Source organism: Papio anubis, chromosome X (assembly GCF_008728515.1).
Source record: "Papio anubis isolate 15944 chromosome X, Panubis1.0, whole genome shotgun sequence".
Classification (NCBI taxonomy): domain Eukaryota; kingdom Metazoa; phylum Chordata; class Mammalia; order Primates; family Cercopithecidae; genus Papio; species Papio anubis.
In genome coordinates, this window is record NC_044996.1 from 96,413,247 (window position 1) to 96,550,312 (window position 137,066).

At 50.2% G+C, this 137,066-nt stretch overlaps 7 protein-coding genes and 1 non-coding gene across 32 annotated transcripts; 7 read left to right on the forward strand and 1 right to left on the reverse strand.

The window, feature by feature from the left end:
• The first annotated feature begins 1,052 nt into the window (after nt 1–1,052).
• GRIPAP1 (GRIP1 associated protein 1) lies at nt 1,053–31,530 on the forward strand. 7 transcript variants are annotated; one of them, XM_031660903.1, is made up of 26 exons: nt 1,053–1,180; nt 4,093–4,159; nt 4,298–4,359; nt 5,407–5,433; nt 6,236–6,343; nt 10,270–10,420; nt 12,428–12,612; nt 12,806–12,853; nt 13,830–13,861; nt 13,951–13,998; nt 14,123–14,222; nt 15,622–15,699; nt 15,912–16,004; nt 18,733–18,867; nt 20,274–20,369; nt 20,700–20,912; nt 21,048–21,161; nt 22,256–22,333; nt 22,437–22,532; nt 22,657–22,713; nt 22,833–22,932; nt 25,388–25,518; nt 27,039–27,161; nt 27,288–27,381; nt 31,038–31,302; nt 31,421–31,530. In XM_031660903.1, exons 1-25 carry the CDS (start codon nt 1,139–1,141, stop codon nt 31,295–31,297), a joined length of 2,538 nt encoding a protein of 845 aa, XP_031516763.1. In that variant the 5' UTR covers nt 1,053–1,138; the 3' UTR covers nt 31,298–31,302; nt 31,421–31,530. The 7 variants fall into 7 exon arrangements, with proteins under 7 accessions (XP_031516763.1, XP_031516764.1, XP_031516758.1 ...); XM_031660904.1 differs by lacking the exons at nt 31,038–31,302; nt 31,421–31,530 and adding exons at nt 28,104–28,258; nt 29,118–29,682; XM_031660898.1 differs by lacking the exons at nt 31,038–31,302; nt 31,421–31,530 and having other exon boundaries at nt 27,288–27,941.
• A 44-nt stretch (nt 31,531–31,574) lies between these two features.
• Nucleotides 31,575–42,743, forward strand: KCND1 (potassium voltage-gated channel subfamily D member 1). 2 transcript variants are annotated; one of them, XM_017953972.3, is made up of 7 exons: nt 31,575–31,679; nt 33,045–34,264; nt 36,361–36,523; nt 36,623–36,706; nt 36,794–36,892; nt 37,166–37,416; nt 40,936–42,743. In XM_017953972.3, the coding sequence occupies exons 2-7, from the start codon at nt 33,144–33,146 to the stop codon at nt 41,159–41,161; spliced, it is 1,944 nt and encodes a 647-aa protein (XP_017809461.1). In that variant the 5' UTR covers nt 31,575–31,679; nt 33,045–33,143; the 3' UTR covers nt 41,162–42,743. The 2 variants fall into 2 exon arrangements, with proteins under 2 accessions (XP_017809461.1, XP_031516765.1); XM_031660905.1 differs by lacking the exon at nt 31,575–31,679 and having other exon boundaries at nt 33,253–33,381; nt 33,468–34,264.
• Nucleotides 42,744–44,447: 1,704 nt separating this feature from the next.
• Nucleotides 44,448–44,554, forward strand: LOC116272200. The gene has a single exon (XR_004180926.1). It is a non-coding gene; the product is annotated as a U6 spliceosomal RNA (small nuclear RNA).
• A 1,140-nt stretch (nt 44,555–45,694) lies between these two features.
• Nucleotides 45,695–81,807, forward strand: OTUD5 (OTU deubiquitinase 5). Of its 7 annotated transcripts, none has more exons than XM_009197547.3 (10): nt 46,042–46,750; nt 59,663–59,756; nt 68,887–68,951; nt 69,041–69,212; nt 69,296–69,444; nt 78,288–78,491; nt 79,971–80,172; nt 80,263–80,376; nt 80,710–80,871; nt 81,095–81,807. In XM_009197547.3, exons 1-9 carry the CDS (start codon nt 46,157–46,159, stop codon nt 80,832–80,834), a joined length of 1,719 nt encoding a protein of 572 aa, XP_009195811.1. In that variant the 5' UTR covers nt 46,042–46,156; the 3' UTR covers nt 80,835–80,871; nt 81,095–81,807. The 7 variants fall into 7 exon arrangements, with proteins under 7 accessions (XP_009195810.1, XP_009195811.1, XP_009195815.1 ...); XM_009197552.2 differs by having other exon boundaries at nt 46,102–46,750; nt 69,041–69,197; nt 80,713–80,871; XM_009197550.2 differs by having other exon boundaries at nt 46,157–46,750; nt 80,713–80,871.
• A 1,107-nt stretch (nt 81,808–82,914) lies between these two features.
• PIM2 (Pim-2 proto-oncogene, serine/threonine kinase) lies at nt 82,915–90,737 on the forward strand. Of its 3 annotated transcripts, XM_003917686.5 has the most exons (6): nt 82,929–85,227; nt 85,356–85,465; nt 86,164–86,214; nt 88,518–88,890; nt 89,341–89,517; nt 89,616–90,737. In XM_003917686.5, exons 1-6 carry the CDS (start codon nt 85,167–85,169, stop codon nt 89,777–89,779), a joined length of 936 nt encoding a protein of 311 aa, XP_003917735.1. In that variant the 5' UTR covers nt 82,929–85,166; the 3' UTR covers nt 89,780–90,737. The 3 variants fall into 3 exon arrangements, with proteins under 3 accessions (XP_021788554.1, XP_031516766.1, XP_003917735.1); XM_021932862.2 differs by lacking the exon at nt 89,341–89,517 and having other exon boundaries at nt 82,915–85,227; XM_031660906.1 differs by lacking the exon at nt 85,356–85,465 and having other exon boundaries at nt 82,925–85,227; nt 88,522–88,890.
• A 1,056-nt stretch (nt 90,738–91,793) lies between these two features.
• SLC35A2 (solute carrier family 35 member A2) lies at nt 91,794–103,383 on the forward strand. 6 transcript variants are annotated; one of them, XM_031660907.1, is made up of 6 exons: nt 91,794–92,733; nt 93,117–93,130; nt 93,994–94,055; nt 94,293–94,475; nt 100,036–100,187; nt 101,089–102,955. In XM_031660907.1, exons 1-6 carry the CDS (start codon nt 92,635–92,637, stop codon nt 101,842–101,844), a joined length of 1,266 nt encoding a protein of 421 aa, XP_031516767.1. In that variant the 5' UTR covers nt 91,794–92,634; the 3' UTR covers nt 101,845–102,955. The 6 variants fall into 6 exon arrangements, 5 of the variants coding, with proteins under 5 accessions (XP_031516767.1, XP_003917734.1, XP_009195809.1 ...); XR_641921.4 differs by lacking the exons at nt 93,117–93,130; nt 93,994–94,055 and adding an exon at nt 103,104–103,216 and having other exon boundaries at nt 91,794–92,725; nt 101,089–102,403; XM_003917685.5 differs by lacking the exons at nt 93,117–93,130; nt 93,994–94,055 and adding an exon at nt 103,104–103,383 and having other exon boundaries at nt 91,794–92,725; nt 101,089–101,825.
• A 36-nt stretch (nt 103,384–103,419) lies between these two features.
• Nucleotides 103,420–108,570, reverse strand: PQBP1 (polyglutamine binding protein 1). Of its 3 annotated transcripts, none has more exons than XM_003917684.3 (7): nt 108,425–108,570; nt 107,939–108,016; nt 105,267–105,378; nt 104,522–104,634; nt 104,047–104,331; nt 103,768–103,831; nt 103,420–103,635 (listed from the first exon to the last, which is right to left on the reverse strand). In XM_003917684.3, exons 2-7 carry the CDS (start codon nt 108,003–108,005, stop codon nt 103,479–103,481), a joined length of 798 nt encoding a protein of 265 aa, XP_003917733.1. In that variant the 5' UTR covers nt 108,006–108,016; nt 108,425–108,570; the 3' UTR covers nt 103,420–103,478. The 3 variants fall into 3 exon arrangements, with proteins under 3 accessions (XP_003917733.1, XP_009195804.1, XP_009195805.1); XM_009197540.3 differs by lacking the exon at nt 108,425–108,570 and adding an exon at nt 108,204–108,407; XM_009197541.2 differs by lacking the exon at nt 108,425–108,570 and adding an exon at nt 108,208–108,306.
• Nucleotides 108,571–108,668: 98 nt separating this feature from the next.
• Nucleotides 108,669–113,091, forward strand: TIMM17B (translocase of inner mitochondrial membrane 17B). Of its 3 annotated transcripts, XM_017953971.3 has the most exons (7): nt 108,669–108,783; nt 109,656–109,759; nt 111,055–111,200; nt 111,451–111,514; nt 112,314–112,442; nt 112,528–112,638; nt 112,721–113,091. In XM_017953971.3, exons 1-7 carry the CDS (start codon nt 108,758–108,760, stop codon nt 112,807–112,809), a joined length of 669 nt encoding a protein of 222 aa, XP_017809460.1. In that variant the 5' UTR covers nt 108,669–108,757; the 3' UTR covers nt 112,810–113,091. The 3 variants fall into 3 exon arrangements, with proteins under 3 accessions (XP_017809460.1, XP_009195803.1, XP_009195802.1); XM_009197539.4 differs by lacking the exon at nt 111,055–111,200 and having other exon boundaries at nt 108,676–108,783; nt 109,656–109,755; nt 112,721–113,089; XM_009197538.1 differs by lacking the exons at nt 108,669–108,783; nt 111,055–111,200 and adding an exon at nt 108,790–108,979 and having other exon boundaries at nt 109,656–109,755.
• Nucleotides 113,092–137,066: the final 23,975 nt, after the last annotated feature.

Below are 137,066 nucleotides of genomic sequence, written 5' to 3' on the forward strand. Positions count from 1 at the left end.
TGAGCCACCGCGCCCGGCCCTGGCTGGAAATATTTTTCCTACAAGGGAAATCATTAACTTCTATGAAATAAGAAGAAGGCTGGGCGCCGTGGCTCACGCCTGTAATCCCAGCACTTTGGGAGGCCGAGGCGGGCAGATCCCCTGAGGTCGGGCGTTCGAGACCAGCCCGACCAATATGGAGAAACCCCATCTCTACTAAAAAAAAAATAATAATAATAAAATACAAAATTAGCTGGGCGTAGTGGCGGGCGCCTGTAATCCCAGCTACTCGGGAGGCTGAGGCAGGAGAATCGCTTGAACCCGCCAGGCGGAGGTTGCGGTGATGGGAGATCGTGCCATTGCACTCCAGCCTGGGCAACAAGAGTGAAACTCCGTCTCAAAAAAAAAGAAAAAAAGAAAAAGAAAAGAAGAAGAAAAAAACTACACTGAGATACCATTTCTTACTCTCAGATCGGTGAGGGTTATAGTGCATTCTAATACTTAATTGAATGAGCCCGGTGTTTCACCACCCTGGTTTGTTTTTGTTTTCTTTTAATGTGGCTTTTTCGTTTGATTCACCGTCACTCTTTCCACTCCGCTATTTTTAATTTATTGGTGGCTAAGTCCTTTACCTAACGTGACGTGCAGCATCATGATAACAAAATCAGTGTCCAACCTTAAAAAAAAAAAAAAAAAAAAAAAAAAGGCCAAAGGCTTTACAAGAGGTGGGATTCCCCTTTGGGGTCTCCCGAAGGGGGGCGGGAACAAGACCAGAGCGAAGCTTCCGCTTTCATTTCTATGGTTATTAAGTTACCCTTTCTCATTAAAGGAGTATCGCGGAAGGGTGATTTTCTGTCGGCAAAGACTTCCCTAACGACGAGTCCACCCATGAAACGGGGATGTAATAATGTCGTATCACAATGGGTGGCCTAAAAGAGCGCAAAAGCCAATCAGATGACTTACATTCTAGTAGAACGTTATATTATAGTTCACCTGACCAGTCAGTTTCGATCTCTTCTCTGCGTCTCCAAAATGCTGCCCTCCGGAATTAGGTTCTACCCCCTCCATTCCTGGCCAGTGGTTTGGTCCGACCTTAATACTGACAGGAGGCGCGAGCTGCGTCTGCGCAGAAAGCTGGCGGGGGGGTGGGGGGAGGAACATGGCGCAAGCTCTGTCTGAGGAGGAGTTTCAGCGGATGCAGGTGCCACTCGCGGTGGGAAAGACCACCCGGCTAGGCGACCGGGGGCGGGGTAGAGAGAGGTCGTGCCATCAGCTCTGAGAAGGGGTTGGTTGGGATGGACCCTGAGTTTATGGGGTGGGTCTGGAGAAGGGAAACTGAGGCTCGGAGTGGTGAGATTATTGGATTCCGAGATACTCTGCGGCTTTGAAGGTTGGACTCTGTTAGCATTGTGGGCGGGGGAGAGCGCCCTTAAGTAGGCGGTACCTTACTCAGACCTGGAGGGGACGAGACTTTTGGGCCCGTGCAGGGGACACCATCGGCGGGTGATGATAATGGGCTTTGAGGGAAGGAGATCCTGAGAAGGCGAAACCATTTTGTCTGGAGAGGAAGGAAGCGGGTGTTGGGTGGTTTGCGTCATGGTGGTAGGAGCCCTTGAGAGGGCAGAACCATTAGCGGGTGGGAGGTGGTAAGTTTTGGGGAGATACCACTGTGCCCGGGGATTGGGGAAAGACCCCAGATGTTGTCATTGTTCCTGGGAGGTGGAGATCTGTGCCATTGGTAGTTGGTAGTGCATCCTAAGAGGGGGCGGCACTGGGGTGAAGAAGGCCATGAATGGGTAATAACATTAATCCCATTAATTGGGGGGAGGACCAGAAGAGGTAAACGAGTGATACCTTGGACTACAAGGAGGGAAGATCACTGGGCTTTGGGGAGGCACTCCCACTTGATTCTTTTGGGGGGACTCTGAGATGCAATGAAAGGCCATAGCATTGCACTATGAATGGGCCCTTGTTGAGAGGGTTCCTCACTGGGGGGCTCTGAACAGGGTCCAGCATGGGAAGGGGAGGAACTCTGAGGGAGGACAGGTAATCCAATTGGTCCTTGAATGAGGGAAACCAACTGTCCCTGTGTGAGGGACACTGAGAATGGAAGGGCGAGTTGATTAACCCATGAATGGGGAAGGCCACTGTCATCTGAAGGGGATTCTAAGTGAGTAAGAGTCATCCAACTGGCCTACCCAAGGCCTTGTAGAGGCTTACCCTGAAGGGCGTAGGGCCATTCCCATTGGATCATGACTGGGGAGATCTTGGGAGTGGGAATACCCTTGAATGAGGAACACTGATCCCACTGGGCCATGAATGAGAGAGAACTACTGGGCTTTGTTGGGGGGCAAGTCTCAGGGGGTACAAAGGGTATTCCAATTGGACCAGGACTTGGAGAGACAGATCACTGGGTCCTGGGGAGGACAGGAGCAGGAAAGATTCTGTGAAGGCCAAGCCCTCTCACTTTGAGCAGACTACCAGAGAATAGCAAGTGGAGGCTGGTGGCGTGGGAGGGAGGGAAAAGTCCTGGTGTGGGAAGGAACCGGCCTTGCTGGGTAGAACCAGCCTCAGGGTTCTACAGGGCTGGTAGGGAGGAGGATGCTTAATTCTTTTTTTTTTTTTTTTTTTTTGAGACAGAGTCTGTCTCTGTTACCCAGGCTGGAGTGTGCAGTGGCACGATCTCAGCTCACTGCGACCTCCACCTCCTGGGTTCAAGCAATTCTCCTATCTCAGCTTCCCTAGTAGCTGGAATTACAGGTGCGTACCACCATGACCAGCTGATTTTTGTATTTTTAGTAGAGATGAGGTTTCACCATGTTGGCCAGGCTGGTCTTGAACTCCTGACCTCAAGTGATCTGCCCACCTCAGCCTCTGAAAGTGTTTGGATTACAGGTGTGAGCCACTGCGCCTGGCACTTTCCCTTAATTCTTTTTTTTTTTTTTTTTTTTTGAGACGGGTTTTTTCCCTGTTGCCCAGGCTGGAGTGCAGTGGCCGGATCTCAGCTCACTGCAAGCTCCGCCTCCCGGGTTCACACCATTCTCCTGCCTCTGCCTCCCGAGTAGCTGGGACTACAGGCGCCCACCACCTCGCCCAGCTAGCTTTTTGTATTTTTTTAGTAGAGACGGGGTTTCACCGTGTTAGTCAGGATGGTCTCGATCTCCTGACCTCGGGATCCGCCCATCTCGGCCTCCCAAAGTGCTGGGATTACAGGCTTGAGCCACCGCGCCCGGCCTCCCTTAATTCTTTTTTTTTGAGACAGAGTCTCACTGTGTCACCCAAGTTGGAGTGCAGTGGTGCAATCTCGGCTCACTGCAACCTCTGCCTCCCCAGTTCAAGCGATTCTCCTGCCTCACCCTCCCGAGTAGCTGGGACTACAGGTGTGCACCACCACACCCGGCTAATTTTTTATATTTTTAGTAGAGATGGGGTTTCACCATATTGGCCAGGCTGGTTTTGAACTCATTACCTCGTGATCCACCCGCCTTGACCTCCCAAAGTGCTGGGATTACAGGTGTGAGCCACTGCACCTGGCCCTCCCTTAATTATTGAAGGCGGCCTGGATGTATTTTGAGAGACTTGGAGGTGGGGGGACCCTGGAAAGCCCCCTGACTCAGTGAAAGTTGGGCAGAATACTTGACCCTCTTCCCTTAGGAAAGAGGGAGGAAGACAGGCCCCTACTCCCTGCTTTCAGGGGCCCCCAGGTCTGGTCAGAAAGATGGACAACACCCCTGACAGTGTGTGTTCAGTGTGTGGAGAGGTCAGCCAGGATGAGGAGGAGGAACTTTATCCTGTGGGCATGGAGAGCCAGGGAACTCACACAAGCAAGACCCTGACTGGGGCAGTGCTCTAGGGTGGCCTGAGTGCAGCATGGATTATAGTGTGAGATGGAGGGGTGAGGCTGGCTGGGGTTATTAGTGGAGCTGGAAAAGGTGAGCCAGGGTCTGAGGGCCTGGAAGCTCACTTTAGGTGTAGCACATACAGGTCTTAAGGAGTAGCTACAGAGGAACATGGAGGGCATAAGGTCTGTGGGGCTTAGGGGCTTGGTTCCCTCATGGTAGGCGTAGGGCCACTTTCCTGACCAAGTCTTTTCCCTTCCTGCCTCCCCCAAAGGCTCAGCTCCTGGAACTCCGGACAAACAACTACCAGCTTTCAGATGAACTACGCAAGAATGGTGTTGGTGAGCCAAGAGGGCCTTATTAGATGGGGGTGGCTTTGAGGCATGATGTCTGAGGTTTTCCCTCAGAGGCCTGGCAGGAAGGCCTTTCAGTTTCTTGCCACCTACTGAGGCTGAGTTTCCCTGCTTTCCTGACACCAGAACTCACCAGTCTTCGACAGAAGGTCGCCTACTTGGATAAGGAGTTCAGCAAAGCTCAGAAGGTACCTCCCTCCACCCATCCATCCACCTACCCATCCACCTACCCATCCACCCTTGCCTCTACCTATCTGACTCATTCATCCCTCCAGTGAGCACCTACAGTGAACCAGACTGAATGTTGCATGCTGTTTTCATGTAGTCATTTAAAAGATTCTCATGGAATTCTCTTTAGTTGGCTAATTTTACCTAATCCTGCTTAATTTATTGATTAATTTTAATTTACTTTTAATTCATTTCTAATTTCAGTTACTCATTCTCATTCACTGACTTTTAATTAAATATTCAAATCTATCAGTAAATCTACCTTGAATCTGCCTCCCATCCTCCACTCACACTCCTGCCTTGTGCTCCTACTTCCCATCTCTGTCCTGGTCCAGTTGGGAAAATGAGAGCAAACCCACCTCTCAGATCCTCTAAAGATGAGATAGAATATAACCTAATGTGGCCCCTCAAGACATTCAAGGTTCTCCTTTGTCACTGCTCTGTCCCCATATCTAGCCATACCTAGCACAATGTTGATACATAATATGTGCTCAATAAATATTTGTTGGATGAATGAATACAGTATGCAGAAAATCCGGCAGTCAGGAAGTTGCACTGCTCTTTGGTAGGATGCTGATTCCCCTAAGCTGGCAATGCTCTTGGCTGCCCAGCAGGGGAGCGACAGTTTCCACACTGGGAGGGACAACAGAGACATGTATGGACAGATGTAGCAATGAAGGCACAATTTCTGAGCCTGGAGATCCAGCCCGTAAATGGTTAAATACCAGGGCACCTCCCTACCTCCCCTACTCCCCACCAGCCTCCAGAGTTTCCAAGAAAGGATGATTTGTGTGTGCTGGGGCCCCAGGGCAAGATTTGCATTCATTCACTCACTCACGCCTTTGGGCTCCAAATTGTCACACATGTTCTGTGGTTGAAGATGCTCCCATCCCGCAACCCCCATCATCATTGTCCTCCCAAAATGCTTGGCACAGTTGTCTCCATATCCTAGTAAGGCAGTCCATCTCTGTTCACTTTAGCTCTCTTCCCACCCACCCCCACTTTAGGCACTGAGCAAGAGCAAGAAAGCTCAGGTAAGGGGATCTCTTGTGGGTGAGTGTGACTGGGAGACTGTCTTGGTGGGCTATTTCTGTATGCTGAGATTTCCTTGTACTGGCCTTTCTTTCTCTGTGTGCCCTTATGTCTGCTACTACCTCACTGCCATGTGTTGGTGTATCTGTCCTTGTTTCCCTATTTGTCTGTAACTCTGTGTCTCTTTCCTTCTCTCTCTTTCTATCCTCTTCCCTGAGTCTCTTTCTGTCTCTGTCTCTGTCTTCCTGTTCCTGTCTCTTTGACTCATTTCTCTTCCCAATCTTCTCTTTGTCTCTCCCCCTCTTGTTCCTGTCTCTGTGATTTCTCTTTTTTTCTGCTTTCTCTCTCTGACTCTTTGTTTCTTCCCCACCTTTCCTCTCTCTTCCTAACTCGTTTCTTTTCCTGACCCTTCCTTCTCTTCTCCCTGTTCTGTTCTCTCCCTGTTGATTTCTGTTTGTTCCTCTCTCCATCTTTTTCACTCTCTCCCTCCCAATCCCTCTCCCCTTTTCTATCTCTCCCCCTTTCCCCATCTCTACCTCCTCTCTCCCCCATCATTATCTTCCTGTCTTTTCTTCTGCTGTCTTCCTCCCTGTATTCCCTTCTCTCTACCTTCCCATGTCTTTATCTCCCTTTCCCTGTCTCTCATTTTATCCCTCCCTATGTCTCTTTCTCCTGTATCACCTCATTCTCTGTACCCTATGTCTTCTCCCACCCATGTCATTTTCTCCCTCTCTCTGTTTCTTTGCCCTACCTCCCTATCCTTCCTGCCCTTGCTGGAGTCCTGGCCCTTGTCTGCCACTGCAGGAAGTCGAGGTATTGCTGAGTGAAAATGAGATGCTGCAGGCAAAGCTGCACAGCCAGGAGGAGGACTTCCGTTTGCAGAACAGCACGCTAATGGCCGAGTTCAGCAAGGTGCTGGTGCCTGGGATAGTCAAAGGGGAAATGAGGGGTAGGGGCCATCTGAGCTGAAACCTAACAGCAGCAGAGAGTATTGGATAGGGTCTGGCCCTGGAGCACTGTCCGTGGTGCTGAAACAGGTCCTGGATTGCTGCTGGGGGGCAGTAATTTGACAGATGGGGCCACTAACTCTGCTGGGATTAGAAAGCTTTGAGCCCTGAGGTCAGCTGGTTCCTGGCCAAGTCACTCCTTTTATTTGAGCTTCAAGTCTCCATGTGTATAATGTTGGGTTGATGCTATGGTGCTCCAAGGTATTGGGGGGTTTTAGGCAGAGTTCTTATGCTTAATATAGGATGGAAAAGTGTTTGGGCTTCTTCCCTTTTCTTTCTTCTCTTCATCTGACATGAGCCTGGGGTTCTACCTCTTCCAGATAATTCATCCTGGAGCTACTAATTCTATCTCTCCATTGATTTTAGTGTCCTGTCTGTTTCTAAATCTACTGGGCAGTTGGAGACATTGTCTTTTGTTCCCTCATCTATCTTCTGTATCCACAGTTAATAATTGTCTATGTTTTTAGTGTGTTTTAAGGAAAAAAGTCTCATGGCAGCAAATTTTTTTGAGATGGTGTTTCACTCTTGTTGTCCAGGCTGGAGTGCAATGGCGAGGTCTCAGCTCACTGCAACCTTTGCCTCCTGGGTTCAAGCAATTCTCCTGCCTCAGCCTCCTGAGTAGCTGGGATTACAGGCATACGCCACCATGCCTGGCTAATTTTGTATTTTTAGTAGAGATGGGGTTTCTCCATGTTGGTCAGGCTGGTCTTGAACCCCCAACCTCAAGTGATCCACCCACCTTGGCCTCCCAAAGTGCTGGGATTAAAGGCATGAGCCACCGTGCCTGGCCCAAAAATGGTATTTCTAAGGCTCCATCTGAGAATATAGTGCCTGTGACCTTAAAAAAACAAAACTGAAAATAACCTTTAAGCAGATACAATACCAGGAGAGGCAGTTGAGCAAGTAGTAGTTACCAGCAGGGACTCTGTAACCAGAAGGCCTAGATTAAAATCTTGGCTCTACCTTTTACTAACTGTAACCTTGAGGAAGTTACTTAACTTGCCTGGTTCTTGGTTCCCAAATGTTTAAAATGGAAGTCATGATAATAACAGTACCTGCCTCCTCACAGGGCTTTTGTGAGGATTAAATGAATAAATGTATGTAAATCACTTAGAACAGAGCCTTGCACATAGTATCAGCTATGGAAGCATTAGCTATAATATTATCCTTCTATTAACTCATCTTCCCTCTAAAATATTTGACTTTTTAACAGTTTTGTGGCCGGGCACGGTGGCTCACGCCTGTAATCCCAGCACTTTGGGAGGCCAAGGCGGGCGGATCATGAGGTCAGGAGATTGAGACCATCCTGGCTAACATGGTAAAACCCCGTCTCTACTAAAATACAAAAAATTAGCTGGGTGTGGTGGCGTGCGCCTGTAGTCCCAGCGACTCAGGAAGCTGAGGCAGGAGAATCGCTTGAACGCGGGAGGTGGAGGTTGTAGTGAGCCAAGATTGCACCACTGCACTCCAGCCTGGGCAACAGAGCAAGACTCTGTCTCAATATAAAAAAAAAAAAAAGTTTTATATCTACCCTGTGGCCCTGCTTTGCCTTAGTCTCTACCACCTCTCATCTGCTGTTTCTACAGCCGCCTCCCTGGTGTCTTCACTTCTAGTTTCTTCTACTTAGTTCACACCACAGAGGCTGTTCTGACCTGCAGATCTTACAACATCACTCCTTTACATAATACATTCCAGTGCCCCCGGTCCTGTCCCTAGTTCAGAGCCCCTGGTATTCACATAACTGCTGGCTTCACCGACTGACTCCTCACTGCTTCCTGCCTCCAGCCTCCATGGTATCATGATTCTTGCAGAGTGAGGCAAGGGCAGACATTCTTCCATAAATCCAGCTTGTTTCCCGGCATCTGCCCTGGTCCAGCACTGGGCCAGTTGCAGAGACTTCCTGCATAGTCCCTTTCCTCCTCCAATTCCTCCCAGGAACTGGAAGTGCTCACAGAGAGAGCTACGTTAAACCTGCCACTACCCCTTATTCACCAAGACGTTTCAGCTCAATTGTTCCTTCAACAAATAGTTACTGAGTACCCACCACATGCTCTATGTTCTGGAAATACAGTTGTAAGCAGCACAGAATGATCTTCACTCTTAGCTTACATTCTCGGGGTGGGGATGGGAGAAAGATGATAACAGTAAACAAATAATGCTAGTAGTGATAGCTGACATTTATATGGTGCTTACTTTGTGCCAAGTCCTGTTTGAAGTACTCTACATTATTCACTCATTTAATCTTTGAAATAAGCCTATGAGATATTAGTATCCCTATTTGACAGATGAGGAAAACTGAGTTCCAGGGAGATTAAGTAATTTGTCACACAGCTAGTAAAAGGCAGAGTAGAAATTCACATTCAAGCAGTCTGGTTTCAGAATCTGTGCTTGTTACAAAAGAAAATTGTGATTAGTACTAGGTAAGAAAGAAATGAACAGTACTGTGACAGAGAGTACTGGAATTTTCTCTGTTGAGGGATACCACTTTAAAGGTGACATCTGAGCAGAGCACTGAAGGATGCAAAGAAGCCAGTTATGTGAATAACTGGATGAAAGGATTAGTGTTCTGGGTAGAAAATATTGCAGGCAGGCTCGGTGCGGTGGCTCACGCCTGTAATCCCAGCACTTTGGGAGGCCGAGGTGGGTGGATCACCTGAGGTCAGGAGTTCGAGACCAGCCTGGCCAACATGGCAAAACCCCATCTCTACTAAGAATACAAAAATTAGCCAGGCATGGTGGCGCATGCCTGTAGTCCCAGCTACTCAGGAGGCTGAGGCGGGAGAATCGCTTGAACCTGGATGGCAGAGGTTGCAGTGAGCTGAAATCGTGCCACTGTACTCCAGCCTAGGTGACAGAGCGAGACTCCATCTCAAAAAAAAAGAAAAGAAAAAGAAAATATTGCAGGCAATAAAATAAAAATTCTCTGTAGGCCTCGATATTCTCATATGAAAATGGGGACAAGGGGCAGGGCGCAGTGGCTCACGCCTGTAATCCCAGCTCTTTGGGAGACCGAGGCAGGCGGATCACAAGGTCAGGAGATCGAGACCATCCTGGCTAATACGGTGAAACCCCATCTCTACTAAAAATACAAAAAATGAGCCGGGCGTGGTGGCAGGCGCCTGTAGTCCCAGCTCGGGAGGCTGAGGCAGGAGAATGGGGTGCACCTGGGGGGCGGAGCTTGCAGTGAGCCGAGATCGTGCCACTGCACTCCAGCCTGGGCGACAGAGCGAGACTCCGTCTCAAAAAAAAAGAAAATGGGGACAAGGGATTTTCTCAGGACTGCTTTGAGAAGTGTACTTTAGCCAGGAATTGGGCAGAGGTCTGGCTTAGTTTTATTGGCATTGTATACGTCTCCAAGACTAACGGCTGGCAATGCAGGAGCTGTCATCAGTGTTGGCCCTGGAAATGACCTGCAAGCTCTTTGTGGTGCTTAGGATGAGAGGGAGCTAACTCTGGGCCCAGGATCCAGCCCTCCACAGAAGAGGGGTGGCAGTGAGGCTGTCTGTAGCACTAACAACCTCCAGAGGAGCCTGAGGTCTTGGATTGCATCTCTGAGGTTGGAAGTAGGAAGAGGAAAATGGTTTTTGGTGTCCTCATACTTGGTATGCTCTTGGTATTTTCTGACTCTGCCACTTAAAAGATGTGTGAATTTGAAATTGTTCAACATCTCTGTGCCTCAATGTCCTTATTTGTAAAGTGGGAGGGCACCTACATCATAGGGTCATTATGGGAATTGAGTGAATTGTAAAGTACATGGACAAATGCTATGTAGGTTTCAGCAAATACTGTTCTGATTCTCTGCTTCTCTGCCCCTTCTCTTCCTCTGTTCAGCTCTGCAGCCAGATGGAACAGCTGGAGCGAGAGAACCAGCAACTGAAGGAGGGGGCTGCAGGAGCAGGGGTTGCCCAAGCTGGGCCCCTCGTGGATGGGGAGCTGCTGAGGCTGCAGGCTGAAAACACAGCCTTGCAGAAGAACGTGGCAGGTGCATAGAGGCCCTCCTGGGGATGCGGGGACCTTGGGGCTTGAGTAGGGCAAGAAAGGCTGTCATCCCCTCAGGGGAAGGAGAAGGGCTTCAGAAATAGGGTTGGCCCATGCCCTGTGTGACTTTGGACAAGCCATTTCACTTCTCTGAGCCAAAGCCTTGTCATCTACACAGTTCATGTAGTGATGTCTGTCACCCAGAAGATTGTAGTAGAGATAAAAGGTAATATCATTCTGCATTAGTTCAGTGTCTGATACCTAGCAGATGTTACAGATTAGCAGCTTGAATGTCAAAAAGGAGATATTTGCTAAGTGGAAAAAGTGAATGGAGTGTTGGGAAGATTCTGAGCCCAGATTGTAAGTGGGGTCTGGGATGAAAGCTGAAAGAAAGCTTGATAGAGTGTGGGAGCATGTGGTATGTGGAACTTTGGAGAGCAGCTGGAACGTCTGTGGTGGTGGGTGCTGGTTCCATGACTAGGAGGGAGACTTAGTAGAATGTGGGTGGGAATTAGGAGGCTCTAGGAGGGATTCAGCTATGGGTGGCACATGGTGGGCATGGCCTTCAAGGGCTATGGGTGGGGCTTGAAGGATTGAGAATGGGATTTGTGAAACCAGCTTGGGCTAATAGTAAACAGAATCTTAGTGGTTGATAGGGCTTAAAATATTTGTGAGAGACTGGGCACAGTGGCTCATACCTGTGATTCCAGCACTCTGGGAGGCCGAGGCAGAAGGATCTCTTGAGGCTAGGAGTTCAAGACCAGTCTGGGCAACATAGCAGGACCTTGTGTGTACTAAAAATAAAATAGGCCAGGCGCGGTGGCTCACACCTGTAATCCTAGCACTTTGGGAGGCCAAGGTGGGCAGATCGCCTGAGGTCAGAAGTTCAAGACCAACCTGGCCAACATGGCGAAACCCTGTTTCTATTAAAAATACAATAATTAGCCAGGTTTGGTGGAGCATGCCTGTAATTCCAGCTACTTGGGAGGCTGAGGCAGAAGAATCACTTGAACCTAGGAGGCAGAGTTTGCAGTGAGCCGAGATCACACCACTGTACTCCAGCCTGGGTGACAGAGAGAGACTCCATCTCAAGAAAATAAACAAATAAATAAATAATAAAATAAAAAAATTAAACGGGCATGGTGTGCACTTGTAGTCCCAGCTACTTGGGAGGATCGCTTGAGCCCAGGAGTTTGAGGTTGCAGCGAGCTATGATTGCACCACTGCACACCAGCCTGGGCAACAGAGCAAGACTGTCTAGGGAAAAAGTTTTTTTTTGAGATGGAGTCTCGCTCTGTCACCCAGGCTGGAGTGCAATGGCTCGATCTCGGCTCAATGCAACCTCTGCCTCCTGGGTTCAAGCGATTCTCCTGCCTCGGCCCCATGAGTAGCTGGGATTACAGGCGCGTTCGCTACCACACCCGCCTAATTTTTGTATTTTTAGTAGAGACTGGGTTTCACCGTGTTGGTCAGGCTGGTCTTGAACTCCTGACCTCGTGATCTGCCCGCCTTGGCCTCCCAAAGTGCTGGGATTACAGGCGTGAGCCACCGTGCCTGGCCAGGGAAAAAGATTTTTGGGGGAGGCTGAGACGGGAGGATTGCTTGAGCTCAGGAGTTCAAGACCAGCCTGGGCAATGTAGTAAGACCTTGTCTCTACAATAACTCAAAGAATTAGCCCAGGGTGATGGCACACACCTCTGATCCCAGCTACTTGGGAGAGTGAGGTGGGAGAATCACTTGAGCCCAGGAGGTCAAGGCTGCAGTGAACCGTAATCATTCCACTGCACTCCAGCCTGGGTGACATAGCAAGTCCCTGTCTCAAAAAAAAAAAAAAAAAAAAAAATGTTAGAGGCATGGATAGAGCTGAACCTTCGTCTTTTATGCATGTGGTCATTTGGCGCAGGGACTCTGCCACCTGAGGGGTTGAAGGCCAGTTCTCCCTCTGTTCGACGCATGGCAAGAGACTTCAGAGACCATCTCATCCATAATATATCCCTGTTCTACTCACCAGCCCTGCAGGAACGCTACGGGAAAGAAGCCGGGAAGTCCTTAGCTGTCAGTGAGGGCCAGGGGGACCCCCCAGGGGGTCCAGCCCCCACCGTCCTGGCCCCCATGCCGTTGGCAGAGGTGGAGCTGAAATGGGAAATGGAGAAAGAGGAGAAGAGATTGCTCTGGGAGCAGCTGCAAGGCTTAGAGGTGAATCTGGGTCTGTTGGAGCTGGAGACAGAAGGCAGGGCAGATGTTCTACCTCTGTCTATAGTCCCACGGAGATGGCTGTGACATCACACCATCTTGTGGGCTGATGGGGTGAGGGAGGCAGACGGGCAGGGGAAGGCTTCTCCCTGTCCTTGCTGACAACAACCCTCCCATCCCTCATCCTTCCCTGCAGAGCTCAAAGCAGGCCGAAACATCCAGGCTGCAGGAGGAACTTGCTAAGGTGCGGCTGCTTGGCTCTTTCCCATTTTACTCCCAATCTGCTGGATTCTTTCCCATTCCATTCCCAATCCTAGGGCAGAAGGGGCATTGTACCCCATCAAAGCCTAGGTTTCATCGTCTGTGAAATGGAGAGACTCACACCTATGTCTCAGTTACTTTCAGTATGGAATGGGCTAATGTGGTCCCACTATATCTTGTGTATGATAAGTTTCATCCCATCCATCTCCTCTCAGCTTTGCCCATTCACTCATTCATTCATTCATGCAAGCATTTACAGACTCCTGACTCTTATCTTAGGACCTGGAGACCCAGGGTTGAGGCACCCAGTCATGATCCTGCTTTCCAGGCCCCCCAGTCTAGCCATTCTATAACATGGCCATTGGCCACTATTTTGGGAGCATAAATACTGGGCTTTGGAGCCTGAAGGATCTGGGTGGAGATAATACTGTTGTTGCTGACCAGCTGGGCAACCAAAGACTCAGTTTCCCCATTTGTAAAATGTACTACTCACTTCTCAGGGCTATTTTGAGGATTCCACAAGATAACATAAGTAAATCCTGGCTTCCAAAAAGGACTTCATAAGAAGTGTCTATATTGGCCGGGCGCGGTGGCTCAAGCCTGTAATCCCAGCACTTTGGGAGGCCGAGACGGGCGGATCACGAGGTCAGGAGATCGAGACCATCCTGTCTAACACGGTGAAACCCCGTCTCTACTAAAAATACAAAAAAACTAGCCGGGCGAGGTGGCGGGCGCCTGTAGTCCCAGCTACTCGGGAGGCTGAGGCAGGAGAATGGCATAAACCCAGGAGGTGGAGCTTGCAGTGAGCTGAGATCCGGCCACTGCAGTCCAGCCTGGGAGACAGAGCGAGACTCCGTCTCAAAAAACAGCAGGTAACTGCCAGAGTCTATATTTATTAATTTTATATTTGTCTTTATATTATTCTCAATGTTATCACTTGTCTGCACCCCTCTCCCCAGCTCTCCGAGAAACTGAAAAAGAAACAAGAAAGGTAAATTTCTTTTTCCTAGGGGTACTGGGGGCTGAAGGGGGAATTAACTTACGGAACTGACCCATCTACATCTGTCCTTCTGTGCCCAGTTTTTGCCGTCTGCAGACAGAAAAGGAGACTCTATTTAATGACAGCAGGTAACTGCCAGATTTGCAGGCATTGGTGGACAATTGGGACAGTGCCTAGTGAAGACTACAGGGGCAGAGCTAGGAGACTGGGCCTCAAGCCATGCCCAACACACCCCCTCCCCATCACCCCTAGGAACAAGATTGAGGAATTACAACAACGGAAGGAAGCTGATCACAAAGCCCAGTTGGCTCGAACCCAGAAGCTGCAGCAGGAACTTGAGGCTGCAAATCAGGTGATGGGGGCTGGGTTCTGAGATCCCTGGGGTAGGGGCTAGGACTGGGAGCCTGGAGAGGTCTGAGGTCCATGGAGGCTGGCTGGGGAGTCTGAGATTTCCTGTGTTGGAAATGGATTCTAGGGTACCCCAGGAGCTAGGAAAATGGAGAGCCCTAGGAATTGTTATAGGAGTCTTCATGAGTGTAAGATCTCAGGGGGCTAAGGACTTAGGGGGCTGTGTGCTATAAATTTGTGTAAATATGAAACTCCTGGAGGTTTGAGACCACAGTCTGGATGAATCTGTGGTCACTAGGGCCTAGGACCAGGAATTGGGGTAAGTCTGAACTCCCTGGGCACTGGGTGACTTTAAGACCTTTAGGGGCTGGGATATCAGTAAATTTGGGACTCCCAAGGGCTGAGGACATGGCTAGGTACAACTTTCAAGGGTGAGACAGTTGGGGCTGAAGGCTGAGTGCATTTGAGACTCTCAGGATCTGGGCGCTGGCTTGGGCCTAAGACACCTAGGAAGTGAGATCATATGGGCTAGGTAGTCCTGAGATCCTTGGGGGCTGTGAACAAAAAGCTGGTCAGTCTGAGACCTCCAGGGGCTGGAGCAAAAGTTTAGGTGGGTCTGAGGCTCCTGAGGACGGGGGGCTGGATGACTCTGAAGCCTCTGGGTTTCCTTCTAGAAAAGGTGAGTCTGAGGTCCCTTGGAATGGAGGATATGGTGGCTTGTGGTTCTGAAGTCCCTAGAAACTGGGAACATGGGGTCTAAGACAGGAGTCTAGGTAAAGCTGAGACCCCCAGGAACTGGTGGTTAGCTGGGTCTGAAGATCCCAAGAGACTGGGGAGCAGAGTGACAGGTGAAGGAGTCAGTCTGAGAGTTCACCAGGACCTGGAAACTAGGAGGTTGTGAGTTTGAGACCTCTAGGATCTGGGACTATGAGTTTGGGTGGATCTCACTTGGGAGATAGGGACATGGGAGATGAGTGTGTCTGAAACCCCTGGTGGCTGGGATTGGGAGGCTGGGTGAAGCTGTCATCCTTGTGTGCTGACTACATCTGAGATCCATGGGGCTGACTGTGTCTGAGAATCCTGGAGCTCCCAAGCTGGAATCTGGGTGAGTATGAGACCTCTTATGGATGGGAGCTGAGTGAGTTTGAACCACACAGGAGCTACGGCCAGGAGACTAGATGTGCCTGAGATCTTGGAGGCTGGGATAGAGGGGCTGACTGTGTCTTAAGCCCCTGAGGGTAGTGACCTGGCGTCTGGGTGAACCTGAGATTGCTGCTGGCTAGATAGTCTGAGACCCACAGGTGCTGGGAACATGCTGTCGGGTGGTCAAAGAGGGAGTCTGTATGGTTGTATGCACCCCAGGAGAGGCTGAGGTGTAAAATGGGCTCCCCTGGTCTCCACAGAGCTTGGCAGAGCTGAGAGATCAGCGGCAAGGGGAACGCCTGGAACATGCAGCAGCTTTGCGGGCCCTACAAGATCAGGTATGTTGTACTGGGTGGGCTCAGGGAGCTGGGGTTCAGGATGGGGGCAGCCTGAGTGGGTACTACATAGGCAGGCAAGGTCCCAGGGGATCCTGCTTCCCCCAGGCCTTCGTGTGTGTTTGTGTGTGTATGTGTCCTTTCTTTCTTGGCTGTGGGTAGGTCCTGTCCCCCTGTTCTGGACCCACTCTCACCTGCTGTGGGCATGGGGCCAGGTATCCATCCAGAGTGCAGATGCACAGGAACAAGTGGAAGGGCTTTTGGCTGAGAACAATGCCTTGAGGACTAGCCTGGCTGCCCTGGAGCAGGTAAAGGACACCTGGGGGCCCTTGCTGATCCCTGTCTTGTTCCCCCATCTCCATCTGTTTCTGGTGCACATCAGGGTAGGGTGGTCTGGACCCCATGCTATTCTCCTGTCTTTGTTTCTGTTGCTCCTTTCAGTTGGCATCCAGCCCTCTTCTCTCTGGCCATCCATCCCTACTTTTTTTTTTAACTTTAAAAAATTTTATTGGGGCCGGGCGCGGTGGCTCAAGCCTGTAATCCCAGCACTTTGGGAGGCCGAGAGGGGCGGATCACGAGGTCAGGAGATCGAGACCATCCTGGCTAACTGCAGGTGAAACCTCTCTACTAAAAAATACAAAAACTAGCCGGTGAGGTGGCGAGCCCTATAGTCCCAGCTACTGGGAGGCTGAGGCAGGAGAATGGGCGTAAACCCAGGAGAGCGGAGCTTGCAGTGAGCTGAAAAGGAATCCGGCCACTGCACTCCAGCCTGAGGCGACAGAAGCCGAGACTCCGTCTCAAAAAAAAAAAAAAAAATTTTATTAGGAGGCTGAGGCAGGAGAATTGCTTGAACCAGGACCAGGAGGCAGAGGTTGCAGTGAGCGAGATCGTGCCACTGTACTCCAGCCTGGGTGACAGAGCAATACTCTGTCTCAAAAAAAAAAAAAAAAAAAAGCGAGGGCTTGGTGGCTCACACCTGTAATCCCAGAACTTTGGGAGGCTGAGGCAGGCGGATCACCTGAGGTCAAGAGTTGAGACCAGCCTGACCAACATAGAGAAACCCCATCTCTACTAAAACTACAAATTAGCTGGGTTATGGTGGCTGAGCCTGTAATTCCAGCTACTCGGAGAACTGAGGTGGGAGAATTGCTTGAGCCCAGGAAGCAGGGTTGCGGTGAGGGCTGGTCGTGCCGTGCACTCCAGCCTGGGCCCAACAAGAGTGAAACTCCATCTCAAAAAAAAAAAAAAAAAAAAAAAATTATTGGCGGTGGTGCTCACACCTGTAATCAGCACTTTGGGAGGCAGAGGTGGAGCCAGATCACACCTGACATCAGAGGTTCAGAGACCAGCCTGGCCAACATGAAACTTAAGTCTCTACTAAAAATACAAAAATTGACCGGAGTGCGGTGGCTCACGCCTGTAATCCCAGTGCACAGGGAACCCGGCGGGCGAATCCACGAGAATCAGGAGAATCGAGACCATCCTGGCTAACATGGGTGAAACCCGTCTCTACTAAAAAATGCAAAAAAAAATTAGCGAGGCGGTGAGCGCCTGTAGTCCCAGCTACTCGGGGAGGCTGAAGACAGGAGAATAAGCGTGAACCGAGGAGGCGGGCTTACAGTGGTGAATCGGCGCCCACTGCACTCCAGCCTGGGCGACTAAAGCGAGACTCTGTCTCAAAAAAAAAAAAAAAAAAAAAAGTAACTGGGCGTGGTGGCGGAGCCTGTAGTCCCAGCTATAAGGAGGCTGAGGCAGAGAATGAGACCCGAGGGAGGCAGAGCTTGCAGTGAGCGAGGTGCTCCCACTGCACTCCAGCCTGGGTGACGGCGAGACTCATCTCAAAAAAAAGAAAAAAAATTGACTCGGCACAATGGCTCACACCTATAATCCCAGCACTTTGGGAGGCTGAAGCCAGGCGGATCACCTGGGGTCAGAGTTCAGAGACCAGCCTGGCCAATATGGTGAAACCACAGATCCCTAGTAAAAATACAAAAAAATTAGCTGGGCATGGTGGGCATGCGCCTGTAATCCCAGCTACTCGAGAGGCTGAGGCAGGAGGATTGCTTGAACCTGGGAGGCAGAGGTTGTAGTGAGCCGAGATCGTGCCACTGCACTCCAGCCTGGGCGACGGAGCGAGACTCCGTCTCAAAAAAAAAAAAAATTAGCCGGGTGTGGTGGGGCCTGTAATTCCAGCTACCTGGGAGGCTGGGAGGATGAGGTAGGAGAATCGATTGAACCTGGGAGGCAGAGGCTGCAGTGAGCTGAGATGGTGCCACTGCACTCCAGCCTGGGTGACAGAGCAAGACTCCATCTCAAAAAAGAGAAAAAAAATTATTTTGTAGAGACAGGGTCTCACTGTGTTGCCCAGACTGGCTCAAACTTCTGGCCTCAAGCTGTCTTCCCACCTCGGCCTCCCAAAGTGCTGGGATTACAGACGTGAGCCACTGTGCTTGGCCTATCTCTGCTTTTCTTTCTTTCTAGTTTCTCTCTAGTAAAGTACATGAAATGTACTAATCTTAAGTGTACACTCAGTGAATCCTGTCTTCCTCTCTCTCTGCCTCTGTCTCTCTCTTTTCTCTCTCTCTCTTTCTCTCCCCGCCACCATAGCCACTACCCAGATCAAAGTATAAAGCACTTTTAGTACCCCAGAAGGTCCCCTTTATCCCTTCAAAGTCAGTCTCCCCCAGAAGTAACCATTATTCTGATCTCTAGCAACGTAAGATTCATTTTGCTTGTTCTTTAACTTTATATAAATGGAATCAGCTGCTCTTTGTCTCTGACTTCTTTCTGGTAGCACTATGTAAGTTTATCCACGTGGAACACAGGTGTGTTCTCTTATTGTTGTGTGGTATTCCATTGTATGAACATGCCACATTTACCCATTCTCTTCATTGCTTTTCTGTTTGAAATTTCCTCTCTCTTCCTGGTTCTCTTCCCACCTCCCTCCCTGTTTCCCTGGAACTAGGAGGCTCATACCCTGTCCCTGGCCCCTGGGGTCCCTTTCACTCTACTTCTTATCACCACTACTTTCTCCAGATCCAAACAGCAAAGACCCAAGAACTGAATATGCTCCGGGAACAGACCACTGGGCTGGCAGCTGAGTTGCAGCAGCGGCAGGCTGAGTACGAGGACCTTATGGGACAGAAAGATGACCTCAACTCCCAGCTCCAGGTAACACCTTTGGCTCTGGCCTGTCTCTTCCTAGTTCCCTAGTAATGGCCCAGGAAAGTCACCAATAAGGTAGAGTGGGAAGACTGGAGTCAGGAGGACTTAGGTTCCAGTCTGGCTCCCTAACTTATTAGCACCTTTGTGTTCTGGGACAAGTCATTTCACTTCTCTGAAACTAACACTCTTCCAGTTAGTTAGGATATCCATTCTTTTTCATTTTATTTTTATTTTTTATTTTATTTTATTTTATTTATTTATTTTTTAGCGAGATGGAGTCTCACTTTAGCCATGAGCTGGAGTGCAGTGGCGTGATCTCTCGGCTCACTGCAAGCTCTGCCTCGGGTTCGCCATTCTCCTGCCTCTGCCTCAAGAGTAGCTGGGACTACAGGCGCCAGCCGCCCACGCCTGGCTAATTTTTTGGTATTTAGAGACAGGGGTTTCACCGTGTTAGCCAGGATGGTTTTGATCCTGAACTCATGATCCGCCCACCTCGGCCTCCCAAAGTTCTGGGATTACAGGTGTGAGCCACCGCGCTTCGGCCTCTTTTTTTTTTTTTTTTTTTGAGATGGAGTCTCGCTCTGTCGCCCAGGCTGGAGTGCAGTGGCGCCGTCTCAGCTCACTGCAGCCTCCGCCTCCTGGGTTCAAGTGATTCTCCTGCCTTAGCCTCCCAAGTAGCTGGGATTACAGGCGCCTGGCACCACACCCAGCTAATTTTGTATTTTTAGTAGAGACGGGGTTTCACCATGTTGGTCAGGCTGGTCTCAAACTCCTGACCTCAGGAGATCCACCCGACTCAGCCTCCCAAAGGATATCCATTCTGATTCCATAATAGAAACCAGAATAACAGTAGATTAAATAAGATACAAATTTAGTTTTCTCTCATTAAAAGTCCAGGTATGTTGTTCAGGGATGGAATGATGGCTTTCCAGTCATCAGTGACCCAGGTTCTTTCTCCATTGCTGTTCCTCCATCTTCAACACAAGACTTTTATCTTGGCATCCAAGACAGGTGCTGAAGCTCCCTGACCATCATGTTTGTATTCTATCTGGAAAGAAGGAGGAAAGGGGGCAGGGAAGAGTGTGCCTCTTTCCTTTAAGAGCATAACCTAAATTACACTCACCACTTCCGCATACACAAATAAATCACATGGCCATACCTAACAGTGAGGGAGGAGGGGAAACATCTGCTAGACAGCTGTATGCCTGATTATAAATTTTATTGCTAGGGAAGTAAGGGAGAATGAATACTGGGGAGCAACTAGCAGTCTCTGCTATATTTCCTATCCAGAAATTGAGATCACAATACCAACTTTACCACGGAGAAGGGAGATGGTCTACCAGATGGTCCTGGGTGACTAGCACCTACTGGATGCTCTTTATCAAACTCTTTCCCCTTGGTGTCTGCATTAGGAGTCATTACGGGCCAATAGTCGGCTGCTGGAACAACTTCAAGAGATAGGGCAGGAGAAGGAGCAGTTGACCCAGGAACTACAGGAAGCTCGGAAGGTAGGGGAACATGAGGGTTGAGGGGAGAGGATGAGGGGTAGGAATTGGCTCAGTCCATGGGGATGGGAAGAGGTGATATAGCCAAATATGTGGGGATAGGAGGGAAAGGAAAATTGATTGGTTTGTGGTTGACCAGTTTCTTGGCCAAATGCATCACAGTGGGAGGGGAAAGAAAGAAAGTGACCAGTTCTATAAGGATGGGTGAGTGCCTTAGCCAGTTCAATGGGGATAGGAGTGGAGTTTGGCTAGTTCTTTGGGCATGGGAAGAGGGTGGGAGGCCTTTTTTCAATGTTGTGGAATGAAGTTAACTGCCATCGTCCTGGTCCCCAGAGTGCTGAGAAGCGGAAGGCCATGCTGGATGAGCTAGCAATGGAGACGCTGCAAGAGAAGTCCCAGCACAAGGAAGAGCTGGGAGCAGTTCGTCTACGGCATGAGAAGGAGGTGCTGGGGGTGCGTGCCCGCTATGAGCGTGAGCTCCGAGAGCTGCATGAAGACAAGAAGCGTCAGGAGGAGGAGCTCCGTGGGCAGATCCGGGAGGAGAAGGTGGGTGGGTAGATGACGATGCCCTTCTTCCTCTAAAACCTGGGGACCACAGTGTTGCTGATAGGCCAATGGGTAGCGTGCATCAGGTGCCCACTCCTCTGCCTGCCTGGCCCATGACAGTCTGCCCCATCCCAGGCCCGGACACGGGAGCTGGAGACTCTCCAGCAGACAGTGGAAGAACTTCAAGCTCAGGTACACTCCATGGATGGAGCCAAGGGCTGGTTTGAACGGCGCTTGAAAGAAGCCGAGGTGAGTTGGGGATGCCTGGTGAGGAACAAGAGGTTGATTGGGGCCCTCATGTCAAACCAGAGAAACAGGAGTGGTCAGGCCCTGGAACTTCCCGAGATTTTCTGGACTTAGGGATATCCCTACAGTCCCCTGGCTCAATAGCAGCTCTCTGGAGTGGATCAGGGGATGGCCATCAGATAGGACAGACTGTCACGTGTTAAGGCTGCCCTGCCTTTATGCAAATTTGGAAAGGCACCTCTTTCTCCTGAAACTGTACTTCTGTCAGGAAATTAATGCAATACACTGATGTTATTTGAATAAGAACCTGCTGGGTGTGGTGGCTCACGCCTGTAATCCCAGCATTTTGGGAGGCCGAGGTGGGCGGATCACTTGAGGTCAGGAGTTTAAGACCAGCCTGGCCAACATGGTGAAACCCTGTCTCTACTAAAAATACAAAAATTAGCTGGGCATGGTGGCCGGCGCCTGTAATTCCAGCTACTCAGGAGGCTGAGGCAGGAGAATCACTTGAACCCAGGAGGCAGAGGTTGCAGTGAGCTGAGATTGTGCCACTGCACTCCAGCCTGTCTCAAATAAAGAAACTTTGTTGCCATTTTCTGGAAATCTCATGATACATTGAAAGGCATTGTCATGTAGCAGTGAAGAGCACAGGCTGGAGCCAGTTGTTTGTCTAGGTTTGAATCCTGGCTGGGCTGTTTCCTAGCTGTGTGACCTTGGGCAGGTTATCTGACCTCTCTGTGGCCTGTTTTCATCAATGGTAGAAAGGGGATAACAATAATATCTACCGTCTAGGTATTACGGGAGGATTACAGAAAATGAGTTAATATATGTAAAACCCTTAGAACATTCTTGGCACATAGTAAGTGCTGTGTTATGTTTTGTTAAATAAAATAAAATGTAAATGCAAATCTAGGTCAACCATGTGAATGGTGCAGCTTTAGATGTGACACTTATGTATACTGCCTAAGGGCATGTGGGGTTCCCTGCAGGAGGGTCATTTCTGCATACCTCTGGGCCCCCATTGCAGTACCTCATACCCCTTACGGGGCATGATATCTTCTTGGGGGCTGTGGCCAGACCTGGGACTTGTCTTGTAGGAATCCCTGCAGCAGCAGCAGCAGGAACAAGAGGAAGCCCTCAAGCAGTGTCGGGAGCAGCATGCTGCCGAGCTGAAGGTGCCTCTCGCATGATGGTGTTCCTCTCTCCAGACAGTGACGGGCCCTCCTGGGAGGACAGAGGCTTCCCAAGCCAATGCCTAAGCTGCTTTCTGCTTTGCAGGACAAGGAGGAGGAGCTACAGGATGTGCGGGATCAGCTCGAGCAGGCCCAGGAGGAGCGGGACTGCCACCTGAAGACCATTAGCAGCCTGAAGCAGGTCAGCGGTCCTTGCACAGCCCCCAGACACACCCCTGATCCTCAGCGTGCAGGAGGGGCAGGGAGGGAGCATGCTTCAGGCAGCCCTTCTGGCACCTACCAGCCATGCCTGCTTTCTCCCACAGGAAGTGAAGGACACAGCGGATGGGCAGAGGATCCTGGAGAAGAAGGGCAGTGCTGCGGTAAGACAGAGGGGTGCCCAAGCACGGCTCCCTCCTACCTGCAGCCTCCCTCCTACCTGCAGCCTCCCTCCTATGGGCCCACTGGGCCTTAGTCCTCCTCTTACCCCTGTCCCCCACAGCTCAAGGACCTCAAGCGGCAGCTGCATTTGGAGCGGAAACGGGCAGATAAGCTGCAGGAGCGGCTGCAGGACATCCTCACTAATAGCAAGAGCCGCTCAGGTGAGGGACCAGGACAGGCAGAGGAGGCTGAGGCATGGGGTAGGCAGGGCCTGGGCCCGCAGGCTGCAGGTCAGTCCTGCATCTTCCTCAGCTGTGCTTTCCTGCTTCTGTCGCTCTGGAACTCCATCTGTCTTTTACCTCTTCTCTGTCTCTCCTCTGATTCTTTCTCTGCATTTTCTCTTATTTCTATCTTTCTGTCTCGTTTTTGCCCTGTCTCTTCTCAGTTTCTGTCTCTGCCTCTGTCTCAGTTTGTTCTCCCTCTTTCCTCTATATTTGCCTTTATCTCCTTGCTTTCTTTCTCTAGTTTTCTCTCTCTTTTTTTTTTTTTTTTTGAGACAGAGTTTCGCTCTTGTTGCCCAGGCTGGAGTGCAATGGTGTGATCTCCGCTCACTGCAACCTCCACCTCCCGGGTTCAAGCAATTCTCCTGCCTCGGCCTCCTGAGTAACTGGGATTACTGGCATGCACCACCACGCCCGGCTAATTTTGTATTTTTAGTAGAGGCAGGGTTTCTCCATGTTGGTCAGGCTGGTCCCAAACTCCCAACCTCAGGTGATCTGCCTGCCTCAGCCTCCCAAAGTGTTGGGATTACAGGCATGAGCCACTGCGCCCAGCGCCCCCTTACTTTTCTCTGTCCCTTTATCTCTTCCCACCACTTTATCTCTGCCTCCTCTTCCTCTCTCTTCTGTTTGTCTGTTTATATCTCTGTCTCCTCACTGTATGTCCTACGTTACACACTCCCACACCTCACTTGGTGTTTCTAAATCTATTGTATACAATCTCTCATTCTATAAATCTCCACACTCAAGTACAGGATCCCTGATAGAAAACTCCCTGAGTCCCTGCCCTCCAGAAGCCCCCAGTTGAGCTAGGGAGACAGACTTATACACAGTCAGCAACCCTGTGGTGTTTTCATTATACAACTAATCCAATCTGTTATTTCTGCCACTTCAAGCAGAAGACACACACACACACGCACAACTTTAGTTGCTTCAGCCTTTTTTTAGACGGGGATGGCCTATAAATACATTTAAGTAAGTAAAATGCAGTGATGGCTCTGTTGTATCTCCTAGATCACAGACTCAGAGAAAACTTGGTCCCTTGTTCCCCTACTCGGGATACCTATGGAACCCCACTCAGTCACCCCACCCTTGCCAGAGATCCTTGAGGGCTTTAAGTGACGTGGCAAAACAGATGTATCTCTCACCAAATCAATTTCTCTCTGAGGCACTCAGTCTCCTGAAGTAACCTTTCTTTATAAAGGAGGAGTTTTGTTTCTGTTTTATCACAGACGAATGTAAGAATCTTGGGAAAGGTGTAATCCCAGCACTTTGGGAGGCCAAGGTGGGTGGATCACCTGAGGTCAGGAGTTTAAGACCAGCCTGGCCAACATGGTGAAACCCCGTCTCAACTAAAAATACAAAAAAATTAGCTGGGCCTGGTGGTGGGTGCCTGTAATCCCAGCTGCTTCGGAAGGCTGAGTCAGGAGAATTGCCTGAACCCAGGAGGCAGGGGTTGCAGTGAGCCAAGATTGCGGCATTGCACTCCAGCCTGGGCGACAAGAGTGAAACTCTGTCTAAAAAAAAAGAAAAGAATCTTGGGAAAAGTTACAATTGTATACCATACATTCAATACATTCACCTTGTCCATTAGATTAAACTGAGATTTAGGTGCGTGGTTACGAGAGCCTGCTTGCATGTTTTTTTCTCTCTGTCTCTGCTCTGGCTCACTTCTTTCTCCAGGGTCTCTGTTAGTTTCTGTCATCTGCTCTGGCTTTCCATCTCTGGCATTTTCTCTCTGCAAGCAGATGTGCCCTGTGCCCTCCTAGCTGTCTTCCTTTCTCTGAACCCTGTGTCCAAGTGTGTCTGCCATTAGAGGCCCATGTATACCCACATCGTTGGGTTTCTCCAACCTCTTCCATTTTCTCCCTCTCTTTTTGTATGTGTTTCTCCAGAAAGGCAGCTCTTTCTTTTCTTTTCTTTTCTTTTCTTTTTTTTTTGAAACGGAGTCTCACTCTGTCACCCAGGCTGGAGTGCAATGGTGCGATCTCGGCTCATTGCAACCTCCGCCTGCCAGGTTCAAGCGATTCTCCTGCCTCAGCCTCCTGAGTCGCCGGAATTACAGGCATGCACCACCACACCTCGCTAATTTTTGTGTTTTTAGTAGAGACAGGGTTTCTCCATGTTGGCCAGGCTGTTCTCAAACTCCTGACATCAAGTGATCCACCCGCCTCGGCCTCCCAAAGTGCTGAGATTACAGGTGTGAGCCAGTGCGCCCGGCCTCAGCTCTTTTTTCTGTCTCTGTCTCTCCCTGTCCTCCTGTCTGCTTCTGCCTTTCCCCATGCCTCGGTGTCTCTCTTTCCATCTCTGTTAAATCTGTTTCTGCCTCTTCCTGCTGGTTGCTGCTCTGGGACTCAGGGGTATTGGGGCTCAAGTTCCTCTTCCCTCCACCACCCAGGCCTTGAGGAGCTGGTCCTCTCAGAGATGAACTCACCAAGCCGGACCCAGACAGGGGACAGCAGTAGCATCTCCTCCTTCAGCTACCGGGAGATCTTGCGGGAAAAGGAGAGCTCGGCTGTTCCAGCCAGGGTAAGGGGAAAGGAAGAACCTACAGCTCCAGCTTCTCTCAACCCAAAAATCTGAGAACTCCTCCCCTTTTCTCCTCACTTAAATCCATCTCCTACTTTGGGCGCAGCACACATATTTTCTTGCCAACTTCTCCCCAAGCCCACCAACTTGGATTCGGATTGCTACCTGTGGGACAGGCCATTCTCTCTCTGTCTGACTTTCTGTTCCATCATCTGTGGGCTAATTCCCCCTTCTCTGGTGCCATAAAGTATGTGGCTCATAGTAGATGCACCATCCAAGGAGAAGGTCCCTTTTTCCAACTTGTAACCATCATGAATTATTATTGCCAGCTATCATGTCAGCCTCTTTACCAGTCACTTTCCTTTGGAAATAACTTTTTTATGTTCCACAAATAGTATGTGCGCATTGTAGTACATTTTTTAAAAACCACAAATGAGCAAAGATTTTTTAAAACCTTAAATGTCTGGCCGGGTATGGTGGCTCATCCTTATAATCCTAGCACTTTGGGAGGCCAAGGTGGGTGGATCACATGAGCTCAGGAGTTTAAGACCAGCCTGGGAAACACAGTGAAACTCCGACTCTATTTAGAAAAAACAAAAACCAAGAAACCTTAAATGTCAAAAAAAATAATATTTTCACCATCCAGAAGTCACTATTATAAATTCTTAGTTCAGGGCTGGGCGTGGTGGCTCATGCCTGTAACCCCAGCACTTTGGGAGGCTGAGGTGGGCAGATCACTTGAGGTCAGGAGTTTGAGAACAGCCTGGCCAACATAGCAAAACCTTGTCTCCACTAAAATACAAAAATTAGCTGGGTGTGGTGGTGCGTGCCTGTAATTCCAGCTACTCGGGAGGCTGAGGCAGGAGAATCGCTTGATCCCGGGAGGCAGAGGTTGCAGTGAGCCAAGATCTTGCCATTGCACTCCAGCCTGGGCAACAAGAGCGAAACTCTGTCTCAAAAAAAAAAAAAAAAAATTTAATGTCATCTAATACTTTGACCTTAACCAGATTTCTCTAGTTGGCCCCAGAATGTCCTTTCTTGCTGGTTTTATGAAAACTAGCATTCAGATTCAGAGCACATGTTACATCTGGTTGTTTTATGACCCTTAAATCTCTTTAGTGTGGTCCCTTTTTTCCTGAGACCAACTTGTTGAAGAGGCCAGCCCAGTCACCCCACAGGAAGTATGCTACCTTTTGGGTTTTTCTGCTGGCTTCCTGGTGGTATGATCTAACATGTCCCTCTCTCTTCCAGTTTTCCTGTCAGCTGGAAGTTAGATTGCATTTGCTTTGGGATCTTCCTTTAATCCTCTCCACAAAGCTCTGATGTGGTTACTCTCTACCCCCGTTTAGGCAGAGGGGAAAACAGAGTCTGAGGGTACCAAGATGGGCCTACAGTCCCATCTTCAGGGCCCACATTCTCTCATCCACCTCTGGCCTGGTTCTCCTCCCCAGTCCCTGACACCTGTCTGCGGTCAGTGGTGCTGAGCCTGGGTCTGGCCTCTCCCCTTCTCTTTCCTGCAGTCCTTATCCAGCAGCCCTCAGGCCCAGCCCCCTCGGCCAGCAGAGCTGTCAGATGAGGAAGTGGCTGAGCTCTTTCAGCGGCTGGCAGAGACACAGCAGGAGAAATGGATGCTGGAGGAGAAGGTGCTGCCTGCCTGCCTGCCCATCCCCACTTGAAGTGCCCTTGGGGGTGTGGGGTCTGTCCAGGGCCCGCCTCATGTGTGAACATGTACAGTAGAGGGGTCTCAGGTGGGCTGGGCCATCTTGCAGGTGAAGCACCTGGAGGTGAGCAGTGCTTCCATGGCAGAGGACCTCTGCCGGAAGAGCGCCATCATTGAGACCTACGTCATGGACAGCCGGATCGGTCAGTGCCCCCTTTTCCCTGGCCCTCAGCCCTGGTCCAGCCTTCACCTGGCCCTCCCTCTCCATTATGTGCTGCGGCTTCTCTCCTCTTGGAACTCAGCGAAGCTACTGACAAGACCATGGCCTGTGGAGGCGAGAATAGGAAAGCACTGTCTCTTGATCTCGCCTCCTCCCTCTTCTTCCTTTCTCTGTCATCTCTCCACTCTTCATTCTCCAGTGTGTCTCTCTGTCCGCTTTCTCCTTTCCTCTCCCTGTGCCTCATCTTCCTCTCCTCTCTCCCTTCTCTCTTCTCCCTGTTTCTCTTTTTCACCCCACTCCTTCATCTTGTCTCACTGTCTATACTGTTCTATCTCCATACATTTTCCTTCTCTGTATCTTCATTGCTTTTGCTCCTTTCTTTCAAACCTTCTCCTTCACAGATTTTTCTTTATTAATCAGAATCATACTGACCAACATGTGCTGAGGACTTTCTGTGTGCTCTGTGCTTCACACGCAGTCATGTGCATCTTTCCAGTTCCACAAGTTAGTTATCCTCATTTCTCGGGGCCGCAGAGCTAGTGAGTGACAGAGCTAGGTTTCATATGTCAAAGCCTCTGTCTTCCATGACATGGCTTTTCCTGCTCCCTTCTTCCCTGGTATTCGTCTCCCTCTTTTCTCCTCTGGCTCTGCCTGGCTCTCCTCTGGCTCTGCCGAGGGGGTTGTTCTCAGCCTGGGCCCTTGCAGATGTGTCTGTGGCAGCAGGCCACACAGACCGCAGCGGGCTGGGCAGCGTCCTGAGAGACCTAGTGAAGCCAGGCGACGAGAACCTTCGGGAGATGAACAAGAAGCTGCAGAACATGCTGGAGGAGCAGCTCACCAAGAATATGCACTTGCACAAGGCGAGTGTGGCCTGCCAGCCTACCCATCTGTTCACCCAGCCACCTGCCTACCCAGCCACAGCCCCTGGGTTATCTGCCAGTCCCCTTGCCCACCCACCCAGCCTGTCCTCCCAGCTATCCTCCTACCCACTCATCAACTACCCCATCATGCTCTCATCTTCCACTGTCTCATCAAGTTATTATCCATTCATTCCTTCCATGTATCCGCTCATCCATTTATCTACACATCCACCCAACCATTTGCCCATCTGTCCATCTGCCCAATCTACTACTTACTCATCTCATTGTCTACCCCATGTCCTGCCACCCATTTCTTGACATATCATTCTCTTATCTACTCATCAGTTGCCCCTTGTGTTACCTTTCACCCACCCGGTGACCTGCCTGCCCACCTGTTGATCTCCATCTGTCCTCTGGACAATTCATTCGTCCACCAATTTGTCTACCACAGATCCCCCATGCCCATGAGTCCACACACACATCTTTTTGTCCAACCTGCCACCCAAAGACTTTCCCCATCTCTGAGAGTCAGAAAGGAGTCAGACCCAGCTCCTGCCTTTGAGAAGCAAGCTCACACTTAGTAGAAGGGCAGGTGGCCAGAGTGGTGATGTATCCTGCAGCAGCACCATGCCGCAGGAGGCGTCCCACTCCCATATCTGTAGCTCCCCACCCATCCTCATGACTTTTCTGAGCCCAGCCCACTGCTGGGGGTGCTGTGAGTACCTTCCCATCCCAGGCCAGACACAGCTGAGCATTGATTAATGAAAGGGTGTGAAGGAAATCACAGATGATACTCTGCATTTGGCAAGGGAGCAGCCTGTCCCCTTTTCTGGCCCCTGATGGTTCATTTGTTTCTTAGGACATGGAAGTTCTGTCCCAGGAAATTGTGCGGCTCAGCAAGGAGTGCGTGGGGCCTCCTGACCCAGACCTAGAGCCAGGAGAAACCAGCTAAAGACCTGCAGGCTGCACCCACCTCCTCCCCCTCCTACCCCCTAGGATGCCATTCCCTTGGGCTGTGGTGGGGAAATGAGGGCTGAAGCCAAAATCAAATAGCTTGGGAGACTGGACATTAAAGGGACTAGAGGCCTGATGGTTAGTGTTAATGATCCTGTCTTAGGGCAGAGGCCACCAGGGAGTGGGGATCCTGAAGGAAGGGGCAGGGATTTCTCCTTCTTCTTGGTCCTGGCTCCCAAGGGCTTCTGTCTTCATCTCTGCATGAGCTCTCCTTCCCAGAGACCAACTCTTTTTTATTTTATTTTATTTTATTTTTTAATTTATGTCTGGAGCCTGGCTACTCTGCATTTGGGATTGGGGATGTTGGGTGGGTGTGTGGTCCATGTTCAGCGTTCTAGCAACACGTGTGTGTGTGTGTGTAAAGGCTGTGCAGCCAAAATACCATCTGGCCAGACGGGCCCACCCACTGACTGTCTCGTCTCATTCTTTTCAACCAAGAGGAACGTGCTGGGGGCGGGGAGGTTCACACCATTGGAATAGGGAGGGAGATCTCTGGCTGCAACGTTACTCTCTTTTCCTCACCCTCATCCAGCCTGTCTCCATTTACTGCTGACCAGCCCCTCAAACTGAGTAGAGCTGAAATACCTGCAGATATGTACATGGGTAGACATGTATGGGATTGTGGGTATAGATGAGTAGATAGACGGGGGGATGGGTAAGTGGTTGGATGGACAGATGGATGAATAAGTGGACAGTTGCATGGACTGATGATGGATAGGTTGGCAAATAAATGGATGGATGGATAGGTGGTTGGATGAATAAATGGATAGATAGATTGGTGGGTGGATAAATAGAGGATGGATAGTAGAGATGTAAATGGACACATGGATAATAGGTCTATGGACAAATGGATGGGTGGAGGAATTAGGTAGATAGGTGGATGGATGGGTTTATGGACAGGTCGGGAGTAAATGGACCAATGGTTAGGGGAATGGATGGATGGGTAGATGAGCTCATGAATGGGAAGGGTAAAGAGTGGGAGAAGAAATGATGAGTGGAGCTATGTATGGACAGCAAAGGGCAGAGGATGTGACCCTGCGTGTATTCCAGGTGGGAAGAGATGGGTGGAGGATGGATGCATACAGATAGATTGGCAAATAGGCAGATGGGGTGAACTTACACATGGATGAATGAGTGGGTGGGTAGATTAACAACTAAGTGGACAGATGGGTGGGTGGAGGGATGGATAGAGTAATTGGTTGTGTGGGTGGGAGAATGGATGGATGGGTAGGTGGAGGAATGGATGTAGAAATGGACAAATCAGGAGTGTGCCAAGTGGGCAAATGGAAGATTACATGGGTGGGTAATCGGATGAAAGGCTAGGCCTGGCCCTGCGTTACAGTGCCCCTGTCATCACACTCCTTTAATTAAGATTAAGCATCCCTGGTGTGTGCTGTGTCCAGTGCTATCACCTTTCACATCATGTAATGCTCCAAATGATGCTATCAACTTGGGATAAGCCTCTCCATCTGACAAATGAGGAAACAATGCAAGTCACTTGCTCAAGGATGCAGCAAGTCAGTGGCAAAGGTGGGGTCTGAACCCACCCATAGCCAGCCAGAGGCATTCCATAATCAGTGCTCCTTTCATCCAGAAGCAGAGCCCTCTAGCGGAGGAGGTGTGATTTGAGGCCACTGGATGTGGACAGATAAGAGAGACTGCCCCCTCAGAGTGGGGCCTGCCTGAGAGACGACTTGGTAGAGGGGTGGGACCTGGATTGTCCCCCTCTACATTCCCTTTATCCTCATTTCATATCTAAAAACAGGAAGTCGTGTGCTCCAGTCCCACAGCCGAAGTCTTAGAGCTGGGGCTCTAACCCATGCTGCGTCCCTCAAGGGGGCAGCTTCGGAAGCTTGGCCATCTAGAGAAACACTCCCCAGCAATTACCCCCGACTCCTGGCTCTCCTGCCCTTCCACAGTCTGGGGGGCAGGGAGGGGACAGCGCTGCATCATTCCCTGTGGCACTCCGCTCTGGGGCCATTAACAGACGCCTCCCCATCGATCGGATCTGCTAAGTGCTGCTGATTCAGGCGAGTGGGGGTGGGGGCCCCTGGGGGCAGAGGGGGTAGGAGCTGGGCAGGAAGAGAGGGGAGTCCAGGAAGGAGGTGGAGAGAATTGGCAAAGTTCCCTGCCACCCCCATTTTCCAGATGACGCGACTGAGGCCCAACCAGCTTTGTAGGAGGCGGAGTCTCCCCAGGGTCCCTCTCTGGCTGTCCTAGGGGAGGGGGCTCGGGGAGCCACGAGGCCCCTCCCTGCCTCCCTCCATCTCCCGGCAAGCTCGGAGGGGCGGGGAGAGAGAGCCAGAGGAGGAGGAGAACTCAGGCAGCTCTGCAGAGGGGGCCAGGAGCTCGGGTGTTTGGTACCCCCAGCCCCACCGCTGTTGCTGCTGCTGCAACGGGGACACAGGTGAGGACGGCCCAAGAGGGAGGGGGAGGGGGACCACCACTAGCGCTGTCCTCATCCTTCCCTGGTCCAGCCCCCATGCCCTAGCCCATCCTGGGATAGTCCCCAGGGGTCCCACTGGACCTTGCCCTTCCCAGGCCTCCTTCCGGGGACCCTGCGCCCTCTCCCTGCCTATGCCACCTCTCCTACGCCTGGCTGTGGTTGCTTCTCTTCCTCCTGCTGCCGCTGCTGCTACTGCCACTGCCCAGCACACACCGCCAGCCCCTCGGGGTGTGGTTTCCCCAGACCTGCCCCCAACGGTGGGACCCAGCCTTCTCCCGGCCTCCCCTGCCAGCTTCCTGCAAAGCCCAGGAGCCCCCCTCCCTGGAGACACACCCAACTCCCTTTCAACACCCCACCCTCCTCTTAACCCCATTTTGGGGGTAACCCCCTTCCTCTTATTTAGTCTTCATAGATCCCCTGGGTGCTCTGGGACTGTGCCCAACTTCCTAACATTTGAGTCCCAGCTCCTTGGAATTCCCCAGGCCCCTTTTTCCTCCCCGTAGAACTCCTGAGACTGTCGACTCAGGCTTTCTTGGCCCCTCTAGATACCCACCTCCCCCAGATAACTCTCAGCCTCTCAAAAAATAACCCAGCCCCCTATCCACCCCTTTGGATAACCTCTTCCCCTCTCCAGCCCTACTAGGCGGCCCTCGCCTCTCCTTTCTTCCCCAGAACTCCTCTAGAGTACAGACATCCCCCCAGGCTATTCTTGGCAACTCTAGGCAGTCCCAAGACACCTTTCAGCCTCTTTACAACCTCCTGGATCCACAGCCACCCCTCCAGATGCACCAGCTGCCTTTCCAGATCCATGAGGGGGGTCTAACCCTCTTATGCTTCCCCTAGAAGCTTGAGGGTGTGGACAACCCTCCTCACCTGTCTCAGCCCCTCTAGAACCCCCACTTCCAGACACTCTCAGTCTCTTTCAAGCACCTCTGGTCCCATTTCTACCCCTCCGGATGCCCCAGTCTCCTCTCCACCTCCACAAAGGAGTTCCAGGCTCTTCTGCCTTCCCTGAGACTCTTGAGAGTGTAGAGAACTCCTCACGTGTTTCTTGGCCCCTCTAGACGCCCCCAGACACCTCTCAGGCACAGGCTAACTCCTTTAGAATCATCTCGGTCTCTCTAAACCCTCCCTCAGCTCCTTCTTGGCCCCATCCCCACACCTCTTTTCTGTTCTCTATGTCCCCAAGTCCCTTCTTAGTCCCTCAGGACATTGCCCAGGCCCCTCCTAGGCTCTGTAAATGTCCCCCAAACTCCTTCCCATCTCTCTAGTTCTTCCTCCTGGTTCCTCTTGGCCTCTCTAGACACCCCCAGTTTCCTTGTTCAGGTGGCTCAAGGCGTCTCCAAGCCCCCACCATCCTGGAGACAGCCACATTCTCCTACACGCCACCCTCACTAAGTCTCCCTGGGCTTGGGGAGCGGCACGATGGCGGCAGGCCTGGCCACGTGGCTGCCTTTTGCCCGGGCGGCAGCGGTGGGCTGGCTGCCCCTGGCCCAGCAGCCCCTGCCCCCAGCACCGGGGGTGAAGACATCTCGAGGAGATGAGGTTCTGGTGGTGAACGTGAGTGGACGGCGCTTTGAGACCTGGAAGAATACACTGGACCGCTACCCAGATACCTTGTTGGGCAGCTCAGAGAAGGAATTCTTCTACGATGCTGACTCAGGCGAGTACTTCTTCGATCGCGACCCTGACATGTTCCGTCATGTGCTGAACTTCTACCGAACGGGGCGTCTGCACTGCCCACGGCAGGAGTGCATCCAGGCCTTCGACGAAGAGCTGGCCTTCTACGGCCTGGTCCCCGAGCTAGTTGGTGACTGCTGCCTTGAAGAGTATCGGGACCGAAAGAAGGAGAATGCCGAGCGCCTGGCAGAGGATGAGGAGGCCGAGCAGGCCGGGGACGGCCCAGCCCTGCCTGCAGGCAGCTCCCTGCGGCAGCGGCTCTGGCGGGCCTTCGAGAATCCACATACGAGCACTGCAGCCCTCGTTTTCTACTACGTGACCGGCTTCTTCATCGCCGTGTCGGTCATCGCCAATGTGGTGGAGACCATCCCATGCCGCGGCGCTGCACGCAGGTCCTCGAGGGAGCAGCCCTGTGGCGAACGCTTCCCACAGGCCTTTTTCTGCATGGACACAGCCTGTGTACTCATATTCACAGGTGAATACCTCCTGCGGCTGTTTGCTGCCCCCAGCCGTTGCCGCTTCCTGCGGAGTGTCATGAGCCTCATTGACGTGGTGGCCATCCTGCCCTACTACATTGGGCTTTTGGTGCCCAAGAACGACGATGTCTCAGGCGCCTTTGTCACCCTGCGTGTGTTCCGGGTGTTTCGCATCTTCAAGTTCTCCAGGCACTCACAGGGCTTGAGGATTCTGGGCTACACACTCAAGAGCTGTGCCTCTGAGCTGGGCTTTCTCCTCTTTTCTCTAACCATGGCCATCATCATCTTTGCCACTGTCATGTTTTATGCTGAGAAGGGCACAAACAAGACCAACTTTACAAGCATCCCTGCGGCCTTCTGGTATACCATTGTCACCATGACCACACTTGGGTGAGTGCGGACTCCATGTTGGGGGCTGCCCGATTACACTCACCCTTTCTGTAAAATTAGGAAGTTTAAAGGAATGATCTCCTTCCTTCCTTCCTCCCTCCCTCCCTCCCTCCCTCCCTCCCTTCCTTCCTTCCTCTTTCTTTTTTAGATGGAGTCTTACTCTGTTGCCCAGGCTGGAGTGCAGTGGCAAGATCTCAGCTCACTGCAACCTCTGCTTCCTGGGTTCAAGTGATTCTCCCGCTTCAGAATCCCAAGTAGCTGGGATTACAGGTGCATACCACCATGCCCAGCTAATTTTTGTATTTTTAGTAGAGATGGGATTTCACCATGTTGGCCAGGCTGGTCTCAAACTCCTGACCTCAGGTGATCCGCCCACCTTGGCCTCCCAAAGGGCTGGGATTACAGGCTTGAGCCACCGTGCCTGGCCTCTCTCTCTTTTTGAGCTTCAGTTTGCTAATCTGTACAAACTGAAGGAGCTGGACTTATTCTTCACATCCCTCCCAGCTCTGACAATGCCTTGATTTTGTAGGTCAGGAGACTTGGGTTCAAGGATTGTCTTAGCTGCTCTCTTTCTGTTGATGTCATTTTCTCATGGCCTCAGTTTTCCCCTCTGTAAAATGGGGAATGCTGATCCCTTCATCATCTAGAGAGGATTCAATGACATCACAGTTGTGAAAGTTCTCTGAATGTTTCTGGTGCAGGATACATAGGTGTTGGCTTTCTAGCACCTCTTTTTCTGTTTTGGGGACCCATGTCTCCCAACCTTCTAGAATTGTCTGCTGTGTGGGGCACTACTTCTGTGCCTTTGTGATTCCTTGATGTTTCCCAGAACAAGATGTTTTCAGCTTTTTTTTTTTTTTTTTTTTTTTTTTTTTTGGTAGATCCCTGCAGAAGAAACAGAGTTCGGATAAAAGTATCAAATGGAATCATTGAACTCATGAGCTTTCTAAAGATACTGTCTAGGGCAGATGCTGTGATCCTTCTCTAAGTTTCCATCACTGGGATTGGGTATACAGTTGGTGCTCAGTATCTGTTGAAGGCATGACTGAATGAATTGGGTTTGCTCAGTTTCTTCATAGAGGTACAAGAAAAGTTGATTTGGGGTTTCTAAAGCATAGAAACCCCAATTCTAGTTGGAGGTCCAGGATCAGACCAACAAACAAATACAGAGCGCTGACAGTAGGCTGGAACTGAGTATTTTGATGGCTTTTACTCTATTCAAGTCCTCACAACAACTCTGTGAGGGTGGATGTCTGCCCATGTCTCATAGTTGAGGACACGGTCTGAGATGACACATCAGAGAGCCAGCAATGGCCAAGTTGGAGAGACTTTTGAGCAGAGTCCTGAATGCTTAAAATGAGTCAAAATACAGAAATAAGGAACAGCCATCCTAGGGCACAGAGAAAAGGCTTAGAGGCTAAAGACTGCAGAGACTGTGTTTCTGTGGAGGAGTTCTGATTGGTTCTGCGGTCAGAACAAAAGTATGCAGTGTGATCTTGGGCGAGTCAGTTACAGAACCTCCCTGATCTTCAGGGGAGCTCTCTGTGAACAAGTTAGTAAGGTTGGCTTGGCTCTATCTCTATGGGAGGTGGGTGGCATGGAGAAAGACAGGGGGGTTTCAAGGCTCCTCCCTGTTTTGTCATATGTGGACAGTTTTCAAAGATTCCCCTACAGGGAAATGAAAAGGGGTCCTACTTAGACCGGGTAAGAGAGGCAGCCAAAACCAACAAAACACTCAGCCTGGGACTTGAAGCCCTTCGACTGGCCCATGGTGCTGGGACTCTCCTCCTAGGAGGAGGCTGTGTTCACTGTCTGTGACTTCCTCATGCTCCCCTCTATTGGTTTTCATAGATTTCTAGCTGACTCAGGTGCTTGGTATGTAGCTTGGACAGGGGCAGCAGATGGTAGGGGTTGAGGGCCAGGCCCATTTCTCACTTGACTCCCCAACATTTTACAGAGCAAGAAACTGAGGGACTCAGAAGGTTTGAGTGCCTGGCCAGGGTCACAGAGCTAGTCCGGATTAGATGGGATGGAGTGAGGGACTGAAAGGTAGGTGGGCACTTTTCCTGACCTTGGCCTACCTCCCCTCACTCCAGCTACGGAGACATGGTGCCCAGCACCATTGCTGGCAAGATTTTCGGGTCCATCTGCTCACTCAGTGGCGTCTTGGTCATTGCCCTGCCTGTGCCAGTCATTGTGTCCAACTTTAGCCGCATCTACCACCAGAACCAGCGGGCTGACAAGCGCCGAGCACAGCAGGTAACTGCGCTTTCCATCCGAGCACCTCCCACTCCCTACACCCCAAGCCAGTCTACTTTGGGGCTTACCCACCTGACCTTTTATCTCCTCTCTCTGCAGAAGGTGCGCTTGGCAAGGATCCGATTGGCAAAGAGTGGTACCACCAATGCCTTCCTGCAGTACAAGCAGAATGGGGGCCTTGAGGTGGGTTGGGGCCTGGATTGGGGTTGCAGTGAGCCATAACAGGGGGAGGAAGGTGCTGCCCTTATTGCTCTGCTCCATCCACTCCAGGACAGCGGCAGTGGCGAGGAACAGGCTCTTTGTGTCAGGAACCGTTCTGCCTTTGAACAGCAACATCACCACTTGCTGCACTGTCTAGAGAAGACAACGGTGAGGCCTAATGTGAGGTGGTATAGCAGAATAGAAAGGGGTCCCTCTGAGGCCATGCCAGTTCTCTCCCTTGGATGGGAGGCTCACTACAAATTGTGGAAATCACACAGAGCTTCCTGGAAGAGGCTACAGGAGAGCCAAGCCTTGAAGGATGGGCAAGGGAAGGCAAGAGGGAGCAATTTACAGAAAGGAGAGAACAGCCTGAGCAAAGGCTTGAGGGTGGGATTAGCTCCCATGGGATGCCCCGTGACCCCACCTCCCTTCTGCCCACAGTGTCATGAGTTCACAGACGAGCTCACCTTCAGCGAAGCCCTGGGAGCCGTCTCGCCGGGTGGCCGCACCAGCCGCAGCACCTCTGTGTCTTCCCAGCCAATGGGACACGGAAGCCTGCTGTCTTCTTGTTGCCCTCGCAGGGCCAAGCGCCGTGCCATCCGCCTTGCCAACTCCACTGCCTCAGTCAGCCGTGGCAGCATGCAGGAGCTGGACATGCTGGCAGGGCTGCGCAGGAGCCCTGCCCCCCAGAGGTAAGCAGCCCTCCTACCTGCTAGCCACACCTGGGGAAGCTCAGAGCTTAGACCAGAAGCTCTGAGATTCCATGACTCCAGGCCTAGCAAGTCAAGCTCGAACCCAAACCCCTCCATACTGGAAGCTTGGGCTTATCTTGTCTGGATCTCATTCTTCATCCATTCTTTTTTTTTTTTTGAGACAGAGTCTCACTGTCACCCAGGCTGAAGTGCAATGGCGGGATCTCAGCTCACTGCAACCTCCACCTCCTGGGTTCAAGCGATTCTCCTGCCGCAGCCTCATGAGTAGCTGGGGTTACAGGCACATGCCACCATGCCCAGCTAATTTTTGTATTTTTAGTAGAGATGAGGTTTTGCCATGTTACCCAGACTAGTCTCGAACTCCTCACCTCAAGTGATCCACCTGCCTCAGCCTCCCAGAGTGCTGAGATTACAGGCATACGCCACCTCGCCTGGCCTCTTCATCCATTCTTTCACCAAACATTTATTGAGCACCTATTGTGTGGCAGGCACAGTTGTAGGCAACTTGGATGTGGCAGTCAATGAACAGACAGAAGCCCCTGTATCCTATTCTAGTGGGATAAGACAGTTAACTTCTATTCTAGTGGGATAGGACAGTTAATAAACAAATACATAGATTATATAGCATATCAAACAGCTGTAAATGCCAAGGAGAAGTGCCGGGGCCAGGGATGGGGCTAGAAGCATGAGTATTAGCAGTTTCTATACAGTAATCCTTACCATTTTGGGAGGCTGCCAAGGCGAAGGATAACAGGAGTTGGAGATCAGCCTGGTTAACATAGTGAAACCCTTGTTTATTAAAAAATACAAAATACTAGCTGGGTAGGTGTACTGTAATCCTGAAGAGGCTGGGGAGGCTGAGGCAGGAGAATCACTCTGAACCAGGGAGGTTGAGATCGCACCATTGCACTCCAGCTTTGGGCAACAACAGCAAAACGCTGTCTCAAAAAAGAAAAAGAAAAGAAAAAAAGCTAGAGCAGGGTGGTGGTGATGCAGATTTTTTTGAGACTGAGTCTCTGTTGCCCAGGCTGAGTGCAGTACGATCCCCAGTCTTTCACTACAAGCTCTGCCTCCTAGGCATGCCATTCTCCTGCCTCAGCCTCCTGAGTAGCTGGGACTACAGGCTTCTGCCACCACGCCTGGCTAAGCTACTTTTGTATTTTAGTAGGGACAGGGTTTCACAGTGTTAGCCAGGATGGCTCGGATCTCCTGACCTCATGATCTGCCCACCTCGCCTCCCAAAGTGCTGGGATTATAGGCATGAGCCACCACGCCCAGCCTTTTTTTTTTTTTTTTTTGAGACTGAGTTCTGTTTCTTGGTTAGGCTGAGTGCAGTGGCTCAATCTTGGCCCACTGCAACCTCTTGCCTCCTGGGTCTGCTTTACTCTCCTGCCTCAGCTCCCACAGCTGGGCCTATAGGCACAGCGTGGCACCACACCCAGCTACACTTTTTGTATTTTAGTAGACAGGGTTTACCCATGTTGGCTAGGATGGTATCGATCTCCTGACCTCATGATCCACCCACCTCGGCCTCCCAACGTGCTGGGATTACAGGCGTGAGCCATCGCGCCTGGCTGCGTTTTTTGGTTTTTCTTTTGAGATGAAGTTTTGCTCTTGTTGCCCAGGCTGGAGTGCAGTGGTGCAATCTCGGCTCACTGCAACCTCTGCCTCCCGGGTTCAGATGATTCTCCTGCCTCAGCCTCCCGAATAGCTGAGGCGGGATCACAGGTGCCCGCCACCATGCCCAGCTAGTTTTTTATATTTATGTATTTATTTATATATTTATATATTTATTTATTTATTTTTGAGATGGAGTCCTGCTCTGTCGCCCAGACTGGAGTGCAGTGGCGCGATCTTGGCTTACTGCAACCTCCGCCTCCCGGGTTCAAGCAGTTCTCTGCCTTAGCCTCCCAAGTAGCTGGGACTACAAGTGCGTGCCACCACGCCCAGCTAATTTTTGTATTTTTAGTAAAGATGGGGTTTTGCCATGTTGGCCAGGATGGTCTCAATCTCTTGACCTTGTGATCTGGCCACCTCGACCTCCTAAAGTGCTGGGATTACGGGCATGAGCCACTGCACCCGCCAATTTTTTATATTTTTAGTAGAGATGAGGTTTCACCATGTTGGCCAGGCTGGCCTCAAACTCCTGACCTTCAGGTGGTCCACCTGCCTCGGCCTCCCAGAGTGCTGGGATTACAGGCATGAGCCACCACTCTCAGTTGGTGATGCAGTTTTAATAGTGTGGTCAGGGAAGGCTTTACTAAGGTGACAACTGAGCCAAGACCTGAAGGAGGCAAAGGAGTGGGCTATGCAGAGGAAGGAAGAGCTTTCTCAGCAGAGTGAACAGCCTGTGCAAAGGCCTTGAAGCAGATGTGGGTCCACATTAGAGACATAGCAAGGAAGCTATCATGGGTGGAGGAGAGTGAGCTAGGGGGAGAGTGGTAAGAGGCAAACTCAGAAAGGAGTGAGGGTCCCACCTTAGATCCTACTGTAGACACTTGGAAGGACTTGGACACTGTTAGGAGTAACCATGAGAGAACATTTTCATATGTATGCTCATTGTGTTCCAGACACTGCTCTGAGCACTTCGTAACATTTTCAATCTCATTTAATCTCCACAGCAACCCTATGGGAGATAGTGTTCATTCCACGCTACAGATGAGAGAAGAGAGAGGTTTGGAGTGGTTAAAATAGGACCAGGATTTGAACCCAGGACTGTCTGACTCTAGAGTCCTCACTCTTTACCACCATAATTGGGGATGCAGGAGAAGTACTTACGTACTTAGCAGTGTCAGGGACCCAGTAGGTGCTCTATAAATGCCATGATTGCTATGGCAAGTATTAAGATAACTTTTTTTTTTTTTTTTGCGACTGAGTCTCACTCTGTTGCCCAGGCTGGAGTGCAGTGGCGCGATTTCGGCTCACTGCAAGCTCCGCATCCTGGGTTCATGCCATTCTCCTGCCTCAGCCTCCTGAGTAGCTGGGACTACAGGTGTCTGCCACCACGCCCAGCTAATTTTTTGTATTTTTAGTAGAGATGGCGTTTCACCATGTTAGCCAGGATGGTCTCAATCTCCTGATCTCGTGATCCGCCTGCCTTGGCCTCCCAAAGTGCTGGGATTACAGGCATGAGCCACCGCGCCTGGCTGATAACTTTTATTTATTTATTTATTTATTTTGAGATGGAGTCTCATTCCGTCGCCCAGGTTGAAGTGCAGTGGTGCAATCTCAGCTCACTGCAACCTCCACCTCCTGGGTTCAAGCAATTCTCCTGCCTCAGCCTCCCAAGTAGCTGGGATTACAGGCATGCGCCACCATGCCCGGCTAATTTTTTGTATTTAGTAGAGACCAGGTTTCACCACGTTGGTCAGGCTGGTCTTGAACTCCTGACCTCAGGTGATCCACCCGCCTTGGCTTCCCAAAGTGCAGGGATTACAGGCATGAGCCACCGCACCCGGCCTAAGATAACTTTTTAAGAGCCTTCCATCTTTTCCACAGCCGCTCCAGCCTCAATGCCAAGCCCCATGACAGCCTTGACCTGAACTGCGACAGCCGGGACTTCGTGGCTGCCATTATCAGTATCCCTACCCCTCCTGCCAACACCCCAGATGAGAGCCAACCTTCCTCCCCTGGTGGCGGCAGCAGGGCCGGCAGCACCCTCAGGAACTCCAGCCTGGGTACCCCTTGCCTCTTCCCTGAGACCGTCAAGATCTCTTCCCTGTGAGGGGTAGACCTGCCCATTCAGAAGGTCCTCTTCATTTTTGAGAAATCCTTTCCAAAGCCATATTTTTGGGAGGCAGAGAGAGGCAGGCTTGGACACCCCTTCTGCCCCCCTACTGAGAACTATGCAATGGAGTTTCATGAAATGGTCCACATAGTGGGGAAGTAGCCAGGAAATGGGAAACTTCCCCCCACCCCAGACATTTTTCCTGGTGGGAGCTGAAGCACTGGGCTTCCACAGGCCCCTGGCCTCCTTGCCCCAGCACACTGGGACTGGCCCCACTCTCCCAGCTGGACTCCTGCATGCTCCTCCCCTTGGGCTCTCAGTTGAAGGTAAAGCTTTGATCTGATATCTGAGGTCTGGCCTAAGAAGGAGAGTTGAGATTTCCACTTCCCTCTGGCTGGGATATGGAGCTTTGGAGGTTCAGAGAAGAGAACCCTCACCTCTGATCTGGCCTCTACACGAGGTCCTCACCCTCCATCTGGCCCAACAATTCCCAGATTCTGAAGCTTGGAATGCAAACACAGGCTTCATGGGCTGTGGCCTCTGCAGTGACCTGCCATCCCCAGGCCTTGCCTGAGGGGTCAGGCTGCCTCTCCCAACACACACTCAGATAGCACAAATTCTACCATCCCCTTCCCTGGCTGCTGGAAATGGGACCCCGCAACCCTGTCCTCTGCCGGGCCCCCAGCAAACTCTAGCAATAGCAGCTGCTGCCGTGTCATTATGCAAAGCCTCTGACCAGTTTGCTGCAGCATTTACATCTGCCCTAATCAGAGGGGCCACCTCTAACTCCTCCTCCTCCTCTCTTCTCCTCTGGTTTGCCTCCTTCCTGGGTTGGGCTGGAGTCTGGACTGGCCGAGATAAGAGCCTGGCAACCAGCAAGAGCTGGGCTGTATTTGGAGATCATGGGCTGATTCCATGTTCTTGAGCAAGAGTCCAGAAGCATCAGGGGCTCAGGCCTGGGATGTTTTTGAACTTTGGGAGTTATAGGAGACAGGAGGAACTTCTCCTCCTCCTCCCCTACAATTCCTTTTCCCATATTCCTTTCTTCTCCCTCTTGGGTCACCTTCCAGAACTCTGCTCTCAGGCTGAAATCTGGCATCATCTCAGGTTCCCTGTCCCCAGCACTGTCCCCATGGAGCTGGCGGCTGACAAAGATGTAGTTTCCATCAGTCAATAAAACCTGAGAGGAGAGATGAGGACTGAGTATCTCCTGGCTCTGTGGATTTGGGGGCTGGGTTGGGCTTGGGGGTTGAAAACACTCTGATTTCAATCCCTTTTGGCTAGGAGAAGGGCAGGTATGGGTCAAGGTATGGGAGATGGATGGTTGGTGATGTATTCTGGAAGACGGGGATCCAGGAGAAATGAAAGAACGTGGTTTGAGGAGTCCATCTACAGCCAGTGAGGCAGGCCAGGGGGTCCTGAGACATTCCTCCTTGGATATCATCTGCGCCAGCTTCCTGATTCACAGATGGGGAAACTGAGACCCAGAGAAACACATAGAGGAGACTTAAACCCAGGCTTCCTGACAGCAAACAACTCTGAATTTAACCCTAATAAAAGCATCACTTGGTTTGGTGAATTTCCTTTCCTTATGGACGCCCCCTACATTCTCTCTTCTGGGCTACTGGCTACACTAGGTTAGTGTGTGGCTGAGTTCTGTAGAGCACTGAGCAGACAGACCATGGATTCAGGTTGATCTGGGTTCCAGTCCCTGGGTGAGAGAATCATTTACCTTCTCTTGCCTCAGGTTGCTAATCTGTGAAATAGGGATAATTCATTTAGTCACCAAATATTTATTAACTTCCATTATGTGCCAGCCCTAGGGATACAAAGGTGGGCAAAGTAGACATTGTCTCTGATGTATAGTTGAGCATGGAAGGCAGACAAGTAATTACAACATGGTGTGGCAGAACTAAGATCCATGGGTTATAGAAGCATGCAGATGGCAGGAGAACTTAACCTGGCCAACACACAAGGAATGAGTTGGAGTTAGCCAGGCAGCAAATCAAAGGATGCAATGTTCTGGGCAGAGGGAACAGCATGTGCAATGACCTGGAGGTTAGAGAGTGAGCTCAGGCCTTTGGGGAACTGAAAGTATTTCAGTCCAGCTGGGGAGGAGAGTGTGGGGCTGAGGAGAGGAAGGATGGAGAGGTAGGCCAGATAACAAAAAGCTTTGACGCTATGACGCGAATTTTGAACTTCATCCTAAAGATAGTGGGGACTTCTAAAGGCTTTTAAACAGAAAAGTCATGATGAAGTTTGTGTTTCAGAATGATCATTCTGGCTATGGAGAGTAGATATAGAGAAACAGTCCTGGATGGAAGAAAAGTAGGGAGGAGGCTTTTATAATAGTTTAGGTGGTAGGGGACAGTGGCTTGGACTAGAGTAGTGGCAGTAGAATTGCAGAGTCTAGAGATTTGGGAGGTAGAATTGGCAGGACTTGGGATTGACAGGCATGTGGGAGTTGAGGAAGAGGGAGCAGTCAAGGTTGACTCCCAGGTTCTGGCTTGGACAACAGCTGGATGGGAGTGCTATTCCCTGGTAAAGGGAACATCAAAGCTGTCAGCACTCAGTGCTAGGTACATAGTAAGTACTTGGTGAAGGGTAGCCATGATTACTATCTTGAGTTCAGTTTTAGATGTGTAGTGAGTGAAACATATGGGGCTAGAGTGAGATGATCATGAGAAGATTCAATGTGATAATGTGCATTTGGCACAGAGCCATGAACACAACAGGCCTGGTAAACATGAAAGTCCCCTCCTCCCATTAAGTCTCATGAGCAGAAAACACTACTTAGAACCCATTTATTACTTACACCTTTCAGGGAAGAACTTCAACTAGGGTTAGTATCTGAAGGGAGGCAAGGCTATACTCAAAACAGCTTTCCCATGGTCTCTTTCAGTCAACCTGTTGTATGGCTTGTCTCCTAAGACTGGAAGTGAACTCCTAATACCTTCTTGGTTCATCAGCTCATCTGAACCCCATAACCATTCCCTGAGGTAGTCTGGGCAGGCATTATCATTCCCGTTTTACACATGGGTAATCTCAAAAGCAACACAATGACTTGCTCAAGATCATACAGTTGGTAATGGTCCATCTGTGCCTGGAACTGAGGTCTTTCTGGCTCCAAAGCCTAGGATCCTTCCACTGCACCACCATGCAGACTACTTTATTGAACACTTCCTATGTGCTGGGCACAACACCAGGCCCTTCAGAAGCATTAATCTCTGATCCTCAGATTGGAATTATCATTGCCAATTTATAGAATAGAAATTGAGGATGGGTGCTCACTTCGCACCACATATACTAAACTTAGAACGATACAGAGAAGATTAGCATGGCACTATGCGAAAGGATGACACGCAACTACGTGAAGCGTTCTATAAAAAAGTAAACAACAACAATAACAAAAGTTGAGGACGGGGTGGGAGTTAAATGACTGACAAAGATCAATCAGACAGGAAGGGCAGAGCTAGAATTAGCGTGTAGCTCTCCAGCTACTCAATAGCAGGGATTCTGCCAACCCCATTTCGAGACGCTGACTGGTGACAGAGCTGATTCATAAACCTCGATGGACCCAAGCAAACTCAGTTTTAGAAAAAGGCTGGGCTTGGCCAGGCGCGGTGACTCACGCCTGTAATCCCAGCACTCTGCGAAGCCGAGGCGGGAGGATCGCTTGAGCCCAGGAGCTGGAGATCAGCCTGGGCAACATAGCGAGACTTTGTCCCTACAAAAAAGTGAAAAAAAAATTAGCCGGGCGTAGTGGTGCGCGCTTGCGGTTCCAGCTATTCGGGAGACTGAGGCGGGAGGATCGCTTGAACCTGGGAGTTGGAGTTTGCAGTGAGCTATGATCGCGCCGCCGCATTCCAGCCTGGGCGACAGAGTGAGACCCCCGTCTCGATTAGAGGGGGAGAAAAAAAAAAAAAAAAAAAAAAAAAAAAAAAAGGCGGGGCCGCGCCTGCGCACTAGCCGTAGGGCCGGGGAGGTCAACGCGAGGGCGAGAGTACTGTGGTGCCAGAGAAGGCGTGTCTGTTTCCCAAACAACCACTGTCCCCACGGTGCTTGTCTGTCCCAAGGTTGGTCGGTATGACGCGAGTGACGGCGTCTTTTAGCCAATCACCGCAGAACTCAGGCTGTTGCCGGGGTGAAGCGGTGTCCGCCTCCCCCGGAAGAATATTTGTAGGTGGGTGGGACCGGAAGTGACGCTACAGGGGACTGCTATGCTCTGGGAGTGTTGATGTTTTCCAGTCATTCCGGCTGACAGCGTTCAAGTTGGAAGCCTGGAGGGGAGGTGTTTTTCCTGTCGTACGTGGGACACGCCACGCTGTCCGTCCGCAGTACCGACGACTGCGAGTCAGAGCTTCAGGGAGAAAAGTGAAGAGCAAGACGGGACCGACGGGGAGAAAGGCTGGGAACCAGGGTGTCGACTTTGACTGAAATTTGAGACGGAGGGCACCGGAGGGCGAGCACTCGCCTGTGATTGGCCCGTGGGCGTCGTCGAGAACCCACGCAGCTGCTCAATTGGTTGGTGTTCGCAATTGTTGTGGCTGCGGCGGCGATTTTGCCCACGTACTTCCGAGCAAGGGGCGGGGCTGTGCCCTGGCGCGCGTGCGCAGCGCCCCGGGGCCCCACCCGGTAGTGCAAGAACCTGCGAGGGGGCGGAGCGAAGAGGTGCTTGTTTTGGTTCTGTTTCCTTTGAAGCAGAAGGCCGGAACAAGCGTAGCAATAAATTTGCTGGACTTGGAGAGAAGGTTCCGACAAACTCGCCGCACTGCCTTCATCTTGGACTTTACATCCGGGTTCTCCTCCCGGCGTGACCCGCGCGCCGCCGCCGCCGCCGCCGCCGAGGGTTCTCGAACCGGTGCCGCGATCCCTTTATCCGGGTTTCGCCGTTCCCGTCGTGCTTAGCGCACTACACTAGCCCCCCTCATCCGGGTTCTCTCCCGGCGTGCCTCGCGCCGGGTTTGTTGGGGGGTACTCGGCGGTGCAGCCATGACTATACTCCCCAAAAAGAAGCCGCCGCCTCCCGACGCCGACCCCGCCAACGAGCCGCCGCCGCCCGGGCCGCTGCCCCCGGCGCCGCGGCGCGGCGGGGGTGTGGGCGTGGGCGGCGGCGGCACGGGCGTGGGCGGCGGCGATCGCGACCGTGACTCCGGCGTCGTGGGGGCCCGTCCGCGAGCTTCGCCACCGCCTCAAGGCCCGCTACCAGGACCGCCGGGCGCACTTCATCGCTGGGCGCTGGCCGTGCCGCCTGGTGCAGTGGCGGGTCCCCGGCCACAACAGGCTTCTCCACCTCCTTGCGGGGGCCCAGGTGGTCCCGGCGGCGGTCCCGGCGACGCGCTGGGCGCAGCGGCGGCGGGTGTGGGTGCCGCGGGCGTGGTGGTGGGTGTGGGTGGTGCCGTAGGCGTGGGCGGCTGCTGCTCCGGGCCTGGGCACAGCAAGCGGCGACGTCAAGCTCCTGGGGTTGGCGCGGTTGGCGGGGGCAGTCCCGAGCGTGAGGAGGTCGGCGCAGGCTACAACAGTGAGGACGAGTATGAGGCGGCTGCAGCACGCATCGAGGCTATGGACCCTGCCACTGTCGAGCAGGTAAGAGCTGCGGGATGAGGGATGGGCGGCTACGGCAGATGGGACCCCCAGACTGTGAAGAGACTCAAGGAAGGCTGTTTGAGATCGCCCCAAGGGATTTAGGCGTTTTCACTGGGCCTGACAGTCTTCTCTGGTGGTAGGGGTGTGAGATGCCTTCTTTCCTCCCCTCCAGGGATTTGGGGCTAGAGGCCTACGATAAGGTGGCAGACTTAAAGATGGGATCCGAGGCCTCTTTTAGGGTCTGTAATCGTCATTTCAGTCCTTGGGACCTCATCTTGTAGGGCCAATAGTTGGGAATTCTCCAAGAGACACAGGTAGGATCGCGCCCCTCTTGAGCAGGAGTCTCAGGTCTTCCAAAAGACCTAGGTCTGTGTTCAGTGGCTTAAGAGCTCTTTTCCTTTGGGATAGAAGTTTGAGATTCCTCCTCCAGGAAAGTCAAATAAGGTGGAGACCTCAGAGATCAGGTCTGAACATCCCCAAGGAGCCTAAGCCCTTTCAAGAGTCTAAGACACTCTGCATGTAGGACAGTCCTCTCCTGCTTCGCTAGGTAACACGGCACAGGACCACTGAATAGCCAGACCTGAGACCTCAAGGGTCCTAAGTCTGTCTTCAGGGGCCTGAGAGTCCTTATTGTAGAATCAAGGTCCTGACACACACACACACACACACATGCCCCCTTTAAGGACAGGGATCTTCTAAGCTTTTTCCAGGGATGTAAGACTTTTTGCAGGGATATATGATTCCCTTGCCCTTGGGGACAGGGACCGAAACCAACACCCAAGGACCAGCAGCTTTACTTGAGTACAAGAGACTCATCCGCTTTCTGAGTGACAAAGGTCTGCATTTCCTATCAGTGGCTGAGACCTACCTCTTCGGAGACAAGGCCCTGACTCTCTTCAGGATCTTAAGCTTCTTGTAAGAAGAGATGGGCCCTCAGCGCCCCCACCAGGGGCCTGAACCTTTCTTCAGGAAAATGAAGACTCACAGCGTTGGATCCTAGGGCCTAAGATCCACCTGCTTATGGACTGAGGTTTTTAGAGACCGAGTCTGAGGCCTCTTCGGGGGCGTGGTGTTCTGCTGCAAAGGTCTCAGACAAGGTGAAGCCTTAGGAGATTCTTCTTCTCAAGACTAGTGTCTGAGTGGTTTTGGGGGTCCGAGACTCCCTACCCCACAAGCATATGTGACCTTTTTACCCCAATTATAAGGGACTGAAACATACCTTGGGGATACAGTATCTCATTTTCCCTTTTGTAACAGGGGTTTGAGGCCCTCCCCTCTTTGGGCCTAAGCTTCTTGTCAGGGACATATGACCCTTGCCTTGGGAACTTGAGCCTGAGACGACTCCTCAGGGGACATGGGCAACATGGGATCCCAGAGATGATGTCTGGGGCCTCCCTACAGATCTCTGCCTACATTTAAGGGCCTGAGACCCACTCTGCCAAGGACACTTGAGCTTTCCTTCAGGGACGGGAGACTCATACATACCCTGGTGACGTGTGTGTCTAGAGGTAAGGTCTGAGCTTCCTCCTCAAGGAACTTAAGGTGTACCCCTGAGAAACAGGAGGACTCCTCCCCCGACACCTGAGCCCTGAGACCCTTCCCTTGGGGCATGGATAAAGGATCCCTGTGGAACAGGGTCCTGAGTCTACCTCCAAGGGTTTGAATCCTACCTCAGGTGTGCGAAGGCCTGTTCCCCACCTTAGGACCTGATTTCTGAACCTGTCCTTAGGGTACTGTCACCTCACCTCAGACAACATACATACACCCTAGTCATAGGGGTCATTTGGGGATGTAAGATTTCCTGCCTCGGGGACTTGGGCCTCAGATTCCCAATTCCTTTCGGGGACATGAGTAGAGCAGGATTCTGAGGAAAAGAGTCTGGGCCCGAGCTTCCTCTCTGGGACAAGATATCGTTTGCCTTAGGGACTGGGGCCTGGCTCCCAGTTGGGCATGAGGCTCTCCCTCTACCACACCAGGCATTCTTTTCTGTACCGGGAGAGGAATGTGAGGTCATCCTCTCCCATTGGACAGAAGGACCTGGATGCTCTTCAGGGTCATATGAACCCCTTATCCTGAGCTCCCTCGTGGCCAGGGCCAAGAAGATCCTCCTACTTTCTATGAGAAGATTGTCAGGTCCTGGGGACATGGAGTCTGGAGCCTCCCTTCTGAAACCAGGAGCGATTCAGAGTTTCTCCCTGACCTAGCTATGCTTGCTTCTCACCTCTAGATCATATAATAAGTTTTGAACTGCTTTTGACAAGCTTTTTTCTTCCCAGGGACAGGAAAGGGGTTTGGGACATCGCCACTCTGGGGAAATTCTCCTCCCACATTCCTTTTCCCCTTGGCTCAGGTAAATCTTTCTGTACTTCACAGGGGCCCCAAGCCTTGTCTTGAGCTCCCTGTTCTTGTTCCCTTCCTCCCATCATTAATTCTGGCACGATAAGCCATCTGTACTCAAGGGTCAGGACCAGTTATTTCTTCTCTCTGTGGTTGGGTAGTTTCTTTCCTTCTCTAGAAACAGGGAGCCATACATCCCTGGTTCCATCGACAGAGAGAAAGAACATCCTGTGCTGCCATGGTAACTCAAAAACACCTCCTTATGCCCCTTGCAGTCCCTCTCTTATACTTGTCCCCATAAGAACATGGGAGTAAGCCGGGCATAGTGGCCCATACCTGTAGTCCTAGCTACTCGGGAGGCTGAGGCGGGAGGATCACTTGAGCCCTGGAGTTCAAGACCTGTTTGGCAACATAGTGAGACCTCATCTTTTTTTTTTTTTTTTTTTTTTGAGATGGAGTCTCGCTCTGTCGCCTAGGCTGGAGTGCAGTGGCGCGATCTCCGCTCACTGCAAGCTCCACCGCCTCCCGGGTTCACGCCATTCTCCTGCCTCAGCCTCCCTAGAAGCTGGGACTACAGGCGCCCGCCACCACGCCCAGCTAATTTTTTTGTATTTTTAGTAGAGATGGGGTTTCACCGTGTTCACCAGGATGGTCTTGATCTCCTGACTTTGTGATCCGCCCGCCTCGGCCTCCCAAAGTGCTGGGATTACAGGTGTGAGCCACCGCGCCCGGCCGACCTCATCTTTATTAATTAAAAAACAGAATATGAAAATCAAGTTCTGTGGGTTCATGAAACCTGCCCTTCCCAATGACAGGAGAGGCTTTCTGTCCCCACACTTCTTGGGACAGATAAGGTGATCCTCTTTTCCCTGCCTCACCTGGTCCAACTTGAGAACTTTTGGGGATGAGAAGAGGGAAGATTCCTCCTGCCACCCCAGTCTTGGTCCTAAACTATCACTAGGGGTGTTTGTAGCCTGGAGGTCAGTTGGATCCCTTGGGAAGAGAGGCGTCATTAAGAGGGAGTCTGGATGGCGATTCTGGGGTTCTGACTACTTGGGCTTCCTCTTTGTCCTGATTCTCTTGTATCCCTACTTCCTTTAGGAGTCTTTGGCACCGTGGGGTCCAGGTGCTGGGTGGGTGGTGATGTCAGGGGTTCCCAGGCATGGCTGTCTTGCTGAGAGTCTGCTCTATGAAAAGGTTGGCCTGTAAGCATCCTGAGTTTGGAGACCCCACAGAACTCTTTGAGAAGGGGCATGTGAACTGAGGTGGTGCAAAAAGCTGAGCGTGGCACCATAGTTGATGCCTGGGTTCCAACTCTGGGTCTTTCAGGGCTTTGCTGGATGAAGCAGGGTAGGTTCTACCTATGCGCTCTGGGCCTCAGTTTCCTCACTGGCCAGGCAAGATGCTGGTGAGGTGTTGTTTGGGATTTTAGGGAACTCAGTCCAAAGCTCTCTGGACCTGGAGGTGGCAAAGAATGGTGGATGTCTTTTGAGGAGGAACTGGGTTTCTTCCCTCTCTTCCTGGCTCCTCTGTTCCCTCTCAGCCATCCAAGCTTGGTGGGCAGGACAAGCAGCCTGTTTTGTGTGAGGCTCACGGTGGATGAACAGCCTTTTTTTGTGGGCAGCCCTGTTGTAATGAACAAGCTCAGTGGGATTTCCTGTCAGGAGGCCTGTTGGATAGTGGTGTGGAGGTAGAGTTGTGTGTGGAGTTGGGGCTTTGGAGCAAGGCAAGCTTTGAGCCATCATCCCTCAATTCTCTCATCACCTTCCAGACTTCAGCACCTCCTCCTTACCTGCTTTATAGCTTTAGGTAAACTACTTCCCCCCTCAGCTGCCCTTTTTGCAAAAGTTTGTCCGTGCCCAGGTGTATCTGATCTTGCTCACCTTGGACCTTGACTGGTTCTTCCTCTTGCCCAGAATGGGCAGTTTGCCCCAGGTTCATCTTCGTTCTTCCTAGGAGCCTTTGTCCACTCCTAGTAACCTATCTTTGGTAGCAAAAGCCCTTCATTTGGCATCTAGGAACCTGCTGATTTCTTGGGTTCTTCTTACCCCAACTGGAATTGGGTAGCTAGCTGGTGGGAAAGCAGGAAGGGGTCTTTTCCCAGGCAATGTGGATTTCAGTCCTGTTTCTGCAGTAAGCTTTTGTGTGGTCTTCAGCCAGTTCCCTTTTCTGGTTCTTGGTTTCTCCCTCCATGAAATGGGTAGTGGTGAGGAGGGAGGTTGGACTCATTGCTCTGAAGCAAGTTATAGTCTCTTCCCTGTTGCCACTCCCCTCACCCTTCATGAAAGTTTTAAGTGGGACCCCTTGGCCTTTGGGGGTTGTGGTAGGACATTTCAAGCAGTGTTCAGCATCCTTCTTGGCTGGTGCTGAGCCCTTGGGTGTGTTTCTTTTAACAACTTTAATGAGATGTAATTCATGTACCATGCTATTCACCTATTTGAAGTGTACAGTTCAGTGGCTTTTAGTATATTCACAGATCGGTGCGTCCATCACATCACTACAGTCAATTTTAGAACATTTTCATCACCTTAAAGAGAAATCCAGCACTCTTTAGCCATGATCCCCCAATTTCCTCATCCCCTTCCAGCCTCTGGCAACTACTAATCTACTTTCTGGCTTAATTTGTCTATTTTGGATGTTTCATGTAAATGGAATAATAGAATATGCAGTTATTTGTTATGTGGCTTTTTTCACTTAGCATAATATGTTAAAGGCTTATCCATGTTGTAGCATGTATCAGTACTTCATTCCTTTCTATTACTGAATAACAGGATCTTGGGTTATTTTTGTTTTTGTTTTTGAGGTGGAGTCTCGCTCTGCTGCCCAGGCTGGAGTGCAGTGGCGCAATGTCAGCTCACTGCAACCTCCGGCTCCTGGGTTCAAGTGATTCTGCTGCCTCAGCCTCCCGAGTAGCTGGGACTACAGGCATCCGCCACTGTGCCCGGCTAATTTTTGTATATTTAGTAGATATGGGGTTTTACCATGTTGGCAAAGCTGATCTCCTGAACTCCTGACCTCAGGTGATCCGCCTGCCTTGGCCTCCCAAAGTGCTGGGATTACAGGTGTGAGCGACCGCGCCCGGGCGATCTTGGAGGTTTTTAATCCCCCTGCCCTCAGTGGCCTAGCCAAATGTTGGTGCCTTGGGCTTCTCCCCTTCTGCCCTGGAGGGCTTGTGTTGGTCCTTAGAGAGTATTGTGTCTGTGTTTCTCGTTGGATGGGTTGCCTGTGTTTTTTTTTTGTTTTTTGTTTGTTTGTTTTGTTTGAGACGGAGTCTCACTCTGTCCCCCAGGCTGGAGTGTAGTGGCGCCATCTCAGCTCGCTGCAACCTCCACCTCCCGGGTTCACACCATTCTCCTGCCTCAGCCTCCCGAGTAGCTGGAACTACAGGCGCCCACCACCACGCCTGGCTAATAATTTTGTATTTTTAGTAGAGACGGGGTTTCACCGTGTTAGCCAGGGTGGTCTCGATCTCCTGACTTCGTGATCCACCCACCTCGGCCTCCCAAAGTGCTGGGATTACAGGTGTGAGCCACCATGCCCAGCTCACCTGTTTTGTCCATGGAGCCAGGCTAGTGTTCCTGGGTGCTTTGCTGGAGGGGGTGGTCTTGGCACCAGGGCTGCTGGGACAGAGCTGTGAGTCCCAGAATGCTAAACACCTCTTGGCCATGGGCTCAGGGAAGACATCTGTCCATGAACTGCCACTGCTGCTGCCATCTTTTGCCCCCTTCCTGCTTCAGTGGCAGCTCATCCATCCATAGGCAGGGTCAGTAGTTTCCCATGCTGAGAAGGGAGATTCCAGGCCCCTGCTGCCTTAATTCTGACCTCCTATTCTGGAGGATGGTAGGCAGGTGGACCCTGCAGAGTGGGATCCATGCCATGTTGTCTCACATCCTTGAGGCACTAGGGAACAGACACCAAGGAGTGCTACCAAGAGGGGTGTGTTTCCTGTGGCTGTTGTGACAAATGTTACCACAGACTAGGTGGTTTAAAACAACAGAAGTTGGCTGGGTGCGGTGGCCCACCCCTGTAATCCCAGCACTTTGAGAGGCTGAGGCGGGTGGATCATGAGGTCAGGAGTTCAAGACCAGCTTGGCCAAGATGGTGAATCCGCATCTCTACTAAAAACAGAAAAATTAGCTGGGTGTGGTGGCGGGTGCCTGTAATCCCAGCTATTTAGGAGGCTGAGGCAGAGAATTGCTTGAACCCAGGAGACGGATTGGAGGTTGCAATGAGGTGGAGGTTTCAGTAAGTTGAGATTGCACCACTGCACTCCAGCCTGGGCGACAGAGAGAGACTCCGTCTCAAGAAAAACAAAACAAAACAAAAAACAGAAGTTTATTCTCTCACAATTCTGGAGGCCAGAAGACCAAAATCAGTTTCACTGCTTCCAAATCAAAGTGTTGGCAGGGCCACACTCCTTCTGGAAGCTCTCCAGGAGAATTTAGACCTTTTCTAGCCTCTCGTGGCTGCCAACATTCCTTGGTTTATGGTTGCGTCATTCTAATCTCTGCTTCCATCTTCATCATCGCCTTCTCTGTAAATTTGGTTTCCTTTTCTGTCTGTATTGAATTTCCCTTTGTCTCTCTTTCATAAGGACACTTGTGATTGCATTTAGGTCCTACCTGATACTCCAAGATAACCCCCCTATCTCCAGATTTAATAATGTAAGTTAATTACGTCTGCAAACACTTTCTATTTTCTCTTTTTTTTTTTGGAGACAGTCTCGCTTTGTCACCCAGGCACAATCTCGGCTCTCTGCAACCTCCGCCTCCTGGGTTCAAGCTATTCTCCTGCTTCACCCTCCCGAGTAACTGGGATTACATGCACCCACCATCACGCCCGGCTAATTTTTGTATTTTTAGTAGAGATGGGGTTTCGCCATGTTGGCCAGGCTGGTTTCAAACTCCTGACCTCAGGTGATGCACCTACCTCAGCCCCCCAAAGTGCTGGGATTACAGGCATGAGCCATTGTGCCCGGGCTTTTCTTTTCAGACAGGGCCGGCCTCTGTCACCCAGGCTGGAGTGCAGTGGTGTAATCTTGGCTCACTGCACCCTCCACTTCCTGGACTCAAGTGATCCTCCAGCCTCAGCCTCCCGAGTAGCTGGGACCACAGGTGCGAGCCACCATGCCTGGCTAATGTTTGGTGTTTGTTTGTTTGTTTTTGAGATGGAGTCTCGCTCTGTCGTCCAGGCTGGAGTACAGTGGTGCGATCTTGGCTCACTGCAACCTTCGCCTCCCAGGTTCCAGCAATTCTCTTGCCTCAGCCTCCTGAGTAGTTGGGATTACAGGCGCCTGCTACCACGCCCGGCTAATTTTTGTATTTTCAGTGGAGATAGGGTTTTACCATGTTGGCCAGGCTGGTCTCGAACTCCTGACCTCAGGCAATCCACCTGCCTCGGCCTCCCAAAGTGCTGCGATTACAGGCGTGAATCACCATGCCTGGCCTGTATTTTTCGTAGAGATGAGATTTCATCATGTTGCCTAGGCTAGTCTTGAACTCTTGAGCTCAAAGTGATCTACCTGCCTTAGCCTCCCAAAGTGCTGGGATTGCAGGCATGAGCCACCATGTCCGGCTCTACCTTTTTCATTATAAGGTAACATTTACAAGTTCCAGGGGGGTTAGGGTTTGATATCTTTGCGTGGCTATTAATCAGCCTACTAGAGAGGCTTTTTTCCTTCCTGGGGAAAGGAAGGGAACTCATTAAGTGGTCTCTTACTGGGCAAAGCCCTGTAATATTTGAGTCTGCCCAGCATCCCTATTATTGGGAGGCTTGGTATCCCCATTCACAGATTGGAAAACTGGCTCAGAGCAGTTCATCACATAGCTAATAATTGGTGGAGCTAGATTAGAACCTAAGTCAGTTGGGTTCCACAGCCTGCTGCTCCAACTTCACTTGGGCCTTTAGACTTCTAGGTTACAGAATCTTGCCTTATCTCCTGGGATCCTCTGGTGTTACGGAGCTTTACTCAGCCTTTTTGTGGAGGCTCAAAGATATGGAGGGACTTTCCCACAGTTCACAGCCTGGACTTGATCTCCTCAGACCAGGGCATTGTTGGAGCTTAAACTTATCTATGGCTGAGCTATCCCCTACCCCCCCACCCCTACCAGCCCTTCCTGAGCAACATTTTCTCCCCAAAGGGAGAAAGAGAAGGTCCAGAGCCCAAACTCTTCAGGCTGCTGATGCCAAAGTCAGTGGGTGGCTAGCAGTCCAGCCTCTAGATCCAAGCCTGGATGCCAGTTTGACTGCCCCAGGACCCACACCCTGCAGTGCAAGGGGCTATTCAGTTCTCTTTCATGTTTAGAGACAAACCAGGATATTCCATGGATGGGCTGAGAGCTATGTCCTCTATGCTGTGGCTCATGGGAGCCTTCCCTGTTGCCTCTATACTAGGCTTTGTTGGTATCCAAACTCCAGCTCCTTTCTCTTTCTGCCTTTGTTTTTTTGTTTTTTGTTTTTTTGAGACGGAGTCTCATTTGTCAGCTTCCACGCTTAGAGTGCAGTGGCCGGATCTCTCAGCTCACTGCAGCAAGCTCCGGCCTCCTGGTTCACGCTTATTCTCTCGCCCTTCAGCCTCCCGAGTAGCTGACTACAGGCGCTCACCACCTCAGCCCGGCTACTTTTTGTATTTCTCTTAGTAGAGACGGGTTTCACCAGAGCATTGTGATGGTCTCGACCTCCTGACCTCGATCCAATCTGCCTCTGCCTCCCAAAGTGCTGGGATTACAGGCTTGAGCCACCGCGCCCGGCCTGTTTTTTGTTTTTTTGAGACAGAGTCTTGCTCTGTTACCCAGGCTGGCTAGGGTACAATGGTGCGATCTCGGCTCACTGCAACCTCCACCTCCCGGGTTCAAATAGTTCTCCCGCTTCAGCCTCCCAAGTAGCTGGGATTACAGGCACACGCCACCACGCCCTGCCAATTTTTTGTATTTTTAGTAGAGACTGGGCTTCGCCATGTTGGCCAGGCTGGTCTTGAACTCCTAACCTCAGGTGATCCACCCGCCTTGGCCTCCCAGAGTGCTGGGATTACAGGTGTGAGCCACCATGTCTGGCCTCCTTTCTGCCTTTGTAAAGTGAGGGTAATGTTTCCTGCCACCTGGGCTGTGGTCAGGACAATTAAATGAGGTGACATCACCCTTTGCATCTGGCATGGGGCAGGTATTCAGTTAATATGAGTTCATCGTTCTTCCTGGCTCTCCTTGCTTACCTGCCTAGTACTACTCAGAACTTTAGCTCTACTGAATTCATTGCTGGGCTCCAGGCATCCCTGGTACTTCGTGGCAGAAGTGACTTCATTTCTCACCCAGTTAGCAAGCGTTTTTGGAGGTCTTGGTGTTTTAATCCTTTGGTCAGGTGGCACCTCCTCTCAGGTGCTAGCCTTGATGACTGTGTTTCTTTTTTTTCTTTTTTTTTTTCTTTTTGAGACGGAGTTTTGCTCTTATTGCCCAGGCTGAAATGCAATGGTGTGATCTCAGCTCACTGCAACCTCCACCTCCCAGGTTCAAGCGATTCTCTTGCCTCAGCCTCCTGAGTAGCTGGGATTGCAGGCATTCACCACCACGCCCAGCTAATTTTGTATTTTTTAGTAGAGACGGGGTTTCTCCATGTTGGTCAGGCTGGTCTCAAACTCCCAGCTTCAGGTGATCTGCCCACCTCGGCCTCCCAAAGTGCTGGGTTTACAGTTGTGAACCACCACGCCTGACCTAATGACTGTGTTTCTTTTCTTCTTCTTCTTTTTTTTTTTTTTTTTTTTTTTTGAGGCAGAGGCAGAGTCTCGCTCTGTCGCCTAGGCTAGAGTGCAGTGGCGGGATCCCGGCTCACTGCAACCTCTGCCTCCCAGGTTCAAGCGATTCTTCTCCCTCAGCCTCCTGATTAGCTGGTATTATAGGCGTGCACCACCATGCCCCGCTATTTTTTTTGTATTTTTTAGTAGAAACGGGGTTTCACCGTGTTGGGCAGGCTGGTCTTGAACTCTTCATCTCAAGTGATCCACCTGCCTTGGCCTCACAAAGTGCTGGGATTACAGGCGAGAGCCACCGTGCCCAGCCTCTTTTTGTTTTACAACACCTGGTATTTACCTTTTTCACAGCCTTGTTCATACCTTGTGGTGGTTACCTGTTTCCCTGCCCCTCTGCTAAATAGTTTGTGAGCTTATCAGGAGTGGAGACTAAGTCTGATTCATTTCACTGTCCTCACTGCCCAGCCCGGTATCTTACTGAGTAGCTACCTGGTAAATCTTTCTTAGATGGATAAGTAGGAGCCCCTCTCCTGTTTGACCTCCTTTTCGCCTCTCTTTTCCCCCTCTCTCCAAAGGCAGGAAGTTTCTGTGTTCTTTTTTAAGAACCCATTCTTGTGTCAGGTTTGGGACTATAGTTATGGTTGCACCATCCCTGCTGGAGACCCCTGGCTGGGGCAGGCCCATGACTCTGGGAGATGGCTGACCCTGTGTGGCCAGGATGGACTTGGCCATAACTGGCTGGAGTGTGTTAATCCACAGGCTCAGGGGCAAGGAGGGCCACCTGGACCACTGGAATGTTGTGCACAAACAGAAGTCCTTGTGCTGCGCATGGAAGCTCATTAAGGGCTTCCAGGTGCCTTTGTCATCTCTAGAAATCCAGCCACATCTTCCTGGGGTGTGGGCCCTGATGACGGGGCTGGCCGGGTATTCTCTTGTCACCTCTTCCTCCCCTCCTGTCCTGCTACTCACCTAGGATTTGCTGAGGGCCTCTCAGTTGTACATAATCTCCGTGCTGATCTCTTCCCCTTCTGTGACTGGCGACAACTTCCCCCAGTATATGGTACGTTATTTACAAAGCTTCTTTAGGTCCTGAAACTCCTCTGAACCTCTTGACAGCTCTGTCCGGTAGATCAACATATCCCCCATTCCATAGGAAACTGAGACTGATATCGGACAGCAAGTTTGTGACAAAGCTGGGGTTGGAATCCAGAGCTCTTGCCTTCCAAACCTTGTGCTTACAACTTTGCCAGAGATGCTTCTCCTCTGGCTTTCCTAGGGGATGGGTTCCACCCCTTGCCTGAGCTGGGGAAAAATGGCCTTATGGACAGGTGGGCCCCTATGTCTGGTCTCTGATACCCCAGATCCTATAAATTCCTGGGCAGGCCTGTGTTCCCAACGAGCAGGCTTGGGATCCTGTAGTTTGCAGCCCTGTTACTGGGTCAGGCTGGCTGCTTCTGGTAGCCAGCAGAGGGCGTAAGGGGCCCAGGAAAGGTCTGCTGCTTCTGGTTGGTTTTGTTTTGAAATGAAAATTATGTTTTAAGAGGTTATGTGGTCATTATTTTTTTTAATCCAAAAATATGCATTTGTACAGGTTCATTTAAGTTGAACCTTCACGGTGCCAGATGTGCTTTGGAATTTAGGAAAAATTCAGAATTTATGAAACTCACCTGGTGTGTATACTTTGTATTACGTAACACCTCCAGCAGGGTCTGAGGCAGCACCTCATAATCAAACACCTGTATGTTTTCTGCATTGAAATATTTGAATATTCACCCCAAGTGGGATAGATTCTTGTCAGTTCTGGTCAGGTTATGATGCCAAATGAATTCGCTAAAGGCTTTTGATTTTCAAAGCTTTTTGGGTTTAGTGTATCTTTGTAAAAGGAAAGTGCAGTGAAATCGCTGGTAACACCAGGACTTAGGGATAATATTTTGCTGTCTAGCTTTCCCAATTTTGTGTATGTGTGTTTGTATACATACATATGTATATGTGTGTAGATATCTATCTGTTAAATGTGTTCAGTCACAGATGAGAATATTGTTTGCACACTTTTGCCTTCTAGAGTATATCTTTTTTTTTTTTTTTTTTTTTTTTTTTGAGATGGAGTTTCACTATTGTTGCCCAGGCTGGAGTGCAATGGCGTGATCCTGGCTCACTGCAACCTCTTGCCTCCTGGGTTCAAGTGATTCTTCCGCCTCAGCCTCCCGAGTAGCTGGGATTACAGGCATGCACCACCACGCCCGGCCAATTTTGTATTTTTATTAGAGACGAGGTTTCTCTTTGTTGGTCAGGCTGGTCTCAAACTCCCGACCTCAGGTGATCAACCCACCTTGGCCTCCCAGAGTGCTGGGATTACAGGCGTGAGTCACCGCGCCCAGCCTACAGCATATCTTGGAATCCTCTAGCCCTTTGTCAGGTTCAGGATCTAGGCTCTTGCCAGTTACTCCCTCTTCACCACCTTTCCTAGATGAAATTCCTTAAGGTAAAGCCACATTCTCCACCCAGGCATTTGCTGGGTCTGAGTCTCTGGCTGCCTGGGGCAATGTGGCTCCCTGGGCCAGGCCCTGCAAGGTCAGCAAAAGTCATAAGGCAGATGGGGCCACTGTTCTCAGGGCACCTGGGACCCTTTTGGAAGCAAGTCTTAGTTTCACTCAGCAACTGATTCCCTAAAAGAGTCTCCTACTTCACATGCATGGAGTGGTCACACAGGGCTGAGAACTTTACCTTGGCCAGCGTCCTCTCTGTCAATGACCTAGGCCTCTCGGGAGCTTGAGGTCGGGGCCCTGGGGATGGAGTGTAGGTTTTCCCTGTTGCTGACCCCCACCTCTTCCCTCCAGCAGGAGCATTGGTTTGAAAAGGCCCTACGAGACAAGAAGGGCTTCATCATCAAGCAGATGAAGGAGGATGGCGCCTGTCTCTTCCGGGCTGTAGGTGAGTCTCTGCCTTAGTCCTTAAGGGCCTAGGGCTGCCCCTAAGCTGTGTCCCAGTTACCAGGAATAGCCCCTGAGACAGGGTTGAGGCAGAGCTAGCTAATCTTTTAGGGACTCCAGGCTCCAGCCTCAAGTTGGTATCTGACCTCTAGCCGTGGGTCTTGAGACGTTGTAGTGGTGCAAGATTAATATGAATAATAACAGCAAGAAGAGTGATAAAGAAAATAATATCCTTTGGGACACATTGGTCTGTCAGGTGCTACAGGAAACCTCTTTGATTCCCCCCTGAGCTAGGTGAGTGTAGGGACTATTGTTGCTTCCATTTGTCAGATGAGAAAAGTGGCTCCGAGATGGTGGGTGACTTGTCTGGAGTAAAATAATAAGTGGTAGACTTGGGATTCAGTGTCTGCATTAGATTAGTCTGAGGCCCATGCTCTTAACCATAGCACACTGCTGCCACCCTGGCTGTATGACCCCTAGGTTTATACCCAGATCCCATCTCTGGTGTGTTGCGGGTCTCTGTTCCTCAATCTGTGTATATGGGGGCTACCAAACTAGATCTTTACAAATTTCTTATGTCATAGAATTTTTTTTTCAACTTACATAAAAGTAGAATGATGAACCCTCATGTACCCATCATCCAGCTTCAAAATAGTCAACACGTGGCCAGCCTTGTTTCATCACTATCCCGCCCACTCTTTCTCACTCCCCTGAAAGAAGAGTATTTTTAAAGCAAAACCCCGACATTGGATCATTTTATTCGTAAATATTTCTGTATGTTTCTCTGACAGATACAGACTTACTCTTTTCTTTTTAACTTAATCAAAATGCCATTACTGCACCTAACAGAATTAATAATGCCTTAATACCATCAGTTATCCAGTCTGAGCTGGATCTTTGAGGCCATTTTGGCTCTGAATCTGTGACCCCACAAGTAGTTGTGAGGTCCTGTGCTAGGGTGAAGGGGAAGCTGGGAATGTGACCCTGATCCTCCCTTTGGTGCTCTGATACCTACCAAGGAAAAGTGCCCTCTGATAGGAGCTTTGAGCTGGGAGTCAGAAGACCTACCTTCTAGTTCTGGCCCTGACTCATAACTGCTGTGACACTTGGCCTTGGTCTTACCGTCTGTGAAATGATGTTGATTCTCAATGCCTCTTTGAGTTCCTTCTTGGTCTGCTATTCTCTCTGTCTGTGGGTAACCCCCATGTCTACTGGTGGGCTGGAGTGTTTCAGGCTCCATCCCTGGCTGCACCCCTGATTCTTGGTATGACCTTAGGCAAGCAGCTCTTCTTTCCTGAGGCCGTTTCCTCATCTATAAAATGGAGCTAAAATACCCTAATGTTGTAACGATTTAATGAAGTTGCTTTGGTAAATCCCTTTAGTGCCTGACACATATAGTAGACCCTCATGGAACAGTAGCATTTGTAAAACCCAGATGCCGTTTTCAGTGGTGCCTCAGAGTCACATGTGTCTGTTGAAAGGGTGGAGTGAGTGGTCTCCTCTCTATTCTGCCAAGCAGATGAGGCTCAGGCAGTGGGCTCTGTTGGACTGGGAAAAAACTTACCCCTCCTGCCCCTCTGTCTCAAGTTTGTGTTTTTCCTGGGATGTTTCCCAGAGGAAGAGCTGGGTTTCGGGGCATCTTGGACAAAAGAAAGGCAAAGAAAGAATAGGTGGGGGCCTGTTAGGTGCGAGGCCCTGTGTCCAGACCTCAGGCTGGATGTGGGGTAAGCAGGGTTGCTGGTGGAGTTAGGATCAGAGAGTACAGCAGGCATCTGAGTCTTGGGCAGTCATTGAGGGTAAGCCTCGGGGCTGGCTAGTAAGGACCTGGCTTGTGTAGTAACTCATATCAAGAGCTGTGTGTGTGTGTGTGTGTGTGTGTGTGTGTATGTGTATGTATCTAGCTGTACTCCCCAAATACCCCCGACTCTTGGGGCTACTTGGCTTGTTGTAGTAACTCGTATCAAGAGCAGTATTTGTGTGTGTGTGTGTGTGTGTGTGTATCTGTGTATCTAGCTCTTCTCCCCAAATACTCCCGACCCTTCCTCCCACTGGGGCCTTCAGTATAAGGGGCCTCTACTTACAGGAAGAGCTGACCACAGCAGGTTGAAGGCCTTTCCTTATCAGGACTATGGCTACACATTTCCCCTGACTGGGCTGCCTTTGGCTTTTCTCTGTAAAACCTCAGAGGTCCTGTGGCCTCTCCCCCGAAGTACATGGCCCCTGGTCTCTAGACCTTATCTGGAGGTTTCCTTGGTGCAGAGTGCATAAATACATGTGCCTGGGAAGGGGACTTTGTCCCTGGGCTTTTTGCTGCCCGGCACCCCGCCCCCCCCCCCCCCCGCCCCAGTTTCCAGCCTCGCCTGGATGGGGACAGATGGCAGTCAGCTTAGGCTGTAGTGTGAAGCCCTACAGGCTGACTTCCTGTCATGTGTTGAATAGTGGAAGGAACGTGGAGCAGAGAGTTGGAGTTGGAGTTGGGGGGTTGCAAACATAGAGGGCACTGTTTCCTTGACCCCTGCTTTGTGCTAGACATTCAGCTGGGTGCTTCAGGCTCACTTGCAAAACTTGGATCATTATCCCGTGAGACAGGTGAAAAGATTGAAGCATAGAAAGGGGAATGACATGCTCAGGGCCATTAGCCAGAACTGGCCTGGGAACCTAGAGGTGTCCAAAGGACCCACATTCTTTTTTTTTTTTTTTTGAGATGGAGTCTCCCTCTGTCACCCAGGCTGGAGTGCAGTGGCGTGATCTCGGCTCACTGCAACCTCTGCCTCCCGGGTTCAAGCGATTCTTCTGCCTCAGCCTCCTGAGTAGCTGGGATTACAGGCGTGCACCACCACACCTGGTTAATTTTTGTGTTTTTTAGTAGAGATGGCGTTTCACCATGTTGGTCAGGCTGGTCTCGAGCTCCTGACCTTGTGATCCACCCGCCTTGGCCTCCCAAAGTGTTGGGATTATAGGCGTGAGCCACCGCACCTGGCCAGGACACATTCTTTTTATGATCCTAGGATCCTTAGCTTCTTAGCTTGGTTGTCAACTGGCTGGATGACCTTGACTGTGTTCCTTGACATCTCTGGACCTTACCTCCTCCAAGTAGGAGCACATGGCCCTCTGTTGTTGGGCCTCTTGAGGCAAGTGGGTTTCTGCCTTCTGTTCCCCTGGATTATCTTCCTATAGGGTCCTACCATTTGCTTTAGAGACTTCTGAGAATTGCCTACTCCCCAGGTAGCTGCCTGCCTGCCATTGGTTCCCCTGAGTGAACCAATATCCGTTGCTTGCACTCAGTTCTCTCCCACCTCCTCTTATTGGGGATTCATGAGCATCAGTGAAGGCTTGGGTGGAGGGGAGGTGGGAACCTGAGCCTCAGAGGTATCCTGTGGCCCACCCTGTCCCTGTTATGCTCAGATAACCTCCTCCTGGAAATGTGACTCTGCATCTCTCCCTTGCTCCCTCTCTCCATGTGGCTTTGACTCAGCAGAAACCTCTAACCCTGACCAGGGTCCTGGTGCTAGTTTCTGTGGGCAGAGTGGAGGCCACATGGTTGTTTCTACATGGGCCATGGGGGAGTGGCAAGGGCTGTGCATGTTACCATGATGAGGCCCAGAAACATTGGCTAGGCCCACTCTTCTGTGCCTTTTGGTCTTGGAACATGGACCATCAGCACTAGGAGGGGTGGATCTGAGGTCAATTTTGATTGGTTTATAAATGGGGAAACTGAGGCCTCAAGAGAAAGCCAAGACCCTATCCTGTCTAGGTCATACAACCAGTGTCAGAACATTGGTATTTGAGGTTGAACCAGGCCTCAGAAAGAAGAAGATTCCCATGGGCCATTTCCTGTACACCAGCTTCCTTGTATCTCCCTTGTATCCTTCAGGTTTCTCATCCTTGCAGTGGGAATCCTTGAGCAGAGGAGCACACATCTCAGGAACCAGACTCTCCAGGGGGATGAGTTCTTCTGTCTCTCCCACTGAGGGTATGCTAGTTGGGGTAGTTGGGACCACAGACCAGGTCACACCACGGCTGCTTGACAGACAAGTGAGACCTTTATCCTGGCTTATCTCCTCAGGAGATTTGTTGTCAGTGGGGCCAGGGTTCCACTGGACCAGGATGGTAGTGGGGAGCAGACCAGGTCCCTGTCTCCCTCTGCAGCTGTGTGTACACACATTTGTGTGGTTTGTTTTTAGGTTCCCTGTAGACACCTAGCTTCCCTTTTTGCCCCTAGCGGAACTTGCTGTGGCTCTTCTGGCTGGCAGGCAGCTACCTGGGGAGTAGGCGGTTCTCAGATGTCTCTAAAGCAAATGGTAGGACCCTATAGGAAGATAATCCAGGCTGTCATGTCTTGCTTCTTAACATAAATCTGGGTACATTATTGGTTACATTACATTAGTTACATGAGGACTTCTCCCAGGCAGCAGAGGAGAGAGGTTGAGGCTAGTCTGTTAGAGCTCTTGGTTATTTTCCCTGCCCTCCACCTACCCTGCCAGAGGCTAGAAAGGAGGTTGGTGGGGTAGGGGTTTCCTCAGTTTGTAGAGCCTCTTATCTTCAGTCTTTCCTGAAGTGGCAGGGGCATCTACTCATTGAATGTGATAGTTCTCTGTTGTGGGATTTATTGGGTGAGCATTTGACCTCAGGGAGCATCTTTGGCAGGCTCTGCTGTATGTGTATACACATGTGCATTTCTACACTGGTGTCTCTGTGTGTCCAGAAAAAGGAAAGAAGTAGGGTGTGTATGGGGACGGTAATGTTCATGTTGGCCTCTGTGGCCCTAGGGAGAGATACAGCCCCTGATATCTATAATCTCTGCCCACTCCCATGCCTTTCCTGAGTTCTAGCTGATTCCTGCTTGTGCTGGTGTGGAAACTGAGGCACACAAGATCAGGTCCTGCCCCAGGAGTAAGGCGACTAAGATGGTGGCTAGATTGGGGTGAGGGTGGTAATATCAGCTGGGGCCAGCAGTTACCCTTTGAGAGCCTGGCCTCCCCTTCACCCCGCTAAACGTGTGATCCCAGGCCAGCTTTGCCACATTTCTGTGTCTCCTGGGTAAAGTAAGAGTGTTTTGGTAAGGGTAGAATGAGTTGGAGTGTGAAAAGTCTTTGGTATGGGACCAATTGTAGTATTTTACTGAGGATTTCTGAGCCCAGTTGGAGATGGGAACAGAGGCAGAATGGTGGGGGACCCCCTTCCAGCTGGCCTTTGGGAAGGGAGAACAGGTGCAGATTGCCCACAAGTGCAGCGTCAGCAGGAGAAGTTTCAGTTTCTATCAAAACAAGTTCTCTGAATTCCCCTACCTCTGCAGGTCATCCCCCCAACCTCAGACCCCTCCACAGGGAAGTCATGCCTTGCCCCCAGCCCTGTGTGCCAGCCTTCTGGGAAGAGGAGGGCTTTCTGGAGGACAGAGGTGGAGCTAGGAAAGTCAGAAAAACGAATTTTTTTTTTTTTTTTTTTTTGAGACAGTTTCGCTCTTGTTGCCTAGGCTGTAGTGCAGTGGTGTGATCTTGGCTTATTGCAACCTCCACCTCCCAGGTTCAAGCGATTCTTCAGCCTCAGCCTCCCAAATAGCTGGGATTACAGGCATCTGCCACCACGCCTGGCTAATTTTTTGTATTTTTAGTAGAGATGGGATTTCACCATGTTGTCTAGGCTGGTCTCAAACTCCTGACCTCAGGTGATCCACCTGCCTTGGCCTCCCAAATTGCTGGGATTACAGGTGTGAGCCTCCACACCTGGCCAAAAATGAATTCTTGTTGACTACTTCCTATGTGTTTAGCTCTGTGCTTAGATGCTTTTCCTGCCTTATGTTATTGGAGAAATCCTATTCTCCCTTGTTGGGGTCCTACTATTGCTGTTTTCCTTGATTTGGAGATGTATATTTTCTTCCACATTAATGATTCCAAACTTAGGATATACCTTATAGTCAGTGTGATATATTTCCCCACCAAAAGCTGTGATTAGGTACATGTTATACCATATCACCTATCAGTGGTGTCGTAGGATTGAGGAGAGAAGGTGGTATTTTACATTTTACAGATAAGGAAAGAAGTGTCATAACTTGTCCATAGTTTAGGACCCTGTTTTATGAAGCCTGTATTGTTAACTTGATATTAATTTAACTGCTGAAGTTTTGTTAGAACTAAGGGCCTAGAGGTAGACTTGGGGACCTTTGGTTTCACTAAAGGTAGAGAGCCAGGAGAGGACATGCATCCTAGGTCTGCATTTGGGGCTTTCCTCTGACTGAGCAATTGCAACAGAAATGAGGAAGGGCTTCATAAGTGGTTATGGCAACATTCTGGCTGACTTGTGGGTAACTAGCAATATGAAGGAATCATTGTCGTCATGACAAATGATGTTCTTGTTTCTTGACCACCTACTGTGCCTTAGGTGCTTGGCAAACCTCCTGTGTAGTTTTGACAACACCCAGCAAATGGAAGAGGAGTTACTGTCTCTACCTTATGCACGAGGACATTTCAGCTTAGAGAGGTTAAAGGCTTTATCCATTGCCACACAGCTAGGAGGCAGCAGAGCCTTTCTGCCAGGCCAAAGGGGTCAGTAGCAGAGAAATGGGACCCTCAGGGGGTTTTCCCCCAGATCCCTTCCCTGTTCCATGGTCTCCTCTCTTTCCCCCATTTTCCTGCATCTGGCATCTAGCTCTTGAAGATAGAACTCCCAGGCCTGGAAATGACAATTGACCTTTCCATAGGAGATGGGCTTTCTCCATCACCTCAGCCTATCTCTCTGAGCCTGGCCAACCAACCCCTATTTAACCCCTTCACGCTCATCTTTGTTCCTGTTTACTGCAGCTGCCAACAGCACTGCCTCCCAGTACCCCAAGCTCAGCCTACAGAAATAGCTCCTCAAGCAGCTCACTGTGCGGGCTTTGTGGTCCTGGCTTCTAAGAAAGGCAGCAGCAGGGGGCCCCCAGCCTGTGCGCAGGACATGTGACTTGCTGGAAATGCCGCTGGGGAGGGCGGGGGAGAGTGTGGCCGCAGAACCCACATCCTTGTTTACATTGGTGAAGGGGCTACCCCCTTCCCGCCTTCACAACCTCCACACCCCCTTACCCTTCAGGTCTCTTCACCTCCAAGAGGACAGGAGGCAAACATGGGCCCTATTTTCTATCTCAGAGTAGCCTTTCTCACAGAGCCCTCCAGAGTAGGAAGGGGAAGGCAGGGAAGGCGTTCTTCTGACAGTTCTTCAGAGAGGTAGACTGACAGGGAAGAACTCGGGAGTGTTCCTGTGTGACCTGACCCTAGCCCAGTGCCCTAGGGAGATCCCATCAGAGCAGTGGTCCTCTGGGGAAACAAAGGGAAATTCCCTAAACCAGTGGAAATCAGACTTGCATGATCTTCAGGTCCACTTTAATTTCACAGGGAGAAGAGCTCTGTGGCTTACCCAGCCTATCCATTTGCTCAATAAACTTTTCCTGATTTCCTTTACTGTATCGGGCCCTGAGCTGGGGGTGGACTTTGGTGTGAACTGCCCTTTGCCTTCAGTGGGAGCCCAGTGCAGTCGGGCAGAAGTCTATGCACACCTCTGATAAATCTGGTGATAGAGGTGTCCTGGGTAGTGGGGAACTGTATTTAAAGAACATGTTGGGCCAGGCGCGGTGGCTCACACCTGTGATCCAGGCATTTTGGGAGTCTGAGGCGAGAGGATCGCTTGAGCCCAGGAGGTCAAGGCTGCAGTGAACTATGATTGCGCCACTGCACTCCAGCCTGGGCGATAGAGCGAGACCTTGTCTCAAATAAATAAATAAATAAAGAACACATTGGTGTTTGAGAAGTAGGCAGCTGACGAGGATGGAAGGAGCGTCCTGAAGAGAAGGAACGGCATGTGTGAAGATCCTCAAGCGAAGCAGAGGGAGTGTGTTTCCTTCTCGCCTTAGTTTGACCAAATCTCACGACGCCTGGACTATTCGGGCCACAGGCTGCCCATCCTGAGTTAAGCTAAAGTTAGTTGCATGTGTGTCTTATCTCTTTTACTAGACTGTGTGCTCCCCGAAGGTAGGGGCAGGATTTTACTCACCTCTGTCACCTTCACAGTACCCCACATTCAGGCCTCCCTATGGAGGAAGGAATTCCGATTTACTGTGTGGCTACTCTGTCCCAAGCCCAGTGGTAGTTATTTTATACCCATTATCTCATTTAATCCCCATCATTAAGGCCTGCCATGTGGTTATCCCTCTTTTTTTTTTTTTTTTTTTGGAGACAGAGTCTCACTCTGTTGCCCAGGCTGGAGTGCAGTGGCATAGTCTCAGCTCACTGCAACCTCTGCCTCCGGGGTCAAGCGATTCTCCTGCCTCAGCCTCCCAAGTAGCTGGGATTACAGGCGCCTGCCACCATGCCCGGCTAATTTTTGTATTTTTGGTAGAGACGGGATTTCACTATGTTGGCCAGGCTGGTCTCGAACTCCTGACCTCAAGTGATCTGCCTGCCTCGGCCTCCCAAAGTGCTCGGATTACAAGCGTGAGCCACCATGCCTGGCCTGTTATCCCTCTTGTTCCTATTTTACAGATGAGATATATGAGGCTCAGAACACTTGGGTCACTTGCCTCTGGTCACTCAGCTCTCTAGTATCTGGCAGAACTGGGCTTGGAGGTCCCCCCCCTTTTTTTTTCTGTTTTTCTTTTTTTGTCTTTGTTCCTTTTTTTTTTCAACCTACAAAGGCTGTATTGGCTCATGGGAGTCAGGAAAACTGAATTCAGAGTTGTCTCTGTCACAGACTGACTCTTTGTGATCTTGGACAAACCACAAACTCCTCCTGAACCTCAGTTTCCTCATGTGGAAAGTGAAGAGGTGGTATGGGAATCAATAGCTTTTGAGGCCAACCTATGGAACTTAGAATGTTGTTGATTTCTCTGAGTGGCCACGTGTACCCTAGATAAAGTCATTTGCCCAAGAGGCTTGTGGCTGTGTTCCTCTCACCTGCACTCTCTTGTTCTTCAAGTCTGGCCCTGCCTGCCTTATTTTTCCATGACCCCGTTCTAGCCTACAAGGGCAAGAACTCTCCAGGCCTTGGGGTAGAAAAGGGAATTTCCCTGGTCCCCCAGCTCCTCCTCCCCAAAGGATGTTCTGTGATTCAGAGCTCTTCTCTGGCATCTCTGACCTAGCCGCTGCTTTCTTCTGCCCCCACAGCTGACCAGGTGTATGGAGACCAGGACATGCATGAGGTTGTGCGAAAGCATTGCATGGACTATCTGGTGAGAAAATGGGGGAGGCCTTGGGGGGTGGGGCGGGGTGGGAGGATTTCTTCTCCACACAGACCTTAACCTTCCAATCTATTCTGTAGATGAAGAATGCCGACTACTTCTCCAACTATGTCACAGAGGACTTTACCACCTACATTAACCGGAAGCGAAAAAACAATTGCCATGGCAACCACATTGAAATGCAGGCCATGGCAGAGATGTACAACCGTCCTGTGGAGGTGTACCAGTACAGCACAGGTACTTCTGCAGTGGGTAGGTGAGGGACTGATGGCACCTCGTTCGAGCCTGCCCTACCTGGCCTGCTGTGGATGCTCCCTCCTTCTCTTTCTCTGCAGAACCCATCAACACATTCCATGGGATACATCAAAACGAGGACGAACCCATTCGTGTCAGCTACCATCGGAATATCCACTATAATTCAGTGGTGAATCCTAACAAGGCCACCATTGGTGTGGGGCTGGGCCTGCCATCATTCAAACCAGGGGTGAGTAGGTCCCTATGCCCAGAATGGCTGCTGGATATAGAGGTCAGAAACCTCTGTTGGAGTCTGTTTTGCCCCTAACTCACAAAAATACCCTGTCTCCTCTCTGGGTCTCCCCTGAGGTCTCACCCTTATAAAAAAAAATATAGGGAGTTACTCAAGGTGATCTCTCAGGGCTTGTTCTTTGGTCTTGATTTGCCCATCTGAGTTGGCTTACCTATCTTTTGTGCCCATTGAGGGCTGGCATTTTAGGATATGGAGTCCTATTTGGGAGCAGTGAGCCAGGGTCTGCTCTAGGCATCTTGGCATGTATCTTTCTCCCAGGATCATAGTGGTTACAGACAGCCATGGTCGCAGAGACATGGGGTACAGGCCTGGCCCCACTACTCACTGGCTGTGTAATCTAGGCAGATTCTATAAGTATTCCAGGCTGGCAGCTTGGCTGATACAGAAAGCACCTCCCACTGGGCCTGGGGCCTAGTAGGTGTTCAGAAGGTGGCAGTGCATTTTCCCAGCACACACTGATAGATTCTCATTTCTTTCTCTCTCTCCCCTCTCCCCTCTCCCCTCTCTGTCATAGTCATCTGCTGAGGATTTTGGTATCTTCTATTCAGGTTTCACTTCTACAAACACAAAGTACTCCTGCTTCATTTTCGGAAACACATACCCTAACACCAACACACCCTCCAACATAGTTCTTTTTTGTTTTGTTTTTAAATAAACTTAATTTTAGAGCAGCTTTAGATTTACAGAATTACTGCAAAGTGGCTGGGCCCGGTGGCTCACGCCTGTAATCCCAGCATTTTGGGAGGCCGAGGCTGGTAGGTCACCTGAGGTCAGGGGTTCAAGACCAGCCTGGCTCACATGGTGAAACCCTGTCTCTACTAAAAATATAAAAATTAGCTGGGCATGGCAGCGGGTGCCTGTAATCCCAGCTACTCAGGAGGCTGAGGCAGGAGAATCGCTTGAACCTGGGAGGCGGAGGTTGCAGTGATCTGAGATTGTGCCACTGCACTCCAGCTTGGGCGACAGAATGAGACTCTCTCAAAAAAAAAAAAAAGTTGCAAAGATATTACAGAGTTCCTATGTGCCTCACTATGATTAATGTATTAACATAGTACATTTGTCATAGTTAATGAGCTAATATCGATATATTAACTAAAGACCATACTTGACTCAGATTACCTCAGTTTTTCCCTAATGACCTTTATCTGTTCCAGGATCCCATCCAGGATGCCATATTATATTTAGTTGTTGTGTCCCCTTTATCTCCTCTTGGCTGTGACAGTTTCTCAGAATTTTCTTGTTTTTGTTTTCGATCTGTTTACTGACTCTCGTTTTGCCTTTTCTAGAATGTCATATAATTGGAAATGTACAGTATGTAGCTTTTTCAGACTGGCTTTTTTCACTTAACACTATGCATTTAAGATTCATCTGTGACTTGTCCTGGTTTAATGGCTCATTTTTTTTTTTTTGGTGGGCGGGTGGGGAGACAAGGTCTCACTCTGTCACCCAGGCTGGAGTGCAGTGGGGCAATCTAGGCTCACTGTAGCTAGCCTCCACTTCCCAGGCTCAAGCAAGCCTCTCACCTTAGCCTCCCGAGTAGCTGGGAGACTACAGGCACTCGCCACCATGCTTGGCCAGTGTTTTTAAAAAATTTTTTGTAAAAAAGAAAAAAAATTTTTTTGTAGAGACAAGATCTCAGTATATTGCCGAGGCTGGTTTTGAACTCTTGGGCTTAAGTGATCCTCCCGCCTCGGCCTCCCAAAGTGCTGGAATTACAGGCATGAGCCAGTGCACCCAGCTTCCTCTTTTTCTTCAAAAATGTCAGTGTTTTGGCCAGGCGCAGTGGCTCACTCCTGTAATCCCAACACTTTGGGAGGCTGAGGTGGGAGGATCACCTGAGGTCAGGAGTTTGAGACCAGCCTGGCAAACATGGTGAAACCCTGTTTCTACTAAAAATACAAAAAAGAATTAGCAGGGCATGGTGGCACACGCCTATAATCTGAGCTACTTGGGAGGCTGAGACAGGAGAATTACTTGAACCTAGGAGGCAGAGGTTGCAGTGAGCTGAGATTTCACGAACCCTGCACTCCAGCCTGGGCGACAGCGAGACTCTGTCTGAAAGAAAAAATAAAATGAATGTTTTAAGTTTTTGTATTTAATAGACTTAATTGTTTAGAGCAGTTTTAGAATTACAGAACAATTGAGGAGATAATACAGAATTCCCACATATCCTCCTCTTCCCAAACACAGTTCTATTATTATTATTATTATCTTTTTTTTGAGACGAAGTTTCGCTCTTGTCACCCAGGCTGGAGTGCAATGGCGCAATCTTGGCTCATTGTAACCTCTGCCTCCCAGATTCAAGCGATTCTCTTGCCTCAGCCTCCCAAGTAGCTGGGATTACAGGCATCTGCCACCACACCCAGCTAATTTTTGTATTTTTAGTAGAGACAGGGTTTCACCATGTTGAAGGCTGGTCTCGAACTCTTGACCTCAGGTGATCCGCCCATCTCAGCCTCCCAAAATGCTGGGATTACAGGCGTGAGCCACCGCGTCCAGTTCTGGTATTATTAACAGCTCAGATGATTATGGTACATTTGTTACAATGTGCGAACCAATGTTAATACTTTTTTTTTTTAAAGACAGAGTTTTGCTCTGTTGCCCAGGCTGGAGTGCAGTGACATGATCTCGGCTCACTGCAACCTCCGCCTTCTGGATTCAAGCAGTTCTTCTGCCTTAGCCTCCTGAGTAGCTGGGATTACAGGTGCCCACCACCACACCTGGCTAATTTTTCTGTTTTTAGTAGAGACAGGGTTTCACCACATTGGCCAGGCTGTTCTAGAACTCCTGACCTCAGGTGATCCAACCATCTCAGCCTTCCGAAGTGCTGGGATTACAGGCGTGAGCCACTGCGCCCAGCCTAATACGTTACTATTAAACAAAGTCTACATGCCTCCTTAGGCCCCTTTATCTTTGACAGTTTCAGTTTTGTTTTGATGACCCTGATGGTTTTTTAAGGAGTACTGATCAAATATTTTGTAGGAAACATCTCTTTTGAACTTTTTCTCATGTTTAAACTAGGGTTGTGGGACTTAGGGAAGAAGATCACAGAGGTAAAGTGCCATTCTCATTACATCATTTCAAGGGTGTATACAATGAGTGTCATTTATGCCCGTTGGTGTTACCCTTGATCAGCTGGCAGAAGTAGTGTTTGTTAGATTTCTTCACTTAAGGTTACTCTTTCCCACCTTTTCCATACTGTACTGTGTGGAAGGAAGTCACTCTGTGCAGCCCACACCTAAGAAATGGTTATGCCCCATCCCCTTAAGGGTAGAGTATCTGCATAGATTATTTGGAATTCTTCAAGGAGGATCTGTCTCTCATCCTTAACTCATCCTTAATTTATTAATTTTTCCTGTTATTTATTCATCTCAATACGGTCTTTTTTTTTTTTTTTGTGAGACGGAGTTTCTCTCTTGTTGCCCAGGCTGGAGTGCAAGGGCACAATCTCTGCTCACTGCAACCTCTGCCTCCCAAGCAGCTGGGATTATAGGCATGCGCCACCATGCCCAGCTAATTTTTTGTTTTTTTAAGACAGAGTCTTGCTCTGTCACCAGGCTGAAGTGCAGTGGCACTATCTCGGCTCACTGCAACCTCCACTCCCTGGTTCAAGCGATTCTCCTGTCTCAGCCTCCCAAGTAGCTGGGATTACAGGCATGCGCCACCACACCCAGTTAATTTTTGTATTGTTTAATAGAGATGGGGTTTCACCATGTTGGTTAGGCTGAAGTCTTGAACTCCTGACCTCAGGTGTTCCACCCTCCTCGGTCTCCCAAAGTGCAGGGATTATAGGTGTGAGCCACTGCGCCCGGCTGAAACAGCCATTTCTCTAAAGAGCCCTGGAACGTATTGGAGAATGTTAACAGAAGCCAAGACCTAGGTGTTGAATGTGCTCTTCGATATCAGGTTGTCCATGCTTCTAGGCCCTCTCAGACGATAGAACAAGGAGCTACATGTGTGTATAGTGGCCTGTGTACACATATCTATAAATATTTCTACGTGTAACCATGTTTATTTATATTAAACATGAATCCTTACTGATGTCTCCAACTCAGATCCATTATCACATGCTTCATTCTAGCCTTCTCCCCTTGTTGATCTGCAAATTCCCACTCCAACAGTAGATATGCTATCGGATGTATATGCAGTGGCTCCTACCACCCGTTTATGTAACTGCTCACTTCCATATACACATGTAGCAGAATCAGACTTGTTCATCTGTACCCCCGTGGGAAACAACTGTATCACTACAGCACAATGCTACATATAATTCTTTTTTGCTTTTGGTGTTACAGACTCCATTCATTTTGAAAGTGACCTATTTGTACCCCCACCCCCTTCAAATGAGGTTGTTTCTTTTTTTTTTTTTGAGATGGAGTCTCGCTCTGTCACCCAGGCTGGAGTGCAGTGGCGTGATCTCCGCTCACAGCAAGCTCCGCCTCCCAGGTTCACACCATTCTCCTGCCTCAGCCTCCCGAGTAGCTGGGACTGCAGGCGCCCACCACCACACCTGGCTAATTTTTTGTATTTTTAGTAGAGACGGGGTTTCACTGTGTTAGGCAGGATGGTCTCAGTCTACTGACCTTGTGATCCACCCGCCTCAGCCTTCCAAAGTGCTGGGATTTCAGGCGTGGGCCACCGTGCCCGGCCAAGCTTGTTTCATATGTTTGTAATACATTTATATTATTTTGTCACATTTTTGCATTCTATGCTGGGATCTCAGATTTCCTAATTATTTATTTATTTATTTTTGAGACAGAGTCTTACTCTGTCGCCCAGGCTGGAGTGCAGTGGTACAATGATCTCAGCTCACTGCAACCTCTACCTCCTGGGTTAAAGCAATTCTCATGCCTCAGCCTCCCGAGTAGCTGGAATTACAGGCATGCACTACCACGCCTGGCTAATGTTTGTATTTTTAGTAGAGACGGAGTTTCACCATGTTGCTCAGGCTGGTCTCGAACTCCTGACCTCAGGTGATATGCCCGCCTCGGCCTCCCAAAGTGCTGGGATTACAGGCGTGAGCCACTGCACCGGCCATAGATCTTCTAATTTTTATTTTATTTATTTATTTATTTATTTATTTATTTAATTTTATTTTATGTTTGAGACAGAGTCTTGCTTTGTCACCCAGGCTGGAGTACAGTGGTGCGATCTTGGCTCACTGCAACCTCAGCCTCCCTGGTTCAAGCAGTTCTCCTGCCTCGGCCTCCCGAGTAGCTGGGATTACAGGCACATGCCACCATGCCCGGCTAATTTTTGTATTTTTAGTAGAGACAGGGTTTCACCATATTGGCCAGGCTGGTCTCAAACTCCTGACCTCAGGTGATCCACCCGCCTTGGCCTCCCAAAGTTCTGGGATTACAGGCATGAGCCACCATGCCCAACCTTCCTAATTTTCTTTTAAATAGCATATATTAAGGTCCACTCTTTGTGTTATACATTCTATGGGTTTTGACAAATATATAATGTCATGTATCTACCATTACAGTATTATTCAGAATAGTTTGACCACCCTTAAAATTCCTCATATTCCATATGTATGCTTACCCCTCCCTTCCTCCCTCTTCCTGCAAACACTAATCTATTATCTTTGTGGGTTTGCCTTTTTCAGAATGTCATATAATTGTAATAATACAGTATGTAGCCTTATGTAGCCTTTTCAAACTGCTTTTTTTTTTTTTTTTTTTTAAGACTGTACCACTGTTGACCAGGCTGGAGTGCAGTGGCGCAATATCACTGCAGCCTTGACCTTCTGGGTTTAAGCAATCCTCCCACCTCAGCCTCCCGAGTAGCTGGTACCACAGGTACACACCACCACGCCTGGCTAACTTTTAAAAATATTTTTATTTTGTAGAGACAGGGTCTCACTGTGTTGCTCAGGCCGATCTCAAATTCCTGAGGACAAGTGGTCCTCCAGCCTTGGCCTCTCAAAGTGCTGGTATTGCAGGGGTGAGCATCCTGCAGCCAAATTGCTTTTTTGGCCCTGAAATTAAAATGGTCAATGTGACAGACTGCTTCTTATCACTTAGCATTATGCATTAAGGTTTCTCCATGTTCTTTCATGGCTTGTTAGCTGGTTTCTTTCTTATCACTTAATGTTCCTTTTATGGAGGTACCAGTTTAATTATTCACCTATTAAAAGACATTCTTGGTTGCTTCCAGTTTTTGATGATTATGAATAAAGCTTCTGTAACGTGCATGCAGGTTTTTTTATGGACATAAGTTTTTAGATCAGTTGTATACATACCTGGGAGCAAGATTGCTGGATTGCGTTGTAAGATTATGTTTTGATTTTTGAGGAACTGAGAAACTGTCTTCCAAAGTGGCTGTATTATTTGCATGCCCAGCATAACGATTTGGAAGTTCCTGTTGCTCAGCATTACCAGCAATTGATACTATCATTGTGTTGGATTTTAGCCATTCTCTTAGGTGTATAGTGGTATCTCATTATTTTAACTTGCAATTGCCTATTGGCAAATGCTGTTGAGCATCTTTTCATATGCTTATTTGCCATCTGTATATCTTCTTTGGTGAATTGTGTTTGTGACTTCCTGGCATACAATTCCTAAAATCCTTAGAATCTCCAAAGTGATGCCTTTTTGTATGCTAAAGAGGTGACTGATGGCTGGCAGCCTCTAGGTAGCTTCAGGATGGGGGCTGGTGACCTGAAAGACCAAGGCAGGATTAGAGGTTTGAGACTTTAAGCCCATCCCCCAGCCTTTGGAGAGGGGAGAGAGGCTGAAGATTAGGTTGATCACCAATGTCCAATGGCTTAATCAATAATGCCTACATAATGAAGCTTCCAAAGAATCCCGAAAGGATTGGGTTCTGGGAGCTTCTGGGTAGCTGAATACATGGAAGTTTCTAGAGGGTCGCACCCCAGGGAGGGCATGGAGGCTCTACATCCCTTCCCCCATATGTTACTCTGTGCATCTCATCTGTATCCTTTGTAATTTTCTCTATAATAAACTGGCAGACGTGTTTCCTGGGTTTTGTGAGCTGCTCTAAGCAAGTTAATTGAACCCCCCAAAAAGTACTGTAGGAATCCCAATTTATAGCCGGTCAGTCAGAAATTCTGGAGGCCCAGACTTTCGATTGGTGTTCGAAGGGGAGTGGGGGTAGTCTTGTGAGACTGAGCCCTCAACCTGTGGGATCCCAGACTGTCTCTAGGTATTGAATTGCATTGGAGGAGGGACACCAGGTGTCCGCTGTTAGCTGCTTGCTGTGTAGGAAAACACCCTCCCCCCAGCCCGCACATTTGGTCACAGAAGTCTCCTGTGTTGATTGTTGTTGAGTGAGCGAGTAGAAAAAACACTTGGAGTGTGTTTAACACTGCCAGAGTGGTTAGATTTTTAAACTTTTTTTAAAATTAGCTTATTCTAACATAGTTTTACGGTTTTTTTTTTAACTATTCAGAGTAAAAAATTACATTTTATCTGAATGTAAGGTCTGCAGGAAAAAGAAAAGAATACATTTTACATGATTACTTAACATATATGCATTTGTGTGTGATGTATATATGTGCATTAAAATAATGTTAACTAAAGCTTCATGAAACAATATTTGCACTTATTCCCTGGGATATACTCTGATATTTTCTATTTTTAAAAAATACTGCCGGGCGTGGTGGCTCAAGCCTGTAATCCCAGCACTTTGGGAGGCCGAGGCGGGTGGATCACGAGGTCAGGAGATCGAGACCATCCTGGCTAACATGGTGAAACCCCGTCTCTACTAAAAATACAAAAAACTAGCCGGGCGTGGTGGCGGGCGCCTGTAGTCCCAGCTACTCGGAGGCTGAGGCAGGAGAATGGCGTGAACCTGGGAGGCGGAGCTTGCAGTGAGCCGAGATCGCGCCACTGCACTCCAGCCTGGGTGACACAGCGCGAGACTCCGTCTCAAAAAAAAAAAAAAAAAAAAAAAAAAATACTGTTGGATCTCATAGCCGGAAAAACAGTACTCTGATGTAGTGTCCTGTAACTCATAGCACCCCACACCATCCATGTTGATAACTGCCCCCTTATTCCCTCACACACCCACTGCTTCCCCTAACCCCTCACATGCTTACTCCCACCCTGTGCTCATATAGCTAATTTTTCTGTGTGTCTCATCTGCTCATGTGTGAGAAAGGCCTCAACATTATGAAACAGTCATCACTGGATGGGGCTTCTTTAAATTAAGGCCCAGAGCCAGGCGTGGTGACTCATGCCTGTAATCCCAGCACTTTGGGAGGCCGAGGCGGGTGGATCACCTGAGGTCAGGAGTTCAAGACCAGCCTGGCCAACATGGTGAAACCCCGTCTCTACTAAAAATACAAAAAAATTAGCCATGGGTGGTGGTGCTCACCTGTAATCCTAGCTACTTGGGAGGCTGAGGCTGGAGAATCACTTGAACCTGGGAGGCGGAGGTTGCAGTGAGCCGAGATCACGCCACTGCACTCCAGTCTGGGTGACAGAGCGAGACTTCGTCTCAAAAAAAAAATCAAAAGCCCAGGTTGGAAGACACCTGACTGCCCCAGTCTCAGTGCCTCAGTTGAGGTGGTTTGGGGGTTGGAGTCAGGTCTTCCAAGCATAGGAGTTTGGAATGACAGGTTCCACATCCCAAGCCTGCTTTCCCCTGGTCCCCAATCATGACGTAGTCTGCGGAGGGTTGCTCTGTGGGAGTACCTGCTTTCCTGTCTCCTTTTTTTCTGGTGCCCCGGGGCCTACCTCGCTGAGCCTGTTCTGGCTCTTGGGCAGGTTCAGTGTGTTATTGCACATCCCTATTCCTCTCCCTCCTTGCAGTTTGCAGAGCAGTCTCTGATGAAGAATGCCATAAAAACATCGGAGGAGTCATGGATCGAACAGCAGATGCTAGAAGACAAGAAACGGGCCACGGACTGGGAGGCCACAAATGAGGCCATTGAGGAGCAGGTGGCTCGGGAATCCTACCTGCAGTGGTTGCGGGATCAGGAGAAACAGGCCCGCCAGGTCCGCGGCCCCAGCCAGGTGGGTTATGGACTCTGTCACAGGCTTGGCCAAGAATCCATTACTTCTCATGATTTGCCCTCAAGTGAGCAGAAAAAAATTAAGCAGTTTTGACATCTGGGAGGGAAGGGAGCATCCAGCACCATCTAACTCATCTTGGTCTTAGTTGTGGCATTATACCTTAGAACTTTAAATACTTGTGCAGAACAGGCACTTAAGGAGTGAGAGGAGGGCAGCCATGCTGCTGGTGACACTAGGGAATAATGGATAGCTTCAGAGACACAAGCTTTCGTTGACTGCCCTTGTGTGCCAGGTCTCTACTGAGAATGTAACATCAGATCTGGACTACTCTGCCCTCAGCGATCTCATTTGTTGGGGGTGACAACTCATTGGTGGGGTCCTTGACCCTGGCTGGGAGATCAGTGGAGGTGGGGGCTCTGGTTAGTCTTCACAGAGGAAGGCTGAACTGTTAGGGAATCGGGGAGGGGCAGGGCAGACAAGTATCTGAGGAATTGTAAAATCACAAGGAGTTTGGAGTGATTGTAGATGTTGGCTGGCAGGAGCTGAGTTTTATTCCACAAATACTGCCAGTCTGTGCCAGGCCCTGTTTTCAGTATATGGTGATACATAGGTGAGCCCAGCAGAGCAAGATCCCCGTCCTTGTGATGCTCACAGTTTTGCAGAGTGAAACAAAATAAACAATAAACATAATGAATAAACTAGTTGGGAAATGCTGTGGATGGAAAGTGTAGAGCCAGGATAAAGGGGCCAAGCAGGGATGTGAGTTCACAGTATGAAATAGCACAGTCAGGGTAGGCCTCAGAGCAGGTGAGATTTGAGCCTTGAAGAAGGTGAGAGTTAGCTGAGTGCACATGGAGGGGAGGGCAGCAGGCCCACACACCTGGTGTGACTCAGGAACAGCCCAGAGGGAGGCCAGTGCATCTGAACAGAATGTAGAAGTAGATGAAGTCAGAGAGGTTGTGGGTCCGATTGGGTAGGGGCTTGTGGGCTGTGGCGAGGACTTTGACTTTTACTCTGAGCGAGGCAGAAACCCTGGGAGGATTGTGAGCAGAGGACAGACAGGATGTGGTTGGGGATTTAACAAGATTGCCTTGCCTGCTAGTCATCCAGTGGAGTCTCGTGAGTGAGGGCAGAAGCAGGGGCCAGTGAGGAGGAGGCTTCTGCAGCAGGCCAGGCGACTGGTGGCCGCTGCTGGCAGTAGAGGTGGTGAGAAGGGGTTGGATTTGGGATCTATTTTCAAGATAGAGGTAACAGGGTTTCCTGTCAGATTGACTGTAGGGGTGTGAGAGAAAGGGTAAGGAGCTCCACCTCTGTCCTGTGAGGAGCCTTGTGGTCCACCGTGTGAGTTGGGATGATGTTGACCTATGTAGAAGCTGTATCATAGCCAAGGTCCTGGGAAGGGAGCCAGCATTCAGGGATGGGTCACAGGAAGGTCATGGTTGCTGGTGGTCCTTAACACATTTTCCTTCCCCACTGCAGCCCCGGAAAGCCAGCGCCACATGCAGTTCGGCCACAGCAGCAGCCTCCAGTGGCCTGGAGGAGTGGACTAGCCGGTCCCCACGGCAGCGGAGTTCAGCCTCATCACCTGAGCATCCTGAGCTGCATGCTGAATTGGGCATCAAGCCCCCTTCCCCAGGCACTGTTTTAGCTCTTGCCAAACCTCCTTCGCCCTGTGCGCCAGGTCAGTGACTTGCCCACAGGGAATGTGCTGGGAGTTAGGAGGCACTGCCTGGGTCCTGGGTCCCTACCTTTGACTGTCCGTCTGCTTCAGGTACAAGCAGTCAGTTCTCGGCAGGGGCCGACCGGGCAACTTCCCCCCTTGTGTCCCTCTACCCTGCTTTGGAGTGCCGGGCCCTCATTCAGCAGATGTCCCCCTCTGCCTTTGGTAAGCCTCCTTTGTCTGGGGGGATGGAGGCTGCTAGGAGCTGGGCGAGACTGGAAGAAGTGGCAAGTCCTGAGAGGGGGTTTCTGGAGCCTCTGGCCATCTCTCCAAGAAAACAAGGGAGAGGCACTGGAGGGGATTTTTCTGACCCAAAGAATTTGCCCCAGAAGGGTCTGGGGTCTAAGTGGGGTTTCACAGGCCTAGCAGATCCTTCTGTTTGAGAAGGGAGTGAGAAGGGCCCTTTGGGATTTCTCCAGAGCCCCAGACGTCGGCACAGGGTGAGGAGAAGGCAGGCTGAGAGCGCTCCATCATCCTTTTCCTCTTCCTCTCGCCCAGCAGGTCTGAATGACTGGGATGATGATGAGATCCTAGCGTCGGTGCTGGCAGTGTCCCAACAGGAATACCTAGACAGTATGAAGAAAAATAAAGTGCACAGAGACCCGCCCCCAGACAAGAGTTGATGGAGACCCAGGGATTGGACACCATCTCCCAACCCCAGTACTCCTGCTCTCCGGTGCCACCTCACCTTCTTTGGCTTCTTCCCTCTTGCCTCCTTCTGTTCTTTCTGCTCTCCCCCCTTTTCCCTCCTTCTCACTTCTCTCTGGCTAGCCCACCCCTGCGCTCCCTCTCATTGCCGCTGCCACTATCACCTGTCTCTCTGCCAGCTGACGTGCCCTGTTGCCCCCCCAACCCCACACAGAACCATCCCTGCATTCCACAGGGGACTCGGGCAAGGGTGCCGAAGATAGACGAGAGGCACACAGAGACAGACCAACTGGCAGCCAGGCAGCCCCAGAGGAGAGAGACATTCAGACAGAGGAAAGTCTCCCTGCCCCTCATTCCTTCCAAGATGAGAAAAACTTGCCCTCCCCCCCACCCACACTCATGCCAGGGAGGTGGGAGGAAGAAGTGGGAAATTTCCCTTCCCAGTACCCCAAGAACGTCTGAGCCTTCAATGTTGAATTTTTTCTTTATTAAAATGTACTTTTATCTTATAAAATCAACTAATCAAAAATGATATAGACGACAGCAGTGGCTCTGTGAAGGTGGCATCTCTCTGGGCAGGCAGGCCATGGGGCATGGAGGAGGGCACAAAGATGTGGGTTGCTGTCTTCTGGCCTCCAGCTGCATGGAGGCCGGCCCAGGGTCTAGGGTGTGCACTGGGCAAGGGCAGGGCAGGGCGGCAGGTGTCAGGCCGGCTTGGACAATGAAACCCTGACCTTGCTGCATTCCTTTTGCTTCCACCACCACTAGCCTCTTTGGAATCTTGGGGTGGGGGGCATCTTTGGGGATTATGGCTGCCACCCGGGATTTGAGTTATAAGGAGTGTGGGAGCAGCTTTGGCAGATGGGGCACCCGTGCCCTGCAGGTGTTGACAAGATCCACCATCTGTAATGTCCTTGGCACAATAAAACCAAATGTCAGTTTCCCTGAGCAGCTCTGTTCTGTGTGGGGCAGGGGTTGGGCGGGCCTCTGGGCAGAGGAGGCAATGGCACGGACCTTGGCTTGACCTCAGAGGTGTGAGTGCTCTCCAGCAGGGTCTGTCTGGGGGCCTGGTGTTTGTATTTGATTTGCTGCTTATTAAACCTCCTTCTGGACCTATTACCACTGGAAAAGCTGCGTCTTTGCCTGCTGACCCCACCTCTGCCTACCCTATTTCCTGGGGGTGTGATGGTAGCAGAGGACTGTGAGCTTGAACTTCCTGCCTGAATTCCAGCCTCTTTGCCTGCCTCTCACCATGAATGTTGCTCTTTCCTTATCATGATCTGATGAAGAAAAACCTTGGAAAAGTACAACTAATACTTTGTAGCGACATGAGTTTAGTGGAAGTAACCAGAGGGGCCTCCCCCACTAGGTTTTAGAAGGTGAAGGATGGCTAAACCCTTTTTCTTGTCCCCCAGTCTGACACCTCTTTCCCTGCCCTTCCTAGGGGTAAATCCAAGGTAAAGAAGGCTGGCTAGCCCCCAGGTTTTCTCAAGCATCTTTTTCACCATGCCATGATAATAGAGACCCTCTGGCTGGATGTGTGTCTGGCTCTGCAGTTGAGGGCATGGCTAGCTGAGTGGCTGGCTGTGGGGTATCTCTGGAACCCAATGGCCAAGCATCTATTTGTTGTAGAGTTGCTTTGAAACCTTGCCTGGCATTTTCTAGCTGTGTGGCCCTGGTCGATTCATAGCTTCTCTGAGTTTCAAGTGTCTCATCTGTACAAGAGGTGATTAGGCTGGGCGCAGTGACTCACACCTGTAATCCCAGCACTTTGAGAGGCTGAGGTGGGTGAATCACCTGAGATCAGGAGTTCGAGAACAGCCTGGTCAACATGGAGAAACCCCATCTCTACTAAAAATACAAAAATTAGCTGGGTGGGTTGTACGTGCCTGTAATCCCAGCTACTTGGGAGGCTGAGGCATGAGAATCACTTGAACCTGGGAGGTGGAGGTTGCGGTGAGCCGAGATTGCGCCACTGCACTCCAGTCTGGGCGACAGAGTGAGACTCCGTCTTAAAAAAAAAAAAAAAAAAAAAAAAAAATCTACTCCCTCATGTTGTCTGCTTGTGATCATCTAGAGGGAATATGTATGATCAAAGTAATGTACTACTGGGCACAGTGCCTGGCACATTGAGAGCACAAATGTTAGTAGTACTATCCTTTTTGTAGAAGTTCTGCACCGTTTGGCCCCTGCCAATCTCTCGCCGCTCTATCCAGTATTCTTGGCTTTTGCCTGCAATTTGCCCTCCCCTGTCCTGAGCCACCAACTTTGTCTTTCAAGACAGGTAGAGGGTCACCTGCTGAGAAGCCCATTCACATTCTCACTTCTATCTAAAAATCTCCCCAGTAACTGTACTACAGATAAACTTCATGGCACAGGTTTGATGCCTGACTTATCTGTACATCTCTAATAGCAACATCCCCATCAAGGCCTGGCAGGCTTATAGCAAACCAACCCCTAATAATGTTGGGTGAACAAAGGAGAATACATGTATGCTTTTTTGGTGGTGTCTGTGTGTGTGTGACTGTGGTGAGTCCAAGTCTTCATGTGCAGCTCAGTGTCTCCAGTTGTGTGTGTGATGAGGGCTTGTTTCCAGGTGTGTCAGATGGTGACTGAGTGTGGGACTCTTATCTCTGACAGTTTGTGTCTAAATCCAAGATGAGTGCATGCCTGCGTGGGTCTGTGACAGTGCATCTGTGGTTTCTGTCTGATGGGGTGGATGTCCGTTTGTGTTCCTGCAACAGATTCTGGGTAGCTATTTCTGGACAGTTTGTTCCATTGATAAGCTGCATGTGTCATGGTGTATGTGTGTCTGTGTCTGAACAGGTCTATCCATGTCTGCTTTTGTGACACTGCCACAAATGTGACTCTATCACATCAGTACATGTCTGCCTTCAGAGCAGTGCATGTGTGTTCCTGGAGCATCTGTGTATCTTCTGTGACAGACTCTGCGTCTCTCATTTCTGGGACAGTACAAGTCTTGCTGTGACAGTGCATGTCTGATGGTGACAGTGTGTTTGTGACAGGTTCTGCCAGTGTGTTTGACGGGACATTTCTGTGTTATCACATGGCAAATGTAGGTCTGCGTGAGTGCCTTTCTGTAACAGTGTATCTCTGGGTGTCATTCTAGGACATAACTATTTTTCTGACAGTGTGCCTGCCTGAAAGTGTATGTCAGTCTCTGGCTGCATGTGTATCTAGGTCGTTTCTGTGAATGTGTCTGACAGTATGTGTTTGTGTATATCCTGGCATTCATGTTGTCTTTGGAGTGCATTTTTCTTCCTGGGGTGTGGCGCCTTCTCTGGCTGTTTTTCACAAATTTGTGTCAGGGTTGCCACTTGTCTAGCAGCCTCTATCATGTTTCTCAGTCCTTGCCTCTCTCAACTCCAAGTGCAGCCCATGCCACCACCACTCTGGGCTCACCCCCATCCCCCAAGAACCACCCTCTGCTGTTCTAGATTCTAGACCTGCTGACTGGGCCCAGGGCTCAGGGTTAAAAGCTCCAATAAACACTCCCCAGGCAATGCTGCCTTTGACCAATGCGCACCCGTGGCGTTGATGGTGTGGGTTCCCCCTCCCTGGCTACCAGATATTTCCAGGGCCCTGGCCTCAGCTTTCCAGTGAAGGCCGCCTGGAAGACTCCGGTGAAGGAGTCCGACAAGCACCTTTCGAGACGGGGTCCTGGATAGATTCTTAGAAGCCCGGCCTGGCGCTATCTCTGTGCTAATATCCAGGCAGCGGCGGCAAACCAACTTCCCAGGAAAGGATACTGCGCAGTTATTTTTTAAGTGTAAATACACACACCGACACCACTACCAACAACAACCCCGCGCAACAACCAAAACAAGCGCGGTGCTGCAAAGGGATTCCCAGAACCGGTTTCCTCTTGGTGTGAGCCCCACCTCAAGCCCCCTCATTTACATGCAGGCCCCGCCTCCTCGGAAGAACCGAGCGTGTATTTGCATAAGGGGGCACTTGAAACGATGAGGGTGGTATGCAAATAAGGAGTGGCTCCGATTGGCTGTGGTACAGCAGGTGCCGCGTCCGGATTGATCAAAGCCAGGTGGGCGGGGCTGTCGCCCAGGGTGACTCTCCCGGGAGGCGCGTGCCCAGGCTCAGTAGCATTGGGGCTGGCGCGCGCGGCGAATCTTAACGCTGCGCCGTCTGCGGGCGCTTCCGGACCACCAGTTTCTCTGCTTTCCACCCTGGCGCCCCCCAGCCCTGGCTCCCCAGCTGCGCTGCCCCGGGCGTCCACGCCCTGCGGGCTTAGCGGATTCAGTGGACTCAATCTGCGCAGCGCCACCTCCATGTTGACTAAGCCTCTGCAGGGGCCTCCTGCGCCCCCCGTGACCCCCACGCCGCCGCCAGGTGAGCACATCCTCCCCTGCTACAACCAGACGGGGTGGGCTGGAATGATGGGTTGCAGCGCGGGGGGAGGGAGTCGTGGCTGGGCTCAGCACGCTACCACCCTGACTTCCTCGCCTCCGCCTGCGTAGGAGGCAAGGATCGGGAAGCGTTCGAGGCCGAGTACCGACTCGGCCCCCTCCTGGGTAAGGGGGGCTTTGGCACCGTCTTCGCAGGACACCGCCTCACAGATCGACTCCAGGTATCCGTCACAAGGGTCTTGGGAGGGTCAGGTGCGTGTGGCGGGGGCGGGGATCCTGGGCCTGGAATGCTGGTTGACCGAGGAGTGAGCCTGCAGTGTGTAGAGGACCGGGGGTGTGTGTGTGTGTGTGTCCGAGGAGTGAGCCTGCAGTGTGTGTAGAGGGCCAGGTGTGTGTGTCCGTGTGCGCGCGTGTGTGTCGGTCTAGGGGGTTGTGTTGGGGGTGAGGGGACAGGGGGCTTCAGATTCCGGAGGTCCTCGACCCCAGGGTCCAGGCTGCGTATGTGTGGGAAAGCGGGGACCTAGATGTGAGATTTATGGGACTTTTGGAGGTAGGTGTCCAGTGTGAAGTCATACGGACCAGGACCCTGGTACAGAGTTGGGGTGTCGTAGACCTAAATAGGAAGATTGTGGGCCTGGGGTATCAGGAAATCTAGAACTCAGGACTTGGAGTGATGAGTCCTGGTGCCTGAGAACGGAGAGCCCAGGGCTCAGAAAGGTGAGAGAGATGAACCTGGTTCCGAGGACTTGTAGGGCAGTGGAGACGCCCTGGTATGAGTTGTGTGGGGTGGTGTGGTTGGGGATTAGAAAGACTAGACTGCTGGTAGATGGAGGAATACTGGAGGTAGGCAGAAGGTCTAGACTGGGAGGGGTCTGGGGATCACTGGCTGGCCTCCTTACCATGCCCCTCTCTTCTCCAGGTGGCCATCAAAGTGATTCCCCGGAATCGTGTGCTGGGCTGGTCCCCCTTGGTGAGTACCTTCGGAGCCCTTCCTGACCTACCTATTCCATCACTGATGATGAATTCACCTCCTTGCTTTTCCAGGGGATGTATGACTCCCTGGGCCCTGTAACAGTGAGAACACTCCTGCCAGCCCATGTATACTCCCTTGGGGTGACATACAGTTCTGATTCACCCCAATTCCCCTAGAGCCCTGGATTCTCCCCTCCAACAATCCTTTCCCATCCTCCCTCCAAACACTGCTGGGGGACTGCCCGCAGGGCATGCTGGTGGGGAACGAGGGGCAGAGGTCACTGGTTGCCATGGTGATGGTGGCTGCTTCTCTCCTGCCGTTATAGCGCTAACCGACATCAGGGCGGGTCTGGGCAAGTTGTAGAGTTGGGAGCGCCCCCTGGCGGGCTCTAGAGGAAATTGCGCCTGCGCAATATCGGAATTTTTGCGTCTCGGCGAGAAAACGTCTGCTGCTGTGCAAGTCAGCAGCCTGGCCAGGAGAGGGCTCTACCTCAGCCCAGAAGGTTGCTGGTCGAAGTGTTCCTGCGCAGGGCGTGGGGAGGCGGTTGGGGGGCGGATTTTGTGGCCAGTAGCGTTTATACTTTATTTTTCTTTATTTTTTTGGAGACACAGTCTCCCCTGCTGCTCCTGCGCTGGAGGAGGCACGTTGACCCGGCTCACTAAACCTTCCCCGTTCGAGCGATTCTGCCTCGCCTTCCTGGGCGAAGCTGGGGACGACAGAGAGCGCACAACCATGCCCAGCTTGGTTTCGAGACGAGTTCCCGCCTCGTCGCCCGGGTTGAGGGGCAGGGTCGCATCTCAGTCACTGTGCCTCCGCCTCCCCACTTATTCTTCCGGCCTCAGCCTCCCAGGAGTAGCTGGGACTACAGACGCCTCACCCGCTTCTCCGCCAGCTTTGTATTTCTAATAGGAGACGGGTTTCACTCATGGCTGCAGGACAGTCTCACCTCCACCTCGTGGATCCGCCTGCCTCAGCCCAGTGCTGGGATTACAGGCTTGGAGCCACCATGCCCCGCCACTTTTCATATTTTTAGTAGAGACAGGGTTTCACCATGCTTGGCTAGATTCAGCCCCTGCATGTCCCACCAGTATCCCGCCTGGCACCGCCTCCCACAGTGCTGCCACTACCTCTATTTTCAGGCTTTGAGACGTTTCTCCATATGGTCAGCCACCAAACTCCCACCTCGGGTGATCTGCCTGCCCCAGCCTCCCAAAGTGTTGGGATTACAGGCGTAAGCCACTGTGCAGGGCCACGTTTATGCTTTTTATTGACTGGTTCTAGGTGCTTGGTGATGCTGACAAAATACATGATAACACTAAGTCTTTTTGTACTAGGTCCTTTGCAATAAATCAGCTGTTTAACAAATTAGGTATATTGAACACCTACTATATGACAGACACAACTCTAGACACTCAGCAAAATATTACATAATTATTGAGAGCTCATTTTTTGCTAGGGCATTTTTTACTAATTGTTTTACCTTTTTGACAAATATTTATTCAGCCCTACTTTGTTAGCAGCCACTGTTCTAGTGCTTCATATAGGTCCGTGAACAAAACAAACCATTACACAATAACAGTGTTTATTGAGTGCTAACTGCTTGTCAGAGCCCATGCTATCAAGTGCTGTCATCTGTTTAACATTTATTGAGCACCTACTGTGTAAGGTACTATTCTAATCTCCTGAGATATGTCAGGGAACAAAACAAAATACCATATAATGGTGCTGCTTCTGCTGAAGGCCTTTTGTTAAAAACCAGTTTTTTCTATTTTTGTTGGTTTTGAGACAGCTGGAGTGCAGTGGTGCGATCTTGGCTCACTGCAACCTTTCCCTTCTGGGCTCAAGGGACCCTCCCACTTCAGCCTCCCGAGTAGCTGGGACTACAGGTGCATTTCATCAAACCTGGCTAATTTTTGTGTTTGTGTAGAGACAGGGTCTTGCCATTTTGCCCAGGCTGATCTTGAACTCTTGGGGTCAAGCAATCCACCCACATCAGCCTCCCAAAGTGCTGGGATTACAGGGATGAGCCTCTGTGCCCGGCCAAACTTTCGTTTATTCAAATGTTTATTGATCTACTATATGCAAGACTTGTGCAGGCTCTTTGCTGGTTTCACCCTCTCAATCACTGTGTGAGTTTGTGTCTTTAGGGGAACTGAGGCCCAGGAAGGGAAGTGAGTTGCTCAACAACACACTGTCAGGAGAAGGGGCCCTAATTTGAGCTTAGGTAAAAAGCCTCAGAGCTGTTGCCCTGACATCTGTCTTTTTTCTCTCTCTGCTTCCCACCCTACCTGTTCCCCCAGTCAGACTCAGTCACATGCCCACTCGAAGTGGCACTGCTATGGAAAGTGGGTGCAGGCGGTGGGCACCCTGGCGTGATCCGCCTGCTTGACTGGTTTGAGACACAAGAGGGCTTCATGCTGGTCCTCGAGCGGCCTTTGCCTGCCCAGGATCTCTTTGACTATATCACAGAGAAGGGCCCGCTGGGTGAAGGCCCAAGCCGCTGCTTCTTTGGTCAAGTAGTGGCAGCCATCCAGCATTGCCATGCCCGTGGAGTTGTCCATCGTGACATCAAGGATGAGAACATCCTGATAGACCTACGCCGTGGCTGTGCCAAACTCATTGATTTTGGTTCTGGTGCCCTGCTCCATGATGAACCCTACACTGACTTTGATGGTAAGGCTTCTCTAAATCTCCCTGGAGGGATTGTTTTTACTTGATGGACTTGTGACCTTTGGCCTCCAGTGGTGGGGTATCCTGTAATCCTTGACCCATACTGCATCTGTATAAGATGATCGATTGCTAATACTGGGGAATTCTCAGCCTTGCCCTCTGATAAAGTCCATCTTTTAACAGTGCGCTAACCTTATTCTGGGCTCCTATTCTGGTGAGGGTATCCTGTTACTATCCTGAGTATCCTTTCTCTGGTAAAGGGATCCTGTTACTTCTCAATGCTTTTATTCTGTTGAGGGGACTCTGCTATTTTAGCTGCTCTTTATCTAGTGAGGGGACTCTGCTTTTATCTTGAGTGCTCTTAATTGTGGTGAGGCCATCCTTCCTGGGGAGTTTGGGGTTGGAGAAAGGGCATCATGAGAGTGAGTGGTCTAACCCCTGGCTTGTGTGCAGGGACAAGGGTGTACAGTCCCCCAGAGTGGATCTCTCGACACCAGTACCATGCACTCCCAGCCACTGTCTGGTCACTGGGTATCCTCCTCTATGACATGGTGTGTGGGGACATTCCCTTCGAGAGGGACCAGGAGATTCTGGAAGCTGAGCTCCACTTCCCTGCTCATGTCTCCCCAGGTGAGGCCTCACTGACCCCAGCCCAGAAGACTCCATCCCTCCCAGGGATCAGTACCCCCTACTGACTGCTAATCTTCCCTCTGCTTCTTGGCCCACAGACTGCTGTGCCCTAATCCGCCGGTGCCTGGCCCCCAAACCTTCTTCCCGACCCTCACTGGAAGAGATCCTGCTGGACCCCTGGATGCAAACACCAGCCGAGGATGCACCCCTCAACCCCCCGAAAGGAGGCCCCGCCCCTTTGGCCTGGTCCTTGCTACCCTAAGCCTGGCCTGGTCTGGCCCCCAGTGGTCGGAAGAGCCATCCCATGGCCATGTCACAGGGATAGACGGACATTTGTTGACTTGGTTTTACAGGTCATTACCGGTTATTAAAGTCCAGTATTACTAAGGTAAGGGATTGAGGATCAGGGGTTAGAAGACATAAACCAAGTCTGCCCAGTTCCCTTCCCAATCCTACAAAGGAGCCTTCCTCCCAGAACCTGTGGTCCCTGATTCTGGAGGGGGAAGTTCTTGCTTCTCATTTTGCTAAGGAAGTTTATTTCAGTGAAGTTGTTCCCATTCTGAGCCCCAGGACTCTTATTCTGATGACGTGTCACCCCCACATTGGCACCTCCTACTACCACCACACAAACTTAGTTCATATGCTCTTACTTGGGCAAGGGTGCTTTCCTTCCAATACCCCAATTGCTTTTATTTTAGTAAAGGGACCCTTTCCCCTAGCCTAGGGTCCCATATTGGGTCAAGCTGCTTACCTGCCTCAGCCCAGGAGTCCTTATTCTGGGGGAGGTAATGCCCTGCTGTTACCCAAGGCTTTTTTTTTTTTTCTTTTCCTTTTTTTTTTTTTTTGGGTGAGGGGACCCTACTCTTATCCCAAGTGCTCTTATTCTGGTGAGAAGAACCTTACTTCCATAATTTGGGAAGGAATGGAAGATGGACACCACCGGACACCACCAGACACTAGGATGGGATGGATGGTTTTTTGGGGGATGGGCTAGGGGAAATAAGGCTTGCTGTTTGTTCTCCTGGGGCGCCCCCCTCCAACTTTTGCAGATTCTTGCAACCTCCTCCTGAGCCGGGATTGTCCAGTTGCTAAAATGTAAATAATCACGTATTGTGGGGAGGGGAGTTCCAAGTGTGACCTCCTCTCTTCTCCCCCTGCCTGGATTATTTAAAAAGCCATGTGTGGAAACCCACTATTTAATAAAAGTAATAGAATCAGAAGCGGCTGGCCATTTGTAGGTGTGAGGCTTTTATGGAGCATCTACTTTGCACTGAGATAGACTGTCCCTCTGCTTTGTCCTCAGGAAGCCACAGTCTTATGTTGCCATCCTAAAGACCTTTAAGGGTTCTTGAAACTGCACCACAAAAAAAACCAAAAAACAAAAAATCTTGATTCCCCCTGCCCCTGATCTTAGGCAGCGCCCAGTATGTGTAGAAGGGCTGTCTGTTGGAGATACTGTGCATGAAGGTGGAAGGTGTTTAGGGTACATCCCCAATCAAGATGGCCATCTCAGAAGCAGATAAAACTACCTTCCCTGGCACCCCAGGAGAAGGAGGAAGCCCTTTTCCATGTTGGAGAAGAAGAGCCCTATCAGGGTACTGATGAGGGCGGGGCTGGAGCTGGGCACTGACTGGAATCTGTCCAGGGTGTAGTCACCTGTTTTGCTTTTTTTTTTTTTTTTTTTTTTGAGACGAAAGTCTTGCTCTGTCGCCCAGGCTGGTGTGCAGTGGCGCGATCTCGGCTCACTGCAACCTCTGCCTCCCGGGTTCACACCATTCTGCCCCAGCCTCGAGTAGCTGGGACTACAGGCGTCCGCCACCACGCCCGGCTAATTTTTTGCATTTTAGTAGAAACGGGGTTTCACCGTGTTCACCAGGATGGTCTCGATTTCCTGACCTTGTGATCCGCCCGCCTCGGCCTCCCAAAGTGCTGGGATTACAGGCGTGAGCCACCGCGTCCGCCCTGTTTTGCTCTTAATCTTTAGCCTCTCCCCCATCTTTACCCTTACATACCCATCCCTCTAATTTCTCCTTCAACACTTGACTTACCTGGCCTGCCCTATTCCATGTTGGTTTCACATCCTCCGACCTCGGCTGTCACCTCTCTTGCCCTGCTTATTTGTCTCGGTTCAGTGCAACCTCCGCTTCCCGGGTTCAAGCGGTTCTCCTGTCTCAGCCTCCCGAGTAGCTGGGTACAGGTGCATACCACTACATGCGGCTAATTTTTTTTTTTTTTTTTTTTTTTTTTTTTTTTTTTTTTTTAAGTAGAAACGGGGTTTTGCCATTTTGCCCAGGCTGGAACTCCTGAGCTCAGGTGATCGGCCCGGCTCAGCCTCCCAAAGTGCTGGGATTACAGGCGTGAGCCACCGCCCCTGGCCCGGACTCTTGCCCTGCTTCCAAATGCTAGCTAACTGTGAGCCTTTCGCCTGTCCCCTTTATTTGCCATCCTCATTGGTGACTAACTTGTCTTCTCTGCGTCAACTTTCCTTTTCATTTTCACTTGTTTATCCTCACCTGCTCTGCTTTTATCTGCTAGCTTACATGCCTGACTTGCACCTGATGCTTCAGCCAGTACGCCCTCACCCGACCCCGACAGGTCAAAGTTTCTTGGTCCCCAGATTCCCCTGTGCTTTCCAGAGGGTGGGGCCTCGCTGGAAGACGGGAAAGTGGAACTTCAGTCCAACCAGGAAGCACCTGGGAGTTTCTGATTCGGAAGGGGCGGTGCCTTATGGAGAAGCTGCCAATAAAGAGCCGAGATGAAGGAGTGATGGCTTAGCCAATGAGACTAGGAGACGGGATCGGGGGGTGATCTGGAAAGCGCGATCAGTGAAGCGGACGAACAGCAGGACAAGGCGGGTCTAGTGACAGGAATGGGCCGATGAAGCTCTGTAGGGGCGGTGGGTAGGCCGATCGGGCCGTGTCCCCGGCATCCAGATCCGACGGAATTTGGAAATCCCGGGGCTACTCTTACGTTGAGCTTTTAGGAGCGAAGGAGAAAAGCCACCACCCTGACGATCCCGGCTCTCTACCCACCTTCACTCAGGCGGCCTGGAAGCGGAAGTGACGAACACGGAAGTGGTCTGCTGTTACCGAGGGGACGGGCCGGGCAAATGCCAACATGGCAGCGGTTGGGGCTGGTGGTTCCACCGCGGCGGCCGGGCCAGGGGCGCTTTCCGCGGGTGCATTAGAGCCGGGGACTGCGAGTGCGGGTGAGACAGTCTGTGTCCGAGCAGTCGCATGGGAGGCGGAGGTCCGGATCGCTGGGTGTCGGGAATGTTCCTCACTAAAGTGAGAGGGAGCATCCCGTGTGAACCGACGTGTGTGTGTGTGTCTGTGTGTGCACATTGTGAGTGTGTTGGGGGCGGGGAAGAAAACATTCTGAGAGTGATTGTGGGATCCTTCCGCATATGGACCATTATGAGTGTGGAGGGTAATTCTTTTTGGGAAGGCTAAGGGCACCGAAACCATTCTGAATATGTGGGGTCCTTCCTTGTGGAAGAGACCATTCTGCGGGCGTGGGAGTTCTTCACTGAAGAAGTGGGAGACTATTCTGAGGGTGGTGCTTCCTTCCTTATAAAAGGACAGAGAGACTATTGTGAGTTAGGGTGGGGCGAGTCCTTCTTTATGTGACTAGAGAGGGTCCATTTTGAGGATGATGGTGTCCTTCATTATGTGCGGAGGAGACCGTTCTGGGGGCCCCCTTCCTAATGGAGGTAGAGTTCATTGTACGTTCGGGTGGGAGGGCTCATCGTTATATGGTGGAAAAAGAACGTTCTGAGGGTGCCAGGTCCTTCCGTATAGCAGAGAGAGCCGATTGTGATTGTGGGTAGAGCAAAGATTGTGATTGTGGGTAGAGCATTAGCTAGAGGGTCGGTGCGCGGTGGTGGGAGGACGGACCATGTGGAGTGCAGGGAAATATTTCCTCATCTGGTTGAGGGAGCCAGACCTTTCTTGGTGGGATAAGCATTCCTGTTACAGGATTCAGTCCCTGGGAGCATGGGGGAATCATTTCTTGTATTTAGTAGACTATTCTGGGTCGGGAGGAACCAGTTGTCACAGGAGGGAGGGGTTAGAGAGACCATTCTGGGTATGAGGAGGATCATTCCATATGGGATGTAGGCCATTCTGAGAGTGAGGGAATCGAATCATTTCTTAGATGGGAGAAAGACCTTTCCTTAGGGGGTGAACATACCTCATACAGTGGCCTCATTCCCTGCATTGATGTATTATTCTTTACATGAGACAATCCCTCGTTAAATAGGAACATCATTTCATATACATTCTCAGTTTGCTCATCCGTAAATGGGAATCCTCGCAGTTCTTTTGGAGATGACAATGATATGAGTCTATTGAGGTAATCCATAGAAATCCCTTAACCCAGTGATATGCATACAGTAAACACTCAGTAAACGTGGAGAACGTAGTTGTCGGTATTCTGTCTGGGGAGGAGTTGCTTCTCACTTGGGCGGGAGCCGAGGCGCGAGGCGCGTGGCCAGAGCTTGCCTCAGCCATTACCTGAAACCTCGGTAAGGATTCCAGGTATGGACTGGACAGGGTGGGGCCCATTTCTCCCTTCTGGCTCTTCCTGCTTGTGGCTGAGGCAGTAAGGCGGTAGGAGTCAGACCCTCATTGGGTGAAGACAGGCAGGCTGAGGGAGCAAGTAGCGGTGGCTAGGAGGGTCCTGGGTGAGAAAGGAGAGGGGGTGGGTGGTGGTGTGGCTATGCCCTAGCGGCTTCTGACCCCCTCCTTCCCCCTTGCCCCTTCCGTTCCCCACAGCTCACAGGCGCCTGAAGTACATATCCCTAGCTGTGCTGGTGGTCCAGAATGCCTCCCTCATCCTCAGCATCCGCTACGCCCGCACGTTGCCAGGGGACCGCTTCTTTGCCACCACTGCTGTGGTCATGGCGGAAGTGCTCAAAGGTCTCACCTGCCTGCTGCTGCTCTTCGCACAGAAGAGGGGTACGAGCCAGGGAGGGGGCTGCACCGGGGTCGGTGCGTGGGACTCCACATGTATGTGTGTGTGTTCACACAGACGGTTTGCTTCAAGAGTGTCTCCAAATCTCAACCTGCCTGGGCCGCCCCTCCAGCTTTGTGTGGCTGCATCTTACACTTTTCTAGCCCTAACAGCCAGGGAGCTGACCTGTGTGAACTGTAGGAGTGGGATTGTCTATGCTTATAAAGTAGCAGGGGTCTCTCACATGTGATTTAGTCATCTTTAGCTTTATATTATGGAGAATTCCGAATACATGCAAAATCAGAGAGAATAATTAAATAGTAACATATCCATGTACCCATCCCCCAGAGTTAGCAATTAGCAACTCATGGCCGCTTTAAACAATATCAGTGATTGTTCACTCACTGCCAATCTATATGTCTACCTACATCCTTATCCCCTTATTATTATTTTTTGTTTTGTTTTGTTTTGTTTTGAGACGGAGTCTCGCTCAGTCACCCAGGCTGGAGTGCAGTGGAACGATCTCCGCTCACTGCAGGCTCCGCCTCCTGGGTTCACGCCATTCTCCTGCCTCAGCCTCCCCGGTAGCTGGGACTACAGGCGCCTGCCACTATGCCTGGCAAATTTTTTGTATTTTTAGTAGAGACGGGGTTTCACCGTGTTGGTCAGACGGGTTTCACCATGTTGATCAGGCTGGTCTCGAACTCCTGACGTTGTGATCCACCCACCTCAGCCTCCCAAAGTGCTGGGATTACAGGCGTGAGCCCTATATTATTTTTAAGTAAATCCCACACAAAGTAATATGGTATGGAAGTAAATTCCCCCATATTATCTTGAATAAATGTTTTGGTGCATTGTTTTTTAAAAAATAAAATAAATACAATACTGGCCTGGTGTGGTGGCTCATGCCTGTAATCCCAGCACTTTGGAAGGCTGAGGCGGGTGGATCATTTGAGGTCAAGAATTTGAGACCAGCCTGGCCAACATGGTGAGACCCTGCCTCTACTAAAAATACAAAAATTAGCTGGAAGTGGTGGTGGGTACTTGTAATCCCTGCTACTTGGGAGGCTGAGGCACAAGAATAGCTTGAACCTGGGAAATGGAGGTTGTGGTGAGCAGAGATCATGTCACTGCACTCCAGCCTGGGCAACAGAGCAAGACTCTGTCTAAGAATCATACATGAAAAAATTAATAATAAAAAAATAGGCCAGGCATGGTGGCTCACGCCTGTAATCCCAGCACTTTGGGAGGCTGAGGTGGGTGGATCACTTGAGGTTGGGAGTTCGAGACCAGCCTGGCCAACATGGCGAAACCCCGTCTCTACTAAAAATATAAAATTTAGCTGGGCATGGTGGTGCCTGCTTGTAATCCTAGCTACTTGGGAGACTGAGGCAGGAGAATCACTTGAACACGGGCAGTGGAGGTTGCAGTAAGCTAAGATCGCACGACTGCACTCCAGCTTGGGCGACAGAGCAAGACTCCGCCTCAAAAAAATAATTCAATAAATAACATGGACATAGAGAGTGTAATAATAGGTCTTGGGGACATGGAAAGGTGGGAGGCGAGTCAAGAGAGAGAAACTGCCTAATGGGTACAGTACTGTTTGGGTGATGAGCACACTAAAAATGCAGACTTCATCAGTGTGCAATATATCCATGTAACAAAACTGCAGTTGTACCCCCAATCTTTTTTTTTTTTTTTTGAGACAGGGTCTTACTCTGTCATCCATGCTGGAGTGCAGTGGTGTGATCTCGGCTCACTGCAGCCTTGAGTTCCTGGGTTCAAGCAATCTTCCCACTTCATCCTCCTGAGTAGATGGCACCGCAGGCACGTGCCACCATGCCTGGCTAATTTTTGTACTTTCTGGAGAGACGGGGTTTTGCCATGTTGCCCAGGCTTACATCTTTGTTTGATTTTTTTTTTTTTTTTTTTTTTTTTGAGACAGAGTCTCACTCTGTCGCCCAGGCTGGAGTGCAGTGGTGCGATCTCAACTCACAGCAACCTCCTGGGTTCAAGCAATTGTCCTGCTTCAGCCTCCTGAGTAGCTGGGATTATAGGCGCCTGCCATGACGCCTGGCTAATTTTTGTATTTTTAATAGAGACAGGTTTTTGCCATGTTGACCAGGCGGGTCTTGAACTCCTGACCTCAGATGATCCGCCCTCCTCGGCTGCCCAAAGTGCTGGGATTACAGGCATGAGCCACTGTACCCGGCCCTTTTAAAAATTTAAATAAAAAATAATCACATATCCAGTTAATGTTCAAATTTGTAATTTATTAAATGTCATAAAACTTTTAAAAAATTCATTTGTAAAGGCTGGGCACGGTGGCTCACGCCTGTAATCCCAGCACTTTGGGAGGCCAAGGTGGGCAGATCACGAGGTCAGGAGATTGAGACCATCCTGGTTAACATGGCGAAACCCCGTCTCTACTAAAAATACAAAAAAAATTAGCCAGGCGTGGCGGCAGGCGCCTGTAGTCCCCAACTACTCGAGAGGCTGAGGCAGGAGAATGGTGTGAGCCCAGGAGGCAGAGCTTGAAGTGAGCCGAGATTGCCACTGCACTCCAGCCTGGGAGACTGAGCGAGACTCCATTTCCAAAAAAAAAAAAAAATTCATTTGTATATAGTCAGTGTTTTGTAATTGTTTTGTATCTTCTTTTTTTGAGATGGAGTCTCACTTTGTCGCCCAGGCTGAAGTGCAGTGGGACGATCGGCTCACTTTGACCTCCGCCTCCTGGATTCAAGCGACTCTCCTGCCTGAGCCTCTCGAGTAGTTGGGATTACAGGCTTATGTCACCACGCCCGGCTAATTTTTGTAATTTTAGTAGAGATGGGGTTTCACCATGTTGGTCAGGCTGGTCTCGAACTCCTGACCTCATGATCTGCCCACCTCGGTCCCCCAAAGTGCTGGGATTACAGGCGTGAGCCGCCAGGCTGGCCTTGTTTGGTATCTTATATTCTATATCTGTTAATCTCTAGGGGTTTTTTGGTCTTTGCAATTAATTTGTTGGAGAAAACAGGTCATTTGTCTTGTAGACTTTGGGTAGTCTAGATTTTGCTGACTGCCTCCCTGAGGCAAATATTCTCAAAAATTTAACAAATATTCTGTCTTCTTTATCTCTTGTAAATTGGGAGTTGGGTTTATCTACTAATTTCAACATCTCCCTGAAGGTCTTCTACTTTGAAGTGTTGCCCAATTGTTTCTCTAAAGAGGTCTTGCATAAGTAAAGGGATGGAGATGAATTATGCACCTTTGCCCTTTGTTTACACTGAAGAGAACATTCTCACCCACTTGTTAACTCCAGGTTAACAAGAGACCTGCTCTTACCTTTATTAACTCTGTGAACTATGCAGGTGTGAACACTGCCTCAGGCCGTGGGGGTGGATGGGTTAGCAATGCAGAGGAGTGGCTTGTCCTCATTACTGATGGGAGATGGAAATAACAGATAGCCACAGACTTAATCACAGGCCTTCATCTCTTAGCCACATTTCAGCACCCCTCCCTCCCCCGCCCGGAATTTTTTCCCCTGAATTAGAGTTTGGAGACCAGTAGTGGACAGGGTTTGGTGAATGAGCATCAGTAGGAGTTCCAGGGACAACTTTGTTCAGTGTTTGAAGAAGTTTTGCCTGTGGAGTGACACCCAGCTGTGACTTAAAAGATGAACTGCCAGCTGGGCGTGGTGGCTCATGTCTGTAATCCCAGCATTTTGGGAGGCCGAGAGGCAGGTGGATCACGAGGTCTGGAGTTTGAGACCAGCCTGGCCAAGATGGTGAAACCCCGTCTCTACTAAAAATACAAAAATTAGCCGGGCATGATGGCAGGTGCCTGTAATCCCAGCTACTTGGGAGGCTGAGGCAGGAGAATTGCTTGAACCCGGGAGGCGGAGGTTGCAGTGAGCCAAGATCATGCCACTGCACTCCAGCCTGGACGACAGAGCAAGACTCCATACCCACCCCCCGCCCCCGCCCCGCCAAAAAAAAGATGAACTGCCAAAAAGTGGGGCGAGCTTTGCAAAGGCCTTGTTACATAGGAAATGATTCTCATGTTTTTTGTTTGTTTTGAAACGGAGTTTTGCCCTTATTGCCCATGCTGGAGTGCATATGGCATGATCTTGGCTCACTGCAACCTCCACCTCCCTGGTTCAAAAGATTATCCTGCCTCAGCCTCCCGAGTAGCTGGGATTATAGGCGCCTGCCACCACACCCAGCGAATTTTTGTATTTTTAGTAGAGACAGGGTTTCACCACGTTGGCCAGCCTGGTCTCAAACTCCTGACCTCAGGTGATCCACCCGCCTTGGCCTCCCAAACTGTTGGGATGACAGGCGTGAGCCACTGTGCCCAGCCCAATTATCATGTTTTCACTGGAGCAGGTCCCAAGCGGACTTCTGCTTAATGGTCAAGCCTGCACTCATCCATATGGCAGAGGCAACTCTGTGTCTAGGGCTGACAGAAAGATGCAACAAGGGGGAGGTGGTGGCCCCTGCCCTCAAATGGCACATGGGTCAGTGAGGAGCCAGGATAAGTCTAAAAGTCTATAGACTACTCCTGGTGCAGTGGCTCACATCTGTAATCGCAGAACTTTGGGAGGCCAAGTTGGGCGGATCACGAGGTCAGGAGATGGAGACCATCCTGGCTAACACGGTGAAACCCCGTCTCTACTAAAAATACAAAAAATTAGCTGGGAGTGGTGGCATGCACCTGTAGTCCCAGCTACTCGGGAGGCTGAGGCAGGAAAATCACTTGAACCTGGGAGGTGGAGGTTGCAGTGAGCCTGAGCCGAGATGGTGCCACTGTGCAAAAAAAAAAAAAAAATGTCTAGACTAAACTTCTCTTCTGTGTGGGAGACAGCCCTCCACCCCAGCTCCTAGGGCTTCTATTTCATAAGCTCCAAGTTAATGATGGTTATTTCTTATTTTATTTTATTTTATTTTATTTTATTTGAGATGGAGTCTCACTCTGTCGCCCAGGCTGGAGTGCAAATGGCATTGTCTCGGCTCACTGCAACCTCTGCCTCCCAGGTTCAAGCAATTCTCTTGCCTCAGCCTCCCAAGTAGCTGGGATTACAGGCGCATGCCACCACACCTGGCTAATTTTTGTATTTTTAGTAGAGATGGGGTTTCGGTGTGGTTGGCTCAGCTGGTCTTGAACTCCTGACCTCATGAGCCACCCGCCTTGGCCTCCCAAAGTGCTGGGATTACAGGCATGAGCCATGGCGCCTAGCCTAATGATGGTTATTTCATTGTACAAAAATGTATTGAGTATTGAGTGCTTGCCCTGAATGGGGCTCTCTGCCAGGGAGGTAGGCTCTAACATAGTGACATGCTCTGTGATTAGCAGACACAGATGGCTGATTCTTTTGCTGCCATTAAACTGAGTCTCAGAAAAGCTAGCTGGAAACATGGTTATACCCTAGGGAAAACCAAGATCACAGACTTCATTCCAGCCCCCAGGGATTGGACAGCAGGGTGGATGGGGGAGTCACGATAGCAAGGCCTGTTCCCAGCCTTCAGGGGTTCCCCATGTATGGCTGTCAGTGCTGAGAAGGGCTCTCCTCCTCCCACCTAGGTAACGTGAAGCACCTGGTTCTCTTCCTTCATGAGGCTGTCCTGGTGCAGTATGTGGACACACTCAAGCTCGCAGTGCCCTCTCTCATCTACACCTTGCAGAATAACCTCCAGTATGTTGCCATCTCTAACCTACCAGCTGCCACTTTCCAGGTGAGCCGCAAGCCCAGCATGGCCCCAGAGGAACTAACTAGGTTGGGGACTGGAGTATGGGAATAGCGTGGTGGGGGGATGTTGCAGAGGACAGGGGCTATGTCACCTCCAGAATGTCCTTGGAATTCCCTCAACCTTTTCTCGTCTGAAAATTGGGGGTGGAAATAGTAATGCCTGTTCACTGAGATGCTAGGATACTTAAAAGAAATAATACCTGTGAAGAGCCCTTGGTTGATGATAGATAAGCTTTAGGCTATTTGTGGGCAGCTTTGTGAAATGGTTAAAGAGCCTGGATTCTGGGAGCAGGCTGCCTGGGTTCAAATCTCAGCTCTGCTACTTTCCAGCTGTGTGATTTTGGGGCACGTCACCTAACCTTTCTGTGCCTTAGTTTTCTCATCTTTAAATTGGGGCTTACAGTGGTGCTCACTTCAGAATGGTGTTGTGAGAATTAAATGAATGAATTCATGTGCAGTGCCTAGAACCACACTGATACATTGTAAACACTATGTAAGTATTTGCTGACATTGTTGTGGCTATTGATTCATTTGTATCAAGTCCCTCATCACAAAGATACTTCCATACCTCAGCCATCTTTTATAGATGATGATGCCAGGGCTCAGACAGGGCAAGTGCTTTGTCCCGTCACACAGCCAGGAAATAGGATTGGGATGTGGACTTCCTGGCACAGCCGTCCTTTTGTGCACTTGGTGGGAGAGACCTCAGAACTGTTTTGCTGCAGCTCAGCCAATGGCCAGTGGCTGGCTCCTTTTGCTGTTTTTGTTGTCATACCCCCCACCCTGTCCCTCCGTTGTGCCTGGGGACCCACAGTGGGTGCTGCCCCCAATATGTACCTGTTGGGGGCCAGGGTTAGCCCTCAGTGCCTTCCACGTGCCACTCGCAGGTGACGTACCAGCTGAAGATCCTGACCACAGCGCTGTTCTCCGTGCTCATGCTGAACCGCAGCCTTTCCCGGCTGCAGTGGGCCTCCCTGCTGCTCCTCTTCACTGGCGTCGCCATTGTCCAGGCACAGCAAGCCAGTGGGGGAGGCCCACGGCCACTGGATCAGAACCCTGGGGCAGGCCTGGCAGCCGTCGTGGCCTCCTGTCTCTCCTCCGGCTTTGCAGGTGTCTACTTTGAGAAGATCCTCAAAGGCAGCTCAGGCTCCGTGTGGCTGCGCAACCTGCAGCTGGGCCTCTTTGGCACAGCACTGGGCCTAGTGGGGCTCTGGTGGGCTGAGGGTACCGCCGTGGCCACCCGCGGTTTCTTTTTTGGGTACACGCCTGCTGTCTGGGGCGTGGTGCTCAACCAGGCCTTTGGTGGGCTACTGGTGGCTGTGGTTGTCAAGTACGCTGACAACATCCTCAAGGGCTTTGCCACCTCCCTGTCCATTGTGCTGTCCACTGTTGCCTCCATTCGCCTCTTTGGCTTCCACGTGGACCCATTATTTGCCCTTGGCGCTGGGCTCGTCATTGGTGCCGTCTACCTCTACAGCCTTCCCCGAGGTGCAGCCAAAGCCATAGCCTCTGCCTCTGCTTCCGCCTCCGGGCCCTGCGTTCACCAGCAGCCTCCCGGGCAGCCACCGCCACCGCAGCTGTCTTCCCATCATGGAGATCTCATCACGGAGTCCTTTCTGCCGAAGTCAGTGCTGGTGAAGTGAGGGCTGGCAGCAATGGGGAACACAAGGGAGGGGGACTGGGGTGGAGGGTGTTGGGCATCTGCAGGACCCAAGTTGCCGCCCTCCGGGGCCTGGCTCCTCTGGGTTTGGGAGATGGTCTTTTCTCCCAGGTCACTGAGACTTCTGGAGGGGCGTGGGACTAGAGCTGGGTGTCACGTGAACCCTTCCTGGTAGGCTGACCCCCTTCCCCCGGTGGGGGTTTTAGAGCTGCCTCCTCTGCCCCCTCTAACCTCTTTGGAGGCAGGGTCGGGGTTATTATTCAAGGCCTTTTTTTTGTCTGCTCCCTCCCTGACCCTATGCCCTCTTCTGGAGGTGTCTTGTCTGGGAGAGTCCCTCCCAGCAGTCCCTCCACCTCCATAAGGACACACTGGACAGAACTCCGCAGCTCTTCAGGAATGACCGATGCCTACCTGTTGGGGTTCAGTTGCCCGTAGTTTGAGGCCTTCTCTCCTCCCTTACCACCGCTCTGGATCATGTTAGCAGTTCCGTCTTTTGTGTGGCCTTGGGCCAGCTTCCCTGACACCTTGAAGATGGACTTCTTGTGAGTCCCCAGGGAGAAAGGGACAAGAGCTAAGATTTTTGCATCAGCCCTTCTGGCAGAAGGTGCGGTCGGGGCCATTTGATTTTTAGTGGACTTGGGATTTGTGGTGTAATCATATCATTAATGATCCAGGGTGTGGGAAAAATGGAGGTCCTTGAAGTGGCTGAATCTCATTGTATTTAAGACACTGTCAGTTGCCAGATGCAGGGTTATTTTTGGAGACGTCTAGAGAGGAAAAATAAAGCTGCCAATCATACTGTTGATATCTGTCTGGCTGTGTGAGGCACCCCTACCTCATGGGGGTGTCGTGGGATTGATGAACTGTGGAACCTGCCTCCTGCACTCCCCAAAGCTTATTAACCCCTTAACTGTATTGGGGCGGGGTGTGTGTGTGCATGGAAGATGCCTGGGCTGTCTTTGCTATATGTAAATAGAGCCACTGGATCTTTATTTTTGATTAATTTGTTCTGATTTTTTGGTTTGTTTTTTAAGGAACTGTAATGAACAAATGTCAGGATATCCAATGCCAAATAAAGATGTTGTATTTATTTAGTCCACGTGTAGCTTTCTGACCCAGGTGGGCGCCATTACTAACACCAGGACTACCAGCCTCACCACTGCCGCCCTCACTTGCTCAGGAAACCCACCTGTCGGCCTAGCCCAGCTTTGTGTTTTTCTTTCCTCCCCATTCCCACCACAGGTTGCTCACCAAGGTGAAGGGTTCCTAGCCGCTGGGATTGAAGACATTGGCCTGGCCTCGTTCTCTTCTTGCCCTGGCCCAGCTGGGACCAAACTCTGATCAGTATTAGGGGTAGGGTGAGGTAGACACTGGACTCCCTGTCCCCACCACCCCGCCCCACGCAGGGCCGACATGACTAAGCTCTCTCATGACCCACCTCAGCTCAGCCCCCCAGCCCCTGCCAGCCCCACACTCTCTTAGCTGAGTTTTTGCAAATAAAATGTGTTGTGCATCTTGCCGACTTGGGTTGGGCAGCCTCGAAGGAAGCACTCAGGCATGGTGGGCAGGATCACCAGAAAGCTTTTATTTTAACCCAGGGCCAGGAAGGCCGAAGCTTCAATCCTGCTGCTTGGTTCGGGAGGCCTCTGCATTGGCCCGGAGCACAGCCCCTGGGGATGGATACGGCCGCTGCTGGAAGAGGGGCCCAGCTGCTGTGGTGTCAGCGCCAGTCTTGGCCTCATTCCGCTTGGGGAGTCCTGTTGACCACGTACCCCTGCCGGTGAAAGAGTCAGGGGATGGGGATGGAAGATGTGGTGGACACGGCCCACCTGGTCCCAATGAGGAATGGAGGAAGGAGGCAGGAGGATGGTGTCCACGTACTGAGTCAAGAGGGGTTGTCACTTACCGGGGGGCATCTGAGTATGAGCTAGGGTCCATGGGGTCTAACTCTTCATCCTTTCGACTTACTGCTGTGGAAGTGGCAGGGTAAAGTCTTCAATAGAGGCACCAGGAGCCCCTGATCACTGAGCCCCACCCCACAAGAAGAAATGAAGCCCCTGGCTGCCATGTACCACAGCACCCTCCTCTAGGCCCCAGGTCTAGGCATCTTTTTGAGGGAAGGCTTCCTCACGCAGTGTGCCCTGCACCTTGCTGGTCTCACCGAGCCCCATTCTGCCCAGCTTACCCTTCTTGCTCTTGGGGTAGGGAGCCAGCTCCTCCCGGCGATGGTGGCGCCGTTCTTTGCCCTCTTCCCGGTCTGCCTTGTCATACCCGCGGTCCCGATCCCGTTCCCTGTCTCGCTCTCTCTCTCTGTCTACCTTGTCATAGCCACGCTCTCGATCCCTGTCAGATTTGTCGTGGCCCCGGTCTGACTTGTCGTGGCCCCTGTCTGGTTTCTCATGGCCGCGGTCCGACTTGTCATGGCCCCTGTCCGACTTGTCATGGCTCCGGTCCAACTTTTCTTCAGCATCTGGGGACACAAGTCTTGAAGTGACCTCTTGCCACCCAAGGACCCAGCAGCCTCTGCCTTCAACAACCTCGCTTGCCTGAGGCTGGGCCCACCTGGTCTCACCTGCCCCTCTGATCCACTATCATTCTACTTGGCCTCTCTGTGAGAACTGCTTAGATCACTCAAGGCACTCTTGTACCTGCCAACTCACCTGCATTACTGCTTCTGAGCTTCTTGGCCGATTTGGTAACCACAGAGTTGGGGTCATGTGGGGAAAGCCAGGATACGAGGTCTGTGTCCGCATTCCAGTAGTAAGGGAGCCCACTGTGGGGCCGCAGGACAAGAGAAGTGTCAGCACAGATGTCTTTGCCTTGGATCCTCAACTCGTCTCCCCAGTCTCTGCCTATACCTGCCCCATGTCAGGACCCCACAGGTAGGATCCCCAGAATCTCTTCTCCCAAAGAGAAAACACTGTCAGCCAGGCGTGGTGGCTCATGCCTGTAATCCCAGCACTTTGGGAGGCCGAGGCAGGCGGATCACCTGAGGTCAGGAGTTCGGGACTAGCCTGACCAATATGATGAAACCTCGTCTCTACAAAAAAATACAAAAATTAGCCGGGTGTGGTGGTGCGCACCTGTAATCCCAGCTACTTGGGAGGCTGAGACAGGAGAATCGCTTGAACCCAGGAGGCAGAGGTTGCAGTGAGCCGAGATCGCACCATTGTACTCCAGCCTGGGCAACAAGAGCGAAACTCCATCTCAAAAAAAAGAGAGAAAAGACAGTCTTCCAACCCCAGAGGCGCCAGGCCCCAGCAGGCAGCAACTTGGGTCCTGCAGATACCTAACACCAACACCCTCCACCCGAGGCTCCCTCCCTTGTGTCCCCCTGTACCTCACAACCAAGGTAAGCACAGGAAGGGTGAAGTCAGAAGTTAGTCCCCCCTCACCCAGGCTCACCAGGAAGGGTCGAAAACCTTGTACCAGCTCGGTGGTAGGCCCTCCAACCTGGTGGCCTCATAGTCCACAGGATCATCGTCATAGTCCTCGGCAATGATCTCTTCCTCTGGTTCTGGCAGAACAAGGTGGGGACGAGGAGAGCAGTTAAGGACCAGGGGTGTCCTCATCCTACAGAGCCTAGAGACACGCACTCACATTCACACAAGCCACACGTAAACGACGTGTGTGTGTGCCAGGAAGCATATGCAGTACCTTTCACATTCCAAATCCAACTCTCTGTATTAGGAGGTTTACAAAAAAAGGTTACCTAATTCTGTTTCTGGGTTCAGATGATGAGTTCTACTGTTAGCCAAAGCTATCTCGTTTCAGAGTTGATAGGGATTCATCAAAAAATTTACTCATCTTGGCCAGGCGTGGTGGCTCAGCTCATGCCTGTAATCCCAGCGCTTTAGGAGGCCAAGGTGGGTGGATCACGAGGTCAGGAGTTCAAGACTAGCCTGGCCAAGATGGTGAAACCCCATCTCTGAGACTAGCCTGGTTAACATAGTGAGACCTGTCTCTACAAAAAAAAAAAAAATTAGCTGGGCACAGTGGCACACGTCTGTAGTCCCAACTACTCAGGAGGCTGAGGCAGGAGGATCATTTGAGCCCAGGAGTTTGAGCTTGCAGTGAGCTATTACCGTGCCACTGCACTCCAGCCTGGGCAACAGAGTGAGACCCTGTCCCTAAACAAATAATAATATATATACCATAGGCACAGGTCACTCAATAGGCTTAAAAGAAAATCCAGCCTGGTCAACATGGTGAAACCCTGTCTCTACTAAAAAATACAAAAATTAGCCAGGCACAGTGGTGCACGCCTGTGGTCCCAGCTACTTGGGAGGCTGAGGCAGGAGAATCACTTGAACCTGGGAGGTGGAGAGTGGGCCAAGATCATGCCACTGCACTCCAGCCTAGGTGACAGAGCAAGACTCTGCCTCAAAAAAAAAAAAGTAAATCAATGATCATTGCCAATTTTATTTTATTTTATTTTTTTGAGATGGAGTCTCGCTCTGTTGCCCAGGCTGGAGTGTAGTGGCGTGATCTCAGCTAATTACAAGCTCTGCCTTCCGAGTTCACACCATGCTCCTGCCTCAGCCTCCCGAGTAGCTGGGACTACAGGCACCCAGCACCACGCCCGGCTAATTTTTTTGTATTTTTATTAGAAATGGGGTTTCACCCTGTTAGCCAGGATGGTCTCGATCTCCTGACCTCGTGATCCACCCACCTCGGCCTCCCAAAGTGCTGAGATTACACGCGTGAGCCAGCGCACCTGGCCTGGGATCACTGTCAATTTTATTAACCACAAGGTCTATACCTTGCACACAGTAGGCTTGTAATAGATGTCAGTTATCAATAAGGAGAAGATGCATTTTCCAGTGCCTGGCACACCATAGCCCCAAATAGATGCCAGTTTTTAGTATTACTGACAATAAGGTGTGATTTGCAGCCACAGCACAGTAGGCCTAAATGATAGATCCTCACTGCAACTACATTTGGCACACAGGAGATAGCAGTAGAGGTTAGCAGTACTTCCTATTAGATACTATGTCATCACCCCCATAATCCATGGATTTAACGTGGCATACAGTAGGCCTCAAATAGGCATTAAGTGGTCAGTATTATTTTGGGTTTTTTTGGATATTTTTGAGACAGGGTCTCCATGTGTCGCCCAGGCTGGAGTGCAGTGGCACAATCTCGGCTCACTGCACCCTCGACATCCCAGGCTCAAGCGATCATCTCACCTCAGCCTCCCAAGTAGCTGGGACTACAGGCATGTACCACAACACACGGCTAATTTTTGTATTTTTTGTAGAGAAGGGGTTTCGCCATGTTGCTCAGGCTAATCTCCAATCCCTAAGCTCACAAGCAATACACCCGCCTCAGCCTCCTAAAGTGCTGGGAATACTGGTATGAGCCGCCACGCCCAGCCAGTCAGTATTGTTAAGAATGAAATAGCCGGGCACAGTGGCTTACACCTGTAATCCCAACCTTTTGGGAGGCCGAGGGTGGGAGTGGATCACCTGAGGTCAGGAGTTAAGAGGCCAGCCTGGCCAACATGGTGAAACCCGTCTCTACTAAAACTACAAAAATCAGCTGGGGGTGGTGGCACGTGCCTGTAAGCCCAACTACTCGGGAGGCTGAGGCAGGAAAATCGCTTGAACCCGGAGGCGGAGGTTGCAGTGAGACGAGATCACGCCACAGCACTCCAGCCTGGGCGACAGAGCGAGACTCCTTAAAAAAAAAAAAAAAAAAATTCGCCAGGTGTGGTGAAGCGTGCCTGTAGTCCCAACTACTCGGGAGGCTAAGGCAGGAGAATCGCTTGAACCCGGAAGGCGGAGGTCAAAGTGAGCCGAGATCGCGCCACTGCACTCCAGCCTGGGTGCAGAGTGAGACTCCGCCTAAAAAAAAAAAAAAAAAAAAAAAAAAAAAAGAATGAAATATCTATTCCCCCAACCCGCTCCACTTGACACGCGGTAGAGATGGATGTCAGGAATCCATATCGTTAACAATGAAAAATGCCTGCCACCCCATTGCTTGGTGCACAGTTGGCCCACGATAGTCAGTATCAACAACAAAAGTGCCTGTCGAGGCTGGCACGTGTTAGGACCATCTGCTTTTAGCCGACTCACCAGGCTCCAGATGTTTGAGGATGCCTCTCTTGGCCAAGCGGGTCTGCAGCGCAACGGGCAGAGGCATAGCTGATAGACCTAGGGGCAGACGGACAAACTGACAAGCAGCTCAGATAGATTCATATCTGGATCCCGTCACCAAGCCCCTCCCGTCAACATGTACTCATCTGACTCCCATCTACTCAAATGAACCAGTAGTTGGGTGGACAGAACATACGCACTAAAAGATGTAAGAGTTAGGTGGCAATATTATCGCAATTCTCACCAACCCTACTGTCCCGAAACCGGGTGCTCCAGGGCCCTGTTCCTCTCCCAGGCCCAGGCTCCGCCCGCCGCCTAAGGAGCCCGGCCCCTCCGCACTTCAGAAATGGGCTCATCCAGCGTCCCCCAAAGACTGCCGGTTGGGAGAAACCAAAGCGCTGGGATGGGGGAGCAGAGGGCAGCACTTCCTCCAGCTCCAAAAGAGTGCGCCCACCCCAACATTACCAATACACTCGTGCAGGTAGTGGATGGCTGTCACACCGGCCGTCTCTCTCGTGTCGCCGCTACGATACCTGGGCCCACACGACTCTCCTCCCAAAACACAGAATGAGACCTTCTCTGAATGAGGCCCTCACTCCCCGAGCCTGAAAGTAACTGGACTACGCTCAGGAGGCAATGAACAAACGGCAGAAACTCGATTGGCCAATGAGAGTGCGCCCTTGGAGTGACATGCGGCGTAGCGACCCAATCGCTGTCCGGTAATAGGCGGACAGCTTGGACGCCGGTGTGCGTCTACGCTGGGGGCGTGGCCTGACTGCGCGGCCAGACGCCAGCGCCATGGAGGAGTACGCTCGGGAACCTTGGTACGGCGATGGGCACTGGCATCCGGACTGTTGCTGCGACGCCAAGGCCAGCCGTGGGGGTCGGGCGGGGGAGGCACCGGCCGCACAGAGCCATGTACCAGACTCGGGGGACTCTTAACGTATCTCCCGCTACCCCTACTCGGTTCCTGTCACTCGGGCTCCGTTATGAGGGGCCACAACCGTCTCCCCTCAGAAGGTGCGGCGAAGGCCGAACCACGCCATGTTTCTCCTGACTTAGTAATCTCCTAGTCCCTGTTAACGAAAAAAGACACGCTGGCCGATCCATCCTGGCTAGGGGTGGTACAGTGTTGACCGGAAATCCCGAGTTGCCGCGGGTGGTTTTTCCCAGGTCGCCTTTGTCAGTGGGGGCGGGGTACGGATGAACCTGCTGAGGGCCGGCGGGGACGGTGGATGCTTCCCGCGGTCGCTCTTGGTTTTTCCCAGTTGCGCCGGATTGAAAAGGGGCGGGGCATGGTTGGACGGGCACACCGTCGGAGAAGGGGTGCCACGCGGTCCTGCTTTGCTGACAATCTGTCTTGGCTAGTTAACACGCCTACGTCGCTTATTGAAACGTCAACTCTGCGTGTGCCAATTCATTTAATCTTTGATCACAGTAAAACAGTTGGCTGATTCCTTGGTTGGTAGACAGGGCGAAGACTAATATTTCTCCCCCTTTGCCCCATTTCTCGCTTTAATGGGGGGGAGCTGTGGAAAAAGCGTGACAGGATTAGCTCCTTATTATCTGAAGTGTTTGTTCCTCCTTAGGAACTTCGCATTCTGGTGACTTGGTTTCTCCCAATTAGAAAAGAGTTCGTGTGACAGGGCCTGGGGGAGGGCTCACATTAACCCCATCCTTCCCTTCCTGCTTGCAGCCCATGGCGAATTGTGGATGATTGCGGTGGAGCCTTCACTATGGGTGTCATCGGTGGCGGAGTCTTCCAGGCCATCAAGGGTTTCCGCAATGCCCCTGTTGTGAGTCCAGACCTTCTCTGGGTTGATGTGGGGTCAGCTGTCTTGCCCACAAGGGATGCTGCTCCGAAAACTGCTTGGAGCTGCCAGTCACGTGCACTTATTCATTCTGGTGGCCACTCACCTACTGTGTGCCAAGCCTGGCTTCTGTATCTGGGATTTTGTAGGGATTGCAAACACGGCTTCTGTCTTCCACCCTCCACCCCACCCAAGTGGAGCTCCTCTGTGGAAATGCTGTGTCGTTCAAAGAGTCATCACCAAATCTTAAATGTATGTGCAAAGCCAGACAGATTTTTTCTTTTTTTTTTTTTTGAGACAGAGTCTTGCTCTGTTGCCCAGGCTAGAGTGCAGTGGCATGATCTTGGCTCCCTGCAACCTCTGCCTCCCGGGTTCAGGCGATTCTCCTGTCTCAGCCTCCCGAGTAGCTGGGACTACAGGCAAGTACCACTAGACCTGGCGAATTTTTGTACTTTTAGTAGAGTTGGGGTTTCACTATGGTGGCCAGTCTGGTCTCGAACTCTGGACCTCAGGTGATCCACCTACCTCGGCCTCCCAAAGTGCTGGGATTACAGGCGTGTGCCACCATGCCTGGCCAATGTTTTTTGTTTTGTTTTGTTTTGTTTTGTTTTTTGTGTTTTTTTTTGAGACATCATCTTGCCCTGTTGCCCAGGCTGGTGTGCAGTAGCCTAATCAGGGGTCACTACAGCCTCTGCCTCCCAGGCTCAAGTGATCCTCCCACCTCAGCCTCCCAAGTAGCTAGGACCACATGACTGCGCCACCATGCCTGGCTATTTGTTTATTTATTTATTTATTTGTAGAGACTGGGTTTCAACATGTTGCTTAGGCTGGTCTCTAATTCCTGAACTCAAGTGATCCACCCACCTCAGCCTCCCAAAGTGCTGGGATTACAGGTGTGAGCCACTGCACCAGGACCAGACACATTTTACCTAGAGGCAGATTCTGACTCAGAAACCTGTATAGAGGAAAATGGCAGGAATTTAATTGGCAGAGGGAAGACAGCCTTAAAGTTGAGAGAATTTTTTTAACATAGTTCTTTTTCTCTGACCACCTCCCCTCCCAGAAGATCGCAAATGCCGTGACTTTAAATGCCATCTATTAGCCAAAGTCTCTGCAATTTACATATGTAGCCCCGTCCCTCCCCTAGACTCCTGGAACTCTCCTCCCTGGATCTTTGCCCAAGTTTGTCATCATCAAGGTCTCAGCACAGATTCTCTCTCCTTCAAGAGGCCTTTCCTGACCCCTCAGCCCCAATCATATTTCTTCATGGCATTTCCTCTAGAGTGCAGATTGCTGAAGCGCCCTTGTTTACTTATCCTTGCTCAAGGTCTGTGTCTCCCACTGTTAATGTGAGCTCTGAGAGGGCAGGGAGCAGATCTACCTTGTTCATGGCTGTATCTCTGCATATGGCATGGTGCTTGGCACATATAGTAGGTACTTGTTAATCATTCACTGAATGAATGAATGAACAAACGTATGAATGCATTAGCACTTCTCAACCTACCTCTGAGAACACCCATGTTGGGGCGCTCTCCAGGCCCCTAGTTCTTGGCCACTTTTCCACATTTCTACTGCTGATACCTCTAACAGGTCTCCCATCTTTTTCCCTCTCTTAAAAGTTGGAAACCTGTCTGCCAGTGGCTTCAGCCCTGCCCTGACGGACTTCCTTCCTTTCCCCAGGGAATTCGGCACCGGTTGAGAGGTAGTACCAACGCTGTGAGGATCCGAGCCCCCCAGATTGGAGGTGAGAGACTTGGGGAGATAGATATAGGAGATGTCTTGGCAAAGGTGGGAGTGGTTGATCCTTTGGGTCTAGGCTGCAAGTTGGGGGTTCAGATTCTAGCCCCTGCGGGAGACTTTCCAGAGGGGTGATATTTCCCAACAATTGAATATGGAGGGGAAGAAAGTGGGTTCTGGAATTTAAATTTAGGTCCTGACTATTCCCTGCCGTGGGACCTTGGGCTAGTGGCTTAACCTCTCTGAACCTCACCCGTACCAGGGGTGGTGATAACAGTAACCACTTCATCGGTAGTTTTAAAGTTTATGTAATTTATATACTACTAAGTGCTGGTTGCTATGCTAAACACTTTAATAACATTAAGATAAAATTGCAAAAGTCAAATAACACAGTACCTCAAACAGGTCCTGGCACACAGTAAGCCCTCAGTAAACATTTTAACTATCATATTAACTGGGTTTCCTATTTCCTTCTCACTGAAACCCAAATCAGAATTCCAACTCTGTGGTGATTATGAAGCTCAAAGTTGCTCTGTTAAAAGCCATATGAAGGTAAATCTGCTTGTAAACATTTGTCAGCTCCCCATAAAAGTGAAGGGAATGTTGATGGTGATCACAGACAGCTTGAAGTGGGAGCTACCACAGGATGGGGACAGATAGAAAATACTCTATGGGGGGTTGCTATCTGCCTTTGTGTCTGGGTTTTTCTCCCTGTTCTTGGCCAAAGCATTCAGGCCTTGGAAGTCCCCTGAGATGTGAATTCTCGGGATTTCCTACGAACTAATTAGGCCTCGGTTCCACTACAGGTAGCTTCGCAGTGTGGGGGGGCCTGTTCTCCACCATCGACTGTGGCCTGGTGCGGCTTCGGGGCAAGGAGGATCCCTGGAACTCTATCACCAGTGGAGCGTTGACCGGGGCTGTACTGGCTGCCCGCAGTGAGTACCCCCGGCCCTGGCCCCAGCCCCTTCCACCCTGTTCTGTCTGCCCTCACCTCTGTTTCTCTGCCTCCAACTCCCCCAGGTGGCCCACTGGCCATGGTGGGCTCAGCGATGATGGGGGGCATCCTGTTGGCCCTCATTGAGGGCGTTGGCATCCTCCTCACTCGCTACACGGCCCAGCAGTTCCGAAATGGTGAGTAACTGGTGGTTGGGGGAGTGGGAAATCCTCCACCTGGCCTCTTCCACTCATCCTTACCCGAGTCTCCCTTCTCCAGCGCCCCCATTCCTGGAGGACCCCAGCCAGCTGCCCCCTAAGGACGGCACCCCAGCCCCAGGCTATCCCAGCTATCAGCAGTACCACTGAGGAAGCCACTGCCACCATGGGAGCTGCTTCTCGGTTCCCTCCCCGATGATCTACCTCGAAGGGAGGGCTGGCTCCCAGTTAGCCCTGGGACCCTCCAGAGAGGGCTTCTACTCTGCTCCCTAGTCCCAGGGTGGGGGTGGGGCACCCCAGCTGCCCTGAAAGATGGGTCCCCTTTTTCTCTCTCAGGGCACCCCAGCCCCACACTCACATGTACGAAGTTCTCACCCCAGCTCCTTTGTGTGGCACCCTGATGAGTATTTAAAGTCTGTTTTGAAATGCCTATGTGTGGACTCCTTGAATTGCCTATGGGGCCCCTCCTTAGGACAAGGGGCAGAGCCTGCTTCAGGGACTCGGAAGCCCTAGGACTTGGAGGCCCACAGCAGATAGGCTCTAGTAAATGTCTGTGGGCTGGATGAGCAGGAAGGGAGAATGAAGATGTGAATTAGCGACATGAATAAGGTGGTCTGGGGCTGGGTGATGGGTCCTAGCTGTCAGAGGAACAAGCTTGGGAAAGAAGTGAATAAACACCAGGATTGCTGGGGGTGGGGGTGGTTCTAGACATTGTACCCCTGACCCCATCCCCCCACACACACCCCAATACCCCTGACCCCTGCTCCACAGCCCCTGTCGCCGAGGCTGGGAAATGTGGCCTCACAGGAGTCCCTTCTTTCTGGACACTCAGCACGGCATTTGTGAAGGTGATTTCCCTCCCTCCATGTGGCCTCAGGGTAGATCTGGGATGGAAGAAGAGGGCCAGGAGACCTAGCTCCCTCAAAGAAGGTGCCCTGGATCAGCCTCCCCTTCTGCCACAGAACTGCTTTTCTGCTCTCCTCTGCTCAGTATGGTCAAGTGTTTTTATTTGTTGTTTTGAGAAGGAGTCTTGCTCTGTTGCCCAGGCTGGAGTGCAGTGGCATGATCTTGGCTTACTGCAACCTCCACCTCCTGGGTTCAAGCGATTCTCCTGCTTCAGCCTCCCAAGTAGTTGGGATTACAGGTGTCCACTACCACGCCCAGCTAATTTTTTGTATTTTTAGTAGAGATGAGGTTTCACCATGTTAGCCAGGCTGGTTTCGAACTCCTGACCTCAAGTGATCCGCCCACCTTGGCCTCTCAAAGTGTTAGGATTACAGGCGTGAGCCACCACGCTCGGCCAATTTTTGTATTTTCAGTAGAGATGGGGTTTTACCATGTTGGCCAGGCTGGTCTCGAACTCCTGACCTCAGATGAAGTGCCCGCCTCGGCCTCCCAAAGTGCTGGGATTACAGGCATGAGCCACTGCGCCCGGCCAGGTCAAGTGTTTTTAAAGGGTAACCACAAAATAACCAGAAATGAGTTTCTATTTTGGGGTGGGGGAACTAGATTTTTCTGAGTGGACATGCCCATGCCCCGCCCCCGCCCCCAAGCTTGACTTCTGCGAAAACTTCTACATGGGTGGGGCAAACATTGCCTACACTGGGGTGCAGAAGACATGGGGAGGCGCAAAAACTTCCTGAGGAGTCAAGGGTTTCCTCTGCACAAACTGCCCCAGTGGCGAATGACCTTGAGACATGAAAACCGTCCCTTTCTTGCAAGCCATTACAAGGCAGTGGGAACACCCTTTCTCCCTTACAAAACTGGTCCGTGGGGATGCAAAGAGTCCTCAGCGGTGACAGCTGTAACACCTGTTTGAGCGACTCAGTACCGGGCAGGGCGCAGCCACACAACTGAGGGACCAGGGAGGGCAGCGCGGGGCCCGGGCTTCGGCCTGGAACCCTCATCTCCACAAGCACTGCGGCGGCAGCACCAGGCTTGCATCTTTGAGACCGGAGCGCCAGTCAGACCCAGGGTGTTCCTTGTGTCCCGCCCCTTCTGGATTCTCGGGCCGGCCCTGCCCCCTGCAGGCCTTCACCTGCATCGATCTAGCGCCGCCCCTGGAGAGTAGCTCCTGGAGGCCCTTCCCTTCCGAGAGTCCTGGGGACTCCACTTTCCCGGGGTTTCCGGCCCTGCCCCTCGGCACCGCCCTGGTCCTATCGCTCAGCACCGTCCCCTGAGGCCGCGGCGGGCCCCACCTCCTTCCTACAACCACCCGGCTCCTCCGAGGCCGCACCCCTCCATGCTCCCCAAGACCCGCAGGCTCGCGTCCTCGGCCGCCTCTGGACCCACCTCCTCCCACCGCCGGGCCCCGCCCCTCTCCCGCGCGCGGCTCCCGCCGCACAGTCTCCAGGCTGGGGACGGCCGGACCCACCCGCGGGGCCTAGGAGCGGTCCTTCTGCGCGACCTCGGCCCGGGTGGCTTGCCCGCTTACGGCTACGTTCGGGGCTTCCTTTGCCCGGGCTCCTCCGGCCGCTGGCTGGGGCGGGGCTGGGGGGCCGGAGCCACGTTTAGAAGCCAGGGAGCGGGCTGGGAAACCGAGGCTAGGGGCCTCGCGTGAGAGTCGTAGGGCGGCTGGGGACGGTGCCGGGGGAGGCGGGACTCCGTGGAGGCCTGGCGTCAACGGCGTCACCCGGCCTCACCAGGCCTCGAGCTGGGGCTGGGGTGCCCTGGGTCATTCGTGGCTCGCGAGCTGGGGCGCGGCTGGGGCGAGCCCTGAGGCCCCGCCCACTGACCGACCTGGGCCCGGGGCCGGCAGCCTCTGTTCCTAAAAGAAGGGGATGCGAGGTGAGACCCTCGGTTGTTTCGACGAGAAGAGACTACAGAGACAAAGGGAGGACGGGGGATGGAGAGATGAGAGAGAGAGAGAAATAGAAACAGACATACACGTAGGGAGGTAGAAGAGACAGGTGGAAAGAGATGGAGGCAGACACGCAAGAGATCAATGAAAAGAGACAGAGACAAAGAGAAGGGGAGAGACACTAAGAAATAGAAGAAGCTGCGTGAGGGTCAGAAACGCAGGCAGGTAGAGGGGAATACTGCATCAGACGCAGGCAAACACGGGAGACAGTGAGGAGCGGGTGACCTGTGAGCTGGCTTCAGGCCAGGCCTCCTCCGGCTGCCACCCACCTACACCGTAGCTGCGGGGCCTCAGGGGACAGATGCCTCACCTGCATCCTCTTGGTGTCTCTCTGGCACTCTCCCAGTCTCCTCTCTAATTTAATCCCATCTGCTTCCAGCAAGGACTTCAGCGACTCTGCCTCAGGTTCCTCCTCCTGTTTCTTCCTGCTTCCTCCGTGCCTAAGCCCTTAGTCTCTGCCTCTATCTGTCTTGATCTCTCAGCATCACATCCTCATTTTTCTGCTTTAGTCTCCCTGGCTGGTGCTTTCACAGTGTGACCCCGGTGGCCCTTGAGTTTGCCACCCACCTGTCTGCATGGGGAGAAGGGAAATAGTCGGTGGGCTAGGGGGTTAAGGAGGTGGGTGGGATCAAAGAAGAGCAAGGGGGTCCAGCCCTGACAGGTGTGGGATCACTTTACTCACTTCCTCAGGGACAGACCCTGACAGATCAGGGAGAAAGAAACAGACATGGGGGAATCAAAGAGACAGAGAAGAATAGGGAGAAAGACATAGATAGAAAGAGAAGCCAGAGTTTACGGAGAGATTAAAGGAGAGACAGAGATGCAGAGAAAGATACCAAGAGGCTGGGCGTGGTGGCTCATGCCTGTAATCCCAGCACTTTGGGAGGCCGAGGTGGGTGGATCACCTGAGGTCAGGAGTTCGAGACCAGCCTGACCAACAAGGTGAAACCCCGTATCTACTAAAAATACAAAAATTAGCCGGGTGTGGTGGCAGATGCCTGTAGTCCCACATACTCAGGAGGCTGAGACAGAATTGCTTGAACCCAGGAGACGGAGGTTGCAGATCACTGCACTCCAGCCTGGGTGACTAAACAAGACCCTGTCTTTAAAAAAAAAAAAAAAAGAAGAAGAAGGAGGGGCCAGGCGCAGTGGCTTATGCCTGTAATCCCAGAACTTGTGGGGGCCGAAGTGGGCGGGTCACTTGAGGTCAGGAGTTTGAGACCAGCCTGGCCAACATGGTGAAACCCCCTCTCTACTAAAAATACAAAAATTAGCCAAGCACGGTGGGGGGCGCCTGTAGTCCCAGCTATGTACTTCCCTGGCTGAGGCAGGAGAATTGCTTGAACCCAGGAGGTGGAGGTTGTAATGAGCCGAGATGGCGCCACTGCTCTTCAGCCTGGGAGCCGGAGTGAGACTCCATCCGAAAAAAAAAAGAAGGAGAAAGACACATTGATAAAGACACAAGACAGGGATAACAGGGACAAAAGAAAAACAGAAGCAGAGAGAAAACGAGATTGAGAAGGTAAGATGGATACAGAGGAGGGAGAGCAAGAGGGAGACGGAAGAGAGGTGCACTCACTTCACCTTGAGTCTGGGACTGTTGGTCTCAGTGTTCCTATTTCTGCTGTTCTCTTAGTGGCAGTTGGAGAACAGGGCCTGACAGGCAGGGCAGCTCTGACATCCCTGACCCCAACCTAGGGGCAGACCTTTAGAGATTGATGCTCTGACTTTAAAAAATGGGAACCATCCCAGTGGGCCCATTTAGGACCACGTCTGAGGTGACACAAAACTGCCTTTCGTTGTCCTCATTTACACTTGAGGAAACTGAAACAAAAAGGCGAAGCAACTTCCGATGACTACACTGCCTCAGAGGGGCAAGGCTGGGACTGAAATCCACAGCCGGGCGCAGTGGCTCACACCTGTAATCCCAGCACTTTGGTAGGCCAAGATGGGAGGATTGCTTGAGGCCAGGGGTTCAAAATCCTTATTTACAGCACTTAGAGTTTCAGAGATGTCATTTGCAACATAATTTCAGGGACAACATATTCTCAATTGTAACTACAGGTGTCATTTGAAGGTTTTATGAGCCTTCTTTGCTAAAGTAATAATTTCAAGGACAAACATTCCTCTTTTTGCTTTTATTATTGTATTGTATTGTATTGTATTGTATTGTATTGTATTTATTTAAGACAGGTTTTCTCTCTGTCACCCAGGCTGGAGTGCAGTGGCACAGTCTCGGCTCACTACAACCTCTGCCTCCCGGGTTCAAGTGATTTCTCATGCCTCAGCCTCACAAGTAGCTGGGATTACAGGCACATCCCACCATGCCCAGCTCATTTTTGTATTTTTGGTAGAGATGGGGTTTCACCATGTTGGCCAGGCTGGTCTCGAACTCATGACCTCAAGAGATCCTCCCATCTTGGCCTCCCAAAGTGCTGGGATTACAGGTGTGAGCTACTACACCCGGCCTATTATTATTATTATTATTATTATTATTATTATTATTATTGAGACAGAGTCTTGCTCTGTCACCGAGGCTGGAGTGCAGTGGCGCGATCTCAGCTCACTGCAAACTGCACCTCCTGGGTTCAAGCAATTCTCCTGCCTCAGCCTCCTGAGTAGCTGGAATGACAGGTGCACACCACCATGCCCAGCTAATTTTTGTATTTTTTTTAGTAGAAATGGGGTTTCACCATGTTGGCCAGGCTGGTCTCAAACTCCTGACCTCAGGTGATCCACCCGCCTCAGCCACCCAAAGTGATGGGATTACAGGCATGAGCCACTGTGCCCGGCCCCAGCCTATTATTTTTAATAGACACATAATAATTGTAAATATTTATGGGGTACAATGTGACTTTTTCTTTTTGAGACAGGATCTCACTCTGTCGCCTGGGCTGGAGTGCAGTGGCACCATCATAGCTCACTGTACCCTCAACCTCCTGGGTTCAAGTGATCCTCCTGCCTCAGCCTCCTGAGTAGGTGGTACTACAGGCGTGCACCACCATGCCTGGATAATTATTTTATTTTTTATTTTTTTACTTTGTTTTATTTTTTTTGAGACGGAGTCTTGCTCTGTCACCCAGGCTGGAGTGCAGTGGCGCAATCTCGGCTCACTGCAACCTCCGTCTCCCAGGTTCACGCCTTTCTCCTGCCTCAGCCTCCCGAGTAGCTGGGACTACAGGCGCCCGGCACCACGCCCCGCTAATTTTTTTGTAGTTTTATTAGAGACGGGGTTTCACCGTGTTACCCAGGGTGGTCTCGATCTCCCGACCTCGTGATCTGCCCGTTTCGGCCTCCCAAAGTGCTGGGATTACTGGCGTGAGCCACCACGCCAGGCCTTTATTTTTTATTGAAGACAAGATCTCACTATGTTGCACAGGCTGCTCTTGAACTCCTGGACTCAAGTGATCCTCCCAAAGTGCTGGCATTACAGGCGGGAGCAGCCTCGCCTGGCCTATAGCTGTACTTTTGTATTTATTAACCAACCTTTTGCTCTCCCCACTGTGGACAGACTTGACTTAATGGAGATGGCATTGGCAATGACCCTGGGCATTTCACAGGCTTCTGTAGTTGTACAGGGACTCAAGACAGACATTCTTGTCAAAGTTTCTCAATTCAACACTTCACCAAATCAGATGGTGTAAACTAACTTTATGATGGAGATTGGACTATCTCCCCCCACAGCCAAAAGGAATCTTAGATTCCTTTAGTTAATTATAAAGACAATCATTATTAAGGCTAGTGTCTGGATCTGGAATTTAATTAGGTGAACATTAAAAAGAAAATGCATTTAGGCCTATGGAGCTAACCTTTTACTGCAAAATACAAAGGATAGCGGCAAAGAGGATTTTCTTTAAATTTCAGTGCAATAATGAGCATGTTATGTTTTCCTTCTATAAAATCGAAGGATTCCTTTAGGATCTGCCCCCCACTTAGCCCCTTTTCTGTTCAAACAGGCTTTCTTTCTTACATTCTTTTTGAGACAAGGTCTCATTCTGTCACCCATGCTGAAGTGTAGTGGTGCCATCTCAGCTTACTGCAGCCTCAACCTCCTGGGCTCAAGTGATTCTCCTGCCTCAGCCTCCCAAGTAACTGGGACCACAGGTGTGCACCACCATATCCAGCTAATTTTTATACTTTTTTGTAGAGATGGGATTTTGCCATGTTGCCCAGGCTGGTCTTGAACTCTGGGGCTCGAATGATCCACCCACCTTGGCCTCCCAAAGTGCTGGGATTACAGGTGTGAGCCACTATGCCCAGCCAACACAGGTATCTTCTGAGATGTGCCAGATACTATGTGGTCCTTGGATGTTGACTCATGTATGATGCTCCTGCTTTATCCCTCAAACTGACTATGGGGTACTTCCAGGTCTAACTCTTGGTTAAATCTGTATCCCCTGGAGGCATAGGAAATATTTGCTTCCTCTTCCCAGCCATAACAGGAGCGCAGTGGTTTTGTGGGGCCCATCTGCCTAGACCAACATACAGATATGTCTACCCAAAAAGACATAGTCAGCTTCAAACACATATGGTTGACAAAGGATGAATAGCCACAATACAAGGGGACTTCAAAAAGTGTGGAAAAATGAAATGACAATCGTCTTTGTTTGATGAGAGCAGTAGGCAGGGACATTGTTGTGGTGGAGAAAGACTTTCTGGTGAAGCTTTCCCAGGTATTTTTCTGCTTTAAAGCTTTGGTTTTCTCAAAACACTCAGTGTGTGTATATATATATGTGTGTGTATATATATGTGTGTGTGTGTGTGTGTGTGTATATATATATATATTTTTTTAGACGAAGTGTTGCTTTTGTTGCCCAGGCTATAGTGCAGTGGCACCATCTCAACTCACTGCAACCTCCGCCTGCCTCCTGGGTTCAGGTAATTCTTGTGCCTCAGCCTCCAGCGTAGCTGGGATTAGAGGCACCCACCACCATGCCCAGCTAATTTTTGTATTTTTAGTAGAGACGGAGTTTCTCCATGTTGGCCAGGCTGGTGTCTAATGCCTGACCTCAGGTGATCCGCCCACCTTGGCCTCCCAAAGTGCTGAGATTACAGGCGTGAGCCCCCAGGCCCAGCCATAATACATAATTGATTAATCCCCTAGGCCAGGCGCGGTGGCTCACGCCTGTAATCCCAACACTTTGGGAGGCCAAGACGGGCGGATCACGAGGTCAAGAGATCGAGACCATCCTGGCCAACATGGCGAAACCCCGTCTCTACTAAAAATACAAAAATTAGATGGACGTGGTGCTGGGCGCCTGTAGTCCCAGCTACTCAGGAGGCTGAGGCAGGAGAATCGATTGAACCCGGGAGACGGAGGTTGCAATGAGCCGAGATCGTGCCATTGCACTCCAGCCTGGCGACAGAGTGAGACTCCATCTCAAAAAAAAAAAAAATCCCCTACCTGCTCCTTTTCTCTTGCAACCTATGGATGACCACATCCTCCCTCTTTCCCCTCCAGCCCGCTTTTCCCATGTAGATATTGAAGCCCTCAAAATCATCTTTGGAGAAAGGCACAGGCACAGATGTGTGTCCAGGGCATTGTCCTTAACCTTAGTAAAGTAAACTTTTTTTTTTTTTTTTGGAGATGGAGTCTCGCTCTGTCACCCAGGCTGGAGTGCAGTGGCGAGATCTTGGCTCACTGCAACCTCTGCCTCCTGGGTTCAGGCGATCCTCATGCCTCAGCTTTTCAAGTAGCTGGGATTACAGATATGTGCCACCACACCTGACTAATTTTTTTGTTGTTGTTAGTAGACATGCAGTTTCACCGTATTGGTCAGGCTGGTCTCAGACTCCAGTTTCACCGTATTGGTCGGGCTGGTCTCAGACTCCTGTCCTCAAGTAATCCACCCGGCTCGGCCTCCCAAAGTGCTGGGATTACAGGCGTGAGCCACCTCACCTGGCCAACCTTGGTAAAGTAAACTTCAAAATTGATTGAGACCTGTCTGGGATACTTTTTGGTTCACACCCTCTTACAAGGCTGCCCCTTACCTGGTCCTTTGGCTATGGGGAAGAGGTTTCCCCAAGTCTTTGGGTTTTTTGTTTGTTTGTTTAGAGATGGGGTTCTCACTATGTTGCCCAGGTTGGATTTAAACTCCTGGGCTCCAGTGATCCTCCTGCCTCAGTCTCCTGGATAGCTGGGACTACAAGCACGCACCGCTGTGCCCGCCAGGCTTTCCTGAGTCTTTTTTGTCTGCACTACTTGGTGTTCTGGGTTGCTGCTTTCTCCAGCACCTGGTCTTGAATGCATAAGAAAACCCACGGGGCTCAGCACCATGTCATTTCTTGAGTCCAAATCCCTAGCCATCTGCTGGCTCTTCTGTACCTTGCAGTCTTCTCAGGCTTCTTTTCTATGTGACATCCAGGGGTTTCAGCTGTACTTTGTGGGAGAAACAGGGAGGAGTGTATCCACTCCATCTTTTCCAGGAACTGTGGCAGCCCAGGTCTCCATAAGCCCTTTGTTGTAATGAGGAGTGTATAAGTCAAACATTAAAGCAGGAGTAAAAAATGAATACTGACCTGGGAAAACTGGTGCCTGAGTACCAGAACTGAAATGCAAAAACAAACCACGAAACCCCTCCTGGATTTCTCAACCTCAAAACCTGATAGCATTCCTACACATGCGACCCCTACCAAAACCCATTTAGGATTAAGATTAAGAAACTTGGCCGGCCACAGTGGCTCACGTCTGTAATCCCAGCACTTTGGGAGGCCGAGGCGGGCGGATCATGAGGTCAGGAGTTCAAGACCAGCCTGTCCAATATGGTGAAACACTGTCTCTACTAAAAAATACAAAAATTAGCCAGGCATGGTGGCATGCGCCTATAGTCCCAGCTACTAGGGAGGCTGAAGAGGAGAATCTCTAGAACCCGGGAGGCGGAGGTTGCAGTGAGCTGAGATCAAGCCATTGCACTCCAGCCTGGGCGACAGAGTGAGACTCTGTTTCAAAAAAGAAAAGGAAGAAAGAGAACAAAAGAAACCAGGCACAGTGGTTCATGCCTGTAATCCCAACACTTTGGTGGCGAGGCAGAGGCGGGATCACGAGGTCAGGAGAGTTTGAGACCAGCCCTGACCAGCATGGTGAAACCATCTCTGCCCAAGCAAGATGGCGGGCATGGTGGTTGCCTGCCAGTAATTCCAGCTACTCGGAAAGAGCTGAGGCGGGAGATCACTTGAACCTGGGAGGCAGAGGTGGCCGAATCGCGCCATTGCACTCCAGCCTAGTGAACTCCATCTCAAAAATAGACTTTCCTACCTTCAGACCCTAGTTAAAGAGGATTAGATGGCCGGGTGAGGGTGGCTCACGCCTGTAATCCCAGCACTAGGTGGATCACTTGAGCCTAGGAGTTTGAGACCACCCTAGGCAACATTGGGAGACTGCATCTCTACAAAAAATTTAAAATCAGTTGGGTGTGGTGGCTCATGTGTAGTCCCAGCTACTCAGGAGGCTGAGGTGGGAGAACACTTGAGCGAGGAGGTCTAGACTGCACTGGGCTAAGATCATACCATGCAGTCCAGCCTGGGTGGCAGAACAAGACCCTGTCTCAAAAAAAAAAAAAAAAAAAAGATTAGATTAATTAAGAAACACTCCTGCACATAGGCATAGAGTTTGAATTGTATACGTAAGCTAACAAAACACCCTAACTTTGGGTGGGTCTGGTGAATTACTCCTACCTTCTCTCAGCCAGCTGCAGAAAAAACTCCCTTCTGCTACAGTCTGTCTGCATCTTGTTGTGGACACAGAGCCATGAGTCAATCTGGGAACAGAACCAGAAGTCTGAGTATTGGTGTTTATCAAATACTGGGGTGGGCGAGTTGCAGTGGCTCACGCCTGTAATCCCACCACTTTAAGTCAAAGGCATGAGTGAAACCAGTCTCTACTAAAATACCGCCAGCTGATGAAATGGTACATGCCATGGATTCGGCTACTTGGAAGGCTGAAGTGGAGAATTGCCAGACGGAAGACTGGGGCGTGAGCTGATCGCTCCAGCTCAGGCAGCGGGGAGACCAAAAAAGGAAAACAAAGAAAAAACGGTTTTGTTTGTTTGAAATTTTGGCACTTCGATGGGTTTTGCTCTGTTGCCGGAGATGATGTTTTGCTACTTCGGCATTTTCAGTTCAGCAATCCTCGACTGAATACGGATTCTGGTGGTGCCCAGCCGTGGATACTTTTGTGTTTTAATATTGAATTTCACCATGATATTAGTAGGCTAGTCTCAAACCAGATCTCAAGTGATCCCACCTGCCGACCTCCCAAAGTGCTGGGATTACGGGCGACCATGCCTGAAACCACTGGAGTTGTTTTGTTTTCTCACCAGTGATATGATCCTGCTTTTTTTTTTTGAAGTGGAGTCTGGCTTGTTGGCCAGACTGGAGAACGATAACCGCGATCTCGGCTCACTGCAAGCTCCACCTGGGTTCACGCAGCAGGCTTCTCCTGCCTCAGCCTCCTGGTGGCGCTGGGACTGCAGGCACCGCCACCACGCCCAGCTAATTTTTAGCAGTACAAGTTCACCGTGTTAGCTGGGATGGTCTCGATCTCCTGACAATACTCGTGATCCTGCTTGCCTGAAACTCCCAAAGTGCCGGGACTACGAGACTCGCCGACCTTTTTTTTTGAGACAATTCTGCTCTGCCAGGCTGGGAGTGCAGTGGCCTCTCCACTCACTGCGGCTCCGGGTTCCATGTTCCACCACTCAAGCCTCCCGAGTAGCTGGGACTACAGGCACCGCCACCCAGCGCCAGGCTGATTTTTGTATTTTTAGTAGAGACGGGGTTTCACCGTGTTAGCGAGGATGGTCTCGATCTCCTGACCTTGTGATCCGCCCGTCTCGGCCTCCCAAAGTGCTGGGATTACAGGCTTGAGCCACTGCGCCCGGCCCATATGCTTTTTTTTCTTTAACCAGTTTTGGTGGATGACATTGATGAGTATCAAAAACTGAACCAGCCTTTCATACCTGGAATAAATCCTACTTGGTCATGGTGTATAATTCCTTTAAAACATTGCTGGATTTGATTTCCTAATATTTTGGTGAGGATTTTTGTGCCTAAATTCACAAGAGATATCAGTTTGTAGCTTTCCTTTTGTGTGTATGCTTTTTTTCCTGGTTTTGGTAGCAAGGTAACACTGGCCTCATACAATGAGTTGGGAGGTGTTCCCTTTGCTTCTATTATCTGGAAGAGATTCTACAAAATTGATGCTAATTTCTCTTTAAGTGTTAGGAGGAATTCTCCAGTGAAAACATCTGGGCCTCAAGATTTCTTTTTTGAGGGCTAAATAATAAATTTAAATTTTTGATGGTTGTAGAATTATTCAGATCACCTATTTTATATTGCTTGAGTTTGATCGTTTGTGGTTTTGGAGTAATTGGTCCATTTCTTCCAAGTTGTTGAATTTATGAGCATAGAGTTCTTCTTTATGGAACTTGCAGTATCCTTTTAGTGACTGCAAAATCTGTAGTGACATCCCCTTTTTCATTTCTAATATTGACGATTTGTATCTTCTCTCTTTTTATCTTTGCCAGTCTTGTTACAAGTTTTTCAATTGTATTGATCTTTTCAAAGATCCAAGTTTTTGTTTCATTGATTGTTTTCTTTGCTGTTTTTCTGTTTTCAATTGTATTGATTTCTGTTCTTATCTTTATTATTTCCTGCCTTCTACTTCCTTGAGATTCGTTTGCTCTTCTTTTTCTAGTTTCTTGAAGTGGGAACTTAGATTATTGATTTGAGACCTTTCCTCTTTTCTAATGTAAGTACCTAGTTCTATAAATTTCCTTCTCAACACTATACTCATGCATTGCACACATTTTGACAGGTGTATTTTCATTTTTTCCAGTTCTGTGTATTTATAAAATTTCCTTTTGACTTACTTTGTGACCCATAGGTTATTGAGAAGCATGTTTTAAAATAAGTGTTTAGGGGTTTTCCTGTTGTCTTTCTGTTATGATTTGTAATTTGATTCTATATAATCAGAGAACATACTCCCTCTTATTACAGTTTTTCTAAATTTGTTGAGGTTTGTTTTATGACCCAGGTAATGTTCTATCTTGGTGAATGTTCCACAGGCACTCAAAAACAACATGTATTCTGTTGTTGGGTCGAATGTTCTATACTGTTTTTTTTTTTTTTTTTGAGACGGAGTCTTGCTCTGTCCCCCAGGCTGGAGTGCAGTGATGTGATCTTGGTTCACTGCGACCTCTGCCTCCTGAGTTCAAGGGATTCTCCTGTCTCAGCCTCCCAAGTAGCTGGGACTACAGGCATGTGCCATCACGCCCGGCTAATTTTTGTATTTTTAGTAGAGACAGGGTTTTACCATGTTGGCCAGGCTGGTCTCAAACTCCTAACCTCAGGTGATCCACCCACCTTGGCCTCTCAAAGTGCGGGGATTACAAGCGTGAGCCACCGAGCCTGGCCTTGATACTGTTGATTGATGGCGTTGTTTAATTCTTCTTTATCATTGCTTGAATTTCTTTCTAGTAATTCCATTTGTTGCAGGGGTGGGTGTTGATATCCTCAATTATAATTGTGGATTTGTCCACTTCTCCTTTCAGCCTAATCATTTTTTCTTTGTATAATTTGAAATGATCTTGTTTAGTGCATGCACATTTAGGATTGCTATATCTCTTTGGTGGATTTTTTTTTTTTTTTTTTTTTGAGACGGAGTCTCACACTGTCGCCCAGACTGGAATGCAGTGGCGCAGTCTCTGTTCACTGCAACCTCCATCTCTTGGGTTCAAGCGATTCTCCTGCCTCAGCCTCTTGAGTAGCTGGGACTACAGGCGCATGCCACCATGCCCGGCTAATTTTTTATATTTTTAGTAGGGAGGGGGCTTCACCATGTTGGCCAGGATGGTCTCAATCTCCTGACCTCGTGATCCACCTGCCTTGGCCTCCCAAAATGCTGGGATTACAGGCGTGAGCCACCGCACCCGGCCCACATTTTCTTTATTCACACATTGATGGATAGAGGTTGATTTCCTATCTTGGCTATTGTGAATAATTATATCATGAACATAAGAGTGCAGATATCATTTTAACATATTGATTTCTTTTTTTTGAGACAGAGTTTCCCTTTTGTTGCCCAGGCTTCAGTGCAATGATGCAATTTCAGCCCACTGCACCCTCTGACTCCCGGGTTCCAGCAATTCTCCTGCCTCAGCCTCCCAAGTAGCTGGGGTTACAGGCATGTACCACTATGCCTGGCTAATTTTTTTTTTTGTATTTTTAGTAGAGATGGGGTTTCTCCATGTTGTTCAGGCTGGTCTCTAACTCCTGACCTCAGGTGATCTGCCCGCCTCGGCCTCCCAAAGTGCTGGGATTATCTTTCATCTTTTTTAAAATTGTATTTTATTTTTATTTTAGAGACAGGTGTCTCACTATGTTGCCCAGGCTGGCCTAGAACTCTTGGGCTCAAGTGATCCTCCCAACTCAGCCTCCCTAGTGGCTGATACTAAAGGCATCCACTGCTGTGCCCAACTTTGTCTTTTTGTTTTAATTTATTTTTATTTATTTTATTTTTGAGACAGGGTCTTGCTCTGTTGCCCAGGCTGGAGCGTAGTGGCACGATATTGGCTCATTGCAGCCTCTGCCTCCTGGGTTCAAGCGATTCTCCTGCCTCAGCCTCCTGAGTAGCTGGGACTACAGGCACACACCACCACACCTGGCTAATTTTTGTATTTTTAGTAGAGACAAGGTTTCACCACGTTGGCCAGGCTGGTCTCGGACTCCTGACCTCAAGTGATCCGCCTGCCTCGGCCTCCCTAAGTGCTGGGATTACAGATGTGAGCCACCATGCCTAGCCTCTTCATCTTTTTATTTGAGACGGAATCTCGCTCTGTCACCCAGGCTGGAGTGCAGTGACGTGATCTTGGCTCACTGTAACCTCTGCCTCCCAGGTTCGAGCAATTCTCCTGCCTCAGCCTCTTGAGTAGCTGGGATTACAGGAGTATGCCACCACGCCTGGCTAATTTTTCTATTTTTGGTAGAGATGGGGTTTCATCATGTTGGCCAGGCTGGTCTCGAACTCCTGACCTCGTGATCTCCCCACCTCGGCCTCCCAAAGTGCTGGGATTACAGGTGTGAGCCACTGTGCCCAGCCCTCATTGTAGTTTAAATTAGTATATTTTATTACTTTTTTCTGTTTGTTCCCTCTGATTCTTATTCCTTTGTTTCTCTCCCTTTGCCTTCCTTGGGGTGGATACGTTACCATTTTTTTAGAATTCCATTTTGACTTATTTATATAATTTTTGAGCATATCACTGTTATGATTTGAATGTTTTTGTCCCTTCCAAAAATTCATGTCTAAACTTGATCCCCAATGCAACAGTGCTGGGAGGTGGAGTCTTTTGGGATGTGTTTAGGTCATGAGGACTCTGCCCTTATGAACAGATTAATGTTGTTAGAATAGGGCTTGATGGAGGGAATGCCTCCCTTTTTGCCCTTTCCCCTTTTTTGCCATGTGAGGACACAGTGTTTCCCCTCTCCAGAGGATGCAGCATTCAAGGCACTGTCTCAGAAGCAGAGAGCAGCCCTTCCCAGATGCCAGACCTCTTGGTGACTTGATCTTGGACTTCCCAGCCTCCAGAACTGTGTGAAATAAATGTGTTTTATAAATTTTCCAGTCTCAGGTATTCTGTTACAGCAGCACAGAATGTACTACGACAATCACTTTGTATGGTCTTCTTAGTGATTGCTGTGGGTATTGCAACCTGCAACTGTGTAACTTATCACAGTCCACCCATGTCAGTGTTTCACCACTGTAATTGACATGGAGGAATTTACTTACTTCTCTTTAGATCCCTTTACCCATCCTACTTTCAAAATGTAATTGTCCTAAGTATTCCCTCTATATACATTGAAAACCGTATCAAATGTTGTTACAATGTTTTGCTTCAACCATCAAATATGTTTTAAAAACCTCATGAGAAAAAAAAAAAAGCTCATGAGGAGAAGAATATTTACTCCTATTGTAACCCATTCTGTTGTTCTCTTTTCCTTTCTGAAGTTCCAAGTCTTTGTCTGTTATTTCACTTTTGTTTGAAGAACTTCCTTTCACCTTTCTTTCATAGCAGATGTCCTAGAAACAAATTTGATATGGACTGAATTTGTCTCCCCCAAAATTCATGTGTTGAAGCCTTCACCCCCATATGACAGTATTTGGATGTGGGACTTTGGGGAAGTAATTGGGTTTAGATGAGGTCATCAGAGGCCCTTGTGATGGGATGAGTGGCCTTATAAGCAACACCAGAGAGCTTGCTTCCCCTACCCTTCTCTCTCCTCCCACCATGGAAGGACACAGCCAGGAGGCAGCCCTCTGCAAGCTGCGAAGAGAGCCCTTTCCGGGAACCAGATCAGCCAGCATCTTGACTGAGGACTTCCCAGCCTCCCGAACTGTGAGAAATGAATTCATGTTGTTCAAGCCACCCATTCTGTGGTATTTCGTCATGGTAGCCTGAACTGATTAACACAGACTTGTTTTAGTTTTCCTTCGCCTGAGAATGCCTTTGTTTCCCTCTCATTCCTGAAAGATACTTTTGCCCAATGTAGGACTCTCAGTTGACAGTTCTTTCAGTACTTGAAGAATATCATGCCACTTCCTTTTAGTTTCCCTAGTTTCAGATGAGAACGCCACTGTCATTCTAATCAGTGTCCCCTATGCCTCGTGTGTCGTTTCTCTCTAGCTGCTTTCAAGGGTTTTCCTTTGTTTTTAGTGTTTAGACTTTAAATGATGACGTATGGGCCTGGGTTTTGTTTGGTTTATCCTACTGGGGTTTGCTCAGCTTCTTCAATCCGTAGGTTTATGTCCTTTGCCTACTTTGGGAAGCTTTCAGCCATTATTTCTTTAAATGTGTTTTCTTCACTACTGTTTCTCCTCTTCTTGCAGAAGTCCAGTGACATAAATCTTAGATCTTTGTTGTTGCCCTATAAGGGTCTCTGAGACTCTGTCCTTTTTTTTTTTTTTTTCAGCGTATTTTCTCTCTGTTGTTGAGATTGGACAATTTCTACTGCTCTGTCTGCAAGATCACTTCTCTGTGATATTCATCCTGCTATTGAACCTTTTGCATTAGCTTTAATTTTCTGTTTTCTTTTTCTTTTCTTTTTTTTTTTTTTAGATAGAGTTTTACTCTTTCACCCAGGCTGGAGTGAAGTGCAATGGCTCACTGCAGCCTCCGCCTCCTCGATTCAAGCCATTCTCCTGCCTCAGCCTCCCAAGTAGCCGGGATTACAGGTGTCCGCCATCATGCCCGGCTAATTTTTGTATTTTTAGTAGAGACAGAGTTTCACCATGTTGGCCAGGCTGGTTTCGAACTCCTGACCTCAGGTGATCCACCCACCTTGGCCTCCCAAAGTGCTGGGATTACAGGCTTGAGCCACCATGCCAGGTTAGTTTTAATTTTCATTTATAATTTTTAGTTCTGTTATTTCTATATGGTTCTTTTTCTATATCATCTATATGGTGAGAAGTTTTTTTTTTTTTTTTGAGATGGGATCTCACTATGTTGCCCAGGCTGGAGTGCAATGGTTCAATCATGCCTCACTGCAGCCTCAACCGCCTGGGCTGAATCGATCCTCCTAAGTTCAGCCTCCCAAGTAGCTGGAACCACAGGTGCACACCACCATACCTGGCTACTTTTTGTATTTTTTGTAGAGGTGGGGCTCCACTGTATTGCCCAGGCTGGTCTCGAACTCCTGGACTCAAACGACCTAACCGCATTGGCCTCCCAAAGTACTGGGATTACAGTTGTGAGCCATCGCACCTGGCCCAAGAATTTCTATTTCTTCTTTTGTTTCCAGTTTATTTGTAATTCCTTATTGAATCATTTTTTTGGTGACTGCTCTAAAATCCTTGTCAGATAATTCCAGCATGTGATTCATCTTACTATTGGCTTCTGTTTTTTGTTTTGTTTTGTTTTTTGGGTTTTTTTGTTTTGTTTTGTTCTGAGACAGAGTCTTACTCTGTCACCCAGGATGGAGTACAGTGGCCTGATCATGGCTCACTGCAGCCTCAACTTACCCAGGCTCAGGTGATTCTCCCAGTTCAGCCTCCCAAGTAGTAGCTAGGACTACAGGCATGTTTCACCACGCCTGGCTAATTTTTCTGGTTTTTTTTGTAGAGATGAGGTTTCGCCATGTTGTTCAGGCTGGTCTTGAACTCCTGGGCTCAAGCGGTTCGCCTGCCTTGGCCTCCCAAAGTTCTGGGATTACAGGCGTGAGCCACCACACCTGGCCCATTCTTAAGCTGAGTTATCTATTTGTAAACTGCTGATTTATATGGCGGCACTGTCCCCATAAACTTTTCAGAAAGCATCAGTGATTTTTCACCATTCTTCCACCCAACCATCACCATAAATTTGATCTTGTTATTGCTTCAGTATTAGCAGAATTCATGTGGCTCTGATAGAGGCTCTTTTCAAATCGATGTCTTATCCTTCTTAACCCCTCAAACCAGATCCTGTTCAGACATGTTATAACAAGTTAGTGCAGATTTATTTTGGTGCAAAAAAAAATTGAAATTCAAAAAAGAAAAAACAAAAATAAATAAATAAAAGCAAAACAAAAATAGGAAAGAAAAAAGCAAAACAGAAAAACAACAAAAAAACTAGAAAACATTTGAAATCCATTCATATAGTTTTTTTCATCAAATGCATTTTCCGTGTACTGTTAGGTGACCCCTCATATATAAAGAACTCCTAAAAAATTTTAAGGAAAAGACAAGACACCCAATCAAAAACTATGCAAAGGTTATGAACAAACATTTTGCAAAAGAGGAAACCCAAATGGCCAATAAATATATAGAAATATGCTCACAGTAAATCAGAGAGCTATATATTAAAGGAACAAAATTTTATTTCCTGTCTATCAGATGGGCAAAAAGATATATATATATATATTTTTGAGATGGAGTCTTGCTCTGCTGCCCAGGCTGGAGGGCAGTGGTGCGATCTCGGCTCACTGCAATCTCCACCTTCCAGGTTCAAGCAATTGTCCTGCCTCAGCCTCCTGAGCACCTGGGACTACAGGTATGTGCCACCATGCCCGGCTAATTTTTGTACTTTTTAAGTAGAGACGAAGTTTCACTATGTTGGCCAGGCTAGTCTTGACTCCTGACCTCAGGTGGTCTTCCTGCCTTGTCCTCCCAAAGTGCTGGGATTACAGGTGTGAGCCACCGCTGCCCGGCCCCAGATAAGCAAAAAATTTAAAATCTGATAATACCAACTGTTGGTAAGGATTTCCAGAGACAGAATGTCTCATTCACAGCTGATGGGAGCATAATGGATACAACAATTATTTTGGAAAACTGTTTGGCAGTTTCTTTTTTCTTTTTCTTTTTCTTTTCTTTTTTTTTTTTTTTGAGACAGAGTTTGGCTCTTGTCACCCAGGCTGGAGTGCAGTGGCAAGATCTTGGCTCACTGCATCCTCTGTCTCCTGAGTTCAAGTGATTCTCCTGCCTCAGGCTCCCAAGTAGCTGGGATTACAGGCGCTTGCCACAACACCCGGCTAATTTTTGTATTTTTAGTAGAGACGGAATTTCGCCATGTTGGCCAGGCTAGTCTCGAACTCCTGACCTCAGTTGATCCACCCACCTTCGCTTCCCAAAGTGCTGGGATTATAGGCATGAGCCACCGCGCCCGGCCAGCAGTTTCTATTAGAGCTGTATATGTGCACACCCATCACTCAGTCATGCCACTTCTGGGTATATACTAAACAGAATGTGTATAAATGTTAACCAAAGACATAAAAGAATGTTTACAGCAACTTTATTCATAATAGCCCCAAACTAAAAACTACCCAAATGCACATTAGCCATAGAATGGATACAAAAATGATGGTATATTCACACAAGGAAATACTATATAGCAATGTGTTGGGAGGCAGATCTGCACAGATCACTCATGTTCCTACATGGACTAGGCCTTCTGAACAATGTTTGAACAGCAGCCTTGGATATTGAGATAGTGCATCCCTGTGGAGAGATTTAGAGACATTCAGGGTAAGAAACCCAGAAATGCCCAACCCCCGCCAACCAGGAGATTGCTGACATTCCAGGGTAATGAATAATCTCTGGCTATGGAGGGGAGGACAGGCAGGTGTGTCAGCAGGTTCACAACAGCTGAGTCTCCTAATTTTAGTTTCTTCCCCCATGATGCAACCCACTGAACACACAGGAAACATCTGGCTTCGTGTGAGCTGGGGCATGAGGAATCGATACAAGGTATAGCTCTGGCTGCTGATTTTTGTGGTAATCAGTGATTCATTTTTTCTGATTCATGATAATCTGTGTGTGGCGGGGGGTATGGGTATGTGGGTGTGTGTGTATGTTTTGAGACAAAATTTCACTCTGTCACCCAGGCTGGAGTGCAGTGTGGTGTTCATAGCTGACTGCAGCCTCGACCTCCAGGACTCAAGCAATCCTCCCACCTCAGCCTCCCGAGTAGCTGAGACTACAAGCATGTGCCATCAAGCCCCTAATTTTTTTTAAAATTTGTTTGTAGCAACAGAGTCTAGCTATGTTGCCCTGGCTGGGGTCTTGTGTTTTATATCTGTGTGTGTGCACATGTGCATGTATGTGTGTCTGCGCAAAACTTCAGCAGGCTAACTTTTTAGCTTGCAAGTAGGGTAAACTCAAACCCTTCACAGTTCTGACTTACAATGAAAATGAAGAAAGGATAATTCCATGTGCATCACAGGGATGGACCTCACAAACAATGTTGGGCAGAAGAAGCTGCGGGACACAGAAGGATAATACTATATGATTCCCCTTATGCAAAGTTCAAAAACCTGGCTTCATGGCCAGGCATAGTGGCTCATGCCTGTAATCCCAGCACTTTGGGAGGCCGAGGTGGGTGGATCACTTGTCAGAAGTTCAAGACCAGCCTGACCAACATGATGAAACCCCGTCTCTACTAAAAAAAAATACAAAATTAGCCGGGCATGATGGTGCACACTTGTAATCCCAGCTACCTGGGAGGCTGAGGCAGGAGAATGTCTTGAATCCTGGAGGTGGAGGTCACAGTGAGCCGAGATCACGCCATTGCACTCTAGCCTGGGCAACAAGAGCGAAACTCTGCCTCAAGAAAAAAAAAAAAAAGCCAAAAAGCCAAAAAGCAAAAAACTTGGCAACATGAAATCATGCTGTTCAAGTCACAGCCTGACGTACTGCGGGACATGGTTTTTTTCTTTCTTTCTTTCTTTCTTTTATTTGTATTTATTTATTTTGAGATAGACTCTCATTCTGCCACCCAGGCTCGAGTGCAGTGATGCCATCTTAGCTCACTGAAACCTCGACCTCCTGGGCTCAAGCAATCCTCCTGCCTCAGCCTCTCAGGTAGCTGAGACTACAGGCGCACTCAGACTCCAATGCTGATTCTTCTTGCCTGAAACACGGATATATCTTTCCATTTATTCTGGTCATTTTTTTCTTTACTTCTGTCAAAATGTATAGAGCTCTGGCCGGGCGCGGTGGCTCATGCCTATAATCCCAGCACTTTGGGAGGCCGAGGCAGATGGATCACAAGGTCAGGAGATCGAGACCATCCTGGCTAACACGGTGGAACCCTGTCCCTACTAAAAGTACAAAAAAAATGACCCAGGCGTGGTGGCGGGCGCCTGTAGTCCCAGCTACTCCGGAGGCTGAGGCAGGAGAATGGTGTGAACCTGGGAGGCGGAGCTTGCAGTGAGCTGAGATGGCGCCACTGCACTCCAGCCTGGGCGACAGAGCGAGACTCCGACTCAAAAAAAAAAAAAAAATGTATAGAGCTCATACTTTTCTTTTTCTTTTTCTTTTCTTTTTTTTTGAGATGGAGTCTTGCTCTGTCACCAGGCCGGAGTGCAATGGTGCGATCTCAGCTCACTGCAATCTCCACCTCCTGGGTTCAAGTGATTCCCCTGCTGCAGCCTCCCAAGTAGCTGGGACTACAGGCACGCACCACCACACCCAGCTAATTTTTTGTATTTTAGTAGAGACAGGCTTTCACCGTGTTAGCTAGGATGGTCTCCATCTCCTGACCTCGTGATCTGCCTGCCTTGGCCTCCCAAAGTGCTGGGATTACAGGCGTGAGCCACCACGCCCAGCCAAGCTCATACTTTTCTTGCTCACAAGAGGTTGATGAATTTTGTTACTGTGATCAATGGTACCCTGCCCTGTTACATTTTCTAATTTCAGGTGTCTGTCAAGGAAGGCTACCCATCTTTGTATTTTGTATTCATTTTTGGTTTTGGTCACCTTGCTCACCTCTCTTATTAAGTCTAAGAGGTTTTGTTTTGTTTTGTTTTGTTTTTATGATTCTCTTGGATTTTCTAAGTGAATAACACCAGTGCCCTCCAGCCAAAGACCACCAGGAGCATAGTGGTAGTTTACCAAAGTTAGATTTTGTTTTGTTTTGTTTTGTTTTTTGGAGACAGGGTCTTGCTCTGTCATCCAGGCTGGAGTGCAGTGGTACGATCTTGGCTCACTGCAACCTCCACCTCCCGGGTTTAATCGATTCTCCTGCCTCAGCCTCCTGAGTAGCTGGGACTACAGGCAGGGGCCACCATGCCCGGCTAATTCTTTTTTTTGAGATGGAGTATCACTCTTGTTGCCTAAGCTGGAGTGCAGCTGTGCAATCTCGGTTCACTGTGACCTCCACCTCCTGAGTTCAAGCAATTCTCCTGCCTCAGCCTCCCAAGTAGCTGGGATTATAGGAGCCTGCCACCACGCCCGGCTAATTTTTTGTATTTTTAGTAGAGACGGGGTTTTGCCATGTTGGACCAGGCTGGTCTCGAACTCCTGATCTCAGGTGATCCTCCCCAAGTGCTGGGATTGCAGGCGTGAGCCACCGTGCCTGGCCCAAAGTTGTATTTATTAACTCATTGCAATGATGAAGCGTCCACATCGTGGGAAACCATGGAACATCTCATTAAAAGGGTGTTAGAAAAGGCAGCCGGACACGGTGGCTCACACCTGTAATCCCAGGCTCACACCTGTTTTGGAAGGCTGAGGTGGGAGGATCACTTGAGCCCAGGAGTTCGAGACCAACCTGGGCAACATAGTGAGACCTTCATCTCTACAAAGAATTTAAAAAGTAGATAGGCATGGTGGCACGCACCTGTAGACTCAGCTACTCAGGAGACTGAGGAGGGAGGATCACTTGACCCCAAGAGTTCGAGGCTGCAGTGAGCTGTGATTGTCTCAAAAAAACAACAAAACAAAAACAAAACAAAACAAAAAAATAAATAAAAACAAAAAGAAGAAAAGAGGCTGGGCACAGTGGCTATGCCTGTAATCCTAGCACTTTGGGAGGCCAAGGGAAGCGGATCATGAAGTTAGGAGTTTGAGACCAGCCTGGCCAACATGGTGAAACCCCATCTCTACTAAAAATACAAACAAAATAGTCGGGCATGGTGGTGCACACCTGTAATACCAGCTACTCAGGAGGCTGAGGCAGGAGAATTGTTTAAACCCAAGAGGCAGAGGTTCAAACAATTCTTTTTCTTGGGGGAAAAAAAAGAAGAAGAAAAGAAAAGAAAAGAAAAAAGAAAAGAAAAGGTATTACTGGGTTGGAGTTTTGTGTTAGGTGATTTCAGAGAGGGTTAAAGAAGCAGAACTTTGGGCCAGGTGCAATGGCTCACACCGGTAATCCCAGCACTCTGGGAGGCCGATGCAGGCAAATCACAAGGTCAGGAGATCGAGACCATCCTGGGGTAACACAGTGAAACCCCATCTCTACTAAAAAATACAAAAGATTAGCCAGGCATAGTGGTGGGCGCCTGTAGTCCCAGCTACTTGGGAGGCTTAGGCAGGAGAATGGTGTGAACCTGGAAGGCAGAGCTTGCAGTGAGCCGAGATCACACCACTGCACTCCAGCCTGGAATTTCAGCATGTTGGCCAAGCTGGTCTCTAACTCTTGACCTCAGGTAATCTGCCCACCTCGGCCTCCCAAAGTGCTGGGATTGCAGGCGTGAGTCACCACGCCCAGCCATTTTGAGTTGATTTTTGTGTATGTTGTAAGATAGGGGTCCAATTTCATTCTTCTGCATGTAGTTATCTGGTTTTTCCAACAACGTTTGTAGAAGATACTATCATTTCTCCATTGTATATTCTTGACACTCTACTCAAAGATCAGTTGACCATATGTCTTAGTCTGTTTTGTGCTGCTGTAACAGAATACTACAGACTGGGTAATTTTTTTTGTTGTTTTTCGACAGAGTCTTGCTCTGTTGCGTGGGCTGGAATGCAGTAGTGCAGTCTTGGCTCACTGCAACCTCTGCCTCCTGGGTTCAAGCAATTCTCTTGCCTCAGCCTCCAGAGTAGCTGGGATTACAGGCACATGCCACCATGCCTGGTTAACTTTTGTATTTTTAATAGAGATGAGGTTTCGCCATGTTGGCCAGGCTGGTCTTGAACTCCTGACCTCGTGACCTGCCTGCTTCGGCTTCCCAAAGTGGTGGGATTACAGGTGTGAACCACCGCACCTGGCCAGACTGGGTAATTTATAATGAACAGAATTTCATTGGCTCGAGGTTCTGGAGGCCAGCAATTAGGCAAGGCTTGCTGCATCATCCCAATGCA

Bases quoted from the DNA above. Each gene is read 5' to 3' on its own strand.
- GRIPAP1 (XM_031660898.1), top strand. From the start codon at position 1,139: ATGGCGCAAGCTCTGTCTGAGGAGGAGTTTCAGCGGATGCAG. The intron at 12,613-12,805 runs GTGAATCTGGGT...CCTTCCCTGCAG, and splicing joins AGCAGCTGCAAGGCTTAGAG to AGCTCAAAGCAGGCCGAAAC. The intron at 22,533-22,656 runs GTCAGCGGTCCT...TTTCTCCCACAG, and splicing joins CCATTAGCAGCCTGAAGCAG to GAAGTGAAGGACACAGCGGA.
- KCND1 (XM_017953972.3), top strand. From the start codon at position 33,144: ATGGCGGCAGGCCTGGCCACGTGGCTGCCTTTTGCCCGGGCGGCAGCG. The intron at 36,707-36,793 runs GTGGGTTGGGGC...CATCCACTCCAG, and splicing joins AGCAGAATGGGGGCCTTGAG to GACAGCGGCAGTGGCGAGGA. The intron at 36,893-37,165 runs GTGAGGCCTAAT...TTCTGCCCACAG, and splicing joins ACTGTCTAGAGAAGACAACG to TGTCATGAGTTCACAGACGA.
- OTUD5 (XM_009197546.2), top strand. From the start codon at position 46,157: ATGACTATACTCCCCAAAAAGAAGCCGCCGCCTCCCGACGCCGACCCC. The intron at 68,952-69,040 runs GTGAGAAAATGG...TCTATTCTGTAG, and splicing joins AGCATTGCATGGACTATCTG to ATGAAGAATGCCGACTACTT. The intron at 69,213-69,295 runs GTAGGTGAGGGA...CTTTCTCTGCAG, and splicing joins CACAGGTACTTCTGCAGTGG to AACCCATCAACACATTCCAT.
- PIM2 (XM_003917686.5), top strand. From the start codon at position 85,167: ATGTTGACTAAGCCTCTGCAGGGGCCTCCTGCGCCCCCCGTGACCCCC. The intron at 86,215-88,517 runs GTGAGTACCTTC...CTGTTCCCCCAG, and splicing joins TGCTGGGCTGGTCCCCCTTG to TCAGACTCAGTCACATGCCC. The intron at 88,891-89,340 runs GTAAGGCTTCTC...GCTTGTGTGCAG, and splicing joins ACCCTACACTGACTTTGATG to GGACAAGGGTGTACAGTCCC.
- SLC35A2 (XM_031660907.1), top strand. From the start codon at position 92,635: ATGGCAGCGGTTGGGGCTGGTGGTTCCACCGCGGCGGCCGGGCCAGGG. The intron at 94,056-94,292 runs GTATGGACTGGA...CGTTCCCCACAG, and splicing joins AACCTCGGTAAGGATTCCAG to CTCACAGGCGCCTGAAGTAC. The intron at 100,188-101,088 runs GTGAGCCGCAAG...TGCCACTCGCAG, and splicing joins TACCAGCTGCCACTTTCCAG to GTGACGTACCAGCTGAAGAT.
- PQBP1 (XM_009197540.3), bottom strand. From the start codon at position 108,315: ATGAGCCCATTTCTGAAGTGCGGAGGGGCCGGGCTCCTTAGGCGGCGG. The intron at 103,832-104,046 runs GTAAGCTGGGCA...CCACTTCCACAG, and splicing joins CTACCCCAAGAGCAAGAAGG to CAGTAAGTCGAAAGGATGAA. The intron at 103,636-103,767 runs GTAAGTGACAAC...TTTCACCGGCAG, and splicing joins TCATACTCAGATGCCCCCCG to GGGTACGTGGTCAACAGGAC.
- TIMM17B (XM_009197538.1), top strand. From the start codon at position 108,792: ATGGGCACTGGCATCCGGACTGTTGCTGCGACGCCAAGGCCAGCCGTG. The intron at 108,980-109,655 runs GTGCGGCGAAGG...TCCTGCTTGCAG, and splicing joins CAACCGTCTCCCCTCAGAAG to CCCATGGCGAATTGTGGATG. The intron at 111,515-112,313 runs GTGAGAGACTTG...GTTCCACTACAG, and splicing joins CCGAGCCCCCCAGATTGGAG to GTAGCTTCGCAGTGTGGGGG.